Source organism: Achroia grisella, unplaced genomic scaffold, assembly GCF_030625045.1.
Source record: "Achroia grisella isolate CSIRO2021 unplaced genomic scaffold, CSIRO_AGI_Agris_v1 utg782, whole genome shotgun sequence".
Taxonomy (NCBI): domain Eukaryota; kingdom Metazoa; phylum Arthropoda; class Insecta; order Lepidoptera; family Pyralidae; genus Achroia; species Achroia grisella.
The window spans coordinates 4,093,391-4,237,569 of record NW_026713022.1 but is presented as its reverse complement, the minus strand read 5'-3'; the positions used below and the strand labels follow the sequence as shown (position 1 = coordinate 4,237,569).

At 34.4% G+C, this 144,179-nt stretch overlaps 6 protein-coding genes and 1 pseudogene across 6 annotated transcripts; 3 read left to right on the top strand and 4 right to left on the bottom strand.

Annotated features, from left to right (window-relative positions):
* The first annotated feature begins 3,410 nt into the window (after positions 1 to 3,410).
* LOC131851209 (neutral amino acid transporter 9-like) lies at positions 3,411 to 27,271 on the top strand. The gene is made up of 12 exons (XM_059201664.1): positions 3,411 to 3,559; positions 13,375 to 13,452; positions 14,059 to 14,179; positions 17,206 to 17,306; positions 18,362 to 18,519; positions 19,592 to 19,753; positions 20,472 to 20,681; positions 21,693 to 21,889; positions 22,354 to 22,458; positions 23,688 to 23,756; positions 24,555 to 24,718; positions 25,865 to 27,271. Exons 1-12 carry the CDS (start codon positions 3,474 to 3,476, stop codon positions 26,034 to 26,036), a joined length of 1,623 nt encoding a protein of 540 aa, XP_059057647.1. The 5' UTR covers positions 3,411 to 3,473; the 3' UTR covers positions 26,037 to 27,271.
* A 9-nt stretch (positions 27,272 to 27,280) lies between these two features.
* On the bottom strand, positions 27,281 to 38,375 carry LOC131851208 (phosphoglucomutase). The gene is made up of 10 exons (XM_059201662.1): positions 38,016 to 38,375; positions 37,071 to 37,152; positions 35,898 to 36,097; positions 33,801 to 33,957; positions 32,884 to 33,072; positions 31,109 to 31,309; positions 30,095 to 30,302; positions 28,689 to 28,872; positions 28,345 to 28,424; positions 27,281 to 27,765 (listed from the first exon to the last, which is right to left on the bottom strand). The coding sequence occupies exons 1-10, from the start codon at positions 38,253 to 38,255 to the stop codon at positions 27,627 to 27,629; spliced, it is 1,680 nt and encodes a 559-aa protein (XP_059057645.1). The 5' UTR covers positions 38,256 to 38,375; the 3' UTR covers positions 27,281 to 27,626.
* Positions 38,376 to 39,857: 1,482 nt separating this feature from the next.
* Positions 39,858 to 54,140, bottom strand: LOC131851238 (fatty-acid amide hydrolase 2-like; annotated as a pseudogene).
* Positions 54,141 to 60,631: 6,491 nt separating this feature from the next.
* Positions 60,632 to 74,738, top strand: LOC131851216 (fatty-acid amide hydrolase 2-like). The gene is made up of 13 exons (XM_059201672.1): positions 60,632 to 60,863; positions 61,686 to 61,741; positions 65,405 to 65,678; positions 66,515 to 66,637; positions 67,768 to 67,939; positions 68,636 to 68,760; positions 69,050 to 69,139; positions 69,774 to 69,919; positions 70,634 to 70,716; positions 71,163 to 71,349; positions 72,643 to 72,765; positions 72,884 to 73,021; positions 73,887 to 74,738. Exons 2-13 carry the CDS (start codon positions 61,706 to 61,708, stop codon positions 74,031 to 74,033), a joined length of 1,644 nt encoding a protein of 547 aa, XP_059057655.1. The 5' UTR covers positions 60,632 to 60,863; positions 61,686 to 61,705; the 3' UTR covers positions 74,034 to 74,738.
* Positions 74,739 to 77,922: 3,184 nt separating this feature from the next.
* Positions 77,923 to 129,726, bottom strand: LOC131851265 (S-adenosylmethionine decarboxylase proenzyme). The gene is made up of 8 exons (XM_059201741.1): positions 129,373 to 129,726; positions 127,446 to 127,532; positions 96,969 to 97,170; positions 94,429 to 94,525; positions 93,700 to 93,860; positions 93,265 to 93,357; positions 78,600 to 78,755; positions 77,923 to 78,097 (listed from the first exon to the last, which is right to left on the bottom strand). The coding sequence occupies exons 1-8, from the start codon at positions 129,495 to 129,497 to the stop codon at positions 77,960 to 77,962; spliced, it is 1,059 nt and encodes a 352-aa protein (XP_059057724.1). The 5' UTR covers positions 129,498 to 129,726; the 3' UTR covers positions 77,923 to 77,959.
* Positions 129,727 to 130,743: 1,017 nt separating this feature from the next.
* Positions 130,744 to 132,276, bottom strand: LOC131851299 (uncharacterized). Its single transcript, XM_059201784.1, has 2 exons — positions 131,734 to 132,276; positions 130,744 to 131,304 (listed from the first exon to the last, which is right to left on the bottom strand). The coding sequence occupies exons 1-2, from the start codon at positions 132,013 to 132,015 to the stop codon at positions 131,020 to 131,022; spliced, it is 567 nt and encodes a 188-aa protein (XP_059057767.1). The 5' UTR covers positions 132,016 to 132,276; the 3' UTR covers positions 130,744 to 131,019.
* A 506-nt stretch (positions 132,277 to 132,782) lies between these two features.
* LOC131851199 (activating signal cointegrator 1 complex subunit 2) lies at positions 132,783 to 143,962 on the top strand. The gene is made up of 13 exons (XM_059201654.1): positions 132,783 to 132,980; positions 133,055 to 133,132; positions 134,159 to 134,310; positions 135,100 to 135,280; positions 136,073 to 136,270; positions 137,030 to 137,280; positions 137,438 to 137,632; positions 138,304 to 138,444; positions 139,112 to 139,425; positions 140,082 to 140,319; positions 141,058 to 141,211; positions 141,908 to 142,065; positions 142,774 to 143,962. The coding sequence occupies exons 1-13, from the start codon at positions 132,954 to 132,956 to the stop codon at positions 142,928 to 142,930; spliced, it is 2,244 nt and encodes a 747-aa protein (XP_059057637.1). The 5' UTR covers positions 132,783 to 132,953; the 3' UTR covers positions 142,931 to 143,962.
* Positions 143,963 to 144,179: the final 217 nt, after the last annotated feature.

The window sequence follows — 144,179 nt, the reverse complement described above, 5'->3', positions numbered from 1 at the left end:
GGGGAGCAAATAATTGTTATAAATCTGTTTACATAATACTTAAAGGGCCCCAAATTTTATTTGAATTATAGTTTTGAAGTTAACATTTCTCTGTTTCAGTATCATAGAGAGAGGTGAAGAGAACTGTGGACCACTTATTGAAGAACACAAAGCCTGCATGAGAAAGTTGGGATTCAACATTTAAACCAATATTAGAACCTTACTAATTTTATATAGACCTAGTCAAACTTATGTACCAAGGATGTTGATTAATAAATATCAAAATTACTATTTTTAAACTGGATACTTAAAACATTGTAAACTAAATTGCTATATAATTACAGCAATATAAATAAGGTAAAATTTTGTCTATAGTGAACATCATTCTTCTTTTAATTTGAATGGGTTCCACCAAATGAAGCCAGAGACTGTGCCGATGTCGAGATTATGAAAACACAGTAGTGTGGTTTATGGTTATACACATCATTAATATAGTTAAAATTATTTTAATTATTAATTTGATGGTAAATAAAGGTATTTACCTCTCTCAATGTTTCAATGGGCTCCATGTATGTACTTAAGTCTGGTTGTTACCATGGGACGTACAACCTGTTCAAAACATTGAGAAATATAAATTATCTTTATTCATATAAACTAAGCACTTTTAAATAATAATATAATTTTTTTTATGTTAACGCTCATTCAGAATGCAGACTCATCACAAGAAGAATGAGCAAGAAACTAGTGTGTTGCTCTGCTAAATAAATGTTGTTCAGCATTACATATTTAAGATCTTATGTGTATACAAACAACCAAATGGCAAGATTGACAAAACTAAATAAATAAAATAGCTACTTGACTAATAAAGCAAATCATATCATTTCCACCAGACCAGTCAGAGAGAGGTAAATAACTATACTTGCCATAAAATTAGTTTTGTTAAGATTCCATTAACTATATCAAGAATGTAAACTTACTATTGTTACCAAAGTGTCTTTACTAATTACATTAATCTGAGTGTAATGAGAATCAAGGTCGATTTTCAGTTAATAAATATTGGAATGTACCATTTCTCTTGTGCCCTTTTTCATACTTTTAAATTATACATTAGCAATGTTTGAAGTTTATATTTCCTGGTAATTGAATGATCTAACTGACATACAGTATTTATTTAGTTTACTCTAATTTTTTTTAGAAAATAACACTAAAATGTTATGTATCAAATTGACATCCATTATGAAGTGTAGAATTTAGTGTATACTCAATTACCACTATTTAAAACTTTAAATACATATCCTGGATCAGGGATGTAGGAATTTCGGATACGGATAAGTTTCGGATATAGGAATTATTATTATACCGGATACGGATATGAAATTATTTCGGATTATCCGTTAGTTTCGGATAATTTCGGTTACGAATATGTTTTTAAGGAATTTCAATAGTAAAATACAAACAGCTAATAAAATGGTTACATAACATGGCTCAATTAGGTTCCGCCCCTATCCTATATTGTCAGAAACTTATTTCGGATTCGGTTACGGTTACGGTTATTTTTTTATATCGGATATCCGATAGTTTCGGTTACGGTTACGGATCTCCTTAACATCCCTGTCCTGGATATAGGATCTACCTGTCTAATCCAATATGAATGCCATTTCTTTCATGATGTCATAATTTGAATGAGTGTAACAAAACGTGAAATTGTACATTTTAGTTTTTATAAATGTAGGGCTGCATTTAAAACTTACATAACTTACATAACAGTCTTTCAAATGAATGTTATACAATAATGGCACAGTAAAATAGGCCACAACATTTCACATTTTTGTATTAAGACAGAATAATGAAGTAAACATCCTGATATTATTAAATAGCATTTTGTAATTTTTCAGTGTTATGCTAAAATCACGGGTAATTTATGCGGCTGGACTCAGTATGATGTTATTTAATTTATATCTTAATGCTTATATCTTAAATGAGAGGTATTTTCTATCCTTCAGCAGTAACTAGCTACCAGAAGCCTACTCGTTAATTTGATCCATCCCTTTATTTTTTATTTTCAACTTGTGAATTTCAAGATTTTCATTTCTACTTTAAAAATATTTAAGTTGTTTATAGAGTGAAGACACTTTGTATTATTTATTATTTAGTTTGTAAATAAATGTTAATATTAAATTAATTTAAGTTGTTTTAAATTGACATTCGTCATTGAACCTATTCCCCTAAAAGCTAATGACGCATTCTCCATTGTCCAATATCCTTTGTACACCATTACATTTTTCTTCATTGATCATAATGAAATAAGCAGATTGCGCAGCAGTAGAGGATGATAACATAGCAGGTGGACATCCACGTGCCCATCCCTGGAAAGCATCTTTTTTTTATAATAATATTGAAATATTGAGGATATTAAGTGGAGCCTCATGCTCATCAGCACCAGTGAAGGATGTCATAATGAGCTCATGCTGAAATGCTGAACTGACCTCACCTCATTGTCAGGTCAGTTGACCCATCGTGGGATATTCACTAGGAATTTATAACGATTGTTTTCAGGGGGAATCGCGTGAAGTTCAACCTAATATGGTACAGTGCTTTTTTTTTTTGATGATAAAGGAATGGTGCACCCACCTGCGCTAACGGTTTACGCTGGCGGGGCACCACTGGAAGATGAGCATGAGGCCAGGTCAGTTAGCCCATCGTGACAAGCTCACCAGGAATTTGTTACGATGGTTTCCAGGGGGAACCACGTGGAGGTCGACCTGACATTGTACATTGCTAGCAATGGGGTTATCAATCCACACTACTAACAATCCCCTTTCCCCCCTGGTACAGTGCTAGTAATGGGATCATTAGTCCACATTACTAAAAATTCCCCAGCCCCAAGCATCATAGTTAATACTTAAGTTCACCATGATGGGCTAACTTTTTTAAACAGAAGACTGACTAAAGAAGAATTTTTAATAGTAAATTAAATAATTTGCGGATACTATATTTTTTTATGGATGATAATGAAATGGTGCATACCCTCAACGGGTTACGCTGGCGGGGCACCAGTGGAGGATGATAAGACGAGCATAAGGTCAGGTCAGTTAGCCCATCGTGACAAATTCACCAAGAATTGATCACGATGATTTCCAGGGGGAACCGCGTGATCAATCTGACATGGTACATTGCTAGCAATAAGATCAGTTCACATTACTAACAATTCCCTTTCCATCTATATATATTATATTATTGCATGAAAAATACTGCGTTCATATTGAAAGAAAACTGTAATGTAACTTTATTCTCCTGGCTCCGCATAATATAATTATGAGAAAGAATAGTACCGAGTGACTACCCACATGTACTGATGCTGTTATCTCAAAGCTTTATAAATCTTTAAAAACATTTTACAATCGAATTACACTATCAATCATATTGTGAAAAGCGGACGTTGTGTACGCGTGTGTCATGTGATAACAAGTTTATAAATTCATGAATACGTAACAATGGTTTCGAAGAAAAAAACACCAGTCAATTGTGAAGACGATCTCTCCGCTCCGAGCTCTGTGCAATCACTTGATAATAGTTATGAGTGAGTTACTATTTTTTAACATTTTTATAGCCTAGAGGAAATACAAGCTTGTGATTCACCTGATGGTAAGTGATTACCGCTGCCTATGAGCACCCGCAACACCAGGGGAAATGCAAGTACGTTACCGGCGTTTTTAGAAGGAATAAGCTCTTGAAGGTTTTGATATCGTATCGAAAATACGATATTAAAACATTCAGAAATACCACTCTAATTCATCTTTCATTTTCAATCAACATGAATAAAGAGGTAAATAATTTTGTTTGATCTTAGAATAAAATATCTATTGTCTAGCTGTTATAATGAGATTATATGTGATTATAGTAGTAAAAATAAACCTTTAGGATTAAATAGTATAATTATACTCAATGCGTTATGGCATAGTGCTTGTGACAGGAATGTAAGTTACTAAAATATGCATTTACGAAGATTTTTATATACAACATATTATTTGTAGGCAATAGTGAAAGTTATGATATTAAATATTATTATTATTACTTCATTTATTTCGGATATGTATCCATATTATGTTAGCAAACAACTTATAAACCATGTTAGTAAATTACAATTTTATACATTTAATTCATATATTTATATTTATGTCTGTTGCGGGTGAATGATACGATGTTGCTGGTCGAGACGATGTATATTACAGATGATGATAAACTGACAATGTGTACATAGAAATAATGATCTTATATACTAAATAACAATAGGAAAATGTAAGGTGGGGTGACACAGTTTAGATACAGCAGTGCCTAGTAGACAATATTGAATTTGTCTTACTAGACATTATTAAATGCAATTATTATTTTATGTATCTAGGTGACTGTGTCCCATAGATATTCCCCCCTTGAGAGAAAAAAAAATATATATTACACACAAAAAAATTATAAAAGTTAATTATGAACAATATAAATTAATAATTTTTTTTTTTTTACAAATTAAATCTCACTGTAGGATAAGATGTGCGTCCATAACGTGTCACTTTCAAAGGTCGGCTGTCAGCTGTTGACGAGCGGTGTCCTGTTTCTGCCTCGCCAGCAATTGCTTCGTTGTTTATTATGAATGCTGGCTTGAGTCTATCTATTGACACATTTGTTTCTTTTTCGTCACGCTTGATTGTGAATACTTTTCCTTTGCGTTTGACAACCAAAAATGGTCCTTCGTATGGTGGTGTCAACGTTGGACGTAATCTGTCACATCTCAGGAAGACGTGTGAGCAATCCATTAAACGAGGATGTACAAAAATGTTTTTATTTGTACTCTCTCTCTGTGGGATGGCTGCAACTCGGCTAATATTATTTTTAATATCTTTTATGAAGTCAGCATACGTGATTTTCGGCTCATCATAGAAAAAATTTGCCGGTAACTTGATAGTAGTGCCATATACCAGTTCGGCGGCGCAGCAACCAGTATCTTGTCGATAACTTGAGCGTAGTCCGAATAGAACTGATGGCAATTCTTTTGTCCAATTTATTGTGTTGGCTCTGGCTACTAATGCTGTTTTCATTGTTCTGTGTAATCTTTCCACTTTTGCATTAGATTGTGGATGGTACGGTGTAGTACGGATTTTCTCAATTCCCATCAACTTGGCGAGTCCTCTGAAAACGTCGGACTCGAATTGTCGTCCTTGGTCAGAGGTGATGTAGTCTGGACATCCAAAGCGGCAAATCCATCCCTCGTAGACAACTCTTGCAACAGTTTCTGCAGTTATCTCTGCAACTGGAAAGGCTTCAGGCCATGAAGTGCATCTGTCGATTATAGTGATAATATATCGTTTATTTTGCGAAGTAGGTAATGGTCCTACGATGTCAATGTTTACATGTGAAAAACGCGTAGCAGGCAAATATTTACCAAGCGGTGAATTTGTATGTCTATGCACTTTCGATTTCTGACATTGTAAACATGATTCACACCATTTATTTATATCTGTATTCATGTTTGTCCATATATAATTATTGCCAATTAATTTTCTTGTAGTTTTTTTACCAGGATGACTAAGATTGTGGTAACTTTCGAAAATAGTTTTTCTGAAATCTGGCGGCAAGTAAGGACGTACTATTTCAGTGGAAATGTCACAATATATTTTTTTATTTGTATTTGGTACTTGAATTAATGACATACGTAATGATTTATTCTTTTTGAGTTGTTGTAACTCAATGTCATTCTGTTGACTTTTTTCTAAGTCGGATAAGTCGATAACGGCTGGAAGTGATATTGTTTCGATGACTCGTGATAATGCATCGGCAACCGTGTTATCGTGTCCGCTTACATGCTGTATATCTGTACTGAATTGTGATATGAAATCCAAGTATCTGATCCTTCTAGGTGACTCGTCCACCGAAGGTTTCTTCGCAAAAGCATGAGTTAGTGGTTTATGGTCGGTGTATATTGTGAAAACACGACCTTCAATTAATCGTCTGAAGTGTTTTATTGCCATATATATTCCCAATAACTCCCTATCGTAGGTGGAGTATCTCGTTTGAGCTTCTGTTAACGATTTGGAGAAAAATGAAATTGGCTTCCATTCGTTTTTAATTTTTTGGTGAAGAACTGCGCCAACACATTTTAAGCTAGCGTCAGTCATCAATGCGATCGTTGCGTTCGACTCTGGAAACGTCATAGTTGTGACGTCACGCATGTCTTGTTTACATTGTAGGAATGCTTGTTCTGCTTCCGTATTCCATACGATAATTGTTTTATCGTTTTTCTTTCTATTTCTTAAAAATACATTGAGCGGAGCTTGATGCTTGGCAGCGTGTGGAATTAGGTGCCTATAAAAATTCACCATACCCAAATAACGACGTAAATCTTTGACTGTCGTGGGTTTAGGGTAATCGTCGATTGCTTTTAGTTTTTCTTGTGTCGGTTTCATCCCTTGGCTCGATATATGATAACCAAGAAAATCTAACTCATTTTTGAAAAACTCGCATTTGCTCATATTTATTGTAATTCCATTTTCATTTAAACGAGTAAAAATAATTTCTAAATGTTCGTAATGTTCCTTCTCGCTCTCGCTGGCTATCAGAATGTCATCGACAAATATAAAAATAAAGTCATAGCGAATCCATAAATCTTTGGAACGTCTGACCCGCGTTTCTTAAACCGAATGGCATTCTTGTAAATTCGAAAAGTCCAAACGGAGTTATAATAGCGGTTTTCTCTGGCTCTGCAGTGGGAATGGAATGATAAGCCTTCCGGACGTCGATTTTGCTGAAGATGGATTTTCCACTAGCAATATACGAGAAATCCAATAACCTTGGAAGTGGATATCGGTCCGGTACGGTAATATTATTCAATGCGCGGTAATCACCGCATGGTCTCCATTCACCATTTTTCTTTTTTACCATGTGCAGTGGACTAGCCCATGGACTGCTTGATGGTCTGCATATGCCAATTTCTATCATGTCCTGAAATTCCTTTTTGGCAGCCTTATATTTATCTGGAGGAAGAGGACGAGCTCGAGCGCATACGGGAAATCCTTTTGTTATGATGTGATGTTTGATCTTATGCTGTACGGGAATATTCATTGATGTAGGCCTTGTGATTTTTTCATATTTTTCCAAAAGTTGCCTTATAGAGTTAGGCAGTTCGGAGTCAATGGAGCGAACAGAGGGAATGTTTGCTTTGATGAAACTTACAGGCGTTTTGAGCTCTGTAACTTTATCTATTAATCTCTTCCCGTGTATATCTACCAATAAGCGGTAGTGCTCTAGAAAATCAGCGCCTAATATAGGCATTTTGACGTCAGCAATGATGAAATTCCATTTGAAGGAACGTCGTAAACCCAAATTTAAGGTTAGTGTTTTTTCCCCGTATGTCTTTATCACGGTTCCGTTTGCGGCGAATAATTTTAATTCGCTAGCGCTCTCATTGGTCTGTGCTTGCTTTTTGATCACCGAGATATTTGCTCCGGTATCCACCAAAAATCTATAACCACTGTTAGAGTCGGTTATAGCTAGGCGGTTAAACGGGTGAACAGCACAGAGTTCCGCCTTGTTCTGTGCTGAGCCTAGTTTTCCGACGGCTGTCTTTTATGGTTCAGGAGCACGGCAGGTCACATTTATATGCCTTTTCTTTAAATCTACGATGATAATAGCAATAATTATTACTCTGTCTATGCGCTGACCGACGGCGTGAATTTGATCTAGATCGGAAATTGCTGCGTCGGTTTATGTGTCGCGAGCGATTTTCGCGTAGTGCAGCAACTTCTAATTGCAGCGTCGCGAGTTGTGAAGACAGGTGTGTGACCGTATTTACGTCAGCGGTGCCTGTTGATTGCATTGTTGTATTAAATCGCATATTTTCATGTATGCGATCGGCCATTTCGCTTAATTTGTCCAGCGTCAATTGCTCAGTAACCGCTAAAACGGTTGTGACTGATGGAGGAAGCTGCCTCATCCATAATAGTCGGATGGTATCCTCATTAATTTTCCCGCAACCAGCTTCTCTCATTTTGTTGCGGGTAAATAATAAGATGTTGCTGGTCGAGACGATGTATATTACATATGATGATAAACTGACAATGTGTACATAGAAATAATGATCTTATATACTAAATAACAATAGGAAAATGTAAGGTGGGGTGACACAGTTTAGATACAGCAGTGCCTAGTAGACAATATTGAATTTGTCTTACTAGACATTATTAAATGCAATTATTATTTTATGTATCTAGGTGACTGTGTCCCATAATGTCTATGTCCACGTCCAGAAGCCCTGGGTCCGCAGCAATGCAGCGATATCCAGTGCCTCTGAAGTGGACAATCATACATATTGGATATGGTGTTTAGGAGGTTGTTTGCGCTCCCCCGAATTCTACACATCAGTGATGCAGTTCTGTTTCGCATTATGGCTTCAAAACCATCTATCCACGCTGCTGCAAACATCTCTGATGCGCTACAGAATCGAGGGAGCCCAAACAACATCCTAAACCCATTATTATATTGTACGCGAAGAGTTTTATATGTATAAATATACATTCAAACAATAACTCTCTTAGAATATCTAAGACCATTCTAAATACATTCAAATGTTGAATGTCAGCTCTCACCTGCACCATACCACGAAATACAGAGTATACTAGTGTAACATGCTGTTAATTAATTTTCATAAAATGTAATTATGGATCTACTGTAAGCATAGTCGCATTGTAAGATATGTTACGATTTCCAAACGTGAGACAAAAGCTGACAACTGAGAGGAGTGTGTCCACGCTGTCATAAGGATCTGAAAATTATTCAGTGATCGTTCTTTTCTGTATTTAGAGATCTAGAGATATCATCCTTGCGTCGTGCACCCAAGGATGATAGCATTACTCTCAATCCAAATTTTGCCGTTCCGTTTAAATATTTATCTACGCTTAGGTACTCTTTTATTACAGTAATTGTAAAGGTTATTTTTTGCACATTTTTAAAATTCCTATACTGCCTTGGATTTTCATAAGAGTGAGCGAAATATTGGTTTTATTTGTGAAATACATTTTATCAGTTACATGTGATGCTAAAACAAACTTCTTCAAATCTGACTAGTGTACGTTGATATTAGTCGCCTTCTCTTATGGACAAAATTGTATCGAGTATAATTAGTTATTGTAGAAATTTGTCATTGTAGCACATTTTGTATGGTAAGGGGTCAGGGATATGCAATCTTAATCCTCAGGAAAGGTAACATATGCTTACCACGAGAATACTACGCATCCGCCAGACAGGAGTTAACCATCAGTGCCTCTCCGATCGATCCCGCGTCCAATTCAAACGGGGATCGAAATTACGACGGCCTGAGCCGAGGTCCGAAGCCCCAGCGGTACTCTCAGACTAAATTCGTATCTGTCAGGCGGAAGTTGACCTTCAGCCGCTCCATAAGTCCATCCGCGGGTTTGAAGTGCCACCTGCACTCGCCGCCTATCGTCCGGTGAAGCTGTAAAGGCCAGCTGCGGTCAACAGTATTAGAGTAGTCCGAAAAAAACCGCTTCATAAGTGCTTCCATGGATTTGGAGTGCTATTTGCACTCGCCGCCCTCGTTGGGTGAAGCTGTAAAGGCTAGCTGCAGCAGCATTAGAATAGTATAAAAAAATTAAGACGACAATGTATCTATTCTGTAAATTCGTAATGTTGCTCATGAATATAGCCGTTGATTACTCGTCCAAGTGGGCTATCAACTTTTTCATTGTTCTTAAGCTATTTGCACAAAAAGTAACTGTCTAATTCTAACTTAAGTTTGGGCTACCTACATTTGCGTTTATATTAACGAATCAGTTGTAAATAAATATGTTCAAACAAATAAGTCAACATAAAAGGGTTACATTGGGATGATGAAATACTGATAACGGTTTCATCAGCCACTAACTTCTCAACTGATCTACATTGACATAGGAAGTGGTGCATCAAATCATTGTACATTCTAAACGCGTGAGTGTGGTTCATAATTCTAAAACTGATTTTATTTTTAATTACCAAAACTCTGTGTTAATTGTTGTTGTTTTAAATAATATAATCGTCTATAGGCGAAGAGCATGGCTCATACTGCCTAATCATTAATTTTATCAAACTTAAATCTGTGTTGTTTAAGTAAATTTCTCATTTGTGTCATTATTTTCTTCTAAAGAAGGTAGATCAAAAAAAATATTACTATGCACTAAACGTACATTGCGCATCTACGCTTCTTATGGTTTGTAAGTATTTCTAAATTACCCTTGAATATCTTTACATAGTATAAAACACTGGATTTTAATGCAGTTTTCAACAATATATAGAGTGATTCAAGAGAAAGGTTTATATATATATAATATATATTTAGTGTTAAAGTATAGAACAAGCCGAGAAATTCCAAGATTTGTAATGCATCCGTGCGAAGCCGGGACGGGTTGTTAGTGAGATATAAATAACAACATTAGGGATTAGTGATAACATACCTTCGCAACTATAATTCAAAAAGAACCAATCAGAGCTATTGTAGCATTGTCGACCGTAACACTTTACGTGTCTAGTTTCGTTGACTACCTACGTACATTTTCAAAACGACACAGAATTGGTTCCCAAAATTAAGCAAAATACATTTAAATTTATTTATATCAAAAATAAATTAACTAAAGCGGCAGACTAAATATACAGCATTAAAATTTTATCGTACTATTGAGTCTTATCTTACTAATATTATGAACGCGAAAGTTTGTGAGTATTAATTGATAATTGGATGTTTGTTACTCTTTCACGCAATTACTACTCAACAAATTTTTATGAAACTTTAAAATAACATAGCTTATATATCAGAATAACATACAGGCTGTGAACAATTTCACGCTGGTGTAACTACGAGCACAGCTAGTTAATTACTCATAGCATAATGCGATGTTGTTAATTAAATACTAAATGTCATTTTAAATAATCAACACCTACCCTCAGTTGAACATTATTTACGACAAGAAAATACACTGATAGTAAATTTCACTGACTTCGTTGACCCCTAAAAGGGTATGAAACTCTGATTGTTGCACCAAGGTTTTAAGTATATTGTTTTTGATATACACAAGATCATTATTGTCTCAATTGTTTATCTCAAAGTTAAACTGACAAGGTTCTCGCATTTAATTAGTGATAATGATTTAAAATAATTGTTTACGAGCGTTAAAATGTATTTTCTTCTGTCATCGATATCAATAAATTCAGTGACAGTCATTTAAAAACAACATAGCATGTATGCTCTAATAACTATGACTATTTTGTTACTCAAGTAAGTTATTTTTTATGTCAACCTTGCTATTTGGTAGTTAGTACTGATTTATATTTTTTTTTATTGGGTTGTTTGGGCTATTACCAAATGCTTGTAGCACCTGTAGCACTGCGACCTACATAGATCTATTGTGCTCGTCCTTTTTCAAAGTTCGCTACCTAGACCCGTCAGGGACAAGAATTGAAGGATATTCTTAGGAGCGATGGTTTTTATCTCCTCGGGAAAGAGTGTAAACTTTCCAAAGGAGATATTTCATTTATGCATGAGTGGGCTACAACCACATAGGATGTGAAGCGGCGTTTCCTCTTCAGTTTGGCAGAATCTGCAGATACTTGTCGTGCATAGGCCTAGTTTAGCCATATGCTTGCTTAATTTGCAGTGTCCTGTGAGGGCCCTAGTCATCATGCATATGTTGTTTTTACTCAATAGCAGTAGTCTATTGGAGTATTTGTTCGAGAAGCCCGATATTGGCTGATGATGAGTCATCATCAATTTATATTGTTACTCAAGTAAATATTTGTTTGTATCAACTTTGCTATTTGGCAGTTTGTATTCACATATTTTTCTTTTAAATATTGAGAGTTTATTGCGGAGTAGGTACATGCCCCCTCGCATCGGTGTAACATTACATCATATTTAATCATGTGGTACATTACTTTTTTTAAGGCCAACTTTGACAATATTTTTTTTTTATACTACGATGGGGGCAATCCAGCATACGGCCCATCTGATGGTAAATGGTTACTGTAGCCTATGAACGCCTGAAACACTAGGGGTAACATATGCGTGCCGATCCTTAAGAAACCTTAATATACTCTTCTTGAAAAACCCAATGCTGTAGTCTCGTGGGAAAACCTCGGCAGGAAGTTCATTCCACAATCTAAGTGTACGCGGGAGGAAGTTCCTCTGAAACCGCACTGTTATTAATTTTGATGGCCTCTTCAGTTAAAGGGTTGTTTAGAATACTATTACTGAGGTCGATGTCGTTTTTATAGAAGGTATCAATTCTCGTCTTGTGATCTCGTTCCGTGCATATTCTATAATATAATTTCATTCATCCATCTTCAATTTTTCCACATATCGTACAATTTGGAGTTACTGATTCTCTCATTAAAACTGCAAAACTATTTAAACGAAAATGCCCAGAACGATGTTTAGCACCATAACAATATCCCGTCTACTCATATTAGAATGTTCATACCAGGGTATGCGAAGGAGATTGGGCTGGATTGTTTTGCATAAAATTCTTAAAAATGTAATTCTGAACAATATTTATTTATAAGCAACACGCAAATTTCTTGGTCATTCTTCTTGTGATGAGGCTGCGTTCAGAATGAGTGGTAGAATAAAAAAATATAACTATTCAAAAGTGTTGAAGTTAATATTAATTTTATTTAACTAAAGATTGTTTCTATTTGTGTTTATACTGTACTAACAATATACGAGATCAAGGCAATAGCATGATAGGTCTATACCTACACTAGTAAATTATAGGTCTAAATATAATATATATGGGTCTAAATAAAGCATAGTGTCACTAGTGACCGACCCTAGTTTCGCACGTATCCAATTATTGCAGAAGTGTTTATTTTTTTATGTAATGTATAGCTTATGTCACAGGCTGATATTTTAAATGTATATAGGTAAAATATTATTTTAACAATTATTTTATATAATAATTAATAATTATTATTTATTTTAAATATCGCATCAGGTCAGATCAGTTAGCACTGCTTATTTTTTCTTTGGTTCATCGTTGTTGTTTTAAAATAGGTGTACTATTTAGATGGGCGAAAAGCATACCTTATACTGCCCAGTTATTAGTACATTTTTGTTTCAATTTTTTTACGAACTTACTTTTTTATCTTCTCTTGAAAAGACCAAAGGATAAAGCCCATACAGCCACATGACCTCGAAAACTAGTGTGTAGTTACATGTAAGATATTCTATTTGTAATGATGTGTACTCGTATTTATCCCACGATATATAGTCACATCAAAACATAAGAACGTAGCGTGATAACGTAGAACATAATTAAATTAATCATTGTAATATAAAATAATTAGAATAATTTTATTTTCCAGAATATTCGGCAGTGATTGTTCTGATTTTTATGACGTACAGTGCGATGATAAGAGACTGAAAAGCAATAAACATATAAAGTGAGTATTTAAATATTAGTTTACTAATATTTCCGCAGCGGAAATCTTAATCGATTTATCCGATTTTTAAAACCGATTTATCCGCAACTTCTCTCAATATGAACCGATTTGGATTATTCTTTTTTGCTCATTTGATTTTCCACTCGTGTCCTGCAATTCTTCACTCCTATTCATCAATTAAGAGAAACGCATACTCATAGCTACAAATATACAGTCGAATTTTTAACTCTAATGAATTAGTGCTAGTTGATAGTTCATATTCAGACATCTCAACTTAAAAATGTAAAGTTACTACAAAATTATCATATCATAATTACTACTAAATATTGAAGGTTGGGGCCTCGGGGCCCCTTTGCCTCGGCATCAACTCCGGGGCCAACAACCCCATGGTCACTGGATTTTAAGCCTCTTAGCTACGGGTTATTTAAAAACATAAACTGAACAGAAATATATAAACTAACTTAAGAAGTAGTGCCATATTTGAGGACAGAGATTTTTTTTTATTATTGCTGGTATTTCCATTAGATGGCGCGACATCTTGTTTGCCATTGGAGTTACATAAAAAAACTACTATATTTTATAATACACAATATTTCTCATACACAGCGCCACCTACGTCTCATCGCCGAACACTAATCACAGTTTCTGGACCGACATGGACCGGCTGGAGACAACTCCATTACTGTCGACGTTACGGAAAACGACTTACGACAATCAACCAAACAAAGTAAGAATATTAGTATCTTAATAATATATAATATTATAAATGCGAAAGTTTGTAATATGGATGTTTGTTACTCTTTGACGCAAAAACTACTGTACAGATTTTGATGAAACTTTACTGTAATGTAGCTTATACATCAGAATAACACATAGGCTATAATTTAAAAAGATATTATGTAAATAGGACGAACGACGACGAAATATAACGATAAATGTCAGATAGATAGTTTTTATTTGTATCTTAGTACACACATGGCAATGAGAATGCCGACCATCTGGCAAAGTTAGGGGCAAAAACCGTCCAACTGGGCCCCGAACCCTTCTGTGGTGTGCCTCGATGCCTAAAACTGGGACATCTCAAATTAATAACCAAACGAGAAGCACTGAATCACTGGCAAGAAATGCCAGGATTAATACATTCACAAGACCTAATATCGGGCTTCTCGACCAAATACTCCAATAGATTACTGCTATTGAGTAAAAACAACATATGTATGATGACTAGGGCCCTCACAGGACACTGCAAATTGAACAAGCATATGGCTAAGCTAGGCCTATGCACGTCAAGTATCTGCAGATTCTGCCAAACTGAAGAGGAAACGCCGCTTCACATCCTTTGTGGTTGTAGCCCACTCATGCATAAACGAAATATCTCCTTTGGAAAGTTTACACTCTTTCCCGAGGAGATAAAAACGATCGCTCCTAAGAATATCCTTCAATTCTTGTCCCTGACGGGTCTAGGTAGCGAAAAAACTCTCAACCAAACAAAGAAAAGGGCGAGCACAATAGATCTATGTAGGTCGCAGTGCTACAGGTGCTACACATCTGACAATAGCCCAAACAACCCAATAAAAAACAAAATAATAGTAAAACACATATAGGCTTAATTTTAACATCACATAACAAGTATAACAATCCAATAAGGGTAAACCTGCATGTGTGTGCTACAGCAATACAAAACTAGTACATAGCTCTGTGTGGAGAATCACTCAAGGAGCAAAACACTGATTTTACAGCTATGGCCTCGAGGGAGAATGAAAGTAAGTGTGATGCAGACGAATATATACAATAAATAAATATAGACAGATAGTGTATTATTACTTGAAGAAGAATTTGCATGTCAAATAAAATCGAATACAAAATCATTTATTCATGTACTAGGACATTTTAACCGCTTACGAACGTCAAGTTTTTGTTATTTTTTACTCTACTGTCCAGTCCAGTATACATATTCAATTGAGAAGAATTCACAAGAAACTTTTAAATTAATGTTGTTAACTCACTAAGAAAGACTTTATTTAAGTTCCGAATATATGGTAGAATTAAAAAATAAATTGAGAAGAACTGGCAAGAACCTCAACTAAATTTATTTTACTAAACTAGTTTATTCACATTATGTACTTATATAAGTGTCGATGTCTAACATTAAATGAAAATCCCGTGCATGAACAACTATTGCCATGCACGTTTGTCACTTATATGTGGATACAGATTGCCCATATTGTTGTAATTGTTGGTTTCTCAAATAAGTGTAGGTTTTATACACATATTTACGCAAGCTGTTGTTAAGAATATTGATTTGGAAATCATGATTTTGAAGACGTTTGTATATATTACATCGAATTAGGTGTTAATTTGCGGAAGTCCTTTTCGTTACTTAGTGGATTTATGACACAAAGAATACTCATGAATACAAATGTTTGTACTGTGCCTGGATACCACTACCATTGAAAGTAAAGCCTTATCCGCTAGACCGCCTAGGTCGTCGTTATGTCCTTACTGATGACATCTAACCGACCAATAACAGTACAAAAAGTCATCTTTTAGAGATAAGTCCACCCTTGCTCACTCTATATATATTTAACTGTACAACTGTATTTTATAGTGCAATAAAGAATATATTTGTACCATCATGCACCTGAGCAGTCGGACTATAGCATTAGCTGTTGGCCGCAGCTGCCCTTTTGAGCTTCACCGGACGATGGGAATTCCAAACCCGCGGAATTGTGGAGCGGCTGAAGGCCAACTCCAGCCTGACGGATACGACTTTAGTCTGAGGACTCCGCTAGGGATTAGGACCTCAAATCAGGCCATCATAATTTGAATCCCCGTTTGAATTGGACTGGGGATCTGGACATGTTTTACTATTAAATATTACAATTCCTGAATACAATACTGTCATCCGTTTTGCAATCAATTTTAAATTTTGCATAATTAATTTTAAACGATTGTTATCATTAGACGCTATTAGACAATGACCTGACGGTATCTGGACCGTTTATTTATAGATATCCTAGCTTTATCTAATGCCTCGCGCCACTAGATAAAAATATTGGTCGTGAACTCTCAAGTGAGTCCTGCGAGATAGTTTATTAAGAATTAAATAAATTTACAACTGCCACATTATCGTTGCTAATCAAGTTTACGTTACAACTGTCCTAGCGACAGCGAGTATTCCCACGAAATTATCACTATCTACTTTATAATTAAGTTAAATATGTCACTAAGCAATATTTATCTCAACCATATTCGACAAGTAATTTTTTATCTAATTTGCACGTTTTTAATGTACACAAGTCGTGGGTCGTCGTCGCAACGAGACCGTTTACCGTCGACGATGGCTTAGTTTAAAAAGCAGTATAATTTTCGCTTAGTCACAATGTTAGTTACCATACTCCTCTGAAACGACCGATTTTTATGAAATTTTATATGCATATTCAGTTTGAGAATCGGCTACTATCTATTTTTCACAATCCTGAGTGATAAGGGGTGTCCACACCAAACATATTTTTTTTATTTTTTGGGAAAAAAATTTATTTGTATTTTTTTATTATATGGCATTAAAAATACATCAACCCTAAAATTTCACCCTTCTGTCACCATCTCATAATTTTTTTAAAATATTTTTCATAATTTTCCATTTTGTTTTATTCACACTTCGGAATATTTTTGGATTAGATATTTTGAATATTAGGATAGAAAGGATGAAGTCGCAGTTACAAATAGTGTACGTAAACATTTAACTTCCAGGAACCTAATGAATTAACATCGAGTAGAATTATATCATCGTACAAAAGAATCGAGAAGGCAGCCAAACCCGAAAGAAAGAAACAAAGTTCCTTAGTCACAATGTGAGTACAGTTCCATTATAATTGTTATATGTATTAATACATATTTCTTTTCTTTATTCTTCTCTTTCTAATTGAGCATTGTGGCATAGTGGTCGCTCCGACGTATACCTAAAAGATCCTAAGTTTAAATATGATCAACGTAAAATAAAACTTTGGGTTAAGTAATTTTCTGAGTGATCCTCAGGGGTAGAGAACACTGATATCAAACCAAAAATTGATCCGAGAGGCGGCGGTAGACCTGCCTAGAAAGATAAAAAGATACCTAGAGAAGATATCTAGAGAAAGATACCTAGAGAAATGTGAGCATTGATGTTGTGTTCATGTGCGACACATTAATATACACAAAAACGATTTATAACAAAAAAATCTGGTACCTATCTATAGACAGTTACGTTAAAAAGAACACATTATATGCACCTGTACAAAGCCATGGCGGGTCACTAGTTATACTTTTGTACCTATATACTTAATATATTCTGTATGTTTTATTATTTTTGATTATTCTTTATTGCACTTTTTTTTTTGATGTTAATGGTAAGGTGCACCCGCCTGCGCTAACGGTTTACACTAGCGGAGCACCAGTGGAGGATGATAAGATGAGCATGAGGGCAAATCAGTTAGCACATCGTGAAAATTCACCAGGAATTTATCACGATGGTTTCCAGGGGGAACCGCGTGGAGGTCAACCATGGTACATTGCTGGTAATGGGTCAAGAGTCCACATTACTAACAATCCCAATCCCCCTTCTTTATTGCACTATTTAAAATAAATGTATAATATAATTGACGAGCGCCATATGATATTCTCTATCTAGTGGTAGAGAATATCATATGGCGCTCGACCACTCTTTTGACCATTGGGTAAAACAGAAAGCGTTTAAAGGGCAGTAATGAGAAAAGTCATAGCTATGTGTATCAATACTAATTATTTTGTATTTTTATAATGCAATAAAGAGTAAAAAATAAAAATAAAAATAAATAAATGAGTAACTAAATTTGGAAAAATATTGCCATGAGCACCAAGATCGTAATGTGTCAAATGCTTAAAATTTCAGATTCTCAGTATGGAACACAATTATGGGTTCCTCTTTGTTGACGATGGCGTGGGGTGTGGAGCGCGCTGGTCTGCCTGTGGCCCTCGTGTTGGTAGCTGTCATGGCTGCTTTGTGCTTGTACACGGCTTACGTGTTGCTACGAGTCAACCGTGACCATGGTATGGTAAATGTCAAAACTTTCTACCAATAAAACGAAAGTATTTAAAATCAAACTTAATTATTCAATGACAACAATTTTTATAAATGGAAAGAATTCTTTGAAAAATTTAATTTTTCAATAAAAATTTTCGATCTAATGTTTTCAAAAATAAAAAAAAATTTCAATAAAAAATTTAATTTATCAACTAATATCATTATCAAGGAATTGTGGCCTTAAAGCCCCACAGACAGTTATTATTGTTGATATATTGATTGATTGATGAGGGTTTTTTTGTTACATAAAACCGCCTCGGTTGAATGCTACTCGAACACTGATTTTATTACCAAAAGAAATGTAATGAGGTGAAATGTATTATGAGATGAAATTACATGTGTCGGCAATTGTGTATTCCACAGTAAGCAGGCATGTGCGGTTGCCCGTACACTGACAAAACATAGGTTATATTGTACTGTTTTAAGACTATATGGTAGTTGAATTACGGGATAAGGAGACATAAGATTTCTGAAAGAGTCTTCAGTAATGGCAACGTATGAGAGATACCATGGGCGTCATGACGCCCTTGATGCTGTCATGTCTATTTATCTAGGTTTTTTACGCGAATGGCAACCCTCACATTCTCTTTGCTAATAAAACAATACAATAATTGAAAAAAAGAAAACATTATGAATAAACATACATAAGAATTGGCCTTTGGCCTCATCACTTGTTCAAATATGAAGAAGTATAAACGTAGACTAGGGTGTACAGTCTAAGGATCTTTGCCTGTTCCATCACTGAAAAGGAGATGGACGAATATGGAAAAAAAAATGTTTATGGAAGCATGGGTGTGGAGGTAAGAGCCTTGCTTACTTTTGCTAACAAGGGGTATGGGGGGGGGGGAGGAAATAATTATAATACAATATCAGGGCAGCAAATTTATATGTAGCTTTATGCTGAGTTGGTTGCCTATTCACCTTTGTGGCACATAAAGTCACCTCCATTTCTTTTATTAGTGTATTTATTTTTTCTGTGCCTCACGTATGCTGTGTCTATTGGTCAATAAAGAATTTATCTATCTATCTATCTAACAGGTACAGCGACGTGTGAGGTACCGGCACTGTGTCGGGTGCTGCTCGGCCGCTCGTCAGAAGTTGTGGCACACGCCTTCAGTCTGGTGGTGTTGCTTGGAGCCAACATTGTCTACTGGATACTAATCACCAACTTCTTGTACTTCACTGTCAACTACTTTGCTGGTAACATCTTTCTCTTCCATATCTTTCCTCGCTGTTCTTTTTCACTCTGTGATAAATAAATGTATCGATAATCTATCGTGTATGGATATAAATTTATTGATATTTTAATTAATTTTTAAACAAACTTAAAAATTTAAAAACCTATAAATAAAATCCATCACAGAAATCACTCTTTTTGTGTATGAAAAGCGCATTCAAGTACACAGATAGTCGGCTTCGCTCGCGTAATTTATCCCTTTAGGGGTGGAATTTATCAAAATCCTTTCTTAGGGGATGCCTACGTCATAGCAGCTTTATGCGTGCAAAGTCTCAGCCCGATCGGTTTAAAATTGACAAAGTTTCATACAAATTTTCATCCCCTATTTTATCCCCTTGGGGGTAGAATTGATCAAAATCCTTTCTTAGCAGATGCCTACGTCATAACATCTACCTGCATGCCAAATTTCAGCCCGATCCCTGAGAAAGGGTTTAGGCTACTTTTTAATACGAAAAAAAGGGTTGTAAGAGGTTGGAAACGTTCCCCTTAAGGGGTTAAAATAAATTGGGGGATGAAAGTTTGTATGGAAAATCATCATTTTTGAAGCTAGAACGATAACACTTTTTCATTGAGGTAGATTATTGAATATTTGTTCTTTATTTGGTCATGGTCACTGTAACACGCAGACGAAGTCGCGGGCACAGCTAGTAATAAATTAAAAATTTCAATTTACATTCCCAGATCTCCGCAATACACACACACCAGTTTCCAACTTGACGTTGCTGTGTCCATCCAAAGATGGTGTGAACAGCTCCCTCATAATACCGGAGCCTGTTATCACCTCCACCTATTGGGATTTGCACAGCACTGTGCCAATATACGTGGCCTTCATCGTGTTCCCACTGTTGAACTTCAAAAATGTCACTTTCTTCACCAAATTCAACTCTCTAGGTGAGTTCATATTAAATTTTTGTTTTAAGACAGTGATATCACTAAAGTAAATTCAAGGACGATAATTATAAGACTGGTCAGGTGACACTGGGTGATATCTTGCCCCTGTGGGCCTTTTCCTTTGTACGGGGGTAAGAAAAAACTTAAAAGAAAAAAAAGAAGTCAGCTATATCGGGCCAACGCAGTCGGAGTCGCGATTGACTGACACTGCGATCCCGTGACTATCGATCCCGACAATAGGCGCCGGTATACCTTGAAGTTTTTAAACGAATAGGAGTCTCGCAGTACCCGACAGAGGCGAGGACTTGACTTTACTCCGGGGAGGTGCCGGGCAAACAAGCAAAAAAGGGATTTTCTCCAAGTAAAATAGGTTACTAATTTATTTCAACAGTGTAACTTTACCACATTTCATTATTTGAGAATGGGGAATAGAGGTTATTAATAATATGGACTAATAATAACCTAAGGCAATTCACAACGCCATCTAGTCCCAAAGAAAGCAGAGCTTGTTTCATGGGTTCTAGACAACTGATAGAAATGCTTAAATACATTTTTTATTACATACATAATATACATAGAAAACACCCAGACGGATACAACCAATCATCTATACATAAACCTAAATAAAATTGGAGTGTCTGTTTGTAATATTGAAATAACCGTTTTTTACTACATGCATATGAATATAAATACAATACATACACCAAAATAACACTTTTTACAATTTTTGTCTGTCTGTCTCTTTGTTCAGCCTAATCTCTGAAATGGCTGGACCGATTTTGACGGGACTTTTTTTGACAGGTAACTTAGGCTTCTATTTTAGAAAAATTCTTTAATTATTTTTTGTTAAATTCCACGCGGACGAGTACAGCTAGTACTTAATAATACAAATGTTTGCACCGTGCGCGGAATTCAAACGGTAGATTTGATAATCAAAAACTCTCTAATAGACCTACACGAATAAAGTTTTGACGATTTGATTGATTTGATATTTATTTATTTATATTTCAGGTACATTATCTGTGGTGTACTTACTAATATTTGTATTAACAAAGGGTTACACGTGGGGGATCCACATGAATAACATGGTGATCCCAACGCAGGTGGACAAAAACGCGGCAGTACTCAGCGGAATGTTAGCGTTGTCTTTCTACATACATAACATAATTATAACAATTATGAGCAACAATGCGAGACAAGAGAAGAATGTAAGTTTATTTTTAATCAATCGACTAATACGACTTACATTTTCATGACTACAATTAAGTAAATTGTTATGAATAAAAGAAAGAAATATAGGATGGAATGAAGATGGGATATTTCTTTCATTTTATTTCATTTATTCGTATCTAACAATTTGCATTGTGTTGTATTGTTACGTGATTTTTAGTGAAATGTGTAAAATTATAGGGTAGTCGGACGCGAAATTTATAAATATCTTCGCTATTTTAAATATTTTAGTTTGTATTCATAAGTATGAGTATTTTAAGTATTTTAAGGTATTATTTTCCACATATGATTTCTGGGCGTTTTCTATGTCTGTTATGTACCTATGTATTTAGAAAAATATTGCATTTAAATATTTATATCAGTTTATTTGGTACTAGATACAGTACTAGCTGTAGTTAGCTCGTGTAAATTCTTGTTGGTTATTATTATTATTCAATTTCAGGGTAGAGATCTTACAATAGCGTTTGTTCTGGTAACACTGACATACACATTGGTCGGCGCTGTGTTCTATATCTGCTTTCCATTGGCCAAGTCTTGTATAGAAGATGTAAGTAAATTGAACAATAAATACCTACCTATTACCATATACCTCTATAGGTTTTTTTATTACTTAATTGTTATGAGAAACCAGCGGACGACTGTAAGCGGTACCAGTGCTACACTTGTAACATTTCTGCCAACACTCGGCACCCTTGCACAAATTTACGTCTCTATATAAATTTGATTTAGGTTTAGTGTAAAATCAGTCCACGTTACGACACCTAGTCGAATAATACGCTCTGTACGCGCCATGTATACGCCATACTATCAAATAAACTTACTAATGTACAATAAATAGTTCAATTATTACACCTGTATACTCACTACCTAGATACTACAGGAACCAAATATATTATGTAGCGACACCTCATCACATCATATATAACACCACAATGGTGAAGTGATAACCACCGCCACACGGCCTGTAAAAATGAATATAACCATGAACATCACGTGATCATGTAATATGATACCACTCACTCATTCCAAAAGACTTAGATGTCCTGTGATTATTCTATAATTTCACTGCCCTATATACTTCAATAGAAATACAGTTTACAACTGATTTTGATGAATCCGAAGTATCCACATAGAAGGCTTCTCTAGAAATTTTACGTCGGTGAACATTAGGTAAAAAACTTTATTGTTTTTCAGTTTCTTTGCTGATTCCTCTTGTGATGTATTTACGTTCAATGAAGAAGAGAAAACAATTACAATTCAAAATTCCATCATCAAAACTCAAGTAGTTTTCCTTATTCCTAAGGTTGATAACAGCTCCGCAGAATTAGTTACATTGTGGTTACACCAATCCGTCTGCGCGGTCTTTTACATAATGGAGAGCATCATGAAACTTGGTGTCCAGAGATAAGCAGTCCAGTGACTTGGTGTCCAGACGTCAGACCATCTTTTGGGGCTACGCCATCTAGGACGTTTGCCATCCACCATGAATTCAAAATATCTTTATTCACGTAGGTCAATTACAGACTCTTATGATATGTCAAATCTACCGTCAGTTCAGAATGATTTCAATATGGGAAGAACTAACAAAACACTCGGCTCGTATTTTTTTTTCAAATAAATGTTGTAGGTACATAATTACAATAATACAGATTCATTTTTAAATTCACAAAGAAGGTCATAGAAGGTCCCAAACCTTCTATGACCTTCTTTCCGCGCGAAAAGTGTTTATATTAGGTTTATTTGAATAATTAATAAATATTTCTGTTTCTATTACAGAATATTTTGAACAATTTCGAGATGCATGACGTGATGACTGCCGTTGCAAGAATATTATTACTTTTCCAAGTAAGTATGCATAGGAAAATATTTTCAATTACGTAACGCCCGTTTTTAAATATTTTTCATTGTAGCCTCGCTCCTGCATGATGATGAAGTTTCTTCCGATGGTCGCGGGTACGACTCCTTGCACGGTGCAAACATTTGTATTCATGTATATGATTGTTTGTATCGATCTGGGTGTTTTCTATGTATAATAGGTATATATGTATTTACAAAAAAAAATCTATGTATATGTATCAGTTATCTAGTACCCATAACACAAGCTTTAGCTAGCTTAACATTGCCCTGAGATTATTATTATATTATGAGTATGATTGTTTGTAACGGTCTAGGTGTTTTCTATGTATATTATATATGACTAATTTCAGCAAAAAAAACCGTAGTATATTTAGTATATTTACAAACAAAAAATATCTAAGTATTTATATCAGTTGTCTAGTACCCATGACACAAACTCTGCTTACCGTGGGACTAGATGGCGCTGTGTTAATTGTACAGGGTTATTTATCTATATTTAATCATTTTAGTTAGTTTAGTTTTTGTTTTGACAGCCTCAGCGGTCTAGTGGACGAGCACACCGTTTTACTTCCGATTATATTAGACGCGAGTTCGATTCCTCGCACAGTACAAATATTATCGGTATCGGTTTAAGTGTTGTCGATGTATATTATATATCAGTAGTTTGGTATCCATAACACAGCTCTGTTTAACTTGAGACGCTTGACGCTGTGTGAATTGTCCAAAGATATTACTATTATTTAACTAGAATCTAATAGCTGGTGATTAATTTTACCACTCTTGCAGGTGGTGACCGTTTACCCCCTAGTAGCGTTCATGTTGCGTTCCGAAGCAGTGCTACTGTTGCCATTCACATCTACAAGATGCCTGACAATCACCATCAACATTGTCATAGTCATCACGTGTATACTGGTTGCCTGCTTCTGTCCTAGTATCGGGACTATCATAAGGTAGGCCAGATGGTATCTTTTATAACTCTTAGCTTTTTACAATAAGGTTAAATTTTGATGTTACTTTTTGCGTATAGACGACACACTATGTTGCTCACGCCGTTTTAGTTTGTACCTATATTGTATTTTGTTGATTTATCAATGTAATTGTGTATCTACATTTTTATTTTTGTTGTTTATGACTTGTGTGTGTGTATCTATCTATTGGATAGTATATCTATCTTGCAATTGGTTCTATACGAATTGGAAAATAAAATGGCTGCTATAATTGAAGCAAAACTGGGTTTTAAATATAGTATCCATTTGGTAATACTAATTAAGATAATCACAAGTACATACACCATATTTTTCTATACGTACCTCAGAAATCAGGGACTTTTTAAAAATTAAGAAAAACATTTTTTTTACTGTCTATTGCCTACAACCTTAAGTGAGCAATACATGTTGGCAATTTTTATCGCAATGGAATATACAGTGTATAATATTAAGTGTTTATTATTAGTTCTCGAAGCAAAATAATGAGAAACTTATTTATTTATGACGCATTCATAAATAAATAAGTTTAATTATTATATAATTAAAGTTTAATTAAAATTTTAATTATTAAATAATAGTATATTATATTCAATATTTTTTTAATAGTAAAATCTCTTTGCTATTGCACACAGAAAATATACACAAAATAACAATATTGATTTTTCCATATTAGTTCTAAAATTATTCAATATTTAGTTTTAAAACTGTTCATTCTAAAGGTATAATAATTATTGACTTTTATCTATTTGTTATCTTTTTACTTAAAAATGTAAAGTTGTATATAAAATTCAATAAAAAATGTGTCAATTCTAAAGTTGAATACTTCAAATTCTTTTGAATAAGAATATTTACTTCCATTATTTTTGTACGTAAATGCTGAATTGTTTATTGTGGAAAAATAAACACTAATTACTTTGTTTTATATACTCGAGAGCCAATAATACAAACTTATACAAAATGTATATACATACCTCACTCTTACAGCATTACTTCCTACACAGAGATAGCCATGATCGAAACAGAAGTGTTACCATTACATGTCTAAAAATTAACCACAATTATTGCCATACTCTATTATAATTATCCCTAATAAAACATTAATATTAACAGGTACACAGGAGCCGTAAGTGGTCTAGTTCACATCTTCACTCTGCCTTCCCTGCTGCACATGCGTTCCTTACATCTTCGGGGACAACTAACCTGGTGGAAGACCCTCTTCTACGGTCTTATTGTTGTCTTTGGCGCTATCAATTTACTGATGCAATTCTTTATTGACGAATAAACAACTTGTAAATGTAGATTCTATCAAGAAGATAATTCTTGTGGTGTTTTATGGATAATTACAGCCCCAGATGTGAACTGAAGTAAATGCAATCTTATAAGGCTAGAAGCCAGGTCCGTAAAATTGACGTTGTTAATAAAAAAACAAAAATCGTGTAATGGTAGACGGGGTACTCAAAAACATTGTCAACTGTCTACGTAATAGTGAAATTAATAATGGACATGCCCATATTCGCTGGGTTTTTTTAATCCAACGTGGCAGTGGACGCCGCCATCTTGGATTATATTGGTACCAAAAATACGGGTTTATACTTAGCTTGGGTATCAGGTAACAATGTATAATTTCAAAATTGGAATTGGAAAAATAAATTAATAATATTATAATATACCTATCTAGTCATATTTTATAAGTTATTTCTAAATGAAACCAAAGATAGTTTTTATTATTCAACCTGTATAATCAACAAAAATAAAAGGTAACAATTAAACTTAATATTATTGTATAACAAAGAATTGTAAACACTTTTAATTGCATTATTGTATTAAAATAATAAAGAATCATTAATATTGTCTTTGACCAATATCATTTTTTTTAAATCTTATTTTTAAATATACTTCATATATTTAACAATATTATTATTGCATAATATCATGTTCATGTATACAAAATATCTAAAGAAAACATACAATACCAATTCTATTTTCATAAGTTGTGTGACTGTGATATATTTAAAAGAAAATTACTGTACAGTAGAATAAAAAGGAAAACGTGAGAAATCGTAATAAAAAAAAACAAAATCAATAAAAGATTAGAAAGAAAAATGCACTTGTAAATTCATCAGTTTTCTAGAACTATCTTTTGTTCGTTTCCAATACTCTAATACCATCCTAAGATAATGTATCAGAATTCAATGGCGAATATTCAGTGGGTTGGATTTCCGAACGATATAAACATTTTATATATACAAATATACATACTTATTGAAAAATATAATTTTAGTATAATATCTAACATTACATATATATTTTAGTTAAAAAAATATAAAAATATATAGCTACAAACAAAGGTTGATACCAAATTACGTCACAATAACGTTTATAATTTTACAATAATTTTCTCATTTAATATACAATAGGTATTCAAAATATATCTGTAAAGATGAAAGCTATTTTCTTTTAATATAAAATCATTGAGTATTTATAAAGTCAAGTAATTTATTTTTTTCACTTAGCCTCACACAAGCAGATGAAAATAAGAAATGTTCTCCAGTGGTGCCGCGCCAGCGTATATTGTCAACGCAGGCGAGTACACTTGCCATTATCATTCCATAAAAAAAATGAAACGTTGATATTAAGTGCCTTTATCTTGTGGACGATATTTCATAGAGTTGTAGTCAAATCGAGGATACACAGCCTTAAATTACATATGAAATTTAAAAAAGTTTCAAGGCGGGGAGTTCTTGTGGACAATATTTCGAGTTAGCAGTCAGTCTTAAATTACCAAAACTTTCAAGGCGGGGAGTAATGTGCAGCCGTTTTGTGACGTAATTTATATATCGCCTTCATTGCAGAATTTAATTGTCGAGTCCTCTTACGTAATGACGGTGGGTGCTACACGTCCTGTGTATTTCTGCAACTCAGATATTTGTAGCGCGACATCGACTAGCGGCCGCAGCATCACTTGAGCATCTCCGAGGACGTCCTTCGCTTCATACGAGTCTATATACAGCCTGTTGAGATTACATTAGCAAATTACTTTAACGTTACATTTCTTAAAGGATGATCATCAAGTACATGGGTATTGTTATTTTTAAAGCTAGAAGCTTGAAACTTGGGTTTAGCTTTTAAGGCTGTTCATGAAATAAAATGAATTAATTAATAAATAAATATTATATTCAAGGTTTGTAAAAATTTTGCAGTTAGGGAGGTAAAATAGAGGATGAGAAATTTCATGATTTTTGAAGCTTTGAACGTTAAAACTTTTTAGTTTGAGTTTTTTGGGTTAGACTAATAAATATTTTTTCATTATTTGAGTTATTGTTTTGTTTATTTCATTCATCAAAAGTAGATTACTTTCAAATATAAATATTTATAATATTGTGATTTGTCTAGACAAATCTAGACAGATCAGCTCTTTGCAGTGAAACACTACAAATAGCTTACTAAAATATTTATACGTATGAATGTTATTTGTAAAAGTATAAGCCTTGATAATTAAAATTCCTATCCAAGGGCGGAATACAAAAAAAATCCTAAATTCAGGGCAAACGAAATCGTAACAGCTAGTTTCGAATATAAAAAAATCATACCGAACAGTAGCTCCGGAACTGCCCGTGCCACTCAAACGCATCACGATGCGAGATCCGTCCGCGAATATAATACGAAGTCCCTGTAAAAATAATTAATAAAAACAAAATAGAAAAATATATTTTTTTATAAACTGATATAAAATATATTTTTTTTTATAAAGTGATTCTTAAAAATAATAAACATAATCTCATGTAATCGATTATAAAAAAAAATATCAAAATCAGTTCGCAATTACCGAACACACCAAAAATACGCTAACATATTCCGTTAGCGCAGGGTGCACCATTCCATTCTCATAATTAAAAAAAAAACACAAGTTAAAAAGGCGCTATATGTAACAAACCTGCTTCAAAGCTATGCTCTGATCGATGGGGTCTACATAAGAGAAGTTATCTGCCAATTTGACTATATACGTCTTCCCGCCGCTCGAGTATGACGACCCGATGAAGCCTGGCTGTGTCATCTTCCTCTCGAGGGCTTGCATCATATCGTTGCAGGGATCACTGGCACACTCCTCGTAATCATACCTGTCAGAGTATATATAGAACATAGTGTTGTCGTCGTCGATATGAATTGACTAAACAAACAAACACGTTTCGACTTGTAAATGTAAACTTACAAGGATTATTTAAAAGAGCAACACACAAGTTTTTGCTCGTTCTTCTTGTGATGAGACGGCTTTCCGAACGAGTGGTAGATACAAAATAAATTGTTATAACTATTCAAAAGTGCTTAAATTAAGTTTATTTGAATAAATGATTTTCTATTCTATTCTATTCTATTCTATAAAGGCTATAATAGTATAGCAGAAAGGGTGGACTCACTACATTCTCTGAGTTATAGACCGTTTTGCCTCGATTAATTCTATATTATAATAGCTGTCCCGGCAAACGTTGTTTTGCCTTAAAAAAAATAAAAAAAATTGGTTTGGACTACCCCTAACATTTAGGGGGATGAAAAATAGATGTTGGCCGATTCTCACACCTACTTAATACGCTCACAAAATTTCATGAGAATCGGTATTATTTGAGACTAATAAAGATTAAGAAGAACATCATACATACTATCATGGATTTTACACACAGACACATATATACACATGTTTACTGCATATGATTACCAGTGCCTGTAGAAGGAAAGCGTTTGACAATAGAACCTTAATAATATTCAAATTATAATTTAAATTAATTATGTTCGAAAATAGACCACTAGCCGACTACTAGTTAAAAAAAAAGTAAATATTTTTATTCATATACCACAACATAATCCTTAGTGGTTTACGGTTTAGCGCACCAAATCATTTCTTGGATTCTCGATTCCCGGCACGATACAAACATTTCTGTTCATAATTATGATTATTTGTAATCGCATTTTTCTATGTATGGTGTTTGTATTTACATAATACAAAATCTACTTGGGTATTTCTAACAGTTGTTTAGTACCCATAATGAAAACTCTGCTTAGCTTGGGAGTAGATGGCGCTGTTGTTTGCCTAGTTATTATTATTATTCAATTCACGGGATATAGCCAGTATTTTATAAAAAAATATAAAGACTCATCTACTGAAATGATTTCGGCCAAATTGACCTCAATGCGCGGTCAGAATCTGCTCTACAGATTTACCGAGAGCAGAAATGACTTGGATCCACTTTCATATATAGAAAGTGAATTTATCAACAAGTCACATAATCTCCATTCCATGTAGGCAACACCGCGGGATATAGATTTTATAGAAATATAAAGACTGACCTGGTGAAATAATTCCGACCAAACTGTCCCCAATGCGCGGTCAGAATCTCCTCTACAGATTGTCCCAGAGCAGCGATGACTTGGAGCCACGCCAGCGCCGCCCACAGCCCATCCTTTTCTCGCACATGATCCGAACCCGTGCCGAAGCTCTCTTCACCACACAATGAGAGGCGACCGGCGTCCATTAGGTTACCAAAGTATTTCCAACCTGAAAGAGGAGCATAGAAGAGAAAGAAACTTTACTCTCCGTCTACTCTCTAGTTTTAAAACCTGATATTTTGATAGTCGTCTGTCTATGGAAGATTTGTTTTGCCGATTGGAGATAATTAAGGTATATATTTAACATACCTTAATTTTCTCGGACTTCTTCATATAGACACACTCAAACAAAATTCCGATCGGTAAGGTAAGTTTTTAAGAAAAAACACGCTCCGCTCAACATGTGAGCATGTGTAAACAACACACAGGTAACAAACCTAGTTATTATTATATATTCACAGCAAAATATCTATAGAATGTATCGTTATCGCTATATTGCTAATACCGTTGAGACAGGTAAGACGTAAGGTCTCTGAATATAGATAGAGAAGAATACATACATACATTCACATATATATATTTTCACACACATATCCGCATATACAAACTCAACTGTATATAGTGTATACTAAGATTTATATCTTTTTAACAAGTTCTGTAATCATTACTTATTTGTTTAGTTTAAGTTTCGGCACTGTTTGGTCTTTTCTATCAACATATTGTCATATTATATTACTTGTATATGTATTGACTGTTATGTGCCAAAATAAAAAAAAATACCTACATCGTAACTTTATGTGGACACTTTCCTCTCTTCTGCTTCTTTTAATATTGATACGTTACCAACAAAATGTTATATTACTGATGTGTGCTTTTTTTTTTTTACGAGATTTTCATGTACAAAACAGTAACTGCCTGCAAGGCTACTCGAAAGAACCACAGACCTTCGGTAGCCCGCTGAAATAATTCACTCACCGGTTGGTACTTCGAAGATTTCCTTCCCAGTGGCGGTCGCCACGCGGTCCACCGCTGCTGCAGTGGGCATGCTCCGAGCGAAGCCCTGCACCCCGGTCCGTTGGAAGTATGGGATGTGCTGCAAATTGTTAGCCAGTACTGCCAGCGAGTCAGAAGGAGTCACGAAGAATGCTCCACGCCCTATTATCATATTACGGTCACCTGGGGACAAGAGTCAATTTATTTATCACCTCATTCCTCCAGCACCGTTCCATCACCGTACAACAAGACATAGAGAGCAGCTCCATCCATTTACTGCTGACATCCCTGCTGCTCGAACCAACCGTTTTGCATTATCTTTCCTTATGCGAGCAGCTAAGGAGTAGAACTCTCTACCAGTGTCTATTTTTCCTGCCTCTTACAACATTGGGTCTTTCAAGTCAAGAGTACATAAGCACTATTTGAGCTTGCGTGTGATAGCTTAGATCGTATCATCACTTAACATCAGATTATCAATCAGCTCAAATATAAACATGACGAAAATCGTCCTATTTATTGTTGCTGACGTACTGGCCACATACTTTTATAGTTGATATATTATATTTTTCTAAAGAATTTTATTATATCTTTTTATTTCTCTTTATTTTTTTTGGGATGACAAAAATGTGACGATGACAATCCCATCATACCTACACCAAATAACAAAAATAAACTAAAAAACAAATAAAAAACTTAAACTAATATGATATCATATATATTTTTTGTATACAGAACTTTATTATAAAATAAACATTGTGACAGACAAGAACATTTATATTTGAGCGCTATCATGTTATATATTTACTTTAATGCACCGCCCACTAATCTCTATTTACCGTATGGTCGACTGGAAGAAAATGTCTTATGATGTTAAGACCGCCATATGCATCTTTATATTTGTATTTGCGCATTAAAGTTTTAATAAATAAATTTAAAAAAATAAATGTTTACTGCAGAATTAGATATATATAACTTTTATTATATAGAAAAAAAGTTAATACACAGCTATATTGGTCAGTTAACAAAATACTATAGCTGTATGCATTAGGCTGAAATTTTCAAATTCTATAATCATTCATCAATGTATTTAAGACATTTTATTACTTATGATAATCAAGTTCTTTGTATTCTTATTTCTTCACTGAATATGTTGTTAAATATGAGACAATATATAGACATTATATACTCACAAAATTGCTCACACAATTTTTTTTAATACACTATAATTCTTTGTTCCAGTACAGGTTATAATAATATTACCACAGAACAATTCACATAGCGCCATCTAGTCCCAAGTAAAGTAGAGCTTGTGTTATGGGTAAACATACAACATGAATAAAAAGATAATTTTTTTAAATACATAATTTACATAAAAAGCACCCAGACCGCGAATACAAATGTCAGTACCCTGCGAGGAATCGAACCCGCGACCATCGGAAGTAAGGCGGTGTGCTAAACAGCTATCCACCGAGGCCATCAGATGTTTTATTGATTGTTTACTAGCTATTCGCCCCGACTTCGCCCGGGTGTACATGTATTATACATATAAACCTCTGGAATCACTCTATCTATTTAAAAAAACCGCTTCAAAATCCGTTGCGTAGTTTTAAAGATTTAAGCATACATAGAGACAGACAGACAACGACAGCGACTTTGTTTTATACTATGTAATGATTTGCGAACGCAGGTTCGATTACTGGCATGGTGAAAACGTTTGTATTCACTTTTACACCAATAAAAGACACTGATTACGTTACCATCTCCATCGAAAGCTGCACCAAAGTCATAGTCTCCATTCTTCACAGAGTTCACCAGGTCTGCTGCGTAGGTCAGGTTAGGATCAGGGTGGGCGCCACCGAAGTCCTCCAATGGGATCGTGCGATGAATGTTCTTCTCCGACGCTCCAAGTTCACCCACAAAAATGGATTTCACATACGGACCAGTGACTAAAACAACCAGAGGGAGACTTTATACTAAGTAACTATAATAATAGATTTAATCAACGATAACCCCTCCGATCGATATCCGCCGTCCAATTCAAAAGGGGATCGAAATTACGACAATTACGACGGCCTGAGCTGAAGTTCGCCCCTAATGGGGGCCCCCAGACTAGTCGTATCCGTCAAGTAGGAGTTGGCCTTCAGCCGCTCCATAAGTCCTTCCCCGGGTTTAGAGTGCCATGAGCTTTATCAAGCTATAAACGCTGCAGCCAGCAGCATTAGAGTAGTCCGAAAAAAGAACCATGATGCAAAAAATATAATGTGGAAACGTAAACAAGTGGAAGGGTGCCGAGTGTTCATAGAAATATTATTTTTAATATTATTATCTAAGCAACTGTTGTAATATTTCTGTCAACACTAGGCACTACTAAATACTTGTACAACACACAAATTATTGTCGATGGTGCTCATGTTGTCTATGTGTCAGCTTATTTCCTTACTTCACAATACTAACATCTTAATTAAATATATATATGCTCATAATATGTTTGTATGTAGTACATTATTATGTATATGTATAATCTTGTATCTATTTATTATAATTATATTTAATTTATTAAAACCAAACCGCCATCGAGTATCTCTGCACTCCTTAAGGTTGGCTGGTAGAGAATGCTATTAGCATTAAGGCGGCCTATTGTACAAAATTCAATAAAGTTCTAAATAAAACTTACCCCCACTCATAGAATCAATCAGTACATTAAACGGCTTCCGTCGCTCTGAGCCCTGTATCAGAGCTTTTATCTTGGGAAAGTCGAAGATTTCCTTCATATACGCCACATAATCCTGCACTGAGTCAATGACCTCCACTGTAAACTGCCGGCCTTCGATCTGCAAACATATCAGAGACCTTGTAATAAATAATAATAAATAACACCAGACAATTCACACAGCGCCATACACTGAGGTGCTGCCTTTTTACCTAACCATACACACACTACGTTACTCATACCGTTTTTTGTTATCTGTATTGCATTTTATTTTATCTGTATATTTGTTGTGTAATTTTGTTAACTAAAATGTGTATATCTTTATTATTACAGGTGTGTGTGTGTGCACTGAATAAAATTTTTTTTATCTATCTATCTATTATGATACAAATACATAGATATATTTTTTTTCGTAAATATATACATAAATATTATACTTAAAAAATACCCAGACCGATACAATCATACTCGTGAATACAATGTGTGTGCCTTGCGAGGAATCGAACCCGCGACCATCGGAGGAAAAGCGGTGTCCTTTACCGCTAGATCACCGAAGCCGTCGAATATCAATGGCATTGGATATGTTTATGCATGAAACCTTTTTTTTAAATATGAACATGAAATGGCGCACCGGCCTGCGCAAACGGCATATAATACGAGGATGATAAGATAAGCATGAGGTCAGGTCAGTTAGCCCATCGCGACACATTTACCAGGAATTTATCATGATGTTTTCCAGGCGAGACCGCGTGGACATCAAGCTGACACGGTACCAATGGTATCAGAAATTAAGTCATAAGGAATTATTTATTCATTTATTTATATCCTTTGTGCTGACAATCGTCAGCTTGTCCCAAGACATAGGCCTCCAAAAGACTCCAGGCTCCTCTGTCCAATGCCTTCCTTCTCCATGTTGGTCCCGCAACTGCCCTTATATCATCCTCCCATCCTAAATTTACCAGGAATTTATCATGATGTTTTCCAGGCGGGACCGCGCGGACATCAACCTGACATGGTACCAATGGTATCAGGAATTAAGTCATTAGGAATTAAGGTTTCGTAAATTGGTATCAGGAATTAAGTTATCAAGAATTAACCGTGATGGGTTTCATGAGATCACCCGGCGTGGTACATTGCAATTGTGTCACAAGATCCATCTGTGATTCGCACGCATTAACAGTGGGCACTTTGGATCATAACATTAATATTGTTATTTTCATAACAATCTATTTAAAGTACTGAATGTTATTAACATTAACTGTTAATGATACGATACAAATCATCTTCAATTACACTTATTATCATCATTATTCCTAGCCGGTAGTGGAAACAAAAATAGTATTATACGTTAATTACAAAATTGAACTTTATTCAAATGTACATTACGACATCAATTTGCGTATCGTCATTATGACATGACAATTTTTTGCTGTTACAAAATCTGATAATCATAGAATACGTAACAATGATTTGTATATATCCGACAATCAATCGTGATACTATCACAGATTTGTTATCACAGATTACAGAGTAGTTAATAACATAGGTAGACTGAATACAAAGTCTACGTGGGTTTCACAGACATCTAGCAGCTGAATTTGTTTGCTGTGTTTTGATTCAAAGGTGATATATAGATAGATAGATGGTGGGCCGGGTCATGGTGCTCCTTGTGGGGACTGGTCTGTTCAGGTTACGAACATTGATTAGACTTTTTGCTTTTGCAATAACATATGCTAACGGTCACTCTATTCTCCCAAATTTGAATTTACAATGAATCTGAATTATTATAAACATGTATGTCTAACATTTATTTGAAAATAATACAAGCTGAGTTTCTTGTCAGTTCTTCTCTTCTTGAAGTCATTCCGAACTGACGGTAGATTTGACATATCAAAAGCGTCTGTAGTAAATCTAAATGAATAATAATATTTTGATTTGGTATATAAAGTATCTCAAAGAAATTCCGATAATAAACCTATACTTCAAAATGTCAATGAATACGGTAAAAAAGAAGAAACAACCTCCTACATTTTAAAGCTGGTTAAAAATGATCATACTCACATCAAAAGTCTGCACACCAATCTTCTCAATGGGCACAACCAGATCTGGTACAATCTTGTATTGCTTGATCGTAGTGGTGAGTGCGTAGATCTCATTGGTTGTTTGATCTGGGGCCGGTCCACCATTGCTGCAGTTGAATTTGATACCAAAATCATTGTTTATACCGCCAGGATTGTGGGATGCAGTTAGCACTATACCACCTACAAAATTAAATATTGACTACAGACTGTTTGTCAATGCATAATTATGTAAAAAAACTGTACTGTTTGAATAATGGCTTGTATATTTTTTTATTTGCTTGCATTATATGTATACTGTTGAGAAACTCTTTTGATATTAATATATTTAAAGTTTTCTTGAATTCTATAATCAAAATTATATTATGTTACTTCACTCTCTACCATCTTACCATTAAATAGATTTTTCCAGTCATAAATAGTTACTACATATTTTTACAACATATACACATGTAATTATAAATTCAACCAGTTTGACATAGTAATCAGCATGAGAATCAGTCATATCATCATGATTTTTCTATGCAAATGCCTTTGGCTCTGCACTAACAATATACACCAGTGGAGGACAAAACGATAAGCATGATATCAGTTGGCTTTTTGTTTATTATCATTGTTGGTATTTACAACAATGGTTTTGGGGGGAATCATATGACCATCAATTCATCCCCCTCCAAATTACAACTTCATGTTATACACCTAGTACATCTGATGTGATCATAGTTTAAGATTCCATGTAAATAAGACATTTATTAATATATATAAGTATGAGAGAACCATGAAATATGAATTGACTGAATTACTTCTTTTAATTTAAATGGCTTCCATAAAATGAGGTCGGGTATTTTTTATGAATTCAGTTGGTCACAAAGGTTTTTATGAGGAGATAAAAACCTCTTAAGAATATCCTTCAATTCTTGTCCCTGACATGCCTATGAGCCGAACACTGAAATAGGGTGAGCACAATAGATCTACGTAGGCTGCTTGCTGCAGGCCTTAACACCTGACTATAGCTAAAAACCCTTAATAAAAAAAGAGGATGTCATGGAATCAAAAGAATAAAAACTCGAAATTAGATTGTATACTAAGCTAACAGGCCAGCAACATACCTAATAGGGTTATAATATATTTATGTAATATAAGGTACTTTACTCACCAAGGGTCTTATATTTTCTAATTATATGAGACACTGCAGGTGTTGAAAGTATGCCATTTTGACCCACTAGTAATTTGGACACCTGTCAAGAATATTTTATTTAAAACTATATATGTAACACATAATTATATACTGGACTAGCTGTGCCCACGGTTTCAACCCCATGTAATTTATAGCCTATGTGTTAATTTGATGTATAAGGTGTTGTATAACAATAATTGTGTAATTGTTTTTTTATTGTCACTCTCACTATCATAGGGTTTTATTAAAAAATATCTATAAACATCTTTTAATACATAACATAAGCTATATTATCATGAAGTTTTATTAAAATCAATTCAGTAGGTTTTGCATGAAAGAGTAACAAACATCCATCAATCCATCCACCAATCCACACACATATTTCCATGAATATATTAATAAGAATTAGATTTTATCCAATATCATCTGAGTTAGTACCTCTGTCTCACCAATATCAACTAGCACTAAAGCAGCTTCTTTGGAGCTGTTTTGGTTGGATGTTGGACTTCTTTGGACGGTGAGAAATAGCAGTGAAATTATTGGGTACAGAAGAATAACACCTTAGTTGTCCGAAATGGTATTGTATGAAGTGCTATAGGTCACTTGGTGAAATGATGTTATAGCTCTCTTCATGTACATATATGACTGTTACCACTTACCACCAGATGGCCATCAGCTTCTTTGGCATTCCAGGTACATAAATAAAAATTATCATATTTTCTACAAATTATTTTTAAATGTTAAAATGTTATTGAACAACAAATATCTTTACAAACTCATGGTTATACAATTAGAAAAAAAATTACTAGGATAATAAGGGAAAAATCCTTTAATTTAATATTCATCAATCTAGATTAACGCGCAGACGAATAATTAAATATTAAAACATGTTAATAATGTACAGTATTTAAAAGGAATACTTACACCATTCGCTGCCGATATTTTAATAATCTTGTCCACAACTTCCTTCACCAAATATCTGCCATCGCCGCCGACAACTAACGTAGAACCTACTATAACCTTCTTGTTGGCATCTAAAATACTTTGAACAAAGTTTTCCGTATAATTTTCTTGAAGAAAAACTTTAACTTTCTTTCGTAAACCACTGGTACCCGGCTTTTGTCCTTCATAAACTTTAGTATTCACAGTAATCACACTAGGCATCTTTGTTGAATGAAATAATATTAATGCGACTAATGCCTGTTATCTTAATAAGAACATTTAATAATATAATATTAGAAATAAATTATCGCAGACCGGAAGGTCAACAAAGGAGACGAAGAAATAAACAGTACATATAAGTCAAATTACTGTAATTGTCAGTTTTGACATATATCTTGAAGTGTTACGTCAAATGAATGACAGATAATATAAGTTATTTAAAAGATGCGTTCTTGGAAAAAAAAAATAAAAAAAAAAAAAAAGATGCGTTCACTTCCTTGAATATTCACAAAAATCATTAACAAGAGTCGAGAAAATTAAAATATCAATATTGAATATATATAGTACGCTTTTTTTCAAATAATTTTAGTATAAGGACCTTGTATAATCATTTTATAGAAGTTAGGTCAATTAGCTCGTCTTGGCAAATTCAACAGAAATGGACCACGATGGTTTCCAGGGGCGCGTGAAGATCAAGCTGATTAATATAATTTCTTTATTAAGTTTGTTGGATTAAAAAAAAGATACAAAATATAGATTAAAATAGTTTTATTTAGTCTTTTATCACACCACCTTCATTTGCATATATCTATGAATAAAATCTATTTACATAAATCACTAATTACTATCTAAACTTAATTAGTTTTCACAATTCAAATGAACAGTCTAGATCACAATAATTATAGCTTTAGATATTCTCGCAATATTTTGACACCAATCTGAAAGTCTCTCAAACGTACCTAATCATTGTTCACATTATAAACCAATTTGTTTTCTTATCGGTGTTTTCGTCGCCGAAGACTCAGTCAAAAGATCAAGATTTATCGTATCAACCACATTCTAACTTACCGACAGATCTTATAGACTCATCCAACAGGTTGCTCTAATGGAACTCATGTTTCTTCTAAGGCGAAACGTAGTAACTAAAAATCAAATGGGAATCTTAGAATGAGCTCATATTATTGAGATCTGACGATATTGGTTGCTACTTTCCGTTCTCTTTGGAAACGCACCAATCAAATGGCGTACTCGGCACATGCATTTGGTTCTGTATTCTTGATAATGTGAGACCACTCTTATAGGAAAATCGTCTGATGAACCGAATAATGTGTGACCGTATTAAAATGAAGACCAGGTCTAGTACTTTACCGTCTGAATGGCGCATTGTCTCCTATGCCCATCTCCTTGGAAATGAGTCAATCAGATCAGGGTCGTATGAGACAAGCATCCGACTGAACCTAATAATGTGTGAACATACTAACCAGGCTGAGAAACCTAATAGGGGTTCAATTTGACATTACCATACCGATAATGCTGCGTTCTATTGGGAAATCAATTCCTACGTCCCGCCTTCTGTGAAAATACCTTAATCGAACGGCACAAGCCGTCAGATTGTTACCGGAAATGTGTAGCCAGATTAAGTCGAGTTATTATTTACTATGGTCAGTACCAAATACTAGGCTCACAAACTATTAAAGGTTCAATCTACCATAACCTTGTCGACAACGCCGTTCGATTGGGAAATTAGTTCCTACGTCCCGTCTTCTGTGAAAAACGCCAATCGAATAGCACAAGCCGTCAGATTCTTACCGGAAATATGTAGCCAGACTAAGTCGAGTTAAACCGGGTGGTTTAACTCGACTTAGTCTGGCTACACACACTAGTTACGATACTATGATTGACAGTCAATAATGATTGCAAATATTAAGGATTTAATATATTTTCTCTAACAGATATGGTATGATCTTGTTCCTATTGCTCTATTCTGCAAGCCATGACGGCACCACCGAACTCTTTCTCCAGATACTTGGCGACAGCCAAACATAGACCATCGTTGTGTGGAGCCGCAACTACTTGAATGCCGAGAGGTATACCTTGCTTATTCACGCCGATTGGTACCTGGTAAAGAATACATATTATTTCATTTATTTATTCGACGACCTCGGTGGTCTAGCGGTCTAGCACACCGCTTTACGTCCGATGGTCGCGGGTTCAATTCCTCGCACGGCACAAACATTTGTATTTTTATATTTTTTTGTATTTACGAAAAAAAAAAATTATCTATATGTATCAGTTATCTAGTACCCATAACACAAGCTTTAGCTAGCTTAACTTGGGACTAGATGGCACTGTGTGAATTGTCCTGAGATTATTATTATTATTTTATTCCAGGCAACACACACAGGAGCAGGACATTGTCGACTACAAAAGAAGCAAGGGTAATCTGACATTGAGGTGACGCAGCTGGAGTCGAGCCACAGCGCGAGTTGCAAGGCCTTTGTGGCCCGGGTCTCCACCAACATGCTGACCACCTTCATGAAGGAGGACAGCTGGCCGAAGGAGGTGGTGTGGCCAACAGAAAGTAAAGACTAAAGATTCGATTTTCTGGATGATTCCAAAAAATACTTTATCCCATACTATTACATTATGTCCTATTCTATTCCTTTCTACTCCATTCTGTTCCTTTCTATTTAATTCTCTTCCATTCTTTTCCGTTCTACTCCGTATATCCTTTATATTTACCTGTGTCGCAGGACACTTGAGTACATTGACAATGGAGAAGTACGCGCTGTTGTATTCAAATAGAAGGAGTACATGGTACGCACGCCTGCGGGGCATTTTTTTGTAATCACGCTGTCATCGCCCAACTTCGACTGTAACAAACATGACGAATTAACTTACTTTTATTTTAATACTTAGGACTATGTAATATTATGTTATCTGTGCTTAGGACTATTCACAGCGCCATCTAGTCCCAAATTAAGCAGAGCTTTACTTAATATAATATTATAAATGCGAAAATAACTCTGTCTGTTTGTCGCGGATGACATGACACAGATAGTCTAAGAATAGAAGAATAGAAATCATTTATTCAAATAAACTTACATTGAAGCACTTTTGAATAGTCATAACATTTTTTTTTTAATCTACCGCTCATTCGGAATGCTGTCTCATCACAAGAAGAAGCAAGAAACTTGTGTGTTGCTCTTTTAAATAATTTATTCTTACTTACAATTTAAGTTTAAGTGTGTGAATACAAAGTTTTTATGGAAACTCGTCATTCGTCGTCTATTACACGCGGACAAAGTCGGCGGGCAAAGCTAATAGGTACTCTTATATTTATTTTTATAAATACATACATAGGAAACAGCCCGTCCAAACAATCATAAGCATGCCGCATAGTTACAATCTTTGTATACTTACAAATAGGTCATCTTTCAGTTCTTTGGTAAGATTCTCCGCCCATTCAGCTTTGATGGTTGGTAATACTTGGCTCTCCAGCAACTGCAGTATGGTGAAGAAGCAATGCCTGCTCATGAAGCACATCTGAAAAATAATTATGTAAGAGACATTAGTTCACCTATATAATTTAGAAAATAAAAATGGGTAACGATGTGATAATATGCAGTGTTGACGCTAGATGGCGTTAGTAAAATTTTAAAAGGCGCTAAAGAAGATAAAGATTGAGATGTTTAAGTCTTAAGATGTTTTGTAATTTTAGATAGTCAAACGAAATTTTTGAATTTTGTTCCTGTCCGATCGATCCCCCGTCTAATTCAAACGGGGATCGATGTAACGACGGCCTGAGCTGAGGTTCGAACCCCTAGCGGTGCCCTCGGACTAAAGTCGTATCCGTAAGGCGGGAGTTAACCTTCCTCCATAAGTCCTTCCGCGGGTATGGAGTGTTATCTGCACTCGCCCCCTATCGTCCGGTGAAGCTGTAAAGACCAGCTGGGGCCAACAGCATTAGAGTAGTCCGATATTTTTTTTTATTTTGTTCTGTTCAATCCTGTTCTTAAAAGAATACAGCAACTAACCAACCGATACCAATAGTGTTTGTTTGTGACACAACTTAGTGTGTAATATACGTTATAAATAATAAAAATTAATTATTTTGGATTAGGAATATTTTACATAGGTACGTAAACTGTTATCGTTCCACTACAATGACATCAATGACAATTATATTTAAAAGAGACAATTAAAAATTTATGTCATAGACATTGTTTCATATATTGAATCAATCTATATTACAGCCTGGATCTAGTGTGAACACTTAGATATTCAACGCCATACGACCCTATGGCAAATTAATCTAATAACATCTAATCGAAACGGTCACTCCGTCGATTGGTAAACGAGATTTTCTTTCGTTCATGTTTACCAATCGTTTATGTGAAGAAATAGTCTATTCGACGACGACGCAATCTAGTCGAAAATTAAACTAGTTCATAGTAAATGTTCTCTGGAAAATCGTCGACGACCCACCCCTAAATGATATAAAAAGATCAGTTAGCCCAGTCATCCCCAAAGTGGACTATATCGACCCCCAGGGGTCTATGACAAACTGCAAGGGGTCTACGACAGCGGTAATTTTGTTTTTACTTTATATTTTTAATACTAAAGATTACTACAGTTAGAAATTTACAAAAAATCAATACCAGGTAAGAATGGGGGGTCTACCCAAAACCGAAAAATATGGCAAGGGGTCTACGACACAAAAAAGTTTGGGAACCTCTGAGTTACCCCATCATGATATAATTTAATAATCTAATAATAATACAATTTAATATTGAATTAACCACGGGTTAAAGTTGATTTTCATAATAATACACATACGAAATGAAAACATACCTTTTTAATAAGTTCCAGGATTGCATTGGGATGTGATTTCCCATTATTGTACATGCTGGAGTAATTGTGGGGTTCTTTGTTCATCCAGTACAACCAGAGGCGGTACATATAGTTGAACCCTTTGTGGTGGTACGGCTGAAGGTTGTTGGTGCCAACCGCTATTTCACGACCAATTTTCGCCACAACTCTAGAAGATAATTATATCAAAATCTTACAAATAATAAACGCGAAAGTTTGTGAGTATAAATGTTTGTTATACTTTCACGCGAACAGATTTTGATGAAACTTTACAAGTAATATAGCTTATACATCGAAATAACATACTCGTATAGGCTATAAATTTCCCGCGGTTTAAACCGGGCACAGCTAGTAATAATATAATATCCCTGAACAATTCAGCTACACACAAAAGGCCAAGATAATAATTATTTAATATTAATCTAAAATGTAATAATAATAATATCTCTTGACAATTCACACAGCGTCATCTACTCCCAAATTAAGCTAGCAAGAGCTTGTGTTATGGCTACTAGACAACTGATACATATTTTGTAAATACATACAAAACACTCTGTTTATTAGGGTTCTTTATTAACCATCAACTATAGTAATCAAATGATTTTAATTCTTTTTCATTTATTTACTCATTTACGTTTAAATAATATCAATATATTAAGTATATATTTCTCTCTCGTCCTCTAAAATCACTAAACAATATTATTACTTTTTTATTTTATGTCAGTATTTGGCGCCAAAGTTATTTCACTTTTTAATATGGACTAAAGGCAACGGAACAAAACCACACAGTTATATTTACATCATTACAATTAACAAATTGATAATAATTATAATATTCAAAGTGGGATATTTAACATACTCTGACCGATACAAACAATCATAGTCATAAATACAAATGTTTGTACAGTACAAGGATTCGAACCCACGACTATTGGAAGTAAGGCGGTAGATTATATATGTATTGTCTAGTACCTACCCATAATACAAGTTTTGTTTAGCTTGAGACAAGTTTTTTTTTAATTTATAGTAATATAACAGCTTCCTTTTTGGCGACATCCTTTTGCCCTATTTTTTTTTTCTTTGAATTATCCTGTAGATGTTATCCATTTTTTTTTTATTAATATTTTTTTCCCTTTAATATTCTTATAACACTTATTTTATGTATCCGGAATACCCTAATTATACACAAATATTTACCCTTACTTATTCTTATTACTTATCGTTTTCAAGACTCACTAGATGGCGCTGTGGGAATTGTTTTGGATTATTATTATTATAAATATCTTACCGTTGCATAACTGCTTTAATTTCCGACCTAATCGGGCTGACCTGACAGTCGTAACTTGTCTCCATGTAGTAGTATTTGAGGTTCTGAAAAATTAGACAAAAATTATTACGAACTGAACTCGAGACTGCGTTTTTGTTTGTAAACCTTTTAGAATAACTAAAACAACACCAAAATAAAATTTTAGTTGAAGTTTATTGCAATATATCAGTCAAAGCAGTATTGAAATCGGTGAAGCCGTTTCTGAGATGAATGCACAGATACGAACAGACAAGCAGACAAAAATTTAAAAAAATATTTTGGGTTCCGTAAGGCGATTAAGTCCCCCAATAATAGTTTTTCCCGTATATCTTCCATGTACAGACAGCAATCAGTTACATTTATATAGATGCGACTGGATGCTGCAGGAGTCACGGGAGAGGATTTTTTTTTATAGAGATTATGGACCGCTTTGTAAGCAATAACGGTAAAGTTCCAAGTAGCCCACCATTTATTTTTAATTCCCGAAGTCTATGATAATGATTCTCAAAATAGTGCTGTATACTTTTGACTTATATTGGTATTGTTGAAAAAATATATACAACTATTGTTAATTCATTCACTTCATAAAAACCACGATGAGCAAAATATGTCAGGCAAAAACATCGAAACAAAAAATCCGTATTTATGTAGAAGTTGCTTAAAAGTTTCAATATGTTTTTATATAACACTACTCTACTCGCCCCGACTTCGCATGGGTGTATATGTATTATATATAGAAACCTTCCTCTTGAATCACTCTATCTATTAAAAAAACTGCTTCAAAATCCGCTGCGTAGTTGTAAAGATTTAAGCATACTTAAGAACGGAGAGACTGTCGCTATCTGTCCGTTTTGACTTTTCGATTTTGTTTTATACTATGAAATGATAACGGACTAACTATAATAGCTTGCGGCTCACCTGATGGTAAGTGATTACCGCCGCCCATGAGCACCCGCAACATTATAGGGATTGCAAGAGAGTTGCCGGCGTTTTAGGAATAAGCTATTTCCATGAATGTTTCAATACAATAAGCACATTTACCTTAATATTAACTTTTTTGTCCAAATTAAGCAGATTCGCTTTATCTCCAGCTACAACTTTAGTTAGAGGCGCCAGGTCTTCCACGTGTTTGGTTATGAAGCCGAGCGCAAACATCGAGGTCCCTTCGTCCCCTTTACGGAAAAACACGCCTGAAATAATAATAATAATAATAATAAAAAATTGTACATCACAATAGACCAGATATAACGCTACATGATAAGAAAAATAAAATAGTTTACCTTATAGATATTGCAATACCAAATACACATAATCTTCTATCAACACATACAGAAAAAATTACTAAGTATACTGATAGCAATAGAACTAAAAATACAATGGCAGGTAGAAACAGTGAAAACTCTCCCAATTATTATCTCGTCCACAGGTGTCATCCCAACATCCCTACACACTAGCCTCAAGATATTACAACTTCACCCACTTACTTTCATCCTTCTCCAAAAAGCTGTAATATTAAACATTTGTAGAATAGTCCGCAAATTTTTGTCTTCCACTTAAAAATTATCTATCCTCATCATTGATAATTTATACTGTCATTGTTTGGTGATTTTTACCCGCAATGATCAGTCTATTACCCCATCAATGGGAGATATATAAAAAAAATAATAATAAAAGATTTGTTAAGTATTTGAATATATTACCCCCGTAAAAAGGGAGATATATAATAAGTATATATTAATAATAATAATAATAATAACAATCCAACATCCTTACACTCTAGCCTCAAAATATTACAGCTTCACCCACTTACTATCATACTTCTCCAAAAAGCTGTAATTCTAAACACCTGTAGAATAGTCCGCAAATTTTTGTTATCATAATCATTTCTTTTATAAATTTCATTGTTTGGTGATATTCACCCGCAATGACAAGTTCAAACACCCCATCAAAGGGAGATATATAATATATATATATAAAAAAACAATAATAATAAAATGTGACTTGGTGATATAAGTCCGTCCTTGTGATCACTATAAAATAACCGATATATGTATATTGTGAAACTGCGGAAATAATAATAATAATAATATTGAACTCCAGAAATCTACAGTATTAGATACATGCTCTATAGTTAGAAAATTTTTAAATAGTCCAATTCCTAACATTCCTACTAATTAAATTAGATTAAAATATGAGAACAAGTGACTTGGTAAAAAACCCGTCCTTGTCTCTACAAAACCAGCTAATACTGAGAAATAAAACATATACGAGTACATAATAATAATAAATCATCACCACAGAATAAATCATCACGCAAAATAATGTAACGAGAGACTTGGCATGTACACATACACTCACACACACACTCATACTAACACACACTCATACTCACACACACTCATACTCACACACACTCATACTAACACACACTCATACTCACACACACTCATACTCACACACACTCATACGCACACACACTCATACTCACACACACTGCATTTACTTGGTTTCGACCCGTAAGTGTGGTTAACAACCAGCAAAAGCTGAGAAAATGCGACATTAATGAAAATAATAGTCGTATTTATTTGTCTCAAATTAAAACTAATACAATTGCTGCTTATCTATACATATAAATAAGATTGGAGTGTCTGTTTGTAATATTGAAATAACAGTTTTTTTACTACATGCATATGAATATATATACGGTACATATACCAAAATAACATTTTTTTTTATAATTTTTGTCTGCACGACAAGTATCTGCAGATTCTGCCAAACTGAAAAGACAGACAGACAGACAGACAAAACTGTCGTTTGTCTGTCTGTCTGTCGGTCTGTTTGTTCCGGCTAATCTCTGAAATGGCTGGACCAATTTTGACGGGACTTTTTTTGGCAGGTAGCTGATGTAATAAGGAGTAACTTAGGCTACTTTTATTTTAGAAAAAAAAAAGTTAAATTCCATGTGGACGAAGTCGCGGGAACAGCTAGTATAATAATAAAATTTAAAAGTAATAAATGAGATAAAACGGTCTATAACTCAGAGGGGGGCAGTGAGTCTACTCTCTTTGATATGGCAAGTTGCAAACATTTGTATTCATGAGTATGATTGTTTGCATCGGTCTGAGTGTTTTCTATGTATATATTAAAAAAAAATATCTTAGTATTTATATCAATTGTCTAGTACCCATAACACAAGCTCTGCTTACCGTGGAACTAGATGGCGCTGTGTTAATTTTCCACGGTTATTTATTTATTTAAAACAAATAAGGAACTTGTTTAATATATGACCAAAAACTGTGTTTTTTATATAATCATGCTTATCTTCTTTGTTGCTGACGTACTGGACACATACTTTTATAGTTCATATATTATATTTTTTCTAAAGAATTTTATTATATATTTTTTGTATACAGAACTTTAATATCGAATAAACATTGGACTGTTAGAAAGATGGAAAGCAAAAAAGTAAGAAAAATTTTGATTCAATGTCAAAATATAAATAAAATGTCTATAACCTTTCCAGCTAATATTTTCAACAAGTGTTTGTATTTCAATTTATAGTTCTTATATATTACATTCTTGTTTTTGATACTTCAATTCCTCTAATTCTATTCCTAATTGTCAGTAGTCTATATTAATATATTTTCTCCGTTTACCTATTCTTTTTTCTTATTATACTACAACAATGACAGACAAAAACATTCTTATCCTCCACTGGTGCCCCGCCAGCGTAAACCATTAGCACAGGCGGGTGCACCATTACATTATCATTTAAGAAAAAAAAGTACCTCTCAGATTGGTGGTATCAGCTGTCGGATGGTGACCAAACATGCCGCAGTTGAACGCTGGAATGCGGATGGATCCACCAATATCTGAACCTGTAAACAGATACGATATCTTGTCAGCCTCGGTGTCCTAGCAGTTTAACACACCATTACTTTCGATGGTCGCGGGTTCGATTCCCCGCACGATATAAACGTTTGTATTCTTGAGTGTCGTTGTTTGTATCAGCCTAAGTGTTTTATATGTAAAACGTTGTACTGCCATACAAATTAAAATCGCTATTAAAAAATAAGGGTAATGGTAGAAGGGTGAAATTTTAAAAAATGGCCATGAAAATTTTGAATCTGTTGCAATTAAATAATCTATAATATCACAATTTAAAATTAATGTTTTATGCACAATGATAATTATATATTAATATATAGTAGCAATTAGGTATCTATACATCTATACATATAAACAAAATTGCAGTGTCTGTTTGTAATATTGAAATAACCGTTTTTTACTACATGCATATGAATATAAATACGGTACATACACCAAAAAACCACATTTTAAAATTTTGTCTGTCTGTCTGTCTGTTTATTCCGGCTAATCTCTGAAACGGCTGAACCGATTTTAACGGCTCTTTTTTTGGCTGGTAGCTGATGTAATAGGGAGTAACTTAGGCTACTTTTATTTTAGAAACATTATTTTATTTTAGAAAAATAAAGTATAATTCCACGCGGACGAAGTCGCGGGTACAGCTAGTACAATATAAAAATGTTAACAATCATGAAACACTCAAGTGTTTACGATATACTCTCTGATATCATAAAAACACTTGCCCAGTAACAAGTAAAGTAATCGATTTATTCATTCTTTTAAATACCTTTTCCTCAAATATATGATAGATTGATATATTTATAATAATTTATTTAAGTTCTCTCCCAGTAACTGATTGTAAAGTGTCACCGCTGTGATTGCATTACAATATATTTTCTATAAACTACCAACTAACTCACATAAGCTGATAGGAGTGGCATATGTAGCCATCAATGCTGCCTCAGCACCGCTGGAGCCACCCGGCGATCGGCCAGTGTGGTGAGGATTGTTGGTGGTACCATACACTGGGTTCCGTGTCTCAGGCCTGTAATATTTCGATAACATTTTTTTATTTATCAAGTTACTAGCAGTCCCCGCGGTTTCATTCGCATTAAATTTCAATAAAAAATATAGCCTATATGTTATTCTGATACGTAAGCTATATTACTGTGAAGTTTTATCAAAATCCGTTTAGTAGTTTTTGCGTGAAAGAGTAACAACCAGCCAAACGCGAAAGTTTGCGATTATGGATGGATGTTTGTTACTCTTTCACTCAAAAACTATTAAATGGATTTTGATGACATTTTATTCATTTATTTATATATGTACATATGTATGTATGTAACTATGTATATATATAACTATTAACTATTTATTTATTTATCTATTTACTTACTTACTTATATAGCTTATATCATTATCAGAATAACACATAGATTATAAATTTCATGCGGTAAAACCGCGAGCACAGCCAGTAAACTATAAGACATACCATATCAGCAGTTCTGGTAAGTTGGTGCAGGCAAGTGGAATGGCTCCAGCCTTCTTCAGCAGCGTCACTGCTTCACTATCTTCGTCGGCACGCTCGTCACGCCGCGACCACAGTCCCATGCTCAGGTTCATGCCTTTGACGGCCTGACTCTCTTTTGTGGTGAACGGAATGCCTGGTAAACACATTTCATTATTATGCTACACTTGATTTGTTACGGGTGTTTCCATTAACGGAGGGTTAGTCTTTTTTTATTGGGTCATACCCGCCTATGAAAATTCACGTCCCTTGACCCATGCCTCTGATGTTCGCTTGTGCACGCTGGTTTTAAGAACATTAAAATTAATACCAAAATCAAGGAATACGATGTGTGTATGTGTAAAAAATATATATTTCACTTGGTTTGTTACAGGTGTTTCCATCAACAGAGGGTTAGTGTATTTTTTATTGGGTCGTACCCGCCTATGAAAATGGAATAAGATGTGTGAATGTGTAAAAAATATATATTTCACTTGGTTTGTTATAGGTGTTTCCATCAACAGATGGTTAGTGTTTTTTTTATTGGGTCGTACCCGCCTATGCAATTGGAATATCCTGTGTGTATGTAGAGTTGAGTGGAGGATGTTAGGTCATCGTGACGAATTCACTAAAAATTAACAATCATGATTTTCATGGAGATCCGCGTGGAGGTCGACCTGATGTGGCACTTTGTTAGCATCGGGGTCATTTGGTTGGACACGGTTCGGTGGGCGAACAGGTCCGCTTTAACACACACACAAAGACTCATAAGTACACATGTACGTTTATATATGTACAACAAATATTATTGTATTAACATTTCTTTTTGTTTGATTTTTTCTGTTCATTTTTGTACATGTATGTTATTCTTAGTAATATTTTTTGTTTTGTTTTGTTTTTTTGTTCATATTTATTTTTAGTCGACTGTAATCGCGAGTGTTATGTACCGAATAAATACCATTTCATTTCATTAGCTCTCGCTTCTAATAATTCCTCTCCATCCTGACGGTTAAGAAGGTCAGAAATATACCTAAATTGACACCAAAAGTATTTTAATTATATAGCTGTAACTAGATGTGCCCGCGGTTTCACCCGCAGGAAATGAATAGCTCATTATGTATTCATTTACAAAAAAAAACAGTATCTATGTATCTGTATCAGTTGTCTAGTACTTTACTTAGCTTGGGACTAGATGGCGCAGTGTGTACTATCCAGGGATATTAAATGATATTGTAATACTATAACCACAGACGACATATTCTGTATACAATATTCTGCTTAACAACTTAGGACTAGATGGCGCTGTGTGAATTATCCAGGGATTATATGACATTACTGTAAAGTTTCATCAAAATCCGTTCAGTACTTTTTGCGTGGAAGAGTACCAAACATTCCTCCGTCAATTGATCCATACTCACAGACTTTCGCGTTTATAATATTAATAAGAAGTATACCTAGAAAGGGTTTTTCCTCCTCATCCTTTGGAGACAGTCCAGCAGCGATGAGACTGTCCACATCCCGGGCTTCAGCCAGCGCAGCAGCATATCTATTGCAGACCACTGCATTTAGTACGGGGTTCACCTGCATTATTATTTCATTTATGTTTATATAATTGGAACAGCAAACAAACGGACAATACAAGAGTCGCTAAATATTTATAGCACAGCATATTATTACGCATACAACATAACATATATTAGCATTTATAGTAGTTAGTGCTATAAAAAAATCTCTGTTAATATAAATTATATATGTATATACGGAAAGCATATGCCATCAGCCTATGGACGTCTGAAACATCATGACCTAAACATGAGACTCCCGTATTTTCCAGAAATTTAAAGTAATATGAAGCCGGGAGGGCTAAATTTAAAAAGAAAAAACAACTTTCAAATTCAAAATATCTTTATTCATGTAGGTCTATTACAGACTGTTTATGATACGTCAAATCTACTGTCAGTTCAGAACAATAATAAAAAAAATACACAAAAATTAAAGATGTTAAAATCACAATAAAGAATCTTAAATGGAAGTGAGCGGGATATATAAGATAAGGCGGGATGTACTCGTATGAGCTACATTACTGTAAAGTTTCATCAAAATTCGTTCAATAGTTATTGCGTGAAAGAGTAACAAACACCAATCAATCCATTCACATTCACAAACTATTGCGTTTATAATATTAGTAATATATACGACTTAATATACTCAAATACACTGTCATCTTTATGTTTATCATTACACATGCAAAATTTGCAATTATTTAATAATTAAATTCGCTAGTTAGGCATTGTTATTTCAATCATATTTTTTTATTTCGTCCATGTCAAAACTGTGTTCATTTATAATATTTAGTATACGAAAATCATGAATATTATAATAGGTAACCAGTAATTTAACTGTCATAAATCAGTTTCGATCAAATACAAACCGTGATTGTCATTTCTTTTGAATAAATAAATAACCCTATATAATTAACACAGCGCTATCTAGTCCCACGGCAAGCAGAGCTTGTGTTACGGATACCAAAGACAACTGATATAAATACTTAGATTTTTTTGTAAATACATACATAATATTCATAGAAAATACCAAGACAATCATATTCTTGAATACAAATATATGCACATTCCCAAAGTGGTGTATAAATGGTCGATATAGACCACTTTGGGAATCACTGTTCTAGAGGACAGTAGGTTAAGATCCACTACCGTGGATTAACATTATCATTTCATGAACCTTAATTTTTTTTTAGCTGTCGTAGACATGTTGCCGATTGTCATAGACCACTTTGGGAATCACTGTTCAAGAGGACAGTAAAAGAGTGCTAAAAAGGGTGGAAACTGCAGGTACCAATGTTGATCGGAATTGGTTACAAGAATAGACTGGCTCGTGGAATTTGAAGGTCATAACTCTCATATAAAAACCTCTTTTTAAATAGGTTTTTAATATAATTATTCTATTGTGTCTAATAACAATAGTCTTATATCAACTGTTATTGATTTATTATTAGGTATTCCTTTTTTATACGTTCTTTGTCTTGTATAATTATTTAATATTAATTAAGTATGAGGAGACCTTCCCACATCGTGGAAAAAGTACCGAACAAATCACAATTTTGATTTAATGTTCACTGTTCTAGAAAGTACTATAGAAGTATTTCTAAGTACATAATGAGATATACTAAAGATGCACTTTGAAAAATTTTAGTGAATAGACAAACTCAGCATAAAGCTATAGAGCACAGATAAGATAATATTCTAATTGCACTGTATTCTTAAAAAATACTGTTTGCTCTCTATACTTAAAAATAACTATAAGCCCGTATTTAATTTGAGATTATTTTACACTACCTGTTTTATGGGACTTCTACTTTTTATGAGACAATTGATTTGTTACGTTCATTATGTCCTTCGTGATGATAAAATCGGATCTACATTTCACATTTCATTAAGATAGGTTCAAAGCCGTGATAAGGTAACTAACAAACATGTAGATGGTCAGACACTTTTTCTTGTTTATAATATTATTTATTTTAGTCTTTTGCACACAAAATTGTATACATGGCGGACCTATATCTATACTGTATGTATACCGGAGTGCCTGATGCCATTCTCTACCAGTCAACCGTCGCGTTGATCAGAGATAAATTTGTATGGACTTTGGTATAGTAGTGTTTATTAGCCCAGTGAATTAAAAATATTTTGTTTATTCAAAAAACATAGACATACATATATTTCATTAGTAACATTAGGTACTGAAAAGTGGTATTTCGGACTACTCTAATGCTGGCGGCCGCAGCTGGCCTTAACAGCTTCACCGGACGTTAGGGAGCGAGTGCAGATGGCACTCCAAAACCCACGGAAAGACTTATGGAGCGGCTGAAGGCCAACTCCTGCCTGACGGATACGACTTTAGTCTGAGGGCACCACTAGGGGTTCGAACCTCGGCAGGCAGTCGTAATTAAGATCCCCGTTTGAATTAGATGGGGGATCAATCGGAGGGTACTGAAAAGTGGTTAAGTTTTTGGGCATTATGATGTTATTAGAAGCTAAAACTTATCCTCAAAGAGCGGTGCCCGCGGTTTTCTCCCGCGTGTTTATAAGCCTATATGTTATTCTAATGTATATTATTATAAAGTTTCATTAAAATCCACTCAGTAGTTTTTGCGTGAAAAGAGTAACAAACATCTATCCATCCACATTCACAAATTTCCGCTATTATAATATTACTTATCTGTGTTACTAAGATTAGTAACATTACTGAAATGTGTTTTAATGTTTAAGTATTAGAAAGTTATTAGAAGCTATAACTTATCATATATTACCTGCTTTATTCTTTCAATGACATCGCGAACCAAGTCTTCCGATTTCAACTCTTTGTTCTTTATTCTTCTTGCCAAAGTACAAGCGCTGTCTGCCAAATACGCATATTTCTTCTGTAAATCTGGTATTGGCTTCTTCTTTCCCTCCCAATATAGGGAGAAGAAAAAGTCTATGATATAATCCACAAACAAGCGCACGTACGAAAATATTATTCTTAATACTTTACACATTTTATATTGGAAATTTTATTCTGAAAAGAAAAAAAAAATTTTTTTTTCAAACTGCTACAAATACATAGATATTGTTTTTCGTAAATACATACATAATATACATAGAACGCAATATTGAATACAAATGTTGGTGCCGTGCCCATGTTGTAATTTATGTTTTTGCGACTTCCTCAAATCCATGCATTCAACTGTCTAATCACATTTAGTAATTTGTTAATTTACGAGTACTAACTACAAAATGTCATTGACATCTTAAACACATGTACAGTTTAGTTTAGCAATAGTTCGTTTCATAAATATATTATGATATATTACAAAATTAGATACCTAAGCTAAGCAGAGCTGTGAGATACCTACTAGACAATTGATATAATAATAATTTCCTTTTGCAACCAATATTTACATTTTACATTGATCCCTGGTATCTAAACTAAGTATAACCCTGTATTTTAGGTACCTATATATACATAGATACATTTTTTGTAAATACATACATCATATAAATAGAAAACACCGTTAGCAACAATCAATCATACTCATAAATATCATTTGTATTATGTACCGTGCGGGGACACGAACCCGCAACCATCGGAAGTAAGGCGGTGTGCTAAACCGGTAGACCAACGAGATCGTCAATAATTAAATATAATAAATACATATTTGACCAAGTAAGCATGCCAATACTTAAGTTCCTTACAAACAAGGGTTTTATAAACTATTGATAAGTCTATTGTAAGTAGGTAATAAAGTAATGAAATAATAGAGAATGTTCTAGAATTATAAACGATATTTAACTGTTTGCATGCCAGTACGCGGTGGAACGTGTCTTATGAAGTAATCTAAGAATTAAGTAATAGGAACTTGTTATGTACACCTATAAATACTTATATACCGGGGGGGATTGTAAGTAATGTGGATTATAACCACTGTAATGGATCGGTGGACTGTATGGGTGTCTAAATGATGAAAACACGTATAGAATATGATAGTAAAATATATTTAAATACAGTTGCGAACTATCCAAAAGACAATGAGAGAATAATACAATAAAGTGAAGTATATAAAAAACATGACGTATAAAAGAACTGTTCTAAAGATATATCTTATATATAAAATTCTCGTGTCACAGTTTTCGTTCATGAAACGACTTGATAAAAGAACTTGTTCTAAAGATATATTTTTCATCCCCCTGTATATAAATTTTTTATTTTATTTTTTAGACAAAATTTTTAGTCTATATTTTTTTATGATACAACATACAAAAATACATACAATCCTAAATTTTCACCCTTCTATCATCAACCCCTATTTTTTTCATAGCTTTATTAATTTATATGGCAAAACAACGTTTGCCGGGACAGCTAGTCTTATACATAAAATTCTCGTGTCACAGTTTTCGTTCCCATACTCCTCCGAAACGGCGATTCTCATGAAATTTTGTGAGCGTATTGAGTAGGTCTGAGAATCGTCCAACATCTATTTTTCATCCCCCTAAATGTTAGGGGTAGTCCACCCCTAATTTTGTTTTATTTTAAGGCAAACAACGTTTGCCGGGACAGCTAGTATAAATTTAAAAATAATAAAGGAGTTCGGCGGTCGGTCGCCAACCACCACATTACTAGCAATGTACTATATTAGGTGAACGTAGTTCCCCCTGGAAACCATCGTGATAAATTCATGGTAAATTTACCACGGTGTGCTAACCGGCCTGGTCACACACATATCATCCTCCACTGGTTCCCTGCCAGTGTAAACCGTTAGCGAAGGTTGTTACACCATTCTATTGTCATTAATAAGAAGAATAAAATACTTATATATTTTCGTGCTACACACGTCCTCCCCCCAGACCCTGCTGTCCAGATTAATAATAGTTTTTTTTATTTGTAGTAATATCACTACAAATAAAAAAAGTATTAATAGTCGCTTTTTTAGTGTAATATTTATTATAATGTAATAATTAGGGTATAAAGTGTAATAAAAAAACAAAGAAAAAAAAACTGAGGAATACACCTACAGGAATAAGACAGTTATTTATGTAGGTATATTCCTTACTTTCTTTATTCTTCTCGTAATTGGCTTCAATTGCAAAAAAAGCGAACAAAGTCTCAAGTAATAGCCAGTGGTAGGTTTAAAAAGTATTGTAGTAACGCAACGCAAGTGTCACTATGCTACACGGAAACGTCAAAGTTCAAGGCATCAAGTACATACATCACAACAAGTTATCCTCGCATAGTAATAACGTCAGTCGCCAGTCTTGTGTAGTTCGCGAACGAACTAGTTCAAAAGACCGCTCAAACCTACTAATTCATACATACATACATAACAACAAATTGTCCTCCCATAGTATTAATGTAACCAGTCTTGTGTAGTTCGCGAATGAACTAGTTTAAAAGATCGCTCAAACCTACTAATTGACAAGACCGCTCCCAAAACAAACTACTAAAACTGCTTCACAGATGTTCCTCTCTTAAGTTCGTTTGTTAAAATAAAATAAAGCTATTTTAGCAAATAAGCTTTTTTTAACATGACCTCTATAGTAAAGTACGTTTGAAACCATTTTCTATATATTTTTTCATAAATAACATAAAGCATTGAATTGTAATCTCAACAATTTTTAAAAGTCAAACTCTTTGATTTAGCATATGGTACACAATAAAATAAATAAAACACAGCAAATATTAACAGGGTCGTGTTATAAAAAACAATAATACATCTTTACAAGCTAAAAAATTATTCCACATTTGCGGCCTAAAAACGTAATACCTATATTAGAATATTAAATATGAGAATATTCTGTTACTTATGACTAAAATATTTGCAATACAAACAAATCAATAAATATATTTACACAACTTCACAAATTACAAATATATATATAATATATAATTTAATTGTACAACTAAGAACCTAAAATTAAAAAACGGTTAATAAAAAAACGAAAATACTTATAGTTATAGGCGTCAAGGTCAGCAAGCTAGCTCGCCTGTTGATTTTCTCTGCCTCGAGTTGGGAGTTGGGAGCGGACGAACTAAATAGAACTCTCCGAGTCGAGAACTATTACACGCAAGACTATAATGTAGTTACCGCGAAGAGTTAACCGAAATAAACGCATATATTCAATTTTGCACCTTATGGTCTACTGTAATAAGATTGCATGAGTATAATTATCACGTAATTGCTGACCATAAGAACAAGTTACCTCAAAACTGGTTGTTGGACGAAAACTACATAAGTACATACTATGAGTTATGTAGTGTAGTCTAGCTAGGATGTGAAATTCTATTTATACCTACTATACATACACAATTGTAGTGTCACAAAAAAAATTGCGTATGGCAACTAACGCTGTGACACGAGAATTTTTCGAGAATCCCCAAAACGGCTAAACCGATTTTTATTAAATTTTATATGTATATTGGTTGGTCGGAGACTATTTTGTTATCTAAAATTTATACAGGTTTTTATTTTTTATAATGTGTATATGGAAAAATACGTACACTCCTAAATTTTCACTCTTTATATGGGAAAACAACGTTTTGCAGGTCAATCCTGTAATTGTTCAGCTTTAACTCAATCTTCAACTGAAACAGCCGCATCAGACGTTCCATAAGTCCTTCCGCGGGTACACTCGCCCCCTATCGTCCGGTGAAGCTGTTAAGGCCAGCTGAGCCCACATCCGAATCCGTAATCCGAAAAAAAACGACAATTGGCAAGTCTGCCTCGGTTGTGATCTCGGTAAATTATAAGACTTAAAGATTACCTAAGCGAATACACCTATTAAAGATATTTATATGAAACATATTTATTACATATATACATAATTACTTTATATATCTAATAAAAAAAATCAAAAAAAGTCCGTAAATTTTTCTTTCATATTTAAAATATTACAAACAACATTAACGATACAAACAAATATAGAAGTGTAAGAATATCTTTACATAGTATAAAATGAAGTTGCTTCCGCTGTCTGTTTGCTTAGATCTTTTAAACTACGCAACGGATTTTGATGTAGGTTCTAGCAATATATAGTATGTAAAATAGATGTACACCCATACGGGGCGGGTAGGTAGTTAAATGTATATATAAAAAAACAATACATTTATTCACGTAAAACATAAAAATACACATGAAAAATATTTGTTGCCACAGGTATATGAAAGGGTTACTGGGTTAACTAGGGTTACTGGATTAACTAGGGTTGCTGGGCTACGTAGCAATCATTTACTCAAAGAAGAAAATACAGATTTTCAGTAGCATCCCGAGGGTGGTGAGAATACGTGCAGCGACACATTCATGCAATAATAGAATAGAATAGAAAATTCTTTATTCAAATAAACTTTCATTGAAGCACTTTTGAAAAGTCATTACTTTTGTCTACCGCTCACTCGAAAAGCTGTTTCATTATGAGATGAACGAGTAAAAAACTTTCATATTGCTCTTTTAAATATTTTAGTTGTAACTTCACATTTTTAGGTTGAAACTTGTGAATACAAACTACCAAGTAGCTCTAATTCATTGTCCAAATAATAAATATACAACCTACTGGTTGAGTAACTAAATGAGAGTTAATTAGTCGTAGTGATTAGAGCAGACTAGTCCCTACAAGCAGTACTCTTGAACTTACCAAGGAAAAAATTAAATAAACGATAATAATAGTTAAATAATAAAAATAAAAAATAATAATTAATAAAAACATAATTACCATTTCTACTAAAAACTAATTAACACTTACCAATAAACACTTAATTACTCTACGTTATTACTCCATATAAGCACTTACTTAAGTGATTAATCAAATGTAATTCACAATCTTATTAAAACTAATTAATATCTTTAATTGCGTAAAGAGTTCGAGTTTTGTTCAAATATAATTCAATAAAAACTTTTTATAACATTACAATTTAACGCATTCCAAATTTAAAGTTTGTGAATATTTAAAAAAATATAATAAAACGCGCGAAACGCGTGTGGTAGCTAAATGCTAGTGTTATTCTGTCTCGCCTATAAATTCTTGTTGTTATTTCCTACATCGCTTACTCGTAATTGCATAAGCTATATGTACATTGTATACCTTATAGGTTGTGGTTTTAGGTTCATTAACCAACACTGCGCAGTGAAGCAACCTGCATTATGTTTCCCACCATTTTAGTGCCTAATAGCATATAAATTCAGGGGTGGCAAACAAGGCTCTACGTATAATTATGAGATTTTTGTTCTTTGGTACAAAGTACAGAAATATCTTGGTACTCGTATTTTTGAACAAGATGTTAACCTACAAAAATTCACAAATAAACCTGCAACAACAAATATGTATTATTTTGTTATTGAATTTTGTATGACAATGATCATGACGGGGGAAAGGGGGTTGTTAGTAATGTGGAGTGATAATCTTATGGCAGCAATGTACCATGTCATGTTCACCAAATCTTGGTGAAAATGTCACGATGGGCTAACTGATAACGTACGTGACATTGCACTACAACATCGGAAACAAAGAGTAAACTACTATACTGTTTTTGATCTCCTTTGTAGGATAAAATTATTAAGGTTAGCAACCCTGTATAAGTAATAATATTAGGTATATGTAGAATTGAATATAGAAGGCAGCTTTCTCTGTTTGCTCGAGCCATCACATAGATCGCATGTTTATTTAGCAATCGTAAAACATTTTATTATATAGGTACATATTATTCAAGTTTATTATTTTTATTATCGCGTTTCGTATGATGAGTAGAGGTCCTGCATATCTAGTTCTTCCCCCCTATACATTTCTTAATTTCTTCCATTATCCACACCTTCTTACAGGGGCGGATCGTGAATATGTGGGCTGGGCTAAATCTACTTAGAGGTCTACCTAATTATATTACTCAACTAAAAAAACTAACTAACACCGACCAAAAACAAACTATCAGAAATTCCCCGTTTCTTTCGATAGACTTGCATGGGTTGATTGATCTCAGGATTGCCAACCATATGATAGGTTTTTTAACATTCTAGATATTTTTTTATATTCTAAATATCGTTTCAGTAGGGACTGGGGCCCTTTATATCCTCGGAACCATGGGCTGCAGACCAAAAAAGCTCTTAGGTATATCCGCCCCTGCCTTATTAGAAGGCTGGCAAATCCGGCAAGGTGCTCATGGGCAGCGGTAATCACATTTGCCCCCTATGCAAAAAATAAAACTACAAATAATTTTATTTTCCCTACTTATGGTCCGTGGTAAATAAATCGTAAGGTCCTCGCCCACAAAGTTCTTATATCTCAAATCACTGAGTATGTAATCATTGTACTCTCAAATATTCACATCTAATACATACTCGTCAACGTCAAATCATTCATTCAAAAATTTCAGTATTTTGTCAAAGAATGAAGAGCACTAAACATCTATATTTATTTTCCTTTGCCTTTCCTAAAGGCAGAAAAAAAAACCATTAATCACCATCAGTATCCGCTCAATTCTGTTCCGTCAGACGGGTCAGACCGTCAATCACACTGTCAAAACATGTTTGATGATGTTGTCTCACTCAATTTCCAATAGCAAGTTCTAAACTTTTTAAAGTTTTAAAAACAATCTGAAATACACTTAATAAAAAATTATCTCTATTTCTTGCCTAATTTATCTGGCTAAACATTTAGTGCTAGTTTAATGAAAATAAACTAAGTGTGATACAAGCTATTTGTTAACCTGTAAAATAAATACATATTACATTACAACTTGCGTAAGTAGTTTCTGAGTTTCTCCAGTAAACAAACAAATACGTAACAATTACCAGTACTTCGTAGAGAATGTCCCATACAGATTACTTTATTAGATACTCAGAACTGAGTATCTAATAAATAAAAAGTTAAGTAATCATAAAAAAAATATATTTTGTAGATGCAAAATAAAAATAAAAACTGCAATAGTACACAACAATTTTCATACGCCGGTATCCGTTGATATAACTCGTTTATGTTTATTTTATGTAACCAGAATGGCAAACAAGCTGATCGTCTTCTGAATGGCAAAAGGGTAATAGTCATCTACATAAATGAATATCACCATGGACATCACATCCTCTAGTTGGAAACCGGTGGAAGAGATTATTAGTAATGGCCGCAGTGTGTCTAATAACTTAATATCCCTGGACAATTCACACAGTACCATCTAGTCACAGGCCAAGCAGAATTTGTGTGAATAGTAAGGGGGGGGGGGGGGGGGTCATGCCCCCCCCCCCCCCCCCCATCATACATAATATAACATAGAAAACACCCAGGCCGATACAAATAATCATACTCATGAATATAAATAAATGTATGTCCCATGAATCCAATTGAACCCGCAACCATCGGACGTAACTTTAAAATAATGTTACTAATGTTAATACATCACAAAATAACACAGGCTATAAATATCAGACTGTTGGCAGACCTTTTATTATTGTGTTACACAGTGCATGCAGCAGCTTATGACATGCATAAGAGGTAGAAAGCAACCAATATGAATAATTTAGACTTTTCCTTAAGAGAAATTTAGTAGTTAATTTATATTTTTTTCTCAGTTTACAGAAAGGTCACACACATGTGTACAAATACACCCAAACGGGATACATCTCAGGTAAGTTTATTATATTTTTAAACTAGTAACCTGTACTGGCTTAATGGGTGCATAACAAATTTTGGAATTACTCAGCATTTCTGAACATATTATATAAGTAGGTGTGCCCGCAGTTTCAACCACGTGATATTTATAGCCTATATGCTATAATGAAGTATAAGCTATATTACTGTAAAGTTTCATCAAAATCTGTTCAGTAATTTTGGCATGAAAGTGTAACAAACATCCATCCATACTCACAAACTTCCGCATTTATAATATTAATAAGATATGATATTTAAAATTAAAATTAGTTGTGTAACTAAGTAATGTGTAACTTGTGTATATACTCAGATCCTTTCAATTAATGTAAATATTTGTTCTTGTCTAATCAGATGTTTTAAATTAAAAAAATTAAGTCACAGCCGCTGTCTCTACCCTTCTATCTCTTAACTTACGCAACAGATTTTAATGTAGTTTCAGTAATAGATAGAGTGAGTCAAGAGGAAAGTTTATATGTATTGTTGTGGGTGAAAGATACAATGTTGTTGGTCAAGACAATGTATATTATAGATGGTAATAAACTGACAATATGTACATAGAAATAATGATCTTATATACTAAATAACAATAGGAAAATGTAAGGTGGGGTGACACAGTTTAGACACAGCAGTGCCTAGTAGACAATATTGAATTTGTTTTACTAGACATTATTAAATGCAATTATTATTTTGATGTATCTAGGTAACTGTGTCCCATAAATATTCCCCCCTTGAGGGGAAAAAAAAAATATTACACACAAAAAAAAATTTAAAAGTTAATTATCAACAATATAAATACATGAGTTTTATACATATTACTGCTGGTTCAAAAATCTTTTTGTATTGTCGCGACTTCGGCTACTGGGCAACCAGTATTATACATAGATATTAATCTCTAGTAATCATATCTTTTATTGATATTATAAATACAGTTCTAATCCGATGAATCATAATAGAGCAAGAGCCCACGACGGCCAGACATACGTCTTATTAGTAAATATGAAAGTTCTTGTATGTGTGTCCCCAACACAGGTAAGAACGATCCCCACACATGAAACCTGGATCGTGGTTACATTGGCAGGTAACAGGTAACAACGGCGTATACAATTTTATATCAAATTCGTTAATTTATGAAACTCAATTTTTTCATATATTGTTCGTAGCAGTATTATAACTTGCGCTGCTCATTGCCAGACACTTAGTATGGTTCCATCCCCTACCAGACACCCCTAAACTGTATTATTTTATAAATATATTTACATTATTTTATGAAAGCTGAAGTTTATATATATTATTCAATACCGTTAAATATTTGGGTATGCATCTCGATAGACGACTTACTTGGCGTGATCATATTAAGGCCAAAAGAGAACAGGCAAATATAAAACTTAGAGACATACACTGGTAATACAGACAATCAGCTCTAAGCCTGGAAAATAAGGTTCTTATATTCAAATCCATCTTAAGGCCTATATGGACATATGGTATAGAGCTATGGGGATCGGCAAGTCATTCCAATATCGAAATAATTCAGCGTTACCAAAGTAAAGTGTTAAAGACCATAACCAATGCACCTTGGTATGTAAAAAACCGGGAGGTGCATGACTACACAGAGATCCCAACGGTGCACGAAGAGATAAAACGCTACTTACCTTACGTAAGGCTTACCGGCAAAGACTTCAACACCATACCAACTTACCAAGGAATTACGTATGCAGGCTGAAAAGGTCACGTCTGGCTACGATTTAAAACAGCAGATGTATATAAAAAGAGGACCACATTATTGGATGTGGTAACTCAAAACGACAGATAACGAAAGCTATAAAATCTCATAAAAGCTAATTGGCTGATCGCAGATAGATAAAAGAGAACAAAAATATATATATATTATTCAGAGAACTATTAAACTGTTTGTCCTTAAATGCTAGACTGTATTTTTGGTTCTATCGTCCTACCTACGAGACTTTTTCAATGCAAGAAGTTTCACATTTACTAATAAGACGTATGTCTGGCCGTCGCGGCGTCGCGGCGTCGCGGCGTCGTGGGCTCTTGGGCTATAAGGAAACTTATCAATTTATAACCAAAATAAAATTGAGTAATAAAGAAATATTAATATATTTTATGACGTACACCTCTATTATCATTAATGACATACATACTGACAAACAACAACAACATAGAGTCATATTATAAATGTGAAGCAGAGATGTTTGTTACGCTTTCACGCAAAAACTACTGAACCGATCATCATGAAATTTTGTACACATGTTCTTGGAGGTATTACAATGAACATAAGACACTTTTTATTTAAAAAAAAAAAAAACAAATAAATTGAATACATAACAAAAAATAGAATATCAACATTTTGCTACTTCAGCGCCATCTAGCAGCCAGTAATGAAGTTATGCGAGCGAAGCCGCGGGTAAAAGCTAGTACTTGTATATATCAGATTTTGTCCCGTCTAGTCAAACCCACAGTCAGTTGGGGAGAGCCTCACCCCCCCCCCCCCCCTTCCTGAACCCCCCCCAATGAATGACATAATTTATGATGGCCCCTAATATATGTAATGAACTTTGAAACCGCGTCTCGTAGACACAACGACCGGCCGCCGGTTCATTATGTGTACCTATATCATGAAGTTCATAATACAACATCGGTGCATGACTTACGTAAATTGTGATTATTTTAAATGATTGTCCAATATCAGTGATATATATTAAATAGTCAATTTAGAACGTTCATTCACTATTTTCCGCTGTGTAAGTACACAACTTATATATTGTATTATTATTGATATTATAAACGCGAAAGTTTGTGAGTATGGATGGATGTCTGTTACTCTTTCACCCAAAAACTACTGAACGCCTTTTCATGAAACTTACTACAGTAATATAGCTTATACATCAGAACATATAAATTTCACGCGGGTTAAACCGCGGGTATAGGTTAACCACCTAAATATGTATATTTATTATTGTCTATTACCCAAATCAAGAGATATCATCAACTTTGCTAATTGGTAGTTTGTACAACATTTTTTTTAATATTTAATACTGAACGTTTCTTTAAAAGAGCATCATGTAAGTTTCCTACTCTTCTTGATGAGAGTGAGACTTCTTGTTAGAGACTCTTGTGATGAGTGTGCGTTCTGAATGAGTGGTAAAATAAAAAAAACATGACTCTTCAAATGTGCCTGTATTGAGTTTATTTGAATAAAGTTATTTCTATTTCTAATTACATTTGTTCATGTTGACGATGTAATTTTTTAAATTATAGCCTATGTATTATTCTGATGTATAATTTATATTATTGTAAAGTGTCATCAAAATCTGTTCAGTAGTTTTTGCGTGAAAGAGTAACAAACATTCATCCATATTCACAAACTTTCGCGTTTATAATATTATTAAGAAATAAGATTGGAAGAAGATTTGTCACATACAGTAAATATATAAATTATATATTCAAGGACACGTATAATTACCATAAGGCATTTTTATTGTTGAAATCAATCTATACAACGCAACCTTACGGAAACGGATGTAAATATCGTAATATGAAACTAGAAAAGAAAAAGTATACTATAAATAATTCACTTAATTGTTTTGAAAATCAGTTACATTCTGGAACATTCTTAATTCATCAGGTACACCGCAACCATAAGGCCAACAAGATATTCCAAGGGATGGCGTCAACAATGCTTATCCAGGCTTTCCTAGCCTTCCGGCGATGTCTAGACATGTTCATCGACTTCATATTCGGGTTCTACTGGGAGAGCAAGCGGCAACCCATCCCGGATCTCCTGGCGAGGCATAGGATGCTCGCCGAGAGTGCTGTGACCCTGGCAGCGAGGATACGGAACAAAGAGTTGACCTCAGAAAATCTGGTGCAAGCATGTATTGAGAGGATTAAATTGGTGAGTGCGTGTTTTTTTTTTATCATGCAACCTGTCATCATCGGCCCAACCCCTTACTTTGTAATTTACCGATGAATAGAATATAATAGAAAATTCTTTATTCAAATAAACTTACATTTAAGCACTTTTAAATAGACATTACTTATTTTTTTAATTTACCGCCCATTGGGAAACTGTCCCATCACAAGAAGAACGAACAAGGACCTTGCGTATTGCTCTTTTAAATCATTTAGTTGTAACTTTACATTTTAAAGAAATGTGTGAATACAAATTACCAACTAGTACTATTTTATTAGAGTCAAATTAATAATTAGACAAACATCTGGTTGAGTAACTAAATAAGAGTAAATCAGTCGTGATTAGAGCAGATCAGTCCTTACTTTCACTCGTTCACGAGTATGACGGATGAGCGAACCATCTTTGCACTCAACAATATAATCCAGACTTGTGGCGGCGTGGTGGGCCGGTCATTGGGCTCTTTATGGTCGAGCGCATCATCATTCGTGAACGGGTTGTTGTAGGGACTGGTCTGCTCTAATCACTATGACTGATTTCGTCTTAGTCTGTGTTTAACCAGTTGGTTATGTATTCAATATTTTTTCTTTTTGAATATTTAATTGAATTAGTGCTAATTGGTGGTTTGTATTCACACACTTAAACTTAAAATGTAAAGTAATAATAAAATTATTAAAAAGAGCAACACGCAAGTTTCTTGCTCGTTCTTCTTGTGATGAGACAGCTTTCCGAACGAGCGGTAGATTAAAAAAAATGTAATGACTATTCAAAAGTGCTTCAATGTAAGTTTATTTGAATAAATGATTTTCTATTCTATTCTATTCTATAAAATTTTAAATGCAGTAACGGATGAAAGGTTCGAGGAAGCTTTGAAAGACGCCCGGAATGTAGACAAGAACATCGCTGAAGGATTACCCGACGCATATTTTGTAGAGAGACCCTTCCTTGGTATGTATGGTATCAAACATTTTCTTGAGAAACCTTGCATCTGGACAGATGGATCGCAATGGTTGGGCACCAGGATGGTTATATGATGAATATGAGGAGGCAGGAAAATGATAAGATGAAGATGAGTTCAGATCAGTTGGACCATCATGGCAAATTCAACAGGAATTTATCACGATGGTTTCCAGGGGGAACCGCATGGAGGTCATAGTTTGACCTTTCCTTTTTCTCTTTATTTATTTAGGATCTTATGATCACAGTAGTGATCATGTTCGCTTCGTCTTAGATTCTAAATTAATTACATAATTTATATTTATATAACGTCTGAACTACTCTAAAGACAAATATAACCTGACATGGTACATTGCTAGCAATTGGGTCATCAGCCCCATTACTAACAATCCCCTTCCCTCAACTAATCTAATCTAATCGATACAATTTATCTATTTATTTACTACGAAGGAGAGTAAAAAGACTAAAAAGTAGGGGGGCTACTTTTTAGTCTCCCTCTGGGACAATATCTAATCGATTCAATATATCTGCAGGGGTGCCGTTCACTACGAAGGAGAGTAATTTACCTGACATAGTACATTGCTCGCAATGGAGTCATCAGCCTCCATTACTAACAATCCCATCCCCCTACTTTTTAGTCTCCCTCTGGGACAATATATAATCGTTTCAATATATCTGCAGGGGTGCCGTTCACTACGAAGGAGAGTAATTTACCTGACATAGTACATTGCTCGCAATGGAGTCATCAGCCCACAGTACTAACAATCCCACCCCCTACTTTTTAGTCTCCCTCTGGGACAATATATAATCGTTTCAATATATCTGCAGGGGTGCCGTTCACTACGAAGGAGAGTAATTTACCTGACATAGTACATTGCTCGCAATGGAGTCATCAGCCCACAGTACTAACAATCCCATCCCCTACTTTTTAGTCTCCCTCTGGGACAATATCTAATCGATTCGATATATCTGCAGGGGTGCCGTTCACTACGAAGGAGAGTAATTTACCTGACATAGTACATTGCTCGCAATGGAGTCATCAGCCCACAGTATATAATCCCACCCCCCTACTTTTTAGTCTCCCTCTGGGACAATATCTAATCGATTCGATATATCTGCAGGGGTGCCGTTCACTACGAAGGAGAGTAATGCAATAGCGGGCGTGTTGAATACACTAGGCCTCCTGTCCCGACGTCACATTCGAGCCGCGGAGGACGCCGAGTCTGTTCGTCTGATGCGGGCCGCTGGTGCGATACCGCTCGCAGTCACCAACGTGCCGGAGGTCAACAAATGGTAGGTGAAAGCCACGACGGTCTAGAGGTTTAATACACAGCTTCGCGATGGTCGCGGGTTCGATTCCTCGGGCGGCACAAATATTTGTATTCGTGAGTACGATTATTTGTATCGATCTGGGTGGTTGCCGTGTCAAGAATCGAACTCGTGACCATAGCATGAGTGTGCATTTTATCTATATATACCACCATAGTAGTATAAAAAAAAAAAAAAATCTCTACCGAGGGCCTTAATATGATTTTACCACCACCGTACCACCCGCCAGAAACTAAAATACCATCTTGATCATCTGGTTGAATGGCGGTCCTCCACAGTGCGGTTTTCTAGAAACTTTTTGCCACGCACAACCACATTGTGGAATCACTCTCCAGCAATAGTATTTCCGCACCGATACGATATAGAAACGTACAAGAAAAGAGCTTATTTCTTTTTAAAAGGCCGACAACGCACTTGTATCTCCCCTGGTGTTTTGGGTGCTCATGGGCGGCGGTAATCACTTACCATCAGGTGAGCCGCATGCTCGTTTGTCCCCTGTGTTATAAAAAAAATAAAAATAAATTGTTAACAAGTATGTGTATGCGCGAGAGCATAGAAATCTCTTGCGTTGGCGCAAAATAAATATTTTTATAAGCGGAACGCTTTTAGTCTGCCACAAGTCTTACCTCACTATTAAATTGTATTGTCGGTGGGTTGCAGGCAGGAGTGTCGCAACCTACTATTCGGGACAACGTGCAACCCGTACCACTCGGGCCGCAGCACTGGGGGCTCCAGCGGTGGCGAGGGCGCCCTATGTGCTGCCTACGCGTCGCCTATATCATTGTGTGAGTACTTCTTGCGTAATATTCTAAGGATGGCTTGTCTCGACAAAATCTTAATATAAATAATTTTTCTATGTGTATTTGTCTCCTAACTCCCCCTAAACGGTTGGGCCGACCGGACAAAAATTTTGTGTGTAATTGAACAGATTCCGAAATGGTTTGAAATTATGAACACACAAGCACAAACATCCACACCCACCCACACACACAACCACACACAGTCACACATACACCCAATGCTATCATCATCTAGATCCATGCCTAAATATAAACACGATTCATTATTTTGTAGGTTCTGACATCGGTGGTTCAACGCGCATGCCCGCCTTCTTTTGCGGCCTGTTCGCGCTGAATCCAACTGCTGGATACACCAATTTGAGAGGTAAGCGTTTCATTAATTGTCTTAGAAAGATTATAGGTACTGATATGACTGTTCAGCATCATTGTTTTTTTTATAGCATAGCAAGGAATAAACTTGCTTGCAACACCAGGGGAATGCAAGTGCGGCCTTTTAAGAGGGAATAAAAGCCTTAGTGGCTGCCGAGCCGTGGTAGCCGTGGTTTCTTTTGATTTAATTTGATTTGATTTGATTATCCCTCCTCTCTGTGTATCGTGCAGGCCTATCGCTCGGGACGGACAAGGAGCCGACAATGGCAACGGCAGGATTCTTTTGATTTGATTTGATTGATTTAGAGCCAATGATATCAGCGGTTGGTGTCTTTTGATTTGATTTGATTATGTCTCCTCTATGTACTGACGGGCGAGGAGCCGACGATGGCGGCGATGGGATTTTTTTGATTTGATTTGATAATCCCTCCTCTCTGTTTCCAAGCCGGGCTGTCGCACTGGTCGATCGCGGAGGCGATGATGGCAGCGTGTTTTGATTTGATTTGATTATCCCTCTCGTCTGTGTACCGCGCAGGCCTGTCGCTCCGGACGGGCGAGGAGCCGACGATAGCAGCGATTGGTGTCTTTTGATTTGATTTGATTATCCCTCTCGTCTGTGTACCGCGCAGGCCTGTCGCTCCGGACGGGCGAGGAGCCGACGATGGCGGCGGTGGGGTTCGTGAGCCGCCACTGCAGCGACCTCGCGCCGCTGACTGCCGTCGTGGCTGGAGACAAAGCACCACTGTTGACCCTCAATGCACGCGTAGATCCCAAAGTAAGTGTCTATAATTGTCTTTTCTTCATTGATTTAAGGACTTTTGTGCATTTTTGATACGTCAGTCCTATCGTCAATTTACAATTAGTAGCCACTTTTTGAACACTATTGAGGTTGTATTGTCAAAAACTATTTCTCAATTTAATGTCAGATTTGATACGATAGATTATGTGGCTATGTCATACAAATACTCATAAACAACACGCTCCAAAAAGGTCGGGAAACATATGTAAATGTAGAATCATTGCCTAGTATAAAATAAAGTCAGTATCGCTGTCTGTCCCTATGTATGCTTAAATCATTAAAACTACACAACGGGTTTGAAGCAGTTTTTTAAATAGATAGAGTAATTCTAGAGGAAGGTTTATATACATATATAATACATGTACACCCGTGCGAAGCCGGGGCGAGTAGCTAGTACCCAATGAATAATATTTTTCTTTCTAAAGTAAAACAGACAATACTGAATTAGGGAATTATTGTATATATATTAGAATAGTCCCTAAAAAAGTAAAAAGCCTGGAAATTGACATCCGGGAAGAAAGGATGGGGAAAAAAACAAATGTGTGAAATTAGACTTTAAAGTTAATACCTTACAATGGAATTTACAAAGTTTGTAATTTTGTAATTAATCCGTTATTGTACTAGGCGTACGATACAAAAAAGTATGGGTTCAAAGTAGCGTAGCTAATAATTTAATATGTCTTGTTACAGACAATCGATTACTATTATGTGGAGACCGCTCAGGACCTCCGCGTGAGCCCCATCTGCTCAGACCTTCGGCAGGCCATGAACAGGTTAGTGAAATTGTCTGTTGTTTTGTGATTTTTATTTATGGGCGTAATGGCTCATTATAGGTAACAATAAAACCACTATTTTAGTATTTGTGAACTATTTGACTCCTTAAAAAATATTAAAACAGTTTCAAAAGAGTTAGTAATTATACTAATAAAGCTTATTATAAAATTGAAGAGTTTGTAAATGATAATAATGTTTTTGAAGAAAAAACTTAAAATTCATAGAGCTGACAATATTGTCTGGAATGGGTACTAGACAACTGAAATAAATATTTAGATATTGTTTGTAAATACATAGAAAATACACAGATCGAAACAAACAATCATGCTCATGAATACAAATGTTCGCACCGTGCGAGGAATCGAACCCACGATCATCGGAAATAAACGGGTGTGCTAAACCGCTAGACAACGAAAGATCTAACATTGTAACACTTATTTTTCAGAGTTATTAGTAAACTAACAGAACTAACGCCATCTACCGACAAAGCGCCGAAGCCTTACTACCACGAGGGATTCAACCATATGTTCGTACTGTGGCGCTACTGGATGACCAGGGAGACAGAGAAGTTCCCCAAAGTGCTGACCAACAACCGCGGAGAGGCGAAAGCACTTGTGGAATTACCCAAGAAGGTAAATGCATCACTAATTTTACATGTAACTACTAGCTGAACCCGCAAACGTTGCTTTGCCATATAAATTAAAATCGGTATTAAAAATAAGGGTTGATGGTAGATGGGTCAACATTTAGGGTTGAATGTATTTTTAATGTCATTTTACATTTATCACTTAGGGGAATTGAATGTCATTTTTCAAATAAACTTACATGTCATTACATTTTAGAGGTGGACAATCCTTATCACATTTTTAAGTTTAAGTGTGTGAATACAAACCACCAATGAAAAATTAAATAGAAAAAATATTCTGCTTAAACAATTAATAAGACCTGAATATGCATACAGAATTTGATAAAAATCATTCACGTCATATGGAGGAGTATAGTAACTAACATTGACACGAAAATTTGATGTATAAGATAATATAATACAATATATTCTTTTCTTTATTGCACAGATAGAAATATTTAGTAGAAAGAATACCATAAAAGTGTATATTTAACAGTCGCAGACATGTAATACGGTTGCTATTACACAATATGGATGGTAGGAATCAAACAAACTGACTCAGTGTCAATGTTTCTTATTTTTTTATTTATTTGAGGCTACTAGGGCCATACTATAACTACCTTATAGACTACCATACGTTTCAATTAATATTATGAAACTTATATATCGAAATTGTCTGTGGTCACGGCACTGACGACAGCAATCTGCCACGGTAGCGCCGATACACCACACCCTTCGGCCAGTCCTCCTTTGTGAAGGTATGCAGCATGTTGCACCCGGGCCACAAACGCCTTGAAACTCGCGTTGTGGCTCGACTCCAGCTGCGTCACCTCAATGTCAAGTTATTCTTGGTCCGCATATAATCAACAATGTCCTGCTCCTTAGTAGCGTAATGTAGACGGGACAGGTACATTGTCAACGTCAGTGTAGCAGCACGCAGCAGAAAGTTGGGCCCAGTGAGTGCAGTCGCCAATGCCGCAATGGTTCCTAGAGTCAATAGGAGTCAATATGGTGTGTCGGCGCTACCGTGGCAGATTGCCGTCCTCAGTGCCGTGACCATACAGACAATTTCGATATATAAGTTTTATAATATGAATTTGTATGTATGTTAGTCTATAAGGTATTTATAATATGGGCCTGAAATAAAAAAAAGAAACGTTGACACGTGAATACGCCCCTTCTTTTATACCACGACGATGCCATCATCGTCGCGGTTACCAGTGGCAGCACACGTAGGGTAAATGTTCAGTGCCGTTTTTGGCACACTCCGCTGTACTGAAGCAAATGTTCTTTCCACCAGATACTAGGCCTATCGCAGTACACGATGCCAGCAATCATGAAATTGTTCGATGAACAAGTAATGCCTCCGGTCAATGCTCAATGGGCAGAGAAACTCACGAAAGAGCTCTCCGAAGACTTAGTGGTAAGTACACAGTTTTTTTTTAATGTTTTACTTGCTGACCCCCTCCCCCCCACCCCCCGCCCCGCACCCCGTTCCTTTTATTTATTTATTTATTTATTTATTTATTATATATCCACAGGCCCGTCTGGGTGAGCGCGGCGTACTGTTGTTCCCGTCTGCGCCTGCACCGGCGCCCTACCACGCGGCGCTGATGCTGCGCCCGTTCAACTTCGCGTACTGGGGCATCTTCAACGTACTGCGACTACCAGCCGCTCAGGTATAATAACTATCATTATATCGATATCCATAACATAGGATAGGGGCGGAGCCTAATTGAGACACGTTATGCAACCATTTTATTAGCTATTTGTATTATGTTTTTGAAATTCCTTAAAAAAATAATATCCGTAACCGAAATTATCCGAAACTAACGGATAATCCGAAATAATGTCATATCCGTATCCGTATCCGGTATAATAACCATTCCTATATCCGTAATTCCATATCCATAACATCCCTGATAATTATTATAAAAATTGTAAGCATTGAACAGAAAAAAACTAAATCTTTCCAGTCAATATTGACAACAATAATGAATACAGGTTCCTGATGATAATGAAATGGTGCATTCACCTGCGCTAACGGGGCTCCAGTAGGAGATGGTAGATGAGCATGATGTCAGGTCAATTAGCCCTTCTTGACAAATTCAACAGAAATTTATTACATTATGGTTTCCAGGAGAAACCTTTTTGCAAAAATTGCAAGCAATGGGGTAAATGAGATACCCATGCAGACGATTAGAAAGTCTACCTCGATTTTTTATTTATTTAATTCGCTACTGCTGCTCATATTTTTTTAATGGATCGTAATGGAATTATTTTCCCGTCTGCGCTGACGGTTTACGCTGGAGCGCCAGTGGAGGATGATAGGATGAGCATGATGTCAAATCAATTAGGCCATCGTGGCAAATGCATCAGGAATCTATCATGATTCCAGGGAAACATTGAGGTCAACCTGACATAGTACATTCCTAGTAATGAGATAATCAGTCCACATTACTAACAATCCCTTTTCGGGAAAGGGGAAATCTGGCCCATATTATAAATACCTTATATACTAACATCCATATTAACATATTTTAGGTACCCCTTGGATTAAACAGTGATGGTCTCCCCATCGGTATACAAGTAGTGGCGGGACCGAGACAGGAAGCTCTATGCCTCTCTGTCGCACAGCTGCTGGAGAAAGAGTTCGGCGGATTTGTACCGCCGTGCAAGATACTGAACTAATGTCAAGAAACATCTAAGAAAATTAAGGCAAATTTGTAGTGCTCTATAATGTTATATATAAAATTCTCGTGTCACAATGTTTGTAACAAAACTCTTGAAACGGGTCGGCCGATACTTATGAAATGTTATGTATTTAATAGGATATACTATTTTTAATATCCCTAACAGATAAGTGTGGATAAGTTTATTTTTTGGGTAAATATTTTAATTATTTCAGCATTATTAAATACATACAACTCAAAAGATTACTCTCCAACTACCCCTATATTTTAATAGTGTTATTGATTTATATGGCAAAACAACCTTTGCCGCGTCAGAATGTTATTATTATAAAACTGAAATATTTTATATACAAAATTTTTAAATGTTTCAGTATTAATATACTAAATCTTACATAGCTGTTATATAATGTTTCTAATATTATAAACGCGAGAGTATGAATGGTGGATGTTTGTTACTCTTTCACGCAAAAACTACTGAACGGATTTTGATGAAACTTTACAGTAATATAGCTTATACATTGGAATAACACAAGCTATAAATTTCTTGCGGGATAAACCGCGGATATATGTAGTTTTATATATTTTCATTGGGTTTTCGTTAAAGTGGCATATCAGTGTTGACTAATGATATAAAATTTATATAAGATATATTATTATTGTGTAAATTAATATTATATAGTCAAGGGAATAGAGGATAGTATTTTAACATAGATTTTAATATGTTATATTTGTATGGGTAAATTTATAGCTTTAGTCATATAATTTATAGAAATAATACTCTAAAATACGAGAAGTACTTAAATATTTCTCTATTATTTTCTTTAAATATTTTTCTAAGTGCATTATGATCAGTTATAACTTGCAATTTATATATTCTCAATATATATGTATAAAATTAGCAATAAAACTAATTGAGACTGATTTATACTTAAAAAATGAAGTCATTTACATATAATATTCAAGAAATTGACAATTATATCTGTCCAAAATCTACCTTTGCAATGAAAATATATGGCAGCGCCCGTGGTCTAGCGGTTTAGCACACTGCCTTACTTCAGACAGTCGCGGGTTCGATTCCTAGCATGATACAAACATTTGTATTTCGAGTATGATTGTTAGTATAGGCCTGGGTGTTTTCTATGTATATTATATACTTATTTACAAGAAGTATTTCTATCATTTGATTAGTACCCATAACAGCTTAGGTTGGGACTAGATGTCACTGTGTAAATGTTTAGGGTTTTATTAACTTTATTGTAACGAGCTATAAACGATTACACCATATTTCTTCAATATTATACGTAAGACTGATTTATCTTGTTTAATAATGTGTATGTTTATTGTTATGGTGAAGGATCAGGCAGTGTAACTGCTCACACGCTGAAAATATATTATTTTTATAAATATGTAGGTAATTTTATTTTTTAACCTCGACTAATAAATCGTATATTCAAATTTTAAAATAATTTATTTAACGTGTCAATTTTTATTACTATCCCTACTTTTAGTCTAGCTACTTCAGTACCTTTTACCTATAGAAAACTATATTAACAGCCAGCCAGACTTACCCGTGGCCAGTGGCACAGGATTTAGCTTGTATATATAGTGTGAGGAAAGATTTAATATTTTGTAACAAACTAACCTAAAAACATCTCCCTATATGAAACTACTATGCTAAGAGCGAGTCAAACTTTACACATATACAGTGATAACAGTATTCAGCTTGTATATATACTGTAAGTATTCTTCGTTGTAACTACAACTTTCCACCAAGGAGATTGATTAAATGTTTAACGGCTGGGATAGCCATTAATATCCGTAATGTTCTTTTTCACTTGTAGCTTCATCAGGCAGAGGGATGTGAAAGGATGACTAGTCATGCCTATTTATAAATGTGTATTCTTCAGTTATTTGCAATGGTTGAATGAATAAACAATAAATAGAAAATTAGATATATGAGAAAAGAAGGGATTCTGTCTGCTATGACAAGCTTGTTGATATACTAGACGGTAGGGAAAAAATCTAAATACAAAAAAATATACGTTCATAAGATGCTAAAATGTTCTACATGAATAATTGGTTTTTGATTTGCTTTGATAATAATTAAATGGTGCACCCGATGCGCTAGCGGTTTACGCTGGCGGGACACCAGTGGAAAATGATATCATGAACATGAGGTCAAGTCAGTTAGCCCATAGTGGTAAATTCACCATGAATTTATTACATTGAATTATAGGGGAACCAGGTGAAGGTAACCTGACATTTTGCTAGCAATGGGGTTATAGTCCACATTACTGCTTGTTGATAATAGGTAACTGTGTCGCCTCGCGCTTTTCGTATATTCGCCACAAATGCATTTGAAGCATGAACAGCATAGTCATATCATTATCATAGCATGAGATCAGTACTTTCTGTGTGCTGAACGAAAGGGTCACTGTGTTAGGTCAACCGCTGTTGATAATACTAAGTTTCGTGTAGATTATTTGAAGAATTCGTTAACGATAATAAAGTTTTTATAGAAAAACTTTAAATCCATAGCACTGACAATATTATCTGATTACATTAATAATGAGTATGTAGCGATTTCTATGTTAATTATCGCATGCCTCTTACTTGATATAATTACAGTAATTATTTATATAAAAAAAACATCTATTAAAAAGAGCAACACACAAGTTTCTTGCTCATTCTGAATCTGCATTCCGAGTGAGTGGTAGAATCAATATATGACTATTCAAAAGTGCTTGTAATGAGATTATTTGAATAAAGAGTATTTCTATTTCTATTAAGTTTGAAGCATGAAAATGTAACAAATACAATACGTAACTATTAAGTATATATATATATATATATATATATATATATATTTAAGAACAAAGCATAGAATTTGAGGACTTGTCTTTGTTGTTTCATACGAATGGCATGACATCTATCGGTTGTATTTGACAGCAAATAAATCAGTTAACAAAGTATAGGTTTGAAATGAAACAAGTGGTATTGAGACGAAATCTTTATTTGATTTTAAATCTCTGAGGACGCCCCGGTCCGGGCAGGCGCGGCCACCCATCCTCCGCCTGCTCGCGCCTGCGTCGCCTCACCTCTGCCTAGATGTTACACGACAACAGCTACGTGTCTAAGATCTACCCGCAACGATTCGACGTTACAAATATAATCATCGCTTATATAATTTTAAATATGATATAATTTCGTGTACGGACCGCGCCCGTTCGTATCGCAGCCCGCGGCGTAGCGCACACCTCGACGCTCTATCATCTAATATAACTATAATATCACTTAAGGATCACGCTTAATGGAATGGAACAATTACATCACATGTTACGGCACCCTGCTCTAATTCGTATTATTTACATTTATGAGTAGTTTTTGTACATACACCGTCCGCAGAGAACGGGACCGAGGACGTAGCGTCCTAATCTCGTCTACCGATCTAAAGCCGGCGCTAGACGTACCTTCAAATACGCGAGTGCCTACGAGGTAGCCGTTCGCGGTACTCGTCCAAAATCGGACCGATCTCCGCCGCACCGTATCTTTGAAAGCACGACGCGCTCGATCGCGCCGACATGTGTCGAAGGGTCTTCGAATATGTATCGAAAGCGACGCCGCCCGGCGCGGAGACGGTGAGCGGGGGCCGGGGGCCGGGGGCCGGGGGGCTCACGCGGCGGCCAGGCGCGCCTCGCAGGGGCAGGCCGCGCGCAGGGCCCGCGCCGCGCGCCGCAGCAGGGGCAGCAGGGGCAGCGGGGGCAGCGGCGGCGCCAGGGGCAGCGGGGGCGGCGGGGGGGCGCGCGGCGGCGGCGCCAGCACGTCGGCGAGCAGGCGGCGGGGGCGCGGCGGGCGCAGCGGGCGGCGGGGGCGCGGCGGGCGGCGCGGGCGCGGGGCCGCCGGCGGCCGCGGGGGGGCCGCCACTCAGCTCGGGAACTTGCAGTAGAGGGCGTAGTGCAGCTCGTACCCGGAGAAGCGGCAGTACTGCGCCTCCTTCTGCTCGAACGAGCCCAGCGACGAGAACTTGGTCAGCCGCCGCGGGGCCTCCGCCGCCGGCGAGTCCTGCATGTCGTTGAAGAAAACCCGTTAGCTACCGTTATTTAACCAAATTTATGGTTAGCTACTAATAAAATACGGTTATTAACGGACTGCGACAAAGAAATAGAAATCTATCGTTTTATTGTGTACTTTTTTTTTCAATATGGGATTATGTAATATTTCTGTCAACACCTGAGTCCCTTCCGTTAGTTTACGTCTTTATTATGTTAAATGTAAAATATCAGTTTACGTCCCGACTCCGCGTCGTATAAACGCGTTACTTGTAAGTCATATAGCGCAGTATAGAATAAACTTACCAATGTACAATAAATAGTACAATTTACACATTCGTCACCGAAATAACACTATTATTAATAATACTAACAGTAATAATCTAAATTACAACAATAAAAGTTAAGTTTTGTAGGAATCTCCGTTTTTTACAAGACATGCCGTAAAATTACAGTTTACAATCAGGGGGCGGACTTTTCAAGATATTAAATATACATTTTCTGAATTTACATACCGGCGTAGCGAAGACGGTGAGCACGAACTTGGCCGGGCGGAACGCTTGCAGCACGCGCGCGATCACCTCGTCGTAGCTCGACAGCGGCACGTTCGACTCGAACGACACGTACGAGCATGTCGGCTCCGGCGTTATGTGGATCGTCATGTAGCAGCCCTGTAGCAAATCAACATACATATATATTTATATATCTGGTTATATCTAATATATAAAAATTGCTATATCTAATACTAGCTGTGGCGCACTCAACGGAAGCCCTCGGATATCAATAATTTCCCCCGTTTTTGCAACATTTTTCACTGATGCTTCGCTTCTATTGGTCGTAGCGTAATGTTCTATAGCTTAAAGCCTTTCTCGACGACTATCCAACACAGAAATAATTTTTCAATTCGAAATAGTTCCTGAGATTAGCGTGTTCAAACAAACAAACTCGTCAGCTGTATAATATTAGGATAGATATAAAATTACAGCATTTATAACAAAACTGAAATTATTTGACCGTTTCTAATGGAATTTTGTGTGTTAATTATCTGATCCGATCTGAGAATAAGACATTAACTATTTATTTTTTAACGGATTTTTTTTATTTGACATTTTTTTCTTATATTTAAATTATCACTATTCTATCCTTATCTTATACCCTTGTAAAATAAGGAGTTTTAAGAGCTACAGTACTTTAAATTTTTTTCGTCGCGTCGGTCCAATTTTATAATTACATTTGGACTATTTTGGACTGACATAATTAATAACCAAAACATATTATTATTTCATAAGCCATGACATAGTACTCTCACAGTACATAATAGTCTTACTTGCACGTCTTTGTATTTTATTTAAGCAATTTCAATATAAAAGAATCCGTAATGATTTAACTAAATATGCTAGATTCAAGAAAACATATTAAGCAATATTATGTTCAGTTTAAATTGTTATCATTATTTATGTTCTATAAAAAAGAAAGGTATTAAATAAGGCAACCAAATTGTGAGTCGTAAGTTACATATTTATAATTATTGCTATAACCTTGGCCCAGTTTCTTATAAATTCAGCCGCGTGTTACACTAAATGGTTGCATGTTTTAATTTGATCAAAAATACTAAGTACGGCATTGCGTTAAAATTTGAAAAGTCGGCTGTGTCTAATCTACCTATTGCAGCTGTCAAGCAGCTTGCGTTATATGCTGTTTAGCAGTTACAATATATCAGATTTAGACTTAGAATTAAAAAAAAATGGGATTTGTGGGTAGTCTACCTATTGCAGCCGTCAAGCAGCTTGCTTTATATGCTGTTTAGCAGTTACAATATATCAGATTTAGACTTAGAATTAAAAAAAAAATGGGATTTGTGGGTAGTCTACCTATTGCAGCTGTCAAGCAGCTTGCTTTATATGCTGTTTAGCAGTTACAATATATCAGATTTAGACTTAGAATTAAAAAAAAAATGGAATTTGTGGGTAGTCTACCTATTGCAGCCGTCAAGCAGCTTGCTTTATATGCTGTTTAGCAGTTACAATATATCAGATTTAGACTTAGAATTAAAAAAAAATGGAATTTGTGGGTAGTCTACCTATTGCAGCCGTCAAGCAGCTTGCTTTATATGCTGTTTAGTAGTTACAATATATCAGATTTAGACTCAGAATTTTAAAAAAATGGAATTTGTGGGTAGTCTACCTATTGCAGCTGTCAAGCAGCTTGCTTTATATGCTGTTTAGTAGTTACAATATATCAGATTTAGACTCAGAATTTTAAAAAAAAAATGGAATTTGTGGGTAGTCTACCTATTGCAGCCGTCAAGCAGCTTGCTTTATATGCTGTTTAGCAGTTACAATATATCAGATTTAGACCTAGAATTAAAAAAAAATGGAATTTGTGGGTAGTCTACCTATTGCAGCCGTCAAGCAGCTTGCTTTATATGCTGTTTAGTAGTTACAATATATCAGATTTAGACTCAGAATTTTAAAAAAATGGAATTTGTGGGTAGTCTACCTATTGCAGCTGTCAAGCAGCTTGCTTTATATGCTGTTTAGTAGTTACAATATATCAGATTTAGACTTGGAATTAAAAAGAAATGGGATTTGTGGATAGTCTACCTATTGCAGCCGTCAAGCGGCTTGCTTTAAATGCCGTTTAGCAGTTACAATATATCAGATTTAGACTTGGAATTAAAAAAAAATGGGATTTGTGGATAGTCTACCTATTGCAGCTGTCAAGCAGCTTGCTTTATATGCTGTTTAGCAGTTACAATATATCAGATTAAGACTTAGAATTAAAAAAAAAATGGAATTTGTGGGTAGTCTACCTATTGCAGCCGTCAAGCAGCTTGCTTTATATGCTGTTTAGCAGTTACAATATATCAGATTTAGACTTAGAATTAAAAAAAAATGGAATTTGTGGGTAGTCTACCTATTGCAGCCGTCAAGCAGCTTGCTTTATATGCTGTTTAGTAGTTACAATATATCAGATTTAGACTCAGAATTTTAAAAAAATGGAATTTGTGGGTAGTCTACCTATTGCAGCTGTCAAGCAGCTTGCTTTATATGCTGTTTAGTAGTTACAATATATCAGATTTAGACTCAGAATTTTAAAAAAATGGAATTTGTGGGTAGTCTACCTATTGCAGCCGTCAAGCAGCTTGCTTTATATGCTGTTTAGCAGTTACAATATATCAGATTTAGACGTGGAATTTGAAAAAAATCGGCTGTGTGAGTAGTCTATTTATTGCAGCCGTCAAGCAGCTTGCTTTATATGCTGTTTAGCAGTTACAATATATCAGATTTAGACGTGGAATTTGAAAAAAATCGGCTGTGTGAGTAGTCTATTTATTGCAGCCGTCAAGCAGCTTGCTTTATATGCTGTTTAGCAGTTACAATATATCAGATTTAGACTTAGAATTTAAAAAAAAAATGGGATTTGTGGGTAGTCTACCTATTGCAGCCGTCAAGCAGCTTGCTTTATATGCTGTTTAGTAGTTACAATATATCAGATTTAGACTCAGAATTTTAAAAAAATGGAATTTGTGGGTAGTCTACCTATTGCAGCCGTCAAGCAGCTTGCTTTATATGCTGTTTAGCAGTTACAATATATCAGATTTAGACTCAGAATTAAAAAAAAAAATGGAATTTGTGGGTAGTCTACCTATTGCAGCTGTCAAGCAGCTTGCTTTATATGCTGTTTAGCAGTTACAATATATCAGATTTAGACCTAGAATTAAAAAAAAAATGGAATTTGTGGGTAGTCTACCTATTGCAGCCGTCAAGCAGCTTGCTTTATATGCTGTTTAGCAGTTACAATATATCAGATTTAGACTTAGAATTAAAAAAAAATGGAATTTGTGGGTAGTCTACCTATTGCAGCCGTCAAGCAGCTTGCTTTATATGCTGTTTAGCAGTTACAATATATCAGATTTAGACTTAGAATTAAAAAAAAATGGAATTTGTGGGTAGTCTACCTATTGCAGCTGTCAAGCAGCTTGCTTTATATGCTGTTTAGCAGTTACAATATATCAGATTTAGACTTAGAATTTAAAAAAATGGGATTTGTGGGTAGTCTACCTATTGCAGCCGTCAAGCAGCTTGCTTTATATGCTGTTTAGCAGTCACAATATATCAGATTAAGACTTAGAATTTTAAAAAAATGGGGTTTGTGGATAGTCTACCTATTACAGCCGTAAAGCGGCTTGCTTTATATGCTGTTTAGCAGTTACAATATATCAGATTTAGACTTGGAATTAAAAAAAAATGGGATTTGTGGATAGTCTACCTATTGCAGCTGTCAAGCAGCTTGCTTAATATGCTGTTTAGCAGTTACAATATATCAGATTTAGACCTAGAATTAAAAAAAAAAAAATAGAATTTGTGGGTAGTCTACCTATTGCAGCCGTCAAGCAGCTTGCTTTATATGCTGTTTAGTAGTTACAATATATCAGATTTAGACTCAGAATTTTAAAAAAAATGGAATTTGTGGGTAGTCTACCTATTGCAGCTGTCAAGCAGCTTGCTTTATATGCTGTTTAGTAGTTACAATATATCAGATTTAGACTCAGAATTTTAAAAAAAAATGGAATTTGTGGGTAGTCTACCTATTGCAGCCGTCAAGCAGCTTGCTTTATATGCTGTTTAGCAGTTACAATATATCAGATTTAGACGTGGAATTTGAAAAAAATCGGATGTGTGAGTAGTCTATTTATTGCAGCCGTAAAGCGGCTTGCTTTATATGCTGTTTAGCAGTTACAATATATCAGATTTAGACTTGGAATTAAAAAAAAATGGGATTTGTGGATAGTCTACCTATTGCAGCCGTCAAGCGGCTTGCTTTAAATGCTGTTTAGCAGTTACAATATATCAGATTTAGACTTAGAATTTAAAAAAAAATGGGATTTGTGGGTAGTCTACCTATTGCAGCCGTCAAGCAGCTTGCTTTATATGCTGTTTAGCAGTTACAATATATCAGATTTAGACTCAGAATTTTAAAAAAATGGAATTTGTGGGTAGTCTACCTATTGCAGCCGTAAAGCGGCTTGCTTTATATGCTGTTTAGCAGTTACAATATATCAGATTTAGACTTGGAATTAAAAAGAAATGGGATTTGTGGATAGTCTACCTATTGCAGCCGTCAAGCAGCTTGCTTTATATGCTGTTTAGCAGTTACAATATATCAGATTTAGACGTGGAATTTGAAAAAAATCGGCTGTGTGAGTAGTCTATTTATTGCAGCCGTCAAGCAGCTTGCTTTATATGCTGTTTAGCAGTTACAATATATCAGATTTAGACTTAGAATTTAAAAAAATGGGATTTGTGGGTAGTAGTCAGCCGTACAGCTATATGCTGTTTAGCAGTTACAATATATCAGATTTAGACGTGGAATTTGAAAAAAATCGGCTGTGTGAGCAGCCGTTTGCTTTATATGCTGTTTAGCAGTTACAATATATCAGATTTAGGAATTTGTGGGTAGTCTTATTGAATTGCTTTAAAAAAATATATCAGATGGAATTTGTGGGTAGTCTACCTATTGCAGCTGTCAAGCAGCTTGCTTTATATGCTGTTTAGTAGTTACAATATATCAGATTTAGACTCAGAATTTTAAAAAAATGGAATTTGTGGGTAGTCTACCTATTGCAGCCGTCAAGCAGCTTGCTTTATATGCTGTTTAGCAGTTACAATATATCAGATTTAGACTTAGAATTAAAAAAAAATGGAATTTGTGGGTAGTCTACCTATTGCAGCCGTCAAGCAGCTTGCTTTATATGCTGTTTAGTAGTTACAATATATCAGATTTAGACTCAGAATTTTAAAAAAATGGAATTTGTGGGTAGTCTACCTATTGCAGCTGTCAAGCAGCTTGCTTTATATGCTGTTTAGTAGTTACAATATATCAGATTTAGACTCAGAATTTTAAAAAAATGGAATTTGTGGGTAGTCTACCTATTGCAGCCGTCAAGCAGCTTGCTTTATATGCTGTTTAGCAGTTACAATATATCAGATTTAGACTTAGAATTTAAAAAAAATGGGATTTGTGGGTAGTCTACCTATTGGCTGTCAAGCAGCTTGCTTTATATGCTGTTTAGCAGTTACAATATATCAGATTTAGACTTAGAATTAAAAAAAAATGGAATTTGTGGGTAGTCCTATTGCAGCCGTCAAGCAGCTTGCTTTATATGCTGTTTAGCAGTTACAATATATCAGATTTAGACCTAGAATTAAAAAAAAAATGGAATTTGTGGGTAGTCTACCTATTGCAGCCGTCAAGCAGCTTGCTTTATATGCTGTTTAGTAGTTACAATATATCAGATTTAGACTCAGAATTTTAAAAAAATGGAATTTGTGGGTAGTCTACCTATTGCAGCTGTCAAGCAGCTTGCTTTATATGCTGTTTAGTAGTTACAATATATCAGATTTAGACTCAGAATTTTAAAAAAATGGAATTTGTGGGTAGTCTACCTATTGCAGCCGTCAAGCAGCTTGCTTTATATGCTGTTTAGCAGTTACAATATATCAGATTTAGACTTAGAATTTAAAAAAATGGGATTTGTGGGTAGTCTACCTATTGCAGCCGTCAAGCAGCTTGCTTTATATGTTGTTTAGCAGTTACAATATATCAGATTTAGACTCAGAATTAAAAAAAAAATGGAATTTGTGGGTAGTCTACCTATTGCAGCTGTCAAGCAGCTTGCTTTATATGCTGTTTAGCAGTTACAATATATCAGATTTAGACTTGGAATTAAAAAGAAATGGGATTTGTGGATAGTCTACCTATTGCAGCCGTCAAGCAGCTTGCTTTATATGCTGTTTAGCAGTTACAATATATCAGATTTAGACCTAGAATTAAAAAAAAAAATGGAATTTGTGGGTAGTCTACCTATTGCAGCCGTCAAGCAGCTTGCTTTATATGCTGTTTAGCAGTCACAATATATCAGATTTAGACTTAGAATTAAAAAAAAAATGGGATTTGTGGGTAGTCTACCTATTGCAGCTGTCAAGCAGCTTGCTTTATATGCTGTTTAGCAGTTACAATATATCAGATTTAGACTTAGAATTTAAAAAAAAATGGGTATGTGGGTAGTCTACCCTTATTGCAGCCGTCAAGCAGCTTGCTTTATATGCTGTTTAGCAGTTACAATATATCAGATTTAGACTTGGAATTAAAAAAAAATGGGATTTGTGGATAGTCTACCTATTGCAGCTGTCAAGCAGCTTGCTTTATATGCTGTTTAGCAGTTACAATATATCAGATTTAGACTCAGAATTTTAAAAAATGGAATTTGTGGGTAGTCTACCTATTGCAGCTGTCAAGCAGCTTGCTTTATATGCTGTTTAGTAGTTACAATATATCAGATTTAGACTCAGAATTTTAAAAAAATGGAATTTGTGGGTAGTCTACCTATTGCAGCCGTCAAGCAGCTTGCTTTATATGCTGTTTAGCAGTTACAATATATCAGATTTAGACGTGGAATTTGAAAAAAATCGGCTGTGTGAGTAGTCTATTTATTGCAGCCGTCAAGCAGCTTGCTTTATATGCTGTTTAGCAGTTACAATATATCAGATTTAGACGTGAATTTGAAAAAAATGGGATGTGTGAGTAGTCTATTTATTGCAGCCGTCAAGCAGCTTGCTTTATATGCTGTTTAGCAGTTACAATATATCAGATTAAGACTTAGAATTTAAAAAAAATGGGATTTGTGGGTAGTCTACCTATTGCAGCCGTCAAGCAGCTTGCTTTATATGCTGTTTAGTAGTTACAATATATCAGATTTAGACTCAGAATTTTAAAAAAATGGAATTTGTGGGTAGTCTACCTATTGCAGCCGTCAAGCAGCTTGCTTTATATGCTGTTTAGCAGTTACAATATATCAGATTTAGACTCAGAATTAAAAAAAAAATGGAATTTGTGGGTAAATTGCAGCTGTCAAGCAGCTTGCTTTATATGCTGTTTAGCAGTTACAATATATCAGATTTAGACCTAGAATTAAAAAAAAAATGGAATTTGTGGGTAGTCTACCTATTGCAGCCGTCAAGCAGCTTGCTTTATATGCTGTTTAGCAGTTACAATATATCAGATTTAGACTTAGAATTAAAAAAAAATGGAATTTGTGGGTAGTCTACCTATTGCAGCCGTCAAGCAGCTTGCTTTATATGCTGTTTAGCAGTCACAATATATCAGATTTAGACTTAGAATTAAAAAAAAAATGGGATTTGTGGGTAGTCTACCTATTGCAGCTGTCAAGCAGCTTGCTTTATATGCTGTTTAGCAGTTACAATATATCAGATTAAGACTTAGAATTTAAAAAAAATTGGGTTTGTGGGTAGTCTACCTATTGCAGAATTTATATCAGATTTAGACTTAGAATTTAAAAAAAATGGCAATTTGTGCTTTATATGCTGTTTAGTTAGATTTAGACTAGAATTAAAAAAAAAAAATATTGCACCTATTGCAGCTGTCAAGCAGCTTGCTTTATATGCTGTTTAGCAGTTACAATATATCAGATTTAGACTTAGAATTAAAAAAAAAATAGGAATTTGTGGGTAGTCTACCTATTGCAGCCGTCAAGCAGCTTGCTTTATATGCTGTTTAGTAGTTACAATATATCAGATTTAGACTCAGAATTTTAAAAAAATGGAATTTGTGGGTAGTCTACCTATTGCAGCTGTCAAGCAGCTTGCTTTATATGCTGTTTAGTAGTTACAATATATCAGATTTAGACTCAGAATTTTAAAAAAATGGAATTTGTGGGTAGTCTACCTATTGCAGCCGTCAAGCAGCTTGCTTTATATGCTGTTTAGCAGTTAATATATCAATATATCAGATTTAGACTCAAGCAGAATTTTTAAAAAAAATGGGATTTGTGGGTAGTCTACCTATTGCAGCCGTCAAGCAGCTTGCTTTATATGCTGTTTAGCAGTTACAATATATCAGATTTAGACTTAGAATTTAAAAAAAATGGGATTTGTGGGTAGTCTACCTATTGATTTATATCAGATTTAGACTCAGAATATGCTGTTTAAAAATATATGATTTAGACTTATTTGTGGGTAGTCTACCTATAGCAGCCGTAAAGCGGCTTGCTTTATATGCTGTTTAGCAGTCACAATATATCAGATTAAGACTTAGAATTTTAAAAAAATGGGGTTTGTGGATAGTCTACCTATTACAGCCGTAAAGCGGCTTGCTTTATATGCTGTTTAGCAGTTTCAATATATCAGATTAAGACTTAGAATTTAAAAAAAATGGGGTTTGTGGGTAGTCTACCTATAGCAGCCGTAAAGCGGCTTGCTTTATATGCTGTTTAGCAGTCACAATATATCAGATTAAGACTTAGAATTTTAAAAAAATGGCTTTGTGGGTAGTGCAGCCGTAAGTTGCTTTAAAAAAAATGACTTAGAATTAAAAAAAAAATGGAATTTGTGGGTAGTCTACCTATTGCAGCCGTCAAGCAGCTTGCTTTATATGCTGTTTAGCAGTTACAATATATCAGATTAAGACTTAGAATTAAAAAAAAAATGGATTTGTGGGTAGAATTTTATGCTGTTTAAATCAATTTAGACGTGGAATTTGAAAAAAATGGAATTTGTGGGTAGTCTACCTATTGCAGCCGTCAAGCAGCTTGCTTTATATGCTGTTTAGCAGTTACAATATATCAGATTTAGACGTTAGAATTTGAAAAAAATCGTTTAGCTGTGTGAAGAATTTTTTGTGGGTAGTCTACCTATTGCAGCCGTCAAGCAGCTTGCTTTATATGCTGTTTAGCAGTTACAATATATCAGATTTAGACTTAGAATTTAAAAAAAAAATGGGATTTGTGGGTAGTCTACCTATTGCAGCCGTCAAGCAGCTTGCTTTATATGCTGTTTAGCAGTTACAATATATCAGATTTAGACTTAGAATTTTAAAAAAATGGAATTTGTGGGTAGTCTACCTATTGCAGCCGTCAAGCAGCTTGCTTTATATGCTGTTTAGCAGTTACAATATATCAGATTTAGACTTAGAATTTAAAAAAAAAATGGGATATGTGGGTAGTCTACCCTTATTGCAGCCGTCAAGCAGCTTGCTTTATATGCTGTTTAGCAGTTACAATATATCAGATTTAGACTTAGAATTAAAAAAAAATGGGATTTGTGGATAGTCTACCTATTGCAGCCGTCAAGCGGCTTGCTTTAAATGCTGTTTAGCAGTTACAATATATCAGATTTAGACTTAGAATTTAAAAAAAAATGGGTATGTGGGTAGTCTACCCTTATTGCAGCCGTCAAGCAGCTTGCTTTATATGCTGTTTAGCAGTTACAATATATCAGATTTAGACTCAGAATTTTAAAAAAATGGAATTTGTGGGTAGTCTACCTATTGCAGCCGTCAAGCAGCTTGCTTTATATTACAATATATCAGATTTAGTTTTTTAAAAAAATGGGATTTGTGGGTAGTCTACCTATTGCAGCCGTCAAGCAGCTTGCTTTATATGCTGTTTAGCAGTTACAATATATCAGATTTAGACTTAGAATTTAAAAAAAATGGGATTTGTGGGTAGTCTACCTATTGCAGCCGTCAAGCTGCTTGCTTTAAATGCTGTTTAGCAGTTACAATATATCAGATTTAGACTTAGAATTTAAAAAAATGGGATTTGTGGGTAGTCTACCTATTGCAGCCGTCAAGCAGCTTGCTTTATATGCTGTTTAGCAGTTACAATATATCAGATTTAGACGTGGAATTTGAAAAAAATCGGCTGTGTGAGTAGTCTAAGCAGCTTGCTATTGCAGCCAATATATCAGTTTAGACAAGCAGCTTGCTTTATATGCTGTTTAGCAGTTACAATATATCAGATTTAGACTTAGAATTTAAAAAAAATGGGATTTGTGGGTAGTCTACCTATTGCATATGCTGTTTAGCGTCAGAGAATTAAAAAAAAATGGAATTTGTGGGTAGTCTTGCTTTATATGCTGTTTAGCAGTTACAATATATCAGATTTAGACTTAGAATTAAAAAAAAAATGGGTATGTGGGTAGTCTACCCTTATTGCAGCCGTCAAGCAGCTTGCTTTATATGCTGTTTAGCAGTTACAATATATCAGATTTAGACTTAGAATTTAAAAAAAAATGGGATTTGTGGGTAGTCTACCTATTGCAGCCGTAAGCAGCTATTGCAGCCGTCAAGCAGCTTGCTTTATATGCTGTTAGTCAGTTACAATATATCAGACTCAGTTACAATATATCAGATTTATATGACTTACAATATATCAGATTTAAAAAAAAAAATGGGATTTGTGGGTAGTCTACCTATTGCAGCAGTCAATATATCAGCAGACTTAGAATTTAAAAAAATGGGATTTGTGGGTAGTCTTGCTTTATATGCTGTTTAGCAGTTACAATATATCAGATTTAGACGTGGAATTTGAAAAAAATCGGCTGTGTGAAGTCTATTTATTGCAATATGCTGTTTAGCAGTTACAATATATCAGATTTAGACTTAGAATTAAAAAAAAATGGGATTTGTGGGTAGTCTACCTATTGCAGCCGTCAAGCAGCTTGCTTTATATGCTGTTTAGCAGTCACAATATATCAGATTTAGACTTAGAAAAAATTGTGTGGAATTTGTGGGTATCTACCTATTGCAGCCGTCAAGCAGCTTGCTTTATATGCTGTTTAGCAGTTACAATATATCAGATTTAGACGTGGAATTTGAAAAAAATCGGCTGTGTGAGTAGTCTATTTATTGCAGCCGTCAAGCAGCTTGCTTTATATGCTGTTTAGCAGTTACAATATATCAGATTTAGACTTAGAATTAAAAAAAACCTGGAATTTGTGGGTAGTTTAGACTACCTATTGCAGCCGTCAAGCAGCTTGCTTTATATGCTGTTTAGCAGTTACAATATATCAGATTTAGACTTAGAATTTAAAAAAAAAATGGGATTTGTGGGTAGTCTACCTATTGCAGCCGTCAAGCAGCTTGCTTTATATGCTGTTTAGCAGTTACAATATATCAGATTTAGACTATTGCAGAATTTTAAAAAATATATCAGATGGAATTTGTGGGTAGTCTACCTATTGCAGCCGTCAAGCAGCTTGCTTTATATGCTGTTTAGCAGTTACAATATATCAGCTTTAGACTTAGAATTTAAAAAAAAATGGGATTTGTGGGTAGTCTACCTATTGCAGCCGTCAAGCAGCTTATCAGCTTTATATGCTGTTTAGCATTTAGACTTAGAATTTAAAAAAAATGTTACAATATATCAGATTTAGACTCAGAATTTTAAAAAAATGGAATTTGTGGGTAGTCTACCTATTGCAGCCGTCAAGCAGCTTGCGTTATATGCTGTTTAGCAGTTACAATATATCAGATTTAGACTTAGAATTTAAAAAAAATGGGATTTGTGGGTAGTCTACCTATTGCAGCTGTCAAGCAGCTTGCTTTATATGCTGTTTAGCAGTTACAATATATCAGATTAAGACTTAGAATTTTAAAAAAATGGGGTTTGTGGGTAGTCTACCTATTGCAGCCGTAAAGCGGCTTGCTTTATATGCTGTTTAGCAGTTACAATATATCAGATTTAGACTTGGAATTTTAAAAAAATGGGATTTGTGGGTAGTCTACCTATTGCAGCCGTCAAGCAGCTTGCTTTATATGCTGTTTAGCAGTTACAATATATCAGATTTAGACGTGGAATTTGAAAAAAATCGGCTGTGTGAGTAGTCTATTTATTGCAGCCGTCAAGCAGCTTGCTTTATATGCTGTTTAGCAGTTACAATATATCAGATTTAGACTTAGAATTAAAAAAAAAATGGAATTTGTGGGTAGTCTACCTATTGCAGCTGTCAAGCAGCTTGCTTTATATGCTGTTTAGCAGTTTCAATATATCAGATTAAGACTTAGAATTTAAAAAAAATGGGATTTGTGGGTAGTCTACCTATTGCAGCCGTCAAGCAGCTTGCTTTATATGCTGTTTAGCAGTCACAATATATCAGATTTAGACTTAGAATTAAAAAAAAAATGGGATTTGTGGGTAGTCTACCTATTGCAGCTGTCAAGCAGCTTGCTTTATATGCTGTTTAGCAGTTACAATATATCAGATTTAGACTTAGAATTAAAAAAAAAATGGAATTTGTGGGTAGTCTACCTATTGCAGCCGTCAAGCGGCTTGCTTTATATGCTGTTTAGCAGTTACAATATATCAGATTTAGACTTAGAATTTAAAAAAAATGGGATTTGTGGGTAGTCTACCTATTGCAGCCGTCAAGCAGCTTGCTTTATATGCTGTTTAGCAGTCACAATATATCAGATTAAGACTTAGAATTTAAAAAAAATGGGATTTGTGGGTAGTCTACCTATTGCAGCCGTCAAGCAGCTTGCTTTATATGCTGTTTAGTAGTTACAATATATCAGATTTAGACTCAGAATTTTAAAAAAATGGAATTTGTGGGTAGTCTACCTATTGCAGCCGTCAAGCAGCTTGCTTTATATGCTGCTTAGCAGTTACAATATATCAGATTTAGACTTAGAATTTTTAAAAAATGGGATTTGTGGGTAGACTACCTATTACAGCCGTAAAGCGGCTTGCTTTATATGCTGTTTAGCAGTTACAATATATCAGATTTAGACTTAGAATTTAAAAAAAAATGGGATTTGTGGGTAGTCTACCTATTGCAGCCGTCAAGCAGCTTGCTTTATATGCTGTTTAGCAGTTACAATATATCAGATTTAGACGTGGAATTTGAAAAAAATCGGCTGTGTGAGTAGTCTATTTATTGCAGCCGTAAAGCGGCTTGCTTTATATGCTGTTTAGCAGTTACAATATATCAGATTTAGACTTGGAATTAAAAAAAAATGGGATTTGTGGATAGTCTACCTATTGCAGCCGTCAAGCGGCTTGCTTTAAATGCTGTTTAGCAGTTACAATATATCAGATTTAGACTTAGAATTTTAAAAAAATGGGATTTGTGGATAGTCTACCTATTGCAGCTGTCAAGCAGCTTGCTTTATATGCTGTTTAGCAGTTACAATATATCAGATTAAGACTTAGAATTTAAAAAAAATTGGGTTTGTGGGTAGTCTACCTATTGCAGCCGTAAAGCGGCTTGCTTTATATGCTGTTTAGCAGTTACAATATATCAGATTTAGACTTGGAATTAAAAAAAAATGGGATTTGTGGATAGTCTACCTATTGCAGCCGTCAAGCAGCTTGCTTTATATGCTGTTTAGCAGTTACAATATATCAGATTTAGACTTGGATTTAAAAAAAAATGGGATTTGTGGGTAGTCTACCTATTGCAGCCGTCAAGCAGCTTGCTTTATATGCTGTTTAGCAGTTACAATATATCACAGTTAGACTTAGAATTCGAAAATGTCGTCTGCATGGGTAGTCTACCTATTACAGCCGTCAAGCAGCTTGCTTTATATGCTGTTTTGTAATTACAATATACCAGATTTAGGTACAGAATTCATAAAAATAGATTGAATAATATTTCTTTACTTAAAACTTCAACTAACTTAAGTTTTCTTAAACCATGCGACGAATTTTAATATACAAGTTTTGCTATCATTTTGGTTAATTCTTCCGGAAGTTATATATATGTATAAAATGTCTATGTAGTTATACTACTTCAGCCACATATTAATAAATAGACTTACTGATGGCAGATCCTTATGTCCCTTTGGCAGCAAAAAAATGAACAGACATTAACAAAAATGTAATATTTTTACATTATTTTATAATATTGGAACTTTATATTTTCCTATATCATTTATATATGTCATCCCTTCTAACATATAAGTGCATAGTATTACTCCTTAAAATAGCCTGCCTACATATGACTCTAAAATTAGGGGCAATATTGGAGCAGTGGTGAGGAGCGCCTTGGATCCCATCTTAAATTTAAATAACATAATTTTACTCATCATCATCATCAGCCTGCTGGATATATATAGGTCTCTCCCAAGGCACGACACTGTACACGATTTTCAGCTCTTTTTTTTGTTTCAGTTTTTACGGCTCTGGATACAAGTAATTTTGAGCCCAGCTTTAACAAGAACACTAACTCGTTCAGTTATTACCCGCAACCCTACGTAAGTCGCTCCACCTAGATTTATACTCGTTTTATTTATTGTTATTTTTTTTATATTTGGCAGTGTCATAGTGTCACGTCCTATTTATAAAAATATGAGGTGAAATTAACTACGATTACTTACGTCTTTGGCAACTCCGTTCATAGAGTAGCCGCATGGATCAAATAGGAAGTCGTCTATGACCATCCCTGGAATGATTTTGTCAATGCCCGATTTCTGAAAGAAAAATTGTCCTTACATTAACATAAAATTGGTAACATTCTAACGAATATTCAGAATTCATAAATAAAGACATTTTAATAAAAGTTATACGATTTGATTTATGAAATCATTTGAAATTAAAGCAACAATTTGTTTCTGTTGACAAAAACATTATAAACGGAAGTAAGTATCGTATATATATAGTAAGTAGGAAGTAAGACAAAAAATCTAATATTTAATCATTTATTTATTTATTTTAAACCACTATTTTGTTAGACAAACAATAAAGAGTTTTAACACCACAGCCATAACGATCATGTTCTAGTGGGATTCATCAGACACATAGGACGTACTCACCCGCGTGGCATGTGCCGCATCTTCGGAGGCAGCGCGCGTAAATATATCCATGACCTCAGGGTCCAGGTCCGACATCAGTATCTCTATGGTCTGGTCGGGTTCCGACATGTCGCAGCCGTTGCCCACCTCGCGCTGTTCTTTCTCCAGGGCGTCAACTGTACCTGTCACGTTAAAAAATCGTTTGATGCATACTAAGATGCTTGTGACATACAAACGAATAAGTAAGAAGTCTTTACTACTTTGATTTGATTTGATAGGTTCTCGCCAAAAAACATACAATAATATACTATTGTATATTAATAATAATTACAATAATATATTCTTTTATGTAGGTGTAGGTTGGACTCCATTTTCCGCAATTGGCCTCTCATTCGGGCCGTTGTGCGCATTCTTTTATGTATCTACAGTAACAAAAAATCTGACGGTTTTATATAACCCCACCGGTCAATTTAAACGGGCATCGAAATTACGACGGCCTAAACCGTATTTCGAACCCCATAGCAATAACCAATGATTAAAGTCTTATTAGTCAGGTGGGAGTTGGCCTTCAGCCGCTCTATAAGTCCTTCCGCGGGATTAAAGTGCCATCTGCACTCGCCCCCTATCATCCAGTGAAGCTGTAAAGGCCAGCTGTGGCCAACAGCATTAGAGTAGTCCGAAAAAAGCGGCTAAAATAGGTGGGATTTTTTACAATCTACCAGAGATTAATGAAGAGAAAAATAAACGGACCTTCGAGTGGCAGCAGCGTGTATAAGTACCAGCAATCTTTCTCAGGCCCCATGATATAAGCGCGGCCGTCGCCGAAGAACGAATCAAGCAATTCCACCTGTGAACAAAAAACATGTATTTTTGTAGCTATTTTTTATAGTGACTGAAATTAAAAAAATATTTGTTCATGTAGAATATTTTAGCCGATTATGAACTTAAATTTTTTAAATTACAATTTTCCCTATCGTCCTGTTCAGTATACAGATTCAATTGAGAAGAACTGGCAAGAAACTCAATTGAATTTCTTTTTTTTTTTAAACAGTTTATTTACAGTGTATATGTTCCGTATTCCGAACCTCCTTAGTATAAGCAGGTTGTATCACCGGCTTGCTTACTGGAGCAAAGGGCGCTCGGTAATACTGGCCACATATAAAAACATGTGGCCACTTAAATTTCATAAAAAGAATAATAAAACAATTGAAAATAAGAACTGGAATTAAAAGGACGCTCCGTATTTTTATCTATATAAAACAAGATAATTAATGATTTATTTAACATAATATAATTGTTTTTATGAAAATATACACTCTAAAGTGCGTGGCCTCTAAACAGTACTACACATCGGGACGATCCTGAGCAAAGGTGAGTAAGTTTGGTGTTACATTGCTTACTTTGGGGTGTTCGGAGTGTGGAAGACGTTCTTCCAGTACGAAATCGTATTTTTACTTCCTTTTCCATTAATTATTTTCTTTTCAATAAATACAGTCCACTCTCTCTTTATATATTAATTTATAAGGATTCGTAATCCAACAGTGTATATATATAGCTGTCTATGTCTAACATTAAATGAAAATGTGCATGAACAACTATTGCCATGCAATAGGCTTTGCTTTAACAAATGTTTTGAATTTATTCAATTTTCTTATTTCTTAGCATCTACCGAATAAATTTAATTTCTTATTTTTTTAGAAATAGAATTAATCTATATTTAAATAATTGCAAATCCAAATTGACTCTTAGGAACAGGACGGTTGGTAACTCTTTACAAAATTCTTTTCAAACGACTTTCGTAAAGAGTGGATAAGACTAACCCCAGTCTTATCCATTTTTACAGCTTGTGTAGCTTTGCTCAATATTTACGTTGCGAAAGAGAAAGTTACAGCAATGAAACTCCCGGATACGGAGTTATAACATAGCCATCAAGAATACTATCGCAACGGTGACAATGTTAAGAACTCAGAACCCACTTGGCTCCAAAGCGGGTGTAATAAACTACTAGGCCACAATGTGTCTTCCAACAATGAATAACCTTATCGTTCATATTATTAGTATCGGATACATCGTCCTCTGTGCGGCTCACGACCTCTAATCACAGACCCCTGTGCATTACACGAACGCGTGTCGGGTGTAGTATTACTACTGTGATAACACGTAAGAGTTCAACTTCCAAGTCGAACTGGTAGCTACAAATATTGAGTTTAAAGAACGAGAAAATATAGTATTACAAATCTATATACTCATAGATGAAGCAAAAACTTTGTACACCTTTCTAAGAACATTGCGCGGAGATAGTACAGTACTACTACTCATATATTTGAAAAAAAATTGAATAAAATTCCTTTAAACACTATCATGTAGATACACACGCATATATACTCTTTTGTTTAATTATTATAGCTACTTCAAAGATCTTTTGTATTTTTCGATGTTTTGTATTTGTCGCCGAATATAAAAGACAGGAAAAATTACATTTGCAGCAGAAGAATCAACAAAAGTGCGTTTATACGTACACGATAAAATATAGCACTGTAAATTATTATTTGGAAATAGAGCTAATAATAAAGTTACTGTTTGATCAGCGCGCTTTAATAAAAGAAATAGAAGAAGACCAAAGGAGACAGACCGACTTACGTCTGAGCAAATAGAGGTGCGTGTGATGGACTTAATACATTAGCACTGCTGTATATAGCTCGGTGTTGTCGTGAGGCGAGAGTTGAGCTGCGGGTCGGGCAAACTCCCGCCGGGAGTAGATCACATTGTGCACGCAAGAGTGACCAACTAAAGGTGCATGTGACTTAATAGATTATTACTGCAGTACATACCTCGGTGTCGAAGTTGTCGTGAGGCGAGAGCTGCGCTGCGGGTCGGGCAAACTCCCGCCGCGAGTAGAACACGTTGTGTACGCAACCGGCGACGTAGACCAACTAAAGGTGCATGTGACGGACTTAATAGATTATTACTGCAGTATATACCTCGGTGTCGAAGTTGTCGTGAGGCGAGAGCTGCGCTGCGGGTCGGGCAAACTCCCGCCGGGAGTAGAACACATTGTGCACGCAAGAGTGCCCAAATAAAGGTGCATGTGACGTACTTAACACATTATTACTGCAGTACATACCTCGGTGTCGAAGTTGTCGTGAGGCGAGAGCTGCGCTGCGGGTCGGGCAAACTCCCGCCGCGAGTAGAACACGTTGTGTACGCACGCGTGACCGGCGACGTAGAACTTTAATGCACAAACAAAGGTGCATGTGACGTACTTAACACATTATTACTGCAGTACATACCTCGGTGTCGAAGTTGTCGTGAGGCGAGAGCTGCGCTGCGGGTCGGGCAAACTCCCGCCGCGAGTAGAACACGTTATGCACGCACGCGTGGCCGGCGACGTCGCGTGCGAGCGTCAGCACGGCGCGCACGCACCGCAGCGGCGTCGTTGTCCCGCAAGTCTTCAGGATCCAACGACGACGCGACACGAACATGCTGCTCTCGCTGTCAACAAAAACATGTTAAAGTTAATTATAATTGAATGTTATTAGGAGTACACTTTGTACAAAGTTGCTGCGTGGGATTGCTTTCTACTGTCCTATATGGGATAATAGTCTTCAAAGTATATAACATAATATCTCGGACAATTCACGCAATCAAATAAAGAAATATTTATTCATGTAGGACATTTTAGCCGTGTCGTAAACGTAAATTTCATTTGGGCTGTTTTATCGTATACCGTCCAATTTAGTATTACTATTATTTATTATTAATACAGATTTAATTGAGTGGCAAGAAACTCAGATGAATTTGTTTTATAATCGAAACTATTTTGCCGATTCTTATTTTATTAGCATAGATTATACATTGTAGTATTAAGGCGATACATGTCTCATCAGTTTAGTTTGTTAACGATATTATCACCGGCGAGTTAGTTCAAAGTATAAAATATAATAAAATATTTTTGGCGTCTCGCGACCTTACGAGTCTAGGACGCTATGTCAAGTATAAAAGTACGACTAAGTATTGTTATAACGAAACAAGAAAACGAGCACGAGGCCAATTGTCTAGCCAGATGGTCACAGTTTAAGTGGTCAATACGTATGCGAATGATTTTATTTATATCATTTTATTTTTAAAATAAACTCTTATAAAAATGTATCTATAATTCATAATTACACATGTAAATATTAATTTATGTATATATACTTGTATATATCGGATATACCGGAAGATATTACTATGCGAAAAAAAGAGATATAATACATATATTAAGACCATACTATTAATATTCTAAACTGACTACCAATACTGCTTAGTTTACCATGGTATAAAATGAAGTCGCTTCTGCTGTCTATTCGCTTAGATCTTTCAAGCAAACCAATGGATATTCATGTAGTTTTAAGCTATAGATAGAGTGATTCAAGTGGAAGGTTTATATGTACATTACATGTGACCGTCGTCTGAAGCCAGGGCAGATAGCTAGTACTTTATATAACATATATGTCGTAACATACAAAAGGGTAGAATTCTTAAATCAACTGTACTTTATTATATATAGATTATAAACGAACATTCATACGAAATAATAATACAATGTAAATTGTCTGTGTGGTCACGGCACTGAATGATTGGTAGTAAACAAGAAACAATGTTTGATAGTACTTTGTTATGCTTTACGGTAGCTTTATTCTGTGTTGCTAGGTTTAATTTAAAATTTTGTGCCGTAATGATTCTTTATTTACGGTTACAAACTCTTAGGCTTCATATTTAACAATATTTTTGTGGTTTTACTAATTAAACTAAATATTATATGTACGAAAAAAAAAAGCCAATCGATAAAATACCACTAAAATTTACTGATATTTCATATTAATTAAAAGGAGAAACAAAACGAATATAGATAATAATAATGTGTCCAATGTCCCGTTATGGAATAGGTAATAATTATTTATAGATGATACAACAATTGCTATTTCAAACTGCGCACAGATAACTACAATCACACGGACAAGAGTTCAAATATTGTTTACACTTAGATTGTACGCGTACACGTCTGGCGTATTGGTGTCGAAGAAAGATTGTAATTTAACCTGGGCTCACATTATTAGGTTCTGATCGGACGGGCCCTGCCTGCTATTTTTAATAGCTAACCAGCTTAACTTCATCTGCGTCAAATTTTCCCCGATTTGGGATTTTTCATTGCAGCACCGCTTTTGGTCGTAGCGTGATGTTATTCCGGCCTATAGCCTTCCTCGATAAATGGTCTATCCAACACTAAAGGAATGGTCGAAATCCTATTTGTAGTAGCAGAGATTACACAAACTCACAATATTTACTTCTTTATAATATAAAGTATAATATGTTTATTAATTATATATATAATACACTTACAACCAAGACGTTTGTATCTTAAAACTATTATGAATTAATTAATGTTTCTTGAATGACTACACAATCGAACTTGGCTTCTGATCATCCACTGGCCCTTACGGGCCGCTGTGTACGGTTCTCGAGCAAGTGCTCCCTTATCCGAGCACTGTTGGGGTGAATCAACCCAGCAATACTCGGATAATGGCATGTTATTGAATTCATAGACACATTTTCATTTTAATTATTAAAGACTGCCAAGCTTTAGTGAAATCGTCAGTATCTTGGACGACGACATCGTTCGACGACACTACCGACAAAAATCGGACGGTTTGTGCCGACCGTCTGATTTTTGTCGGAAGTGTATTGGGTCCCTTAGAGATAGCTTATCTCTGCTTTATGTAAAGTTACAGGGGAACTACTTGTAATTGTAATAGTAAGTAATACCTACTACTGGTAGTACTACTATTGTTTTATCTGATTTCTAAACTTATATTTCTGTTTAAATAGTTGGTTTATAGTTCACTAGGTATTACCGAGTCATATTATTAATAATACAAGTTAATAACACTGGAATTACTCTATTATTTTATTTGATTTGAAACATATATTTCAGTTTAAATGATTGATTTATAGTTAATTAGGTATTCCTTACTCATATTATCAATAAATCAAGTTAGTAATATTGGAACTTTATATCAGGCAGTTATTTATATATCTATTATATTTAGTATATATTATCTATTATTGGTATTGTACCTTTTACCAATTATATACATATTTTACTTTTGTATTAAACGCCTACAAGTAAGCATCGAACATATTATTTATACATCAAGAACATCATAGCATCCAGACTGCATGTGTTACAGCAGACTCATACTCACTCATACATCTACTGATATTGAGATAAACCTCATAAAACTTTCTCGACCTATTGTTCGCACTTGCATAAGTTTATAGGCATTGCACAATTACATTATCTCGCACATTGGAAAATATATATGAAGGAACAACTCTGTAATTCTACGATATTATAATATAACCTCCCGACTTAATCCTAGATGACGTAGTCAGAGAGATTATTGAGAAGAATTTCGCTTGGTATATTTAAAATCGACATGACAGGCGTTGAATCTACCCTCGTTATCAATGTTGGAAACATTGATTAGCGAAGAGTAAGACAGAAATAGTCACACAATGTTGTTATATTTATGATTTTGCATTTAATAATAATAATAATCCAAAACAATTCACGGAGTCTAGTCTAGTCTAGTCCCTAGCTAAGTAGAGCTTATGTTATTGTTACTAGACAACAGACATAAATACTAACATGTTTAATTTGTAAACACAAATAATATACATAGAAATCTCCCAGTCAAATACAAACAATCATACTCAAGAATACAAAAGTTTGTACCATGCGCGGAATCGAACCCGCGACTATCAGAAGTACGGTGCTAAACCGACACCGTCGAACAGGGTGATACCAATTATTAGAATTCTAAACCAAACTACTAATAAGTATGGATTATTACTTGTGTACTGATAATCTGTTATCCACACATAAATAGACATACATAATTGTATGATAATGAGATGCTGCCATACAAAATGGCAGTATATTATGTAATAGGACTTACACGTCATAAACAATCAGCGGGTACATAATGTATTGTGTTACACGACTGCTCAATAAATAATGCAATTCTGCAACAATGTCATTAATTCAAATTACTCTATCGCTTACATAATTCTGCTACGATTTTCGTCTGGTTGAATAATCATTATAGATACGGGAAACAAAAACATTTTACATGTTTTTACGAAAATTGCGAGGATGGAGGAATATGAAATTTGGCACATTTATAGTTCATATAGAGGAGAAGTGCAGAATGACAATATTTTTTTTTAAATTATTTATATAAAATACATGAATTCAATAAAAAACATTAAACACTCTAGCATGAATTTGACACATACATGCGTTGAGAAGTATAGTTATTGACAATAGAATCTAAATAATGTTAAATTGTATAATTTAAATTAATTATGGTCCAATTTCGACTACTGTGCGACCACTAGTAATAATAAAATAACCCAGGGCAATTCGCATGGCGCCATCTAGTCCCAAAATATGTAGAGCTAGCAATACGAGTGCCAAACAACTGATATAAGTACATAACAATATTATAAATACATCCATAATATACACATGAAACCTCTAGACCAATACAAACAATCATACACATGAATACAAATATTTATATTGAGCAGAATCGAATCTGTGGCCGTCGGAAATAGAGCAATAGTTCTTAGCAAAGCATTAGCGCCAGTAGAATAACTAGTTATTGCACAAAAGGCATATTACAAGTCAAAAGTACATAATTTACAAAGACCCTTCTCGTTCAAGAAATCTTTGAAGCTATGATTAAAAGAAGAGATGATAAAATGGCGCATGAACCAGCAACAGATCAATATAGCCAATTTCCTCCCGGTTGAAAACTTCTAGAATGGTTGAGGTACTTGTATTCATTTTTATTATTAAAATTGAGCGCGTTTCACCGCAAATTCACCTGATGTTAAGTGATGATGCAGTCTAAGCTGTTATACGCAAGCTCAAATAGTGCTTATTCACTCTTAACTTAAAAGACCCAATGTTGTAACAGAGTTGGGAGAGGACTCCTTAGTTGCTCGCAACGAAAAATGAAAGACGATTCCTCAACCCATCTCCGGAACCGAACTCACCTTTATTAGGCGTTACAATACTAAACTATCTTAACCATTTTAGAAGTTTTCGGCCGAGAAGAAATGATTGACGAAATTAGGTCTTGTCGCGAAGACAAGACCTAATCTCGTATCAAGCCCTTAATTCTAGAAGGTCAATTCATTGGATTTGACGAAAAATGCCCTATAATTTCATGTAACCATTATAGATTACCACATTTCCATCATAATAGCTATCAGCTTGTATTCCATTCCTTCGTGTCCTCATAAAAAGAAACCCCGCGCCTTTACTACACTTTCCCGTAATCGAATATTCTTCTCAGCAATAAATCGAGCCATAAACCGCAAGTCGGCAGTCACATTTCTAGTGACCTTGCCGAAACGTGGCCCAGTTAATGTGCGTCCAATTCTTGTACAAACTACAAAAACCAACGACATCTATATGTACCTAAGTTGAGCATTTATTTTTCTTGTAACCTAAAAATACACCGCAAACGTCCTATGTGTTCTTGTTTTTTTAGTCCACATGCGTCCAATTCTTGACTATTAAGTCCACATTATAGCTAAATAGGCATTTACTTTATTTACATTAACAGGACCAATTCTTGGACAAACTACATAAACCAACTATATCTACATATACCTAAAACGATCATTGATTTTTCTTGTAGCCTAAAAATACACCGCAAACGTCCTGTGTTCTTGTTTTTTTTGTCCACAATTGTCCCAAGCTTTTGTTTTTTCAGTCCATATTATAAATATATAGATATTTACTTTATTTACAGTAACATATATACATACATATACGTTTTACAAGACAGTATAACTAAAAAAATCAGATGCCTCCTATTCTTATGGTATTGTTTGGTTAGTCCTATTTTTGTGATCTTAATCATCTTATATTCTACAATCGGCCTATCCTTGTTTTTACTTTTTCATCAAATAGCGTCCGACATTTATATTCTGTGTCTTAGTCCCCAATCGTCCCACTTTCGTGAATTTGTTTGTTTTTACTTAGACAGACGCTTACGACAGACGTCCGTAAGCGTTCAAATTCAAAATATCTTTATTCATGCAGACTCTTATGATATGTCAAATCTACCGTCAGTCGTCAGTTGAAATCATTTCAAGATGAGATCTACCAAAGGATAGATATCCTGAAAGCAGAACATTCCCGTCCGAGGTACGACGAATGTAAACCTAAACGGTGTCACGATATCTATACCCAACCCACAGCCGCGTAAACGTGCTCAGAATTAAATAAACGTTTATTTCTGTTTACATACCAAAGTAGAAACACGAATCAATAACGTCTTAGACGATTATAAGCGTAAAATTTTGAGCAATACCTATCTGATGTGAAAACATTGTATTTCTTTGAAATAGACACCGAATTGGTAACATTATTTTTAACATCGTACTTATTGACATACTTGACGGTCTCGGTTTAGCACTAGCACTTATTTCGGGTGGTCGCAGGTTCGATTCTTTGTACGGTTGCAATAAATTTGTATTTATGAGTATGATTGTTTGGGTGTTTTCTATGTGTTTATGTACAAAAATCGATTTAAGTATTTATATAGTTGTCTAGTACCCACGCTGACACAGGTTCTACTTAACTTGGGACTAGAATACTAGATGGCGCTGCGTGAATTGTCAAAAGATATTACATATCATGTTTTACTTGAGTAGTCCATGTAAATGTTTATGTTTGAAAAGAAAACGAGCTGAGTTTCATATCAGTTCTTCTCAGGTCGAATTGACGGTAAATTAGACATATCATAAAAGTCTGTAATAGAATAAAGATATTTTCATTCTAAAGTAATCAGTCTAGGCATGTTTGGCGAATTTGATATTATTAAAAAAATTAATTCTAGATTCTTATAAAATTTGTAAGCAGTATTTCGATTAAAGTATACAAGAAAAGTCAAGATTTTAAGATATAGAGGTATTATTTTGTTCTCCAGATGATAACGTGCGAACTTCCGGTGACAAACTGATGCCTGTGGTTTTGTACGTGTATGAAATTCATCTATTCCTAACGGTAAATGGTAATTCCTTCTAGTTACATAATAAAATCATTTTTACAGTGTCTTTGATAAAAATGCTGACATAAATTTGTACGTAGCGTTTACGCGGAAACGAGAAACCAACTTCGAACGGAATTGCTTGAGCAACTAGTATTTATCTGCCAAATATGCAACATAGTCGCCTCGATTGCAGTGTGACACGTTTACCTATACTCGTGTGCTAGACGTGATATACTACATAAAAAGACATACTAACAACCACACATTGTCGCAATCATTCTGTTGTGATATCACCTAACGTTATTATATTAATACGTAAAGCAAAAATTTTGTACTCCTTATTTTAAAAATTGTTCTGACAGAGTATGAAATATCACATACTTATAGTTTATACAGAGAAGGACAGCAAAATGTAATTTTTTTTTTTAATTATTGATAAAAATATATGATATCAATAAAAAAACATTACACTTTCATGTATTTACCACACGCGCGCGTAATCACTCTTATTTAGTGTTAAAGTCTGTGGTCAAATATAAAATAGATTAATATTATTTGTCACTAGCTATTCCCGCGACATCGTCAGCGTGGAATTTTACTTTATTTTTCTAAAAAAAAAGTAGGCTAAGTTACTCCTTATTACATCACCTACCTGACAAAAAAAAATCCCGTCAAAATAGGTTTAGCCATTTCAGAGATTAGCCGGAACAAACAGACCGACAGACAGACAGACAGACAAAAATTGTAAAAAATTGTAATTGTGTATTTATAATACAGGCATGTAATAAAAAACGGTTACTTAAATATTACAAACAGACACTCCAATTTTATTTATATGTATAGATGTATAGATTAATATTTGTCTATAATCTACTAAGTGTTAAATTAATTATCGTCGAATTTAAACTAGATTTTTTAAATAGACGATAAAATAATTATGCTAACGACATATACAATGGCACCAATAGAGTATGCTTATCAGACACTGGTGCATGCGTATACCGTAAGCATGAAGTAACCTCAGTTAACAAACATATCGTGGCGAAGTCTATTAACCACGATACTTGCTAGTGACCGCGTGGAGGCCGACCAGACATAGTACATTTCTGAGGCCACCAGTCCCCATTACTAAAAAAGAAATTACAGAATATGACGGATGACTTAGTGCTCTGGAATAGCAACGCATGAGTAGTATCACCTGATACCGAGATGTCCGTAGTGCTGTTATATATGGACGATTACTGTTTACCATCAAGTGGATCGTCAGCTTGTTTGACGTTCCAATTACATAAAAAAAACTAAACAATTTCCTGTCTCTCTACATATTATTATTTCCGGATTTGTTTACTTCTTTTGTATTTATATTTCCCAGTATTTGAACCGGCGTAACTCCTATATAATCGTCAACACTCTCTCCTCGTCTCGTTGAACAACTTGGAACTTTCTTAGCAAATAGAGCTTATTTTTTATTAATCAACTTGTAAAAGGCAATGGTTTTTAATTATATAAAATTGTAGTCATATTCTTGAAACTCACTATTAATAACATATTATATGTTTAAGAGTTTCTTATTAAAAGTGTTAGTTTGTCCATTCGATCGTTTTTGCGTTTTATGATCTATAGCCCGACTTTGCTGCACCGGTGAACATGTATTATATACCTTCCTCTTGAATCACTCTATCTATTGCTAAAAAACTGCATATTTTAATGCAGTTTTTAGCACCGTTGCGTAGTTTAAAACATCTAAGCGAACAGACAGCGGTTTCATATTTTCGATTTCATATTATACTACGTACCTGAAGATTACGATTATTTGAATCAATTTAACATAGAAGCTATGGAACCGACCGCTCAAAGTACCTACTATATAACCACTATTATTATTTATATTTTTCATTATTCAGCACAGTGGGTTATTCTTAATTAAATGAAAAACTAAATAATATACCTCTTTTATGGTATTTTTAACAGCAGAAGCAAACAATTCATCAACATAATTAATTTAAAATAATTAGTGAATAAGTGTGTCAAATCTAAAACTAAATATTATGTGTAATTAGTAATAATGAACACATTAAACACAAATTAACCCAATTAATACAATACGCATTCATTCTTGTTATATATTTATGAAATTAGTATACTAGTATAATTCTTAAATTGATAATATTTAAGGTTAATCGAATAGTGTTTTGATAACGTGTCCTATTACAATAAGCACACTTCAGGGTTGTCGAATTAATAATAATGTACTCTGAGAAGGTTTTTTTTATGGATGATAATGGAATGGTGCACCCGCCTGCGCTAACGGTTTACGCTGGCGGGGCACCAGTGGAGGAGGTCAAGTCAGTTAGCCCATCGTGACAAATTCACTAAGAATTCATCACGATGGTTTCCAAGGGGAACCGCGTGAGGTCAACCTGACATGGTGCATTGCTAGTAATGGGGTTATTAGTCCACATTACTAACAATTCCCCTCCCCGCACTCTGAGAAGGTATATGACGTCTAAGATACAGTATAATTAATTATAATGGTAACCCAGGACAATTCACACATCTTCTAGTCAGCTTAACATGGGTCTAGATGGCGCTATGTATATTACTGAGATTATTAATAATAATATTAAATCATTCACGATTCGAAGAAAAATCCTACAATTAGAACAAAGATTTCTCATAGGTTTGAAATACATCCTGCTTCTAGAAAGCCATACCACAGCTTGTGTACCAATACCTACAACACAAGCTGTAGCTAGTTTAACTTGGATCTAGATGGCGCTGTGTAAATTGTCCTGAGATTATCTATACTTCTACACATATAAATAAAATTGGAGCGTCTGTTTGTAATATTGAAATAACCGTTTTTTACTAAATGCATATGAATATAGATACGGTACATATACCAAAATAACTTTTTTTTCATTTTTGTGTCTGTCTGTCGATCTGTTTGTTCCGGCTAATCTCTGAAATGCCTGGACCGATTTTGACGGGAATTTTTTTGCGGGTAGCTGATGTAACTTAAACTACTTTTATTTTAGAAAAATAAAGTTAAATTCCACGCGGACGAAGTCGCCGGAACAGCTAATTAATAATAATATTAAATCATTAATGATTCGAGAAGACCAGTTGCTACAATAATAATAAAGATTGCTCATAGCTTTCAAGAGAAATTGAATATTATTTGTATTCATGCTGCTTCTAGAAAGCACTAAAGGAATCAATGTTCCCGCGACTCGCTCGTACAACTACCATAGTATATGAGGGTATATTGTAACGTGGCTGAAGCGTGGAACTGCGTCACAGCCTGTTGATGGCAAGGAGAGCGCAGGTGCCGATCGATACTTGCAAACCTGGGATTTATAGCTCCTATACTCTCCACTAGTGTTTACATTTCCGACTACATCTAGACATAGGCCACAAATGAAAACAGGATATTTTCATATATAACTACCTGTGAGACATTGTAATTATAATATAATTAATAAATATTACGTGTCAAGTTGTCCGTGATGGACTTCTAAACTACTGCACCGATTTCAAATTTGATTTGCACATTGTGCGCAATTTGATCCAACTTGAAAGATAGGATAGCTTATATATCAATTTATAATCGCAATATTATTGTATTGCAAATTATTATTATATATAAAGAAACTGTTAGCAAACCCGGCCAACGCGTGGCCGGGTCTGCTAGTAAAATAATATACTTCAGTTTAGTTATACAGAAATTAAAAATACCTACTACAACAATAAAGCTAATACTAAAAATCTTAAAAAATAGAATAATAACTAAGTACAAGGCCATAAATAAACTATATTTTTGGTCAAGTATGACTACAATAATCGCATTAATAATTAATATGCACAGATAATATAAAAAATAACTACCACCACTAGTGTTTACATTTCCGAGACATATTCAAATTATTCATTTGTGACGTACTGATTATAACGGTCTTAAGAAATAGTAAGTTTCACTGTCTTCTACAATATAACATTAGCCTCAAACTATTGTCAATTACATTATATTTGGTCAAGTATGACTACGATAATAATAATAATAATGTGCACAGATAATAAATATAAAAAACTATGTTAGAAAGTGCATTAAAAAGTCAGTCATATAGCTAGAAGTAATCTGTTACGTGCAGATTACAACAAAGAAAATACATTATTTAGGAGTACTCAACTTTCGTTTTAAATATTTTATTCATTTATACGAATATATATGTACAATCCACTTTTCCAGTTCCAGTACCCATAACACAAGCTTCAGCTAGCTTAACTTGGGTCTAGATGGCGCTGTGTGAATTGTCCTGAGATTATTATTATTATATAATTTAAAATCAAATTTGTTTTATAAATCTGTTTACAAGTCGGTCTATATCATATTATAACATCTTTGTTAGTACTAATAATGAGCAATTGGTACATTTTAAATCATAACTTTACAAGCATCATTTCGACAAAGAAATACAAATAGACTTACTAAATAATGTACTTTACTGTCATTGAGTGAATCGATATGCAGTTCATACAGTGTACTAAAACATACATGAAAGCCTAGACAGATATCGGAAAAGTTGCATTCGGTTTATTGCTGTATATATGTATGTATACGCTAGCAGACCCGCCCACGCGTTGCTGTGGCTAAGGTTCTTGAATAAAATAATATTGCGACTATAAATTGAGATGTAATTCAAGTTGGATCAAATTGCACACAATGTGCAAATCAAATTTGCAATCGGTTTTGTAGTTTAGGAGTCCATCGCGGACAAACAGCGTGACATGTAATTTTTACATATGTACAGCTTGTCCCGCGACTTCGTCCTCGTGGAATTTAACTTTATTTTTCTAAAATAAAACCAGCCTATTTTACTCCTTTTTACATCAGCTACCTACCAAAAAAAGACCCGTCAAAATCGGTCCAGCATTTTCAGAGATTAGTCGGAACTAACAGACAGACAAAAATTGTAAAAAATATTATTTTGGTGTATGTACCGTTTTTATATTCATATGTGCATGTAGTAAAAAACTGTTATTTCAATATTACAAACAGAATCTCCAATTTTATATATATGTATATGTTACTGAAATTGTTAACAAACTGACATTGCACCTAATGGAAAGTTGCTATCACATATAAAGTTTGCCTTTTAAAGTTTCGTACAGCAATAAGGCCGGCCGGCATTATTGTTAATAATTTATATATATGTATATATGTTCTTCAACATATGATTTATATCTTTTCTTTACTGTATCTTATAAATAAAGTATATTCTATTCTGTAATTAATATCTAAATGATAAAAACTCTACGAAATACAACTCTTTTATGCGTTTCTAATGAAGACAAAGGAGATTTATGAATATCTCGTTACTTAGTAATATTGCTTTCATCTTTATTTTTATTTATTTCATTTATTTATTCGTTTGCATTTCATAGTGTTACAATAAAGGTTGACCTAATATTATTAAAAGCACAATGAACCCTAATGGGCGCAGCGAGTTACAATATTATACAACTGTAGCTACAAAGCTTTTACAGACTACAAAGTCTGTAAGTTCTTTGTTGAAAGTTTGTGAGTTTGTTAGTCTAAAAACTACTTATTATGGATTAAAACACGTTCAGATTTAGAATCATGTTTTTTAATGTTTATGTTTATTATTATTTTTTTTTGATTAAAAATTATATTGTGGGTCACAATTAAAGACAATTATTGTTATACAACACTACTAAACGGATTTTGATGAAAGTTAGTAGTAGTTAGTAGACAAGTAATATAGTTATGAATCAGTATAAAACATATGCTATATTTTATATTGAAATTTAAAGCGGATGAAACAGCGGGCACAGCTAGTATAAATATATAAACACTCATACATATATATTGTGTCAGGAATCGAACCCACGACCACCAGAAATAAGTCGGCGTACTATACCGCTAGACCACCGCGTTCGTCAACCAACTAAAAACCAGTTTATCCTTTAATCCTCTTAGCACAGTTAATATATTTTAACATAAAGATTTTAAATACACGTGATTATTAATATTTGACCTTGAAAATTCACATATACACTTCACATCATCAAGGTAAACCAGTCATCCAACTATGCATTCAACTCCACTTGTACTATTTATACATATATGTGTATAATACGCACATATAAATAAAATTAGAGTGTCTGTTTGTAATATTGAAATAACCGTTTTTTACTACATGTATATGAATATAAATACGGTACATACACTAAAATAACATTTCTTACAATTTTTGTCTGTCTGTCTATCGGTCTGTTTGTTCCGGCTAATGTCTGAAATGGCTGGACCGATTTTGACGGGCCTTTTTTTGGCAGGTAGGTGATGTAATAAGGAGTAACTTAGGCTACCTTTATTTTATTTTATTCTAGATAAATAAAGTTAAATTCCACGCGGACGAAATCCCGGCAACAGCTAGTACTAACTATAATCAGCAATATTTTTATTATGGTTACGAACAAAAAAGGTAAAAAGAATCAATATTATACTTTGTAGAACCTCTTTCTATTCCAGAAACAACTATATTTGCATGTTATTGGAACATAAAAAAATTAGACAATTATATTTAATATTTCTGATAAATTAGATAATTCTGAACTAGTCTGTATCACACTTATCATTATATAGTTCCAGAAATTTTTTATTTAAACCATGATGTGACCAGTTTTGGCGCAATAATTAAAAATAAGTATATACATAATAATAATAATAAAATACAATACAAAACCCAGTAAAAAAAGCTGAGAAAACAAAACATATAATACCAGTGTATATCTTAAACCCTTACAATAAAAAACGCCTAAATTTTCCTCTACGAGTGTGACAAAAAATCGCAAACACTGTGTACCCGTCCTATCTGTCCGTCCGTCGTATATATATAATCCTTATAGAAACGCATCTCCATAGAACATACAGTCTCGAGCAATTTATTTATTAAAGTCAATCAAACATTTTATAGATGATCCAGTACCAAGCACTCCGCTGAATTGGCAATGATTGTTCGCTCACATAATATCGCTACATGAAAAAAACAACACTCGACCATTATTGGTCGAGTGTTGTTGTCGAGGTTTATACCTCAACATTGTCAGTAACATTTTTTTTTTTGGCGCACAGTGGTTTAGTGGTTTAGCACACCGCAATACTTTCGATGGTCGCGGGTTCGATTCCTCGCACGCTGCAAACATTTGTATTCATGAGTATGATTGTTTGTATCGGTCTGGGTGTTTTCTATGTATATTATGTATGTACTTACAAAAAAATCTAAGTACTTATATCAGTTGTTTATGAAAAAAACAACATTCGACCAATAAACCTCAACATTGTTAGTAACAGTTTTTTTTTTGAGGCCCACGGTGGTTAGTTGTTTAGCACACCGCAATACTTTCGATGGTCGCGGGTTCGATTCCTCGCACGCTGCAAACATTTGTATTCATGAGTATGATTGTTTGTATCGGTCTGGGTGTTTTCTATGTATATTATGTATGTACTTACAAAAAAAATCTAAGTACTTATATCAAGTTGTTTAGTACCCATGGGTAATAACTATAGCTCTTCTTGCCGTGGGGCTAAATGGGGTTGTGTTAATGGTCCAGGGTTATTTATTTATATCTATTTATATATATATAAAACTCAAAGGTGGTACTATCAATGCACACCCCTAACCACTGGACGGATTGGGCTGAAACTTGGCATGCAGGTAGATATTATGACGTAGGTATCCGCTAAGAAAGGATTTTAATTAATTCTACCCCCAAGGGGATAAAATAGGGGTTGAAAGTTTGTATGACACTTTGTCAATTTTAAACCGATCGGGCTGAGACTTTGCATAAAGCTGCTATGACATAGGCATCCTCTAAGAAAGTATTTTGATAAATTCCACCCCTAAGGAGATAAATTAACGCGAGCGAAGCCGCAGGCGCAAGCTAGTTAACAAATAAAGACAAACAGACGGCCCGTCTGATATAAAAGCTAGGAACCGTCAACTAATCACGAATCATCATCACCTTTGATACCACTCATGCGTTGTCATGCCAGAAGACTAAGATGTCATGACTTTTATGCCGTAATTTCACTGCTTAATCTCACTACACAATCATCAAATATAAAATAATAGTAGGATATTTTTTAATAGACGATAATAATGTTCACCCGCCTGCACAATAAGATACCAAAGGATATATTGGAATTACTCTTAAATAAATTCAAAACATCTGTTAAATCATATTTACTAAGCAAGGCCTAGTACTCACTAAACGATTACTTGAATGACGAGCGTGCATGGCAATAGTTGTTCATAAACGGGATTTTCATTAAATGTTAGACATAGACACCTATATAAATACCTACACATTGTAATTAACTGGCTTTTAAAAAAAAAGTAATTCAATTGAATTTCTTGCCAGTTCTTCTCAATTGGATCTATATACCGAACTGGACGGTAGGCAATAAAAAATATAATGTAAAAACTTGACGTTCATGAGCGGCTAAAATGTCCTACATGAATAAATGATTTTTGAATTTGAATTTGAATTTGCACTAACAGTTTACTCTGGCGAGGCACCCAGTGGAGGATGATAGAATGAGCATGAGGTTAGGTCAGTTAGCTCATCGTGAGAAATTCACCAGGAATCTATCACAATGGTTTCCAGGAGAAACCGAGACGAACCGGTTTCTCCTGAACTGTACCATCCATAGCAATGTGGTCATTAGTCCACATTACTAGGATTAGTAGGACGTTATAGCCACTTATGAACGTCTAGTTTTTTTCATTAATATTTTTTCCCTTACCGTTCAGAACCGAATACAGATTCAATTGAGAAGAACTGTCAAGAAACTTAACTGTTTTTTATTGCCAGTTTGTTTACATTGTTGGCTTATATAGGTGTCGATGTCTAACATATATCGAAGGACAGTTCCCCATGTGAATTTCATATATCCTTTCATAGAGCATGCTTATGCTCAATAATACCTGTATTTCTAAATTTCACATTTCTAGACTTAGTTTTTTTATGTGCTGATTGAAATGATTTTATAAATATAAACAATTTTCTATATTGAACATAATAAAATGCAAAACATTTCGCACATTTATAAATAAACTGCATTAACTTACAGAATCAAATATTGAGAAATCGCTTTAAGGCATTTAACTTTAAAGTCGACTTTCCAAAATTTGCAATATTTTAGTTAATGCAATTTGTAATTGAGCGTTGGATTTGATGGCATATAAACATCTTGAATTAAAAACACAACCAGCCTTCGAAATCAGGTTTTAACTGACTGCAACCGGTACCTACAAGACTTGATTTCGCAGTGTACACTCGAGGAATTTTTTTACCGAAAAATATTGACCATTTGGCCAATGAACCAAGGTGGTGAAATCATTTGAGCCAATAGAGAAAACACTTCCACTTTTTAGATTACATTCTGAGAGAAATATACGAAGGTCGTTAGATTTTTTTTAGAATAGTACAAGTTGACCGAAGTGGTCGTCGCCTATAGGCGACTATAGGTGTATATATACAGGAACAGCATTACGGAGACTACTTTAACATGTGACTTCCGTTGTACCACTCAGAAGGGACAATCCTGACAATCCTTTTCTTTCTATTCTGAACTAATGACTCCATCGCTAGTAATGTACCAAGTTATAATTATATTATACTAGCTTTCCCGGCAAACGTTGTTTTGCCTTAAAATAAAAAAAAATTAGGGGTGGACTACCCCTAACATTTAGGGGGATGAAAAATAGATGTTGGCCGATTCTCAGACCTACTCAATAGGCTCATAAAATGTCATGAGAATCGGTCAAGCCTTTCGGAGGAGTATGGGAACGAAAACTGTGACATGAGAATTTTATATATAAGATTATAGAGTTATAAGCACCATGCCGTTTCGCCTGGAAACCATCGTGATAAATTTCACGATGAGCCAACTGACCTGACCTTATGCTCATGCATCATCATCCTCCACTGGTGCCCGGCCAGCGTAAACCATTAACACTGGCACCCGCCTGTGTTAAGCTAGGCCAGCTGCGGCCAACAGCATTACAGTAGTCAAAAACCTAGTAGAAACCTTCTAAATACTCATAAAACTGAATCAATTTCACCAAGAAACAAACTGGATATCTAGAAGTACAAAACTTTTCATACTAAACTGACAGATCGATACAAAATATACAACCAACTGAAATGTTCCAAGATATTCTAGAAAAGCGCCGAGTCGTACATTTACAGTAGCTGGGGAAAGCGGAGTAGCGGGGGTAGAATGGGGACCGGAACACAACAGATGAGATGGCGCTAGAAATGTTTTATTTTGAGGAAGTCACATGTATTTTTTATACTACGATGATGGTAAACAAGCTTACGGCAATGTGATGATAAACGGTTACCGCAGCCTGTGGACGCCTGAAACACTAGGGGTGTCGCGTGCGCGTTAGCGACCCTTAAGAAACTAATAATATACCTTTCTTGAAAAACCACATGTAGTTCCTTGAGAAAGTTTCGGAGAATTTTCTCCGAACGGGGTTAACCGATTTTGATGAAATTTTATATGTATACTCAGTAGGTCTGCCAATAGGTTGTTATCTATTTTTATCATCACCATCTAACAGTAGCTTATAGATGCTTGAGGCACCAGGGGAATAATAATAACTCTTTTTTGCTCTTTTAATAAATGTGCTCAAAACAAAAGACGTCCCTATCGCTTAAAGGAATCTCTTGTATATATATTTAGATCTATTATCTAAATTCAATGACATTGTTGGTAACGATGATTTAAAAGTTAATACATATATATAACTACAAATAAACATACACAGTATCTAACACTATCTATGAGTAATCTATGGATAATTTAGGTATTTTTTCAATTTTAAATTTACACTAGCTGTCCCGACAAAACATTGTTTTGCCATATAAATTAATAACGCTATAAAAAAATAGGGGTTGGTGATGGAAGGGTGACAATTTAGGGTTGTATGTATTTTTTAATGACACGTAATAAAAAATTATAAATTAAAAAATTTTTACCAAAAAATAAAAAATATAAAAATGTTAGGGGTGGACAACCCTTATCACTTAGGGGTATGAAAAATAGATAGTAGCCAATTCTCGCACCTACTGAATATGCATATATAATTTCATAAAAATCGGTCAAGTCGTTTCGGATGAGTATGGTCACTAACTTTGTGACACGAGAATTTTATATATTCACATAAGAAAAAGTAATTTAAAGTTCTATTATTCATATTTCAGCCGTCAAACAACTTATTTTCTAAGCTGTAATACACAACTTAAAGCTGCGGTTGAAGGGTGAGACAAAACAGGAAAAAAAATACAGAATGAGGCATGATATCTTAGCCATCCTGAAATGGCAAAATAACAGTTATACGTTCTGTATTACCACTTACCACGTACTGTATTATCTTATCATGTGTTACCTCTACCACACAATAACTTGAAGTCCGAAGTTTACGTATAGTACGGCGTGCATATGCGTAGGTGACGGTTACCATTTACCATAAAGTGGACCGTCAGCTAATTTCTAATATTTATGTATTTTTTAGTAATAAGTATAGTATAAGTAAGGAGCTACAGAATCATCTGCAGCATTATTGGCTGAGTTGGCTACCTTTTTAACTTTTGCCGCACATAAAGACACCTACATATCTTTTATTAATTTCATGTTTTTTTTCTGTATCTCATGTATGTTATGTCTCTGTAATTGTGAATAAAGAATTTATCTATCTATCTAATTTACCAAACAAAATCAAACAGATAGACATCCACACATATGCACTTATAATATTAGTACATTTGAAGTACCTATTTAAAGTCCTCGCATTGCCCCATGTTCCCCTACTGCATAATAGGCGTCAAGTACTAGTAGGGCAATAAAGAAGAGTGCACTGAGCATGCGCCCCGCAGACTACCTTGACCTTACCCCTAACTTTCGACTTCGCCACACCCCCACCTCCTGGGAACGGGAAGAAATCGTGAAGAGAATCTGAAACTACGCGAAAACACGCAACTGCCTTTCACGCAGTGCCGTTTTCAGCTACTTTAAGTTATTTTGCTGTTGGAAGTATATTTATATAGTAAAAAGGATTGAATAGATTCTAATCATGTGATATGATAGGATAGCTATAGCTATCCTATCATATGCACTTATAATATATATCATTACATAGTATAAAATAAAGTCGCTGTCGCTGTCTGTCCGTCCCTACGTATGCTTAAATCTTTAAAACTACGCAACGGATTTTGAAGCAGTTTTTTTAAATAGATAGAGTGATTCAAGAGGAAAGTTAAAATATATAATACATTTTAAAGATTTAGGCATACATAGGGTCAGACAGCGACTGCTACTTTATTTTATACTATGTTCCAATTATAACAGATTTAGAATCAAAGGTTTAAAAAAAACTAAATATACATCCAAGACATACCAAAACAAAAATGTAGATAAAATATAGATAACAACTGAAAATTTTCCACCGTTACAGCAGGGAAATGATTCGTCTACGAGTACAGTCCACTAAGTTTTGTTGAAGCATCTACACACGACTCTAAAATCGGTGACAACATCGTAACAGAGGCTGAATCAGCCTCAGACCACTTTTTAGACCAGCCCGTGTGTAGGCAAATCGAAATCATCACTATTATTCAACGATTGACGAATTCGACTGACGATTATCATTGTTCTAATATCACTATGACTGATTTATTTTGTTACTCATGTAACTACATATTTAATACATTACCTACTTTGATGATTAATGCTATTTGACAGTTTGTATTTGTAATCACACAAAAACTTAAAAGTAAAACTGTAGTTACGACATTTGTTTTAAAAGAGCAACGGGCATTTTTCTTGCTCATTTCCCTTGACTAAATCTGCGTTCTGTATGAATGTCAAAATAAAAGGACTATGAAAAAGGTGATGAAGATTATTTCTATTTCAACCCATGAAGCGATCCAGTGTTCTACCAACCACTGTAAAATATAGGCACCAATTTTAGAACTGTGTGTAGCCACTTTTAGGATACATGTCCCCTCTATAAATAGGACGGTCCGCCTACCCGATCCGCGATGCCGCTTTTAACAATTTAGTAAACAAATCGATCCCACGGGCGCCGGTCGTAAGTTTACTGTAAACGTTTCCCTTGGTAACATAATAAATACAAAACTCATCTCTCTTATAAGACTAATATTATATAAGTTACAGATGTTAGTTTTTTATCTACACTAATATTAAGAAGAGGAAACGTTTAATAAAAGCGAAACCGAAAAAATCTTTGGTAATTTACAAAAATGACCAATAAAAAAATCATCATTAGAAATCTACGGAAATTTATTTCTCTAATTTAAATTAGAGAACTGCACAATGCTGTAAGGCGGAATCGAGTCGAAAAATATCATAGCTAGATCAATTTGGTATACCTACTTTTAATATTACACAATTGTGTATTTATGACACTAAAAAGAGAAAATGCCGAAAGGCGTTAAGTCCGCCATATGTAATTTTACCATATATTTCTTAGTGCAATGGCTTGATGTGAATGATTGTTTACATATAACAATTTGATATCGATATATTTTTTATTTTATAACCCTAAAATAAGTGCTTCAACATTATATGCGAGTTTTGTTTGTAAATAGATCAATTTAAATACAAAATCTTCAAGAAACAGACTTGAAATTTATCGGATTGATTTTTAATTACTTTATCTCGCAATGATTTTTAATCTAGTGGAAAAATTGTTTCATAATCGTGAAGATATTGGCTTCCCATAAACAAAAAATAACAATGTATTTTAAAACCTCTTTAATGCGGTTAAAATATATGAATAATTTGTGTATACTCGTCTATCTATCACTGATAACAACAGATTGTACAAAATATAATTCGGTCATCGGATAAAAGAATCAATTCTGCTAATATTGGTCGCTCGGTCTACATTGCTTGTATGAACCACATTAATTCCCAAATTCGCATTAACTCGTCTCACAAATTCTTCAGTTCAATTGCCAGTGAAAAATTTGACCTCGTTCCATTTGCAGTATGTCTTTATGTACAGTCTTTACGAATAGTAAACTATTTTGTTTACAATTTCCGTTCCGCATGGGGCCCATAATGCTCCCCTGTGGTACCTACATGTAATAATTCTTACACGTGTAGTTTTTTCTATGTAGGTACAATCAAGTACATATATTATGAATGGAAAGGTACGCCTATGTTTGTAATAAAATAATGAAATCATTTCTAAATACGTTAACCTTCAACTGCTTTATAACGATAAAAGGACCTTGATTTTTGCAAGCAATTCAATGTAGACTATTTGTACGGCCAAAAAATCTTGCACGTTATACGACTTTATATAATTTTAATATCTACCGACGTTTGTTATACGAGAACTCGTTTATTACATATCAGCTATACTAATTATCAAGAAGAGTTTGTTTATGTGGTTGAATTAATCTCAGGAACTACTTACTGGTTTGAATTGAAAAATATTTTATTGATGGATATTATATTTTAGTGTTTTATCAAGGATATATATATTGCTGAGCCAACAAAATCTAAGCATCAATGAACAAAGTTGCAAATACGGAGAAAATTTATACATTTTGAAAGCTTATGTAAAGTAGACAACTCTGCACAGGTTCACTAGGCTGTTGATATAGTATGTTTTAGGCACAAATTAATCAACATTATGTTATCTGTTATGTTAAATTTACGTTACGTTACGTTATGTTAAATTTACCGTCAGTTCGGAATACTTTCGAGCTAAGAAGATTTGACAAGAAATTATTGCTTTCAAATGATTAGACACTCAATTGCGAAAATAAATATTTACATTTCAACTTAATTAGGGAGAATACAGAGACCTCTAGCATAATGTGTGTGTGCCTAAAACGGCACTGAACACTGATCCTATTTGTGCTACCACTGGTAACCATGATGATATCTTCATCGTGGTACAAAAGAGGCGCTCAAAGAGGGCCAATCGGAACCACTGTGGCACTGCACCCACTGGGCCTAACTTCCTGTTGCGTGCTGCAACACCGACCACGGCAATGTACCTGACCAGCCTACACCACGCCACTAAGAAGCTGCACATTGTCGATTATATACGGACCAGGGGTAACCTGACATTGAGAGTGACGCACAAAAGTTGTGATGCCAGTAACTCGACTTGATCGTTGTGGGAGTGAACGCACCCTGCAATGTCAGTGTCAGCTGTTAGCGTCTACTAACATCTTATCTAGCCATACGTACGGTCATGAGTCATCTATTACTTTACAAAGCTGATGAACGGATAATTTTAATGAGTGCTGATAACAGAAATCTATAAAGATTAATTATATTGATGTAATAATTATGTAAACATTGATTAGACCGTATATAACATGTATTAGATAAGTAATATTGTGGAAAGATTCCACGTTCCAGAGATATGACGACGTTGGTGGTCTACCGGTTAAGCAGACTTCTTTACTTTCTGATGGTCGCGGGTTTGATCTCCGAAATTCGTACTCATTGTACAAGTACGCTTGGTTTGGATCTAGATGGCGATAGGATGTAATAATAAATGATTACTGAATTTAGTTACTACTTATATATGTACCTGCTATGAAAACTCTAAATTCCATTTTAGATCGTTAAAAAAATGGTTTTATTTCACACTTCCACAATACTTTACAGTAACAAAACCAAGTTGTACCATGAAGTCACTAAAATTTGCATTTTACGAATATAAAAGGAAGAGCTTCTGTTACTCTCACTAAAGCCTTTCAAAAAGCATTATTTTATTACAAACTAGCTTACCTACGCAACTTCGTCAGTATCACACTCGCTTGACATTTATCATTATATTTCGCCTAATTTATATAATATATCAATTTAAAATATAACATATGTATTATTCTGATGTATAAGCTACATGACTAAAGTTTCAATAAAATCCGTTCAGAAGTTTTCGCGTGAAACAGTAACAAACATCCATCGATACTTACAAACTTTCGCGATTATTATAGTAAAATAAAAACAATAATAAAATAAGAAAATCTACCCACATGTTATTATAATATGAATATTATCGTGCGTCAAACATTATACTCAAATAGACCACCTTTCGACGAAAATAAGTTTTCGTTAATATTATAAATTTTGGCAGGGCGACATTGAGATACGGCCAATTCTGTGTCTAGCTATCGGAAAGAAAACATCAAGTTTCTCTTATACCTATCAGATTGTAAATAATAACAAAACATATCAATAGCAATATATATTCATACACCTTACAACCTAATAATATAACAGTGCAGCCATGCGGAAGCTAGGAGCATATATGTACATGCTGTTATACATACCTACATATATATTTGCATGTTATTCAATATCAGAATATACCATATTATCTAAAAAAAGAGAGTAGAACTAGAAAGAAAGAAGATAGAAAACGTTTATTCGATACACATAAACGGAAAAAAATTGTATTTGATAAAATTGGAGCACTAATGTGTGGTATCGAAATGGTCTTAGCATATGCCGTGACGTGGTGTCACTACACTGGATCTGTGGATACCTTCATACTATACATATAAACATAAAGATATATATAAATACATATAGGAGCATGAGAGTGAGTAAATATAACGTAACTGTAAATATTATCCGCTCAAAAATAACTTTTACGGCACACAAGAAAAAGTAATTTTAAACATTTACAAATCAATGATTAATGATATTGACATATTTATTATTTAATATAATGTAATGTACATTAACGAATTTTTATTACGAGTATTAAAATTTTAATTATGTCTACTTTCTATAATTTGCATGACTTCCATGGCAAAATGTTTGAATAATCTTTCTTGAGTATTCTGCTAATAAGAACTGTAGCAATATTTTTGTAATAGTTTTTCATCATGATTCGTCACCATATTCGTTTTGACATGGCATTTAGATAGGATTAGTTAGATGGACATGTAATGCGTAGGAATGAGGATAATATTTTAAGAAAGGTGTTACATATGAATGTGGATGGTTATAAGGGCAGAGGAAGGCCGAAAAAGAGATGGGTGGACTATGTGAAAGATGATATGGTAAGAAAGGAAGTAAATAACGCGATGACTGCGAACAGAGATGAATGGAAGAGAAAAACATATTACGCCGACCAAATAAATGGGATAAGAAGCAGATGATGATGATAGTTCTTAGCCAAGCATTCGTCTGCGCAAACCATTATCCCCTAATATGATAGTATATAATAATGGCTGAAGACTGTGTTTAGAGACGAATGGTGGAAAATATAGCTTAGTATTGTATAGTATTGCATGTTGAACTTTGTTTTTCGTTTTAGACTGAATTTAGTATATACTATGTACCTATGTTTTTACCTATGTAGCACATGAAACTGAGAACGTATATGCCACAACAATTCATGATCATCCTGACAAAGCCGTAGTCGCACTGTCTTCGAGCTCAATACCTTAAAGTATAGACAGAGGATTGATTGTTTTTGAACATTGACAAATAACGAAGAAATTACGAGGAAGAATACACAGTAGCGAGCCCGACTAATAACATATCAGTACCATATAGCAGACTTTCACTACCGGCCAGTTGGCTTGGCAGCGTGCCCGGCGCGTAAATTGCGCGACGCCGCGTCACGCCGTTCACGTAACATGTGATACGTCAAACGTACGTAATTTACGGTCCCGCCAGCAATGCAACTGTACATGTTGTCACAAACAACCAGGTTTCAAGATCACGGACACCGCTATTCGATGTTACTAACCGAGTTCGTCTGGGGGAGGGGATTGCTGGTAATCCAGTTAATAATTTTGACACTAATGAATTAGTTCTAGATGGTGGTTTGAATTTACACATTTCAACTTAAATATGTAAAGTTCCAACAAGTTTATGAAGCAGTTAACAGTGTCGTCTCCACAGATGAGGTTACCCCTAGATTTACCTGAGACCATATAAATGCGTCGGCTGCATCGTTCTCTCATGACCCATCTAAAACGAATGGTTTTTTAGATGGGTCATGTGAGAAGGCCCCGATGTTACAGCGGACAATTTCTCTACGCCATTTGCGGCCAGGAAAAGTAGGAGCTACAAAATGAAACATACTATTTCACGCGAGTGTAAAATATGAATGAACTGAAGTGAACAAATGAATTTTCATTTCCACAACAACATAATTTCAAGACTCGGTAACAAATTAATATGAGCATAAAATATGATCCGAAATGTGATCATCCAGAAAAGGACGTAACACACCAAGAAGGCCATGAACTTTTGCACACTCTAGGCGTTAGATTAACTATCTATATTCTAAGAATTGGGCATAAATGACGCGCACATTGATAATGATGCGGCTTTTAATTAGAGACAAGATAGGCGATATCATTATTGGGTTTTGACCCTTCATTATTCTCGTATCGTTGGCAAGTGCGTGGTAACCGTTTATCAGTCTGACCTCTCGATTAGCCAGACCGAACGCGAAGACCCGGGTTCTGCGACGCGAGACGAATAGGTGGAATGTAGTGCTATACATTATTCATTAACACGTGGCAATGAATCAGAGATGGAGCAGGCCTCGTGTATGTTGATATAATTGTATATTTCTATACTATACTATACTAGCTGTGACCGGTGACCATCCAGGTGAATTTGCATGCCTATTACAATTTTGGCGGGACATGTGGCGGAACCTCAAAATATTATACAACTTTTACTATGTACCGTGTTACTCATGGAAATAAATTAATTCATTTCAAACGATTAGAAATAGTAATGAAATTAAATGTGAACGTATAGGTATATTGTAGTACAAAGACGATATACTTTCTTATAGGGTTTCTTTTATCATTACATATGAAATAAATTCGCTTCCGCTGTCTGTTCGCTTAGATCCTTTAAACTACGCAACGGATTTTAATGCAGTTTTTAGCAACAGATAGAGTGCAAGAGGACGATTTATAATTATAATACATTTACACCCGCGCGAAGCCGGGACGGGTCCTGGCTTACGCGATTGCTACAACACTACTCAATGCTAACAATAAATTTTCTAGGAGGAAACATTTCGAAAAGGGCAAGACAAGGACCCCGGCATAAAAAAAGATGCGGGTCTGAGAACCTACTACTATCTATTTTTCAAATCCCTACGTATTAACGGTTGTCCACCCTAACAATATTTTTTATATTTCTAGTTTTTTTTTGTTATAATGTGGCATTCAAAAATACATACAACCCAAAATTTTCACCCTTCTATCACCAACCCCTATTCTTTATTACAATATTAATTCATATGGCAAAACAACGTTTCCGGTATAGCTAGTTATAACATAAAAATGAATAACATAAATAGATGTTAATTGGTCGTATTAATTAATTATTAGCTTACCTTATTCTTAATTGAGTAATTTCATTAAATAGTGACATTGTTTACAACTTACACCTACAAGTATAAATGAACAGTGTTTCATTGACTCATGAAATGGCGTCACTTATTAGTTGACTGTTGCAAATCTCACGAGTAAATAATTAACAATAAGTATCCATATCAAAATTTCCATATTCTACACGACACAAACAAGGAAAGAATAACAACATTCATTAATACTGTTTGTATGTTCATTGTTGTATGGTTACTTCCTTCAAGACTGCACGTCCCCGATTCTCTTCCATACAAAACGTGTGACCATGAAAATTTTCTATAATAACTTATTAAACTCGATGTAATTTTGTACATAGGAAAAGACGACCAATATCAACGTTTCACACTAGTTGTTGCTGGCAACTTGTCTACCATATTTAGAAACTTTTTATTTTTTATATCTGTTTTTTATATGTCACTTTTGACTAACAATTGTTACTTTTCGCTGTGAGCGTCTTTGGGAAATACACATATTTATCACTACTATACTGATTTTTAATAAAATAGTCGTTGTGTTCCCGCACCAGTCACTTGTTTTTCTATAAACAAGTTTCTTTCAAAATTACACTAACTAAAAAATTGCATTTAAAAAAAAATATTTCGCTCATTCTTTTGAACAACCCAAAACAGTTATATAAAATAACAAGTTATAAAATAAAAGATACAGGTTATTGGAATTAAAAAGAATTCAGAATAACGAAAAAAAAACACTTTCATATTTACTGTATTAATAGAGTAAGCCGAGAAGTGCGGAATGTAAATATTTACGGAATAATTTCGATTGAAAGTATTGCTTTCGCGTTTAGGTGAGAGGATTCTCAAGGTCTCTGAATAGATATAGAGCGAATATTGAAGCATAGCTACATTGTAATTTTATTGCTGAATACACTCCTCTATTAAGAGGAGTGTATTACGATGCGAATAGGGTTATCGATTACGATACGAAGTTTCTAGACTAGTAGGTAGATTTTGTATTAAGTTGCCAAACAGCTTGCTCTGTAAACTGTATTTAGGTAACAAGGTGGATTAAGAACAGGAAATTACAGGAAATGTAGGTATGATATCTTGGTATTTATAATTGGTGAAATGCTTTTGAATTTACCATTGAAATTAAAATTATATTATTGGAAACATTTTTTGAAAACACTTTATCTAAATCTGACATATAAAATTCTCGTGTAACAGATTTCGTGTTTATACTCCTCCGAAACTTGACCGATTTTGATGAAATTTTATATATATTCAATTTTATATATAGGTCTGAGAATAGGTTTATAACTATTTTATATAAATTTTAAGTGTGGCTCACTCCAAAAATTTTTTTTATTTATCGACAAAGTAGTAATACTTTATTTTTTAATAATGTGACATTAAAAATACAGACAGCCATAAATTTTCACCCTTCTATCATCAACCCCTAATTTTTAATTCATATGGTAAAACAACGTTTGTCGGGACAGCTAGTATGTATTTAAAAAGTGTCATTTAACAATAACTATCACCGCCAATTCAGGACAACAGTCGTGAAAATAAACAAAAGTATATAACATACAGTAAATATAATAATATATAACAATCTAGAACATTTGGATAAATATGCACCAGATTAGAGACTGCACGTCTGTCCCGTACATGAGCCAACGGCACTTCGTAATCGGTTAAGACTAAGCGTGTTATCGTTGTGACACTTATCTCCCATTCCCGTCTGATAAACCAGGTTTTAAACCACGGAGCCGATCGATAACTGCTTCCGTAAATACCTCTATTAAAAGTTATTTTTAAACTTTGTGTTAAATACACATTATTAATATAGTTAATAAGGTATTAACACGAATAATTTTATCTTACTAATATTATAAACTCGAAAATTTGTGAGTATGCATGGATGTTTGTTACTCTTTCATGCACAAACTACGGAACGGATTATGATGAAACTTTACAGCAATATAGCTTATACATCGGAATAACACATAGGCTATAATTTAAAAAAATATTATGTAAATTGGACGAACTATAAAGATAAATGTCATGGAAGTGTGATGCAGAAGCAGTTGCGCGGGAACGAAGAAGCGGGAAGAACTCAGCTAGTTATTAATATAGTTAGTAGGGTCTTAACATAAATAATTTGGACAATATAGTGACGGTAGTAGAAAAAACTGCTGCGCCTAACAACATTGAGATCGACATTTAACATAAAGTTGAAAAATAACTAGTAATAGAGGTTTTGACGGAGACAGTTTTTATCGTCTCTCAGTTCAGTAGATTTCATTGATTATCATAATTGTTTATCACTCGACAGACCTTCTTGAATAAAGTTTTTTTTTTTAGAAAATTAAATGTACTTGACAATTATTAGGGCATTACTGTAAGGACTGTACCTACTTTTTTGATCACTAATAATTGTAACATAAATAAGAGAAGTTTATGGTCAAAATGTACAATTGTAGTGGTAGGTGGACCGTCAGCTTATTCGCTATCCACATTTTTTTATACACAAAGAAATAACTTTATTTATGTCACTCAAAATTTATTACTACGACGACTTCGTCCGCGTGGAATTTAACTTTATTTTTCTAAAATTATAGTAGCCTAAGTTACTTCTTATTACATCAGCTAAACTATCTATCTATCTAACAGCCACTAAAAGTCCCGTCCAAATCGGTCCAGCCATTTCAGAGATTAGCCGAAACAATCGGACAGATAGACAGACAAAAAAATATTATTTTGGTGTATTTACTACATGTATATAAATGTGTTTATATGCATGTAGTAAAAAACGGTTATTTCAATATTACAGACACTACAATTTTATTTATATGTATAGAGTATAGATATGAGAGGATCTAAATTAAAATCAGGGCTAAATGATACTCTCACAGTATCAGCTGAGTCAGCCCCTTTTCCCTAGAAGAAATACTCTCAGGTCTGATTGTGTTAATTTTTTTTCTTGTTTTTTTTTTAAATTCCTTCTTTTTTCTTTAAGTAAACAGCGTATTTATGATTATATTTTTTCTGCTAATAAATATATATACAATAATTATTAAGCATGTAAAAATATTGGTCAGGATATGTGTTGTCGTTTGCAATTTGTTTTTCTAATTAGAAAAGGTTGAGTATTTGCAATTCATATCTCGAAGAGACAGTATAACAACTGTTATCTGGTAGATACCAATAAATATTTTTATCTATTACATCATATAAATATTTATTAATATACTTTTATCTGTACTATAAAAATCTCTCTATTTTTAAATAGATAGTTATTTTTAAAATATCTATTTATATAACAACTAGCAGACCCGGCCACGCGTTGCTGTGGCTAAGGTTCTTGAATAAAATAATATTGCGACTATAAACTGAGATGTAAGCTATCCATTCTTTCAAGTTGGATCAAATTGCATACAACATGCGAATCAAATCAATCGGTTTATAGTTTAGGAGTCCATCGCGGACAAACAACGTGACACGTTATCATTACATAGTATAAAACAAAGTCGCTGTCGCTGTCTGTCCCTATGTATGCTTAAATCTTTGAAACAACGCAATGGATTTTGAAGTGTTTCTTTTTATCATTTAGTTGTTAATGCAGTTATAGCAATAGATAGAGTGATTCAAGAAGAAGGTTTATATATATAGTACATGTACACCCGTGCGAATCCGGGGCGAGTAGCTAGTTCTAGCTAGAGTATCGTTTATATACATATAAACAATACCGCTATTAAATTACCATCAAAACATAGATAATAATCTATACTAACTTCAAATTGATTCTTATACGGAAAATTCATAAAAATTGTTACTTTTTATGACTCTTGAAAATTAAATTATTGCTTAAACATTCTTTATTACATTCCTTCAACAGTAAGATTGTAAGCAAAGGCAAAACTTACATATCTAAAAAAATATCTTTAAGTCACCCCAATAGAAAGAGATTGTCACTAATTGTCCAGTCTCAAAATCAATATCAAAATTAAAAAAAATACATTCATATAGGATGGATGTATCCAGTCATAAAAAAATATTATATTAATATTTAATTAACGGACCAGTTGAGGTCTCTACTTCATATGAGAAGAACTGACAAGAATCTGAATTGATACAAAAATGTTTGTTATATAACAATAGATAACAGATACAGTCTATGACTTACCTAAGTACATATGCATCGACTTGCTCGCTCTGTGTGAAAGAGATGATCTCGCAGCGGACTATCTTCAACACATTCTCCCATTGTTGGCTGAAAATTGTATAAAACTTTATTGTAGGTCTAGCTGTACCCACCATCTAGTCTGCGTGGAATTTAACTTTATTTATCTAAATTAAAAGTAGCCTAAGTTACTCCTTATTACATCAGCTACCAGCCAAAAAAGTCCGTCAAAATTGGTCCAGCCATTTCAGAGATTATCCGGAACAAACAGGCCAACAGACTGTTAAAAATTGTAAAAAATGTTATTTTGGTGTATGTACCTTATTTATATTCATATGCATGTAGTAAAAAACTGTTATTTCAATGTAACAAACAGATACTCCAATGAGTATTATAGATAGATGAGTAGTATACATGATCCATTTCAATTATAATAAATATTAGTTACAATTTTTGTAACTAATGAGACTTGTATAAAACTATATTTTAGGACTCATGTTATATTTCAATATTTTCATTAATTCTTTAGTAACCACAGTAGTAGCTATGCTTAGTTTGGAACTAGATGGCACTATGTGAATTTGCTAGGTTAAAAAAGTTGAAACACTTATTTATTGTAATTCTTTGTATAAAAAACAATCTGTATTTTTCTTGGACAGGATATATACATATAAATGGCTAGATGCTAATTATTTTTTTGTGTTTGTTATTGTCATCAAAAGGTACATATGAATAAAAAGTTTTGTAATTTTTTTTAATTATTTACCCTAAAATACACATAAAAAATTTTTATCCCTATTTTCCTTTAATGGCTGGACACTAATTATTTTTTGTTTGTTATTGTCATCAAAATGTACATATAAAAAAAAAGTTTTGCAATATTTTTTTTAATTAAACCATAATGATGCCTTGTTAATATGTCATTAATTTATTAGATACATGCTTCTTTGAGGTATACTAGTGGGTATAATAATTTCATGAATATGTAAAAGAGTATTGGTTACTTTCTTATCAGTCAGTTAGTTTCAATCATCAATCATACTATTTTTTTTATTAGGTATATAATAAAATATCCCACACCTATCCATTCATGGTAAGCATATTAATAATTATTATTATTATTGAACCTTACTATATACAGGCAGGAACTAAAATTTTAATTCAATGAGTATTACTAAATATTTATGTATATTCAAATGATAGTATCATTTTATGGACAACACTGATACTAATACTTTATTAATAGAATTAATATATTAATAATTTACAACATTAGGAATCTAACTCAATTTAATTATTCATATTTATATGAAAATTAGTTTTAGAGATAAGTTTAAAGAACAGTGCTTCAAAATCAACCCAATGACATTTAAAAATTACGTTGAAGGTATGTAATGGAAAATAACTTATTCCCTTAACTATAGAGGTTAAAATGTGACTATTGACTTAATAATTTAAGTTAGACGTTATGTAATATTTACTTTTTAATTTGAATGGGTTTAAATGAAGTCGAAAATGTAAATTGATTAGGAAACAACATGATTGCATCGTAAATTTTGCCAACGACCCACAGAATGAATAAATTCAAATCACGCGCTACCGTCGTGGTGCGGCTCCGACCGGGAGCCCGTGGCCAACCCGGGCCGCGCTTTCTGCCGGCGCCCGACGGTGATAGAAATAGTTAAACAGCTGATCCAGAATGTTCCAATAACAATAATACAAAGATTTTACATTCCCGGGACTTCAAACACAGTTCGACCTAAATATTATGTATTCCTTGTTTTCGATATCTTACAGTACAATTACTTTATTTACAGCGCAATATAAAATAAATGATCAGAACAATAACAAGAAAAATAAAACCCTTGTATTACTCTAAATTTTGCAATCCAGAAATGATACAGAAATAAATGCGTAAGTAGGTACTTACCGAGTGATCTTTCTTAAATCTGCATTTTTAGCCGGCGTGAACCATATTTCTATAAGTTTTTCAACACCTTCAAAAAATTGATCATTATTTTCACTACTATTTGATATTATTTCCGTTTCAGCCATGGTGAGATAATTATTTTTTCTTTTATTGTTATTCAAAAATTTCTTTCAATAAATTTCCACAAAAACTTGCCACAACCACCAATGGCAAAAGACGAGAATTGACTGAATGAAACAAAATTATTGGCAAAATGCAGGTGAAAGAAGAGAAGGAACTATGACATCTCTTTCTATCAGAGCGAGCGAGTCGGCGCGCGGTTACGTTCCGAAATGCCTAGTTGAATTGAAAACTATTGCATGCAGTAAATGGAATAAATATGTTATGTTCCGTTTATCTCATTTTGCATGTTTTAATGATAATGATTATGTTGCCGCGCTTAAAATTATCTATACATATTTTTATTTATATCGCAATGATAAACATTTTTTTTTTCCTGCATACTGTATCCGAATTCTAAAATGTAATCTGCACTGCGAATTTTTATGGCGCGACGTTTTAAAATATTGTGTGTGATACCAAGCTCAACCTGGGTGCTGAACACACTTGTTTGCGCACCTGTCTGTGACTGTGTGTTACATAGCGTATACATGCATATTTTGAGAACAGTAAATAAATTCTACATTCTAGCCCCATAAAATGTGTGGCAAAAACATTGTTCACTTCAATGAATAGGTAGATATTAATATACACTTTATTTCACTTGTAATATTAAGTAATACTAAGTTTCGAGACAGAACAGTTAATGCCACAAGTTGATAATTGGAACTTAGGTAACTAAATAATATAATATCAAAATTGATGGAGCTTTGGCTAATAAATCGCGTGACATATACATTAAAAATTGAACTAAAAGTTTTGCCGATATTAAAAAAATAAAACTATTTTATTTCTAAGATAATAACATTTTTTATTAGTAGGCAACATTCTTATAAATACTTGTTCTGAGAGGCACTTGTTATCAAATTTACATATAAGTATAGGCTACCAAATTATCTGCACTCTCTGAATTCCCTCCTACAGGGTAATATAAAAAATCTTATTAATATTATAAATACGAAAGTTTGTTAGTATGGATGGATGTTTGTTATTCTTTCATGCAAAAACTACTGAACGAATTTTGATGAAACTTTACAGTAATATAGCTTAAACATCAGAATTACATATAGGCTATAAATTTCAAACAAACCGCGGACACAGCTACTATTCAATATTTTTAGAATGAAAATTGCACTTTAAATGAATAGATGTTTCTACTTCAGTATTATCCACTGTATGCTTTGGTAGATATTATAAGATATCATAATATCATACATGAAACAGTGAAGAGTTTGGTATAATTTATTTAACAATTTATACAACCAATAAAATTGTTTGTTATGAGAATCATATCAACTAATACTGTATATTTATAGAAGGGAATGCAGACAAATTTAGTAGCTACCTATATTTCACAATACATATGACTATTGCATCTGAGAATGCAGTCTTAAATGTGTAATAAGTAAGTACAATAATAACTAAATACATTTTTCTAAATAAAATAATAAAATATTCCATTATTTTTACTATTCTTAATAGTAAATGTCATAAGATTTCAAATGAGGCCACCAACTGGTGTAAATCACCATCATAACTTTTTTTAACAGGTTTGAATTTAGGTTTTATTGTTGGCACATTTGGAGCTATGTCAGTCTCTTCTTCGTCTTGGTAGAAGTCCTCTATTTTTGGTTCCAGATCCCGTTTTAACTGTTTCATACCACTAGTGGGTCTTCGGTTCTTTGTAGTTTTCAGTTCGTCCACATTTGCATTTAATGCTATCAAATTCCTATATATTCTATCATTGATATGAAAATTAAGCTTTTTTGTGACCTGGAAATAAAATTAATGATTTATTATTATTTGTATTTTTTGTTATCTTATGAATGTGTCAAAACAAAAAGGCACTGGTATCTATAACTAGTTGATATCTACTTTAGAACTAGTATTAATAATAATAATTTATTTGCTCAAAAACACAGTACAGAAGATGATAATTAAAACATGTAGGTATCATGTGTTTTGCCATAGCTATGGCATGCAAAGTATTATTGTAAAAATTTATACATAAATAATCTACTCAGAGAGAATGTAATAATTGTAAAGTAGGATCTCTGAAGTCGACAATTATAAAAAAAAATTAATTAGTAATAAAAGTTGTTTATTATTATTACTATAGTATTTATTCATTTCTACAAATTTTATGATATTATATGATACCCTCCGTTCCTAAAATTAGGTTTGTATAATTTATCAACTTACTTTAGATGTAAGTTCTCCTTTTTCTATATTTAAATCTTCAACTGCCGGTGGTGGCAATGATTTTTTTACGTCAGATAAGTAACTTGCCAATGCCTCGCTAGAGCACAAAGTGGGCTGACTTAATTCTTTGTCCTTTTGTGAGAACTGTCGACTTTTTTCGGTTTGTTTTGATGTACAAGCAACATCGTAAATTACAGGATTAGGTGATGTCTTACGCACTTTCTGTTCATAATTTCTTATTAGAGTTTTTTTAACTTTAGGGTCTGCACCCTTTTTATTCATATTTAATGGATAAATCTAATATTTTTACAAAAATTTAAGTATATTTAGAAAATAAAAACATATAAATATTACAACCAATTAATTGTTGTGAAAACTTGAAACTATACGAACATGACAATGATATCAATGAAAACTGTAAAGTGAAGGCAGAGAAAAAGTAAAAAGAAACAGAAGTAAAATAAACCATTAAAAGTCGGAAAGTAAACAAAAAATTAAAAAAACAGATAACGTTGACTATTTAAAACATTGTTCGCAGTGATTAAGTCTACGTGATCTGTGGCACAGGTGACTTGCTTGACATTGACAACTTTCTTGTTCAATGTCAGATATATTTTTTAATTTATCTAAGACTTTGGCTATCAAATAGAAACAAATTCAAAATTTCAGTTTCTACTCTACTAGTACCTTACAATAACATTGATTATCATTGAGTTTAGCACTATTTAGATTCGAACATTTTATTAATTTATGCAACATCGTATATGTCAATTTTTGTTTGCAACCAATTCAAATCTAGTATTTTGCTATGATATATCATTTGCAATTATGAAACGGAACTTATTACTACAACTCCCAAAAGTTTTATAAAATATCGATTTTTATTGGTTTAACACTTTTTTTGCATAATATACCAGAATTACAAATTGTATTATGTATACAGCTCATAGAGAAAGTAAATATATCAGTATGATTTACTGATGTCAATCAATTTGTCACATTGAGTGTTAATGTCAAATGCAATTGCATTGCATTTGATTTGTCGACCTTCTTGTTCCTCCCTAACTTTTCATTTAATTTTCTAAATTATTTTTCCTAAATTCCAAAATTGAAATACTCTTTTTCTCTTATATAATATCCAAACATTGGAACGTTTAATATTTCTGGCAGTCTTTATTTTATCATATTAAGCTAAGGATATATGTTTATATTGAGAAATTATGTCGAATAAGTGTGCAGTGTTCACGGTAAGATTAATGATTAGTTTGTGTACAGCCATAATAATTTATTATAAATATTTATATAATTTTCTTTTGAACAGAATCTTGAGTGTTTGCCAGTGGACATACTAACTATACCAGTAACAAATGCGGGCGTTATACAGCAAGTCAAAGCACTGGTAATGTTTCATTGTTTATAATAATATTGAGCAATATGTTCACGGTGATTTGAAGACTATGATTATCTAATCAGATTGTTGAATTAACTGCCATAGCAACTAATTGTGTAATTAATTAATTTAAATTTAATTTCTTCATTTGTTACAATTAAAATATTTTTTATAATTATTCTGTGTACATAAAAAAACATTTGGTTGGGAAAATATTAGGCATAATTTATTGTATTCTAAAATGAATATTTTATTAGTAATGTATATTTTTTAAAGTACACACATTTTTAATTGGCGAATAATGGAACAACTTAATTATATTTTATAGAATGAATATTAAATATAATAAAATATTTTGTTTAAATAAAAAAAGAGTATTATAGAAAGCAACTATTAACTTATTAATTATTTTTTTCTCACAGAAATATCTTGTACTAACTGAGGAGAGCTTAATTTATTGGTGATAGACAAATGAATATTTAAAAATATATATTTTTTTTTATAAATTCTCCAACAATATATTTTAAAACACCTAGACCAATAGAAACAATCATATTTATGAATACATTTTTTTTTTGGAATGGTAAACAGGCAGTCATTACTATTGCCTCTATACATAAACAACTCTATGGACATCAGATTATTATGTGACACTTGTGATATAATATCATAACATATAATTCAATGCTATTCCAGAGTACTAAGATGTCTTACCTCTTATTCTGTGATTTCACTGCCCATTCTAATCCCACAACCAAAACACAGTTTACTAATCAAACTGCTTGGAAGCTGAAAAAGGTGATACTGATCTCAGTGTCACCTCTTTCACTTTGTTGTTAACATGGGCAGGTACAACAACATTTTCAGTCAATACCTGTTTTTCGTATAATTACACCAACAAAAATCACAAATCAAACCTGCTACTATTGGAAGCTAGGTGCAGCACTGCAATTTCTAAATTAACAAAGCCATCAAAATATATCTTTTAAAATTTAAATACAAACATAAACAGAAGATGGTAATTTAATTTTACAGGACACATTTTGGGTGGAGAAGAGAGACTTCATTTTGTATGAGAGTCCTCCTTTAGGTAATGCTATAATTCTGGGAGCGGCCTCAGCATGGAAGTCAAAGATGGAAGTTTATTTAGACAATCTGAAGTGGCTGCTTAGTTTAGAGCATCACAGGTAAATAACAAATAAAATAAGCAACTGATTACATCAGGAAATACACTACTACTACAGGAAAATTTGTGGCAACAGAACAGATCACTGCTTTACTATCTGGGATCAATGCTACAGTTTACTGGTAGAGAATGCTATAAGACATTAAGTCCGCCATGTATATGTGGCGGACTTAAAGCCTTATAATTTTGTGTGCAAAACAATAAATAACTAACTGGATCAGCTTGACTAATTTTAGTCCTGTAAATGATAATTTAAATAATTCTGTACAATTAACACAGCCTATCGATTTAGAATTACAAGATAATTTATTCTGTGATTACAAGATAACAAATAGAAATTTTTAAATTAGTTATAGATATTTAATTTTTTATAATAAAATTAAATATCTATAACATATATACATTTTTTTGCATCAGGTAATAGTCAAACTTATAACCATTGGCAGTAAGGCACTGTGCCAAATGACTGTAGTGGTTTTTTTTATGGATGATAATGAAATGGTGCACCCGCCTGCGCTAACGGTTTACACCAGTGGATGGTGATAAGATGAACATGAGGTCAGGTCAGTTAGCCCATCGTGACATATTTAACAATAATTTATCACAATAGTTTCCAGGGGGAACCACATGGAGGTCAACCTGACATGGTACATTGCTAGTAATGGGGTCATGAGTCCACATTACTAACAATCCCTTTCCCCCGACTCTAGTGGTTGGACACAGTTCCAAATGCCAATAAGGTCTCCAAATATCATAACTTAAGCACTTTGGCCAATTTTCTTTATTACAGGTTTTGGAGTACCATCCTATATCATCCACAATGTATGGACAGTTTAGTATCATTTTTACAAGAGGCAAATCCACCATACATACCACTACATGATAGTAGAGAAATAGAACAATTATATGAAGAAATAAGAAGATTAGTGCTCATTATTTTTAGCAGACTTGTGACAAATAAAGAAAGCAAGGTATATAATTTTAATATTTCAATGTGCTTATCTTCTGATCTTGTCAACCAATTAAAAATAAGAGTGCTCACAATTCAACAAGTATTTATTGTTAGATTAGGTTACAAGTATTTATTGTTAGGTTATTGTTAGATTATAGTTAGATTGTGTATTCACCAATTTCAAATCTTAATGAAAATCTTATATATAAAATTCTCATGTCACAGTTTTCGTTCTCATACTCCTCCGAAACGGCTTGACCGATTCTCATTAAATTTTGTGAGCGTATTGAGTACCCCTAAATTTTTTTTATTTTTTTTATTTTAATTTTAAGGCAAAACAACATTTGCCGGGACACCTAGTTGACTATATTTTTTAGTTCATGCCCCATAATTGATAAAACATAATCTCTAATCATTAAAGTAAAGATTGGTGACATGGTACATTACTCCGTGATATGTGGCTCTGTCAGCCTGTCGGATGGTAGTAAAATTTCAGATTGTTGCAGATGTTAAAGTTTTTATGCAGATAGTTGTTTGTAATTCCAAATACACTCCAAATTCAAAATATATTCATTCATGTAGGTCTATTACCAACTTTTATGATGTGTCAAATATACCGTCAGTTTGAAATAACTTCAAGAAGAGAAGAACTGACAAGAAACTCCACTCATATTCTTTACAAATAAATGTACATGTTTACAATACAGAATCATTTTTAAATTCAAATTTGGGAAAATAGTGTGACCACCTTGCAGCATATGCCATTGCAAAAGTAAATAGTGTATAAATAAAAATAAAATATTGTTTGCAGACCCAATGGATGACCAAAGAATTCATGGCGGACGTTTTGTACAACAATTTTATATTTACAATACCAATTATATGGGATATATGTTTGACGTATGGGGCGGACAACAGTCGCCACGTGTCGCGTATTCTGGAGAGCGTGTTCGCGCTGCAGCCGAGATATGAAGGTGATGCCACGGCTGCAGTCGCTTTTGTTAATGAGGTATTCTTCATTTATATTAGCAGTACGTTTTACTTTAGATTCAAGGCATTGTGTGAATTGTCCAATTATTTCGGTTATTATGGCAAAGTAATTACTGGGGGCGTGCCTTAGTGTTCCGGACTACTCTAATGCTGTTGGGCGCAGCTGGCCTTTTCAGCTTCACAAGACGATAGGGGGCGAGTGCAGATGGCACTCCAAGTCTGTGGAAAGACTTATGGAGCGGCTGAATGCCAACTACCGCCTGACGGATACGACTTTAGTTTAAGGGCTAGGGGTTTGATCTTCGGCTCAGGATGTCATAATTTCACGAACAGGCAACCAGTTGATTGCGCGGTATAATGTGTTTGAGGTCGTTTTCTTCGCCGGCGAGGACGGTGTTACTTTCAATGGTCGTGAGTTCAATTTCTCGCACGGTACAAACATTTCTATTCATAAATATAATTGTTTGTCCAATACAAACAATCATTTTTATGATTTCTGGGTATTTTTTATTTATATTACGTAATGTATTTACAAAAAAGTTTGGGACTTGACACCTCTGTGTGAATTGTCCAGGAGTATTATTATTATGACTAGTTTTTGGTGTTACCATCACCAGAGAATCAGTTATAAATATGAATTGATACACACATATATTTTTGTTGGCTTTTTCATGACAGTCAGCTTTAAACTCACAATCCTTATAGTTTAAACACGGGTAGTAAATCACTAAGTGTAACCATCCTCACTGAAAATTCATTTATTACTATTTTTTTGTAGACCTTCAAATATATAATTCTACAAGTCAACAAAGATTATGATAATGATGAACCACCCAATCTTCCTGAAACGTTTAAAGGCTTCAGTGAGATAAAACGACCTTCAAACTCGAAGAATCAGGATAAACTCACGTTAGATATGCTGAAAGATCTGGTTATACACATGTTAGACACGGCACTGACACTAAGGATATTTCTGGAAGTCTACCCGAAGAGTGTTAAGATATTTAGGAAAACAAATTTTGTAATCAGGTGAGGATATACATATATGCAGTAATTCCCTCTATAACACGGGTATTCCCCCATATAACACAGGTAATAATGTGATTGTTATTGTTACACTACCCTACTTTATCAAATATCATTTTTAAGTCCCAATAAAGAAACGACATTATATATTTGTTTATAGTATAGTCCAAGTGTACGAGTACGGTATACCGTTGCTATATGAGCGAATACAGGAGTTAGCCGAGGCGAGCCACGTGGGCGAGGTTGGTGGCCACGTGGCTGAGGTGACTGGCCACGTGGACGCCGCCCGTGCGGAGCTCGTTGACTGCTTCCGAGAGGTGCTCGCCATCTACAAGAACGCTATATTTAGCGACGCGTGAGTTTTGTTTCTATACAATTTACATAAAACATGTTTGTCTGGTGATGTGTACACATAATACATATTTAGTGTAAAGCTGTCAATTTGACTTTTTTAAAACAAACATACACTTAAATTTTATTAATCAATATCATTACATACATTACTTGATAAACTGATGATGTTTTGTTTATTTGCATCGCTATATTTTATCACTACATATAATAATAGCGATCCCTCCCGGCTTCGAACGAATTCGTTACAAATCTTGAAATTTTTCGGTTTATTCCATACCATGAAAGAAAGAAAGAAAGAAAGAAAGAAAGAAAGAGAGAGAGAGAGAGAGAGAGAGAGAGAGAAAAATATATTTATTTGGCGCATACAAAACAATCATACAACATTTTACAACATATCACACATGTATTATTCATATAAACCTGCATGAAAACTGCATTAAAATCCTTTCCGTAATTTTAAAAATATAAGCGAACAGACAGCGGCGGCGACTTTGTTTTATACTATACTAGCTACTCGCCCCGGCTTTGCACGGGTGTACATGTATTATATATATAAACCTTCCTCTTGAATCACTATCTATTTAAAAAAAACCTGTTGCGTAGTTTGTTTGCGACAGCAACTTTGTTTTATACTATGTAATGATAAATATAGATATGTAATACTCTTTACAGAGGTAACATATCTACACATGTAGAAGACTTCTTGGCTGTGATGATGGATGGGCTGTCGGAGAAGCTGCTCATCCGTGATTACCACGCCTGCTATCCAGTCCATGAAGACCTGGAGATGCTGCGGCAGGTGTATCCTGATATGTATCCTTATAATACAAATGTGTTTATAGTCTTTTGTGCAATTAAGTTGAGTACAATTGATATCACTAGATAACTCAACTCCAAATAGAATTTAATAGAAATAATCATAAGACAGAAGAAACTCTCGAAAGGAATAAATTTTCCCCATTTTTGTATTTTTGTATTCTTTTTCATTATGGCTAATTTCTTATTACAAGTAGCGTAATATTACATTGCCTAACAGACTTTCGTACCAAATCAAATCAAATCTATCTATAAATAAAATCTCTGTTCGGAGTGTTTTTCGAGCTAAAAAGAAACTCAGCTCTTAATCTTTCACATAATTACAAATATACGTATTAATGTTTAAATTAAATTAGGAAGAATAGAGTATTACCAGCATATGCTATTGCGTTTTTGTCAAAAGGAAATAGTCCAATCAGTGGCCGTAAGCCGAACAGAACCACTATAATATGTTTTTATTTCGCTCCAGCAGTTTCTCAGTTTATCGATCAATCAAACAAAGAAACAAACTTGCAGCTTTATAATTTTAGAATTATTATTATATTACGGACTTGTAATCCTCAAGGGTCATGGGCGGCTGTAATCACTTACCATCACATGATTCGCAAGCTCGTCTGTCCCCTATGCTATAAATATATATAAAAAACCCTGAACATAATCCCAGTGATACCGTAAAGACTGATTTTATACTACAAGCCATTTATTCCAATCTGGACGACACTGTACCTGAAACTATTAAACAAAATGGCGTCGTGGCGAATGGCCATGCTGTAGCAGTAGACTACCAAGACGCAGGCCCGTCCACAGACAACGAAATACCAGATAATATTAAACAAGAGTCTTTGATCAGTGAAGTGAAAGATATATTACCGCACCTAGGTGATGGTTTCATATTGAAATGTTTAGAGCACTATGGTTTTAATTCGGAGAGAGTTATAAATAGTATATTGGAAGATAATTTGGCTGAACCTTTGAAAAGTAAGTAATATGTGTTTATTTATTTAAAGAACTTGAACAACTAAAACAAGGTAAAAAAGGCGGTCTTAATACAGCGGAGTAATACATGAACAAGGTACTTCATCTATATATGCGAACTTAATGCCTAATAGCATTCTATACCAGTCAACCATCGCGTTAATCAGAGATAATAAGCTGGTTATGTACTTATTGTCCACAGTTATTTATTTATTAAAAATAACTCTGAACATTTAACACAGCGCCATCTAGTGCCAAAGTAAGCTGAGCTCGAGTTCTGGGTTAGTTATATAAATGAACTAGCTGTACCCGGAATTTCACCTACTTGAAATTTATAGCCCATGTGTTATTCTGATGTATAAACTATATTACTGTAAAGTTTTCTAGAAACCTTTTGCCACGCACAACCATGGGATCACTTTCCAGCTATGGTATTTCCGAACCCATACGAAATATTGAAACTTTCAAGAAAAGAGCTTATTCCTTCTTAATAGACCGGCAACGCATTTGGAATTCCCCTGGTGTTGTGGGTGCTCATGGGTGGCGTTAATCACTTACCACCAGGTGACCCGCAAGCTCACTTGTCCCCTGTGCTATAAAAAAATCACTAACTTTCGCGTTTATGATATTATTAAGATTAAATAAAAATGTCTCTCCAGAGTTAGACCAGACCCTGCCAATAGTGCCGGAGGATCCCCTGGACAAGCACTTCCTCAACACCGGCATACAACGATTGAACGTGTTCGATGGCGACGAGTTCGACATAATGACGCGGGACGACGTGGACCTGTCGCGAATACACGTCGGCAAGAAGAAGTCCAAGTACAAGGACCTAGGGGACATGCTGGACGACAAGATGGACGTGAAACAGAGGATCGATATATATAGCAAATACAAGTTAGTCATTTCTTTTTTTTTTATATTTGACCCTACATTGCTAAGAATATACATATATGCATGTACTAGCTTACCTCGCAAATGTTGTTTTGCCATGTATATTAATATCGCTGTTAAAAAATAGGGGTTGATGGCAGAAGTGTGAAAATTTAGGGTTGTATGTATTGTTAATGCCACATTATAACAAAAAAATTTAAAAATAAATATATAAATTTAGGGGTGGACAACACTACAACACTATTACTTAGGGGTATTAGAATTATTGAATATGCATATAAAAATTTCATAAAAATCGATCAAGTCATTTCGGAGAAATATGGTAACTAACATTGTGACACGAGAATATTATTATAAGATATTTTTTATGGGTTTTGGGCTATTCTTAGGTAAACCTGTAGCACTGCGATCGGCATAGATCTATTGCATTCGCCCTTTTTCAAAGTTCGCTACCTAGACCCATCAAGGGCCAGAAATGAAGGAAATTATTTAATTAACTCTAAAATATAAAGTCATCAGAGGTACGTTAATTGCATTAATTTATTATTTCTTATTTATCATTAACTAGCTGTGCCCGCGGTTTCACTCGCCTGAAATTTATAATCTGTGTTATTGTGATATATTAGCTATATTGTTGTAAAGTTTCAACAACCATTCACATTCAGATGTAACGCCTTCCTTAATATATACCTACCAGTCAACCATATGTGGTGATTTTAATTTAATTGTATGTAATAACAGCCTGGTGTGCGAGGAAACGGCCATGTACTCAGACGAGTATGACGATACGTACGACGCGGAGGGCGTGGAGCCGCCCAGGGCCGCGACCGAGGATGACGAGCGGAGGCCCTTCGTGGCGCCGCGCGTACTGCAGACTGCGCGCCGCACGCAACATGTAAGGAACTAGGATTGAATGCCGACTGTGTATTATATTATCAGCCTCAATGGGCTAACGGTTTAGCACACTACCTTCATACAGCGCCATCTAGTACCGAGCAAAGCAGAGCTTACGCTAGACAACTGATATAAATACATAAAAACATTTTTTTAAATAAATAATTAATATATATAGAAAACACTCAATAGAAACAATCATATTCATGACCACAAATTGTTTGTATCGTGCGAGGGAATCCAACCCTCGACTAATGGAAGTAAAGCAGAGTGCTAAACCTGTAAGCCACCGAGATAAAGTTTTTATATACAATAATACAGTCACAGGACAGTCTTGATATATATGAACTATACATGGACATAACATTGTCATATGACTTCCATGCTACCTTATTTTTTTATACTATATTGATGGAAAACAAACATACAGCCCATTTGAATGTAACCATAGCCTATGGACGCCTGAAACATCAGGGGTCTCACGTGCGCGTTGTCGATCCTTAAAAACGTTAATATACGTTTCTTTAAAAACCCCATGTTGTAGTATCTTAATAAAACCTCGGCAGGTAGCTTATTTTACAATCTAAGACTACGCGGGAGAATGCTCCTCTGAAACCGCTGTCCGGGACTATACTGGAGACAATTTATACCAAAGGCGTTTAAAATTAACAATTAACATGTTGTAATATAATTATAGGAGGAATCTGAAGAAGAATCTGAAGTGGAAGAGGAGAAACCGAGCGGAAGTGAAAGGAACAGGCTGGACTTCTGCTCCAACCCGGAGGAGATACGCGCCAGGAGAGAGGCTAACTTCCAAGCAAGGAGAGGGAAGGGACACCGACCACCACCGCCTAGGTACGTATTCAAATAAGGATATAGGCCACCCGACGGTAACTGGCCACCGTCGCATTTGTAAATGAAAATCTACTTTCAGCATTTATGACCCCTGCGATTAATACCCAGTTCAGTTCAAAAGGGGACCGAAATTACGACGGCCTGAGCCGACGTTCGAACCTCTAGTAGTGCTCTCAGACTAAAGTCATATCGGTCTGGCGGGAGTTGGCCTTCAGCCGCTTCATGAGTCCTTCCGCGGGTTTGGAATGTCATCTAACCTCGCCCCATATCGTCTGGTTGAGCTGTAAAGGCTAACTGCGACCAACAGTATTCATACGTATTCATACAGAATGGCGTTGCTAATTAAGGTACCACGGGCTTTAGACTAAGTTGTCCTGCGTGCCTTGTAATTTTACAGCTGTGTTACACATTAATGTAAACGAGCCTTTCAAGGTTTTTTTTTTAAAGGATGATAATGGAATGGTGCACCCGCCTGCGCTAACGGTTTACGCTGGCGGTGCACCAGTGAAGGTAATATGATAAACATGAAGTCAGATCAGTTAGCCCAACGTGACAAATTCACCGGGAATGTATCACGATGGTTTGAGGAGGAACCGCGTGGAGGTCGATCTGACATGGTACATTGCTAGCAATGGGATCATTAGTCTTGCAAGATTATTGTATTGAATTTATTTATTAAGTCACCAACATGTACCTTTTTATTTCCAGCAATGTGGATGTGGTGGGGAAACCTCGAGGTCAAGGTCAAGAGAAGGACGTGGTACACAACAGGGAGAAGAAAGAGAAGCACAAGTCCTCGCGAGCCAACCACAACAGGCGTCAGGGCGCGCAGTGGAAACGGACCCAAGGACTTATACCCTCATAGTACAGTATTAACTGTTCAATCTCCATTACTATAATTGTAGCACGGACGTTAAAACATCAAAATCTGGTTTCTCAAATATAAAGCTGAGCGCTAGCGGAAGAACTATACGTAGAGTATATATAAGCAATCTATAGAAAGAAAATTTAAAAAAAAAAAACGCTCACACACATGCACACAAACATGCACACATGCAATATCGCGCACGTGCACACACATACACGCAAATTCATGTGCGACACTATTACAACTACAGACGCACGCACTCACAGTTATACAATATGAAATAAATAATGGGAATAATATATACCCCTTTGCTACATTTTTATACCATGCTATTGCATAGCATTATATATAATCTCCATATATTTTTATATACTTAAATTAGCTTAAACAATACTATTAAGGTTATTTTCTATGCATAAGTGAAAATAACAGTACCTAATTGAAAGTCTGATAAATGTCTTTTAAAAGTTATAAAATAAATGAAACTCACATTGACACCATTACACGAATAAATGCCAATTAGGGTTAGTTCTTTTTAGGGGTAGGCCCTTTGATCTATAAAGGGTTCAAGAGCTCTATTACCTTCAGTAATGCTATAATATAGTATTCGGTAACGCTGCAGATGCTTTTAGTGATGATTAGTGCATAGAGACAGTCCGTTATTCAAACAAGCTCTTTATTATAGCCGTCTTACATAAAATTATTAATAAAAAAAAATATTAAAATACGTATCGTAGTATTTTTATCAGTGAGAACTCAGATATTACGATTCATCGGATATCTGCCGTTTGATTGGCGGATTGGTTGATACGCCCCGCCTCTTTTGGAAATGCACCAATGGAAAGGTCTTTCTGTAAATGCTTTTCGTTATGATTAGTAGATATAGACAGACCGTTATTCATACGAACTTTTTTACCATAGCCACGTAAATTAACAAGTATATGTAATATAGTCTTATAATATAATAAAAAAAGGAATGTGTGCTGGGGCACAGTAGAAGTGAAACTTCAACGGACAATGCGATATATCGTCTACTAGCAACGGTAACGCATTTTCGTGACCGAAAAATCCTAATACACCCTGTCTATATAGAAGTTTCACTTCGAAATAGTTATTACATAAGTACAGTACGATTTCCATCAGTGGAAGCTCAGACATTATTAGGATTCATCGGATGACTCGTTTGATTGGCGGATTTGTTGATACGCCCCGCCCCCTTTTAAAATGCACCAATAAAACGGAACTC

What these genes read in the sequence shown, in the direction of transcription:
- LOC131851209 (XM_059201664.1), top strand. Translation starts at nt 3,474, where the DNA reads ATGGTTTCGAAGAAAAAAACACCAGTCAATTGTGAAGACGATCTCTCC. An exon ending in CACTGTCAACTACTTTGCTG is followed by an intron (nt 19,754 to 20,471) that starts GTAACATCTTTC and finishes TTACATTCCCAG; the next exon opens with ATCTCCGCAATACACACACA. An exon ending in CCAAGTCTTGTATAGAAGAT is followed by an intron (nt 22,459 to 23,687) that starts GTAAGTAAATTG and finishes TTTCTATTACAG; the next exon opens with AATATTTTGAACAATTTCGA.
- LOC131851299 (XM_059201784.1), bottom strand. Translation starts at nt 132,015, where the DNA reads ATGAATAAAAAGGGTGCAGACCCTAAAGTTAAAAAAACTCTAATAAGA. An exon ending in AAGGAGAACTTACATCTAAA is followed by an intron (nt 131,305 to 131,733) that starts GTAAGTTGATAA and finishes TTTTATTTCCAG; the next exon opens with GTCACAAAAAAGCTTAATTT.
- LOC131851265 (XM_059201741.1), bottom strand. Translation starts at nt 129,497, where the DNA reads ATGGCTGAAACGGAAATAATATCAAATAGTAGTGAAAATAATGATCAA. An exon ending in GATTTAAGAAAGATCACTCG is followed by an intron (nt 127,533 to 129,372) that starts GTAAGTACCTAC and finishes TACAATTTTCAG; the next exon opens with CCAACAATGGGAGAATGTGT. An exon ending in ACGACAACTTCGACACCGAG is followed by an intron (nt 94,526 to 96,968) that starts GTATGTACTGCA and finishes TTTTGTTCACAG; the next exon opens with GTGGAATTGCTTGATTCGTT.
- LOC131851199 (XM_059201654.1), top strand. Translation starts at nt 132,954, where the DNA reads ATGTCGAATAAGTGTGCAGTGTTCACG. An exon ending in CAGTCGCTTTTGTTAATGAG is followed by an intron (nt 136,271 to 137,029) that starts GTATTCTTCATT and finishes ATTTTTTTGTAG; the next exon opens with ACCTTCAAATATATAATTCT. An exon ending in TTTGGCTGAACCTTTGAAAA is followed by an intron (nt 139,426 to 140,081) that starts GTAAGTAATATG and finishes ATGTCTCTCCAG; the next exon opens with AGTTAGACCAGACCCTGCCA.
- LOC131851208 (XM_059201662.1), bottom strand. Translation starts at nt 38,255, where the DNA reads ATGCCTAGTGTGATTACTGTGAATACTAAAGTTTATGAAGGACAAAAG. An exon ending in TAGAAAATATAAGACCCTTG is followed by an intron (nt 36,098 to 37,070) that starts GTGAGTAAAGTA and finishes TTAATTTTGTAG; the next exon opens with GTGGTATAGTGCTAACTGCA. An exon ending in AGTTCCGGAGCTACTGTTCG is followed by an intron (nt 27,766 to 28,344) that starts GTATGATTTTTT and finishes TAATCTCAACAG; the next exon opens with GCTGTATATAGACTCGTATG.
- LOC131851216 (XM_059201672.1), top strand. Translation starts at nt 61,706, where the DNA reads ATGTGTACAAATACACCCAAACGGGATACATCTCAG. An exon ending in CCAAACGGGATACATCTCAG is followed by an intron (nt 61,742 to 65,404) that starts GTAAGTTTATTA and finishes TTAATTCATCAG; the next exon opens with GTACACCGCAACCATAAGGC. An exon ending in ATGCACGCGTAGATCCCAAA is followed by an intron (nt 69,920 to 70,633) that starts GTAAGTGTCTAT and finishes GTCTTGTTACAG; the next exon opens with ACAATCGATTACTATTATGT.